The sequence below is a fragment of the Schistocerca nitens genome, chromosome 5 (assembly GCF_023898315.1).
Source record: "Schistocerca nitens isolate TAMUIC-IGC-003100 chromosome 5, iqSchNite1.1, whole genome shotgun sequence".
Lineage (NCBI taxonomy): Eukaryota > Metazoa > Arthropoda > Insecta > Orthoptera > Acrididae > Schistocerca > Schistocerca nitens.
Window position 1 is genome coordinate 25,441,635 of NC_064618.1, and position 113,218 is coordinate 25,554,852.

The window sequence follows — 113,218 nt, forward strand, 5'->3', positions numbered from 1 at the left end:
CAGGTTCGAATCCTGCCTCGGGCATGGATGTGTGTGATGTCCTTAGGTTAGTTAGGTTTAAGTAGTTCTAAGTTCTAGGGGACTAATGACCTCAGCAGTTGAGTCCCATAGTGCTCAGAGCCCTTTGAACCATTTTCTGAATGCTAATGGGTGCTTTCCCATTCTTTATTTTTAAATTTTTATCGAAATTACTTTGATTACAACGTTTGTTCATTTACATTGCTTGAATGTAATTTTTTATTTCTATTTCTTTGTGATATAATTTTAATTATCATGTGAACTCTCCAATTTGCTCGACTGTTACTCCACATCATTCTTTTTTCATTTGTGAACTTTGTTCACGTGATATTGATTATTTTTATGTATTAACGTCGTTGTAACGTTTCATGTTTTCGTACACAGTACTGTAGTCATTATTGCTATTCTTTATTGTGGTTGAATTTCACTTTTACTTATAATTCCTTCTTTCTTTCTCCATATACGTTTTTTTTTCAGAATGCAACAATAATTTACGTATTAAATTTTTCTAACCTAACCTATAACACTATTACCATCCAAAATATCCCCATTTCGTAGTGGTAAGTACATTTTTGTCACTACTGCATATTTGGTGCAAACAGATTATTTCGTATTTTGGTCTTTACCCTATCGACCACGAATTTCGTATGTTCCACTACTACGACAGATGATTACAAATAATGGTGACCATTTGCACAAAGATTCCAATAGGTAAAATAATGATAGGAAAGAAAAATTGAAGACAAATGAGACATTACTACGACGATCTACATGACGTTACAAAGAGGTAGAAATAGAAACATTGCATTAAATCAATTAATTAGATACAAATAATGATCAAATTCATTTACATAACGAATTACAAATAAAAATGTCAAATGATTTTAGGATATTCGATCTTTTGCACTTTACGAATATCCATTAACCACTACGCTACACCACCACTTTGTCCAGTATTCGCATTTTTAAAGCCGTATACTATTCTAAGAACAAAATTACACGATTATTACAAAAACTAGTAAACTGGAACACCATAAAGTTTTCCTTGACTGCCATTTGTCTCGAGCTGCATTGCATCTGGTTAGAGCACGTGGTTCCATTTGTCTTAAGATAAGTGCATCACAAGATAAGTGCATGGATCTATGACGTCATCGCGGAACAGTGAAAAATGGTTCAAATGGCTTTGAGCACTATGGGATTATGGGACATCTGAGGTCATCGGTCCCCTAGAAGTTAGAACCACTTAAACTTAACTAACCTAAGGACATCACACACATCCATGCCCGAGGCACGATTCGAACCTGCGACCGTAGCGGTCGTTCAGTTCCAGACGGAAGCGCCTAGAACCGCTCGGTCACACCGGCCGGCCTGGAACAGTGAGAAACTAAGTTTTCAATAGGGCCAAAGTGAAAATATCGCTGTGGTTTCTCCACGAAATCACTTACGCAGAAAGCGTTAAACCGACATGCATGTGCTTTGATAAAAGCCAGAAGACGTCACACGATGAATGTCTAAAATAGAAACATGCAACAGTGCTTTTTTGAACTAATTGAACTAAGTGAACTAAAACCAAATTTTGGGTGGTTGCTTGGAACTGTTCCAAAATACCTGTTGACGTAACATACAATTTTTGTAAGATAAATTAAGGAAGTTAACAATGAAGACACAGTTCCAATTTTCAGATGATGCATGAAACGTTATGTATTACGTCAATCAGAAAGTAATGGCTACTTTCTTTTCACTTTACATGAAAATTAAATGCGATTTAAATGTCAACCACAACATTGACGATTAATTTGTCACGTTTGAGTAAAATCTCCACCTTTATGCACAGTTTCTTTTCCACCATGAAGCTCGAGCATGTAAACTTGTGGGGTAAGAATCGTGGCCCAGCTTCGTCAGCCGCTGGTGCTCAGAAGTTTTAAAGGTCTCTGCATCTCCAAAGTGATGCCTCCGATGAGCTTCATTTGGTGGACCGAAGAGACGGAGAGACGGACGCGGTGTGGTGCAATTCCTCTTTATTCCGGTCGGTCGGCATTTTCGGTATCCAGCATGCAAAAATCTTGCAGTAGCCGAGTTTCTCAGTAACGACCATCGCAACGCACTTACTGCCGACGCAACTCGTCTGCTGTGTTACCCTGCGGTCGCCGCGGACGATGTGTTCGACGCGCTACATGTTGCTGACGTCACTGCAGCAGCTGGCTGGCCGCTGTGCGTGGCATCGGCCAGCTGCGTGCGCCTTTCAGCTTCTCTACAGCAACGAACCCGTTGTCTGGCGTCCAACGCCGCATTTCCATACACCTTCTTCATCTTTTCATGAATGCGTTTCGGCGTTCAACAGCAAGGAATTCAATTACAGAACATCAACATACGGACATCAACGTCGACCATTTCCGAAAGTTATATAGTTCTGCCATCTGTTGGTGGAGGATTCCGTAAACAGACATCTTGTGAAGCTCAACTCGCTCTGTTTTTCCGCGAGATCCATAGTGCTGTTGACAACGGTGCTCAGCTTGACGTCATGTTCCTTGACTTCAGGAAGGCATTTCACTCAATCCTGCACTGTCGTTTGGCAAAAAAAAAAAAAAAAAATACAGGTTTGCAGAGTGTCGGACCAGATTTGAGACTAGGTACAAGACTTCTTTGCAGAAAGAACTCTACACCTCGCTCCTAATGGAAAAAAATCGACGTACGTAAAGGTAATTTCCGTAGTACCCAACGTATGTAAATGATTTAGTAAAAAGCGTCGGAAGCTCTTTAAGAGCGATCGCAGATGATGTGGTTCTCTATATGAAAGTAGCAACACGAGAACACAGAGCCGATTTGCGGGATGACCTGCAGAGGATTGATGAATGGTGCATGTGGTGTCACCGCCAGACACCACACTTGCTAGGTGGTAGCCTTTACATCGGCCGCGGTCCGTTAGTATACGTCGGACCCGCGTGTCGCCACTATCAGTGATTGCAGATCGAGCGCCGCCACACGGCAGGTCTAGAGAGACTCCCTAGCACTCGCCCCAGTTGTACAACCGACTTTGCTAGCGATGGTTCACTGACAAAATACGTTCTCTTTTGCCGAGACGATAGTTAGCATAGCCTTCAGCTACGTCATTTGCTACGACCTAGCAATGCGCCATTACCAATTACTATTGATACTGTAAATCATGTACCGTCAAGAGCGACGTTCTTCATTAACGAATTAAAGTTAAGTACTCCACCAGCTACGTCCGTTTTTCTAAATTCTAATTTCCTTGTCCTGTTCCAGACCTCACGCCAGCCTGCGTGAGCTAAAACGCGTGCCTTTCGGCTTCCTCTAGTAACGGTGTTGGCTCTCCTGCCAACCCAGAACAGTGCAGATTCTGACAATTTACCCCGAGCGTAAATAAATGTAACATATGGCGTGCACACAGGAAAAGAAATCCGACACTGTACAACAACATTATTGATGTCAAACTACTGGAAACAGTATCTACCGTAAAATGTCTAGGAGCGAAATTAAACGAAATGACCACTTAAAATAAATAGTCCGAAAAGAGTATGCCAAACTTAGGTTCATTGGAAGAATTTTAACGAATTGTAACTCATCCACGAAGCAACTGGCTTATAAGACGCTTATTCGACCGATTCTTGAGTGTTGTTCATCAATGTGGGACCCTCACCAGTTTGGACTGATAGGTAGGACAGAGAAGATCCAACGAAGAACGGCGCGTTTCGTCACCTGTTCATTTAGTCGGTCCGAGACCGGTTACAGAGATGCTTAACAGACTGCAGTGACAGACTTCAAAGCAGATGCGTTGTGCATATGAGAGAGGTTTACTGTTGAAATTTCCAGTGAGTACTTTCCGGGAAAAGTCTGATACCGTATTACCTCCTCCCATATACATCTCACGAAATGACCACGATGAAAAAATCCGAGAACATAAAGGTAATACAGCGGCTTACTAGCAATCATTCTGCCACGTCCAAACGAAGTGGAACAGTGAAGAGGGGATACGTTGGTGCTACCAAAAGGATCCTCCACCGCACTGCATTCGGTTGCTTGCGAAGTATGTTGTAGATGTAGAGGACGCAGTTACTGGAATGAGCTGTAGAAGGTTTAGGGAGGTGTGGCAAGTTCAAGGTTCTTACTGCTTATTTAAGTATAGCTGTACGATTTGTGTGGTTGCAGGTAACGGGACGTTCGAGAGACACCTGGGCCGCAACCTGCCGATGCTGATCGGGTGGTACGGGGGCCAGCCCGTGCGGACGCCCTACTACCAGCTCAGCTACGCGCTCATCTGCTACTGGTTCATGCTCATCTACCTGTCCACCAGCACGCTGGACGCCTTCTACGTGACGCTCATCATATACCTGTCGTCACAGCTCAAGATGCTCAACGCAGCACTGGTTGACACCGTCCGGCTGCCCGGGCGCGGTGAAGCGGCTACCGTAGGCGACCGGCGTTCCGCGGCCTCTGTAACACGGCGCGGGGACTACCGGAGGCTCGTCCAGTGCGTCCTCTTCCACCAGGAGATCATCAAGCTGCGTAACGCAACGCTCTGTCTACAGGCTGGCCAAAATAAAACTGCCCTAGGAGAATATTTCGTGCACCTGAAAATAGACAACCCAGCTTACATCGCCTGCATCTGTATGTTGGGTTGCCTATCTCAAGGCGCTTGAATTATTTTCCTGGGCCAGTTTTATTTTTCCCATCCTGTGTAACTGTTGGTAATAGGGGAACTCGTGCTTAAGTTTTTCGATGTCCCTTCTTAATTGTGGTGGTTAATCTGAATATTTATATACATTCAAGCGTGTGAAAAATGACATTGGTTCAAAGTCAGCTAAGGTTCTGGGGAAATCGATTACAAAATTTAAAAAAAGAGAGGTTCTTTTGAAGTAAAATGTGGCAAAGGATGGAATCAGCTGATCCGACATCTGTCGAAGATGTGGCCACAGCACTGCAGGAGGGGTTGACCAGCTGTGTGCAAACATGCAGCACGTGGGGAATTGCCCAAACGTTGGACAGTCCCGCGACCACAGTCCGTAAAATGCTACGAATCAGCCTGCACTGCTGTCCATGCAAACTCATCCGTGTTCAGGAGTTGCATCCTGCTGACTTGCCAGCAAGACAAACTATGACTCCGGAATTTCTTGCTCACGTGGATGTGGATAATGAATGGTCGCAGCACATTCTGTAGACAGATGAAACCCATTTTTATTTCGCTACAGTCGCAGGTTCGCTTCGAATCCTGCCTCGGGCATGGATGTGTGTGATGTCCTTAGGTTAGCTAGCTTTAAGTAGTTCTAAGTTCTAGGGGACTAATGACCTCAGAAGTTAAGTCCCATAGTGCTCAGAGCCATTTGAACCAACTCACTTTCGTTTCCAAGGACACGCAGTACGCAGAATTACAGAATATGGGCAATAGAAAATCCGCACGCACACCAATCGTTACCACATCATTCTGAAAAAGCAAATGTGTGGTGCAAGTTAACGGTATCGTTCATGGCAGGCTGTGTTTTTCGAGAAGATGAGCCCTGCGGGTCTTGTTACCTGTACGGTCACTAACAGTTTTTTGCACATCAGCGTCACTCCAGCTTCTTGACAGCGTGCATGTTTTTACGCAGATGGCGCTCCTCCGCACATTGCACAACCAGCGATGCGGCTGCTGCAGAAGCATTTCGGAAATGCTGGAACTGTCGCCGCTCAATTCCCCACGGCCTGCTAGTCCACATCACCTGATCTTCATCCATATGACTTCTGGCTATGGTGTTGTCTGAAAGATGCTGCGTTCAGTGCTTCAATTACGAACGTAGCTGAAGTGAAGGAACGAACTGCGCAACGCATTCCGAACGTGAACTCTGAGATACTCCATTCTGTTGTGGAGCATGATGTTCCCCGATTTCAACTTGCGGCAGAAAACTATGGACAGATTATTGAACATGTCTTGCACCAGTCTCACGACAATTAGAAACATATGTCAGTTTGCTTTTTATGTGGTTTTTGGCCCCAGCACAGTTAAAAATCGATGTCATTTTTCTTTTGATGCAATTTTTAGCCCCAGGGCAATTAAAAGCAGACATCATTTCGCTTTTGATGCAGTTCTAGGCCCAGGACAATTAAAAACCAATGTAATTTTGTTTTTATGCAGCTTTTGGCCTCAGGAGAATTCGAAACCGATTTTTCCCACCCGGTTTGGTAGGACCTTGACTTCGTGGATGGGCTCACCGAACAAACAGTGCAGCAATTGTTGATTGCTGAACATGTGCGGTCTTGCGCATTGAAGAGTATGGCTGGTCCAATATGCAACTCAAACCATAGCCCCAGTACTGCAGTTCTTCTGCCATTTCTACCCGATCCGATTTACATTAAGACGTTGGCAGAGACGTCTATTGTTAAAATTTATGTTCTTTTTTGTTCCCCGGCGTCAATAATATACTGTTCAAATTTGCGAGCAGTGGTTCTCTTCCTACGCGCTTTGAAACTGGAACTTTAATTATGGTCACCATGCTATTCCTGGTATACATGTTCTATGAATGTCACAGTGTAATGAATTTTATTGTTTATTTACTCTACCTAATTACTTCGAAAGTAAAAGAGTTACAGTTCCAAGGCTTGTAGAAAATGCCTTGTAGTACTAACAATTTTCCTTTCATTGATAATATGGGTTATTAATGGTGTACAACACTGATGCTTATTGAATAACAATAGAACACATAAGCATGGGGACTTATTGTTGCTATTTCAGCTTAATTCACCACTGTTTAAGTCAGTCTTTCAAAGAGAAAGCAAATGAAATACAAATTATCCTCCTGATTCACACATCCAACGTGTGCCCAGCCTCTATACTTGATACAAAGCACCCAGTCTTCTTCAAATGGCACCATAGACTTTGAAAAATGCAGTTTTGATCCCTTCTGTTGACCCATTATTCCCAGTAAAATCCAATTTTCTTTGTCGCTATGTAATTAGTTTCTCATGATAACTCTCTCTGCGTTAATTATCTTTTGGAACACTTAAATTCAGTTTTCTTCAACTCTTTTTAGCCTTTCTTTATTTGGCTTTCAATCTCCTTTTCTCGGTGACGATGTTTTGCTCCCTCCGAGCGAGGTGGCGCAGTGGTCAGCAAACCGGACTCGCATTCGGGAGGACGGCGTTACAAACCCGTGTCCGGCTATCCTGGTTTAGGCCATCCGCGATTTCCCTAAATCGATTCTGGCAAATGCCGGGATGATTCCTTTGAAAAGGACACGGCCAACTTCCTTTTCCTATCCGATAGGACCAATGACCTCGCTGTTTAATCGCATCCCCAAGTCAGCCAATCAAACAACATTTTCTCCTTCAATTGTTGTGTGGAAGGTAGTGACACAAAGGTCCCACTTTTGAACCTCCCTCGGGGTCATTTTGTTAGATGTAACATTGCTCGCACTATTTTCACGCATTCTTCATTCATCTTCCTCTTATTTTTGTTCATTTTCTGCCACATCAGTCTGAAAAGAAGTGATAAGAAGAAAATATAATTTAAAAACTGAAGTTACTTGTGGTCGGTACAGGAAGACAATCGCGTGGCCCGTACTGCACAACTGACAAGCCGTAGCACCTATTCATGTTCTACGTTCTTTTAGAGAAATTGTCATGAAACGTTTGTTAGATGTCATTCCTTACATAGCATAGATAAGCGAAATACAGCAACGTTATTAATCTCTCACCTTAAAAAAGGGTGCCACAGGCCTGATGTTATCCTAAGAACAGTGCGTCCACCGCCAGCCACGCAGAGCAGACAAAGCACTGAAAAGAGGAAGGGGGTATGCGTGCTTGCTGCTTCTTAAGGTACACTTTTACCACCTGAAGGCAGAAAGGTAAATCCAAGTAGTGGCCGGCCAGCCGATACTGCGCGGCTTTCCCCTCCACCGAGATTCTGACTCACAAGTGATCCAGTCACATCTACGGTGCAACGAAAGACTTTGCTCGCGCTGCATCCGAAATGACGTAGGACGTCGCTAAATCCATGTGATTATCTGATGATCGCCATGTTATCTGCACGGTTTTACCAATCGCGGAAAATTTTCGAATGATTTTCAAACATTTCTCTAACGCTTTGTCTCTAGCACTGTTAATTAGAAGGATAACTTGACCTGTGAGTGATGTCCACGTGACACACGTATACAGCGGACAAGACGACGCCACTGAGGGAGGCAGTGTGAGGCTGGTCCGTTCTTGTTGAGTGAGTCTTTAGACATTCTGCTGTGTGCTCCGAGCTCGGATCCTGCTGACGGTGCCCCTGCAGGCGGTAGCTCTACCGTGCTGAAAACTGATAAACAATGGCCTCTGATAAGAATACGAACTGCTGCCATTAATAAATGACGTTTAGGGGTACCATCACGATGAATTTATTGAAAAAAGTCACCGTGAACTTCGCAGCAATGCACTTCTGATAAAAACTAACATAATGAACTCGAATAAAATACTGTATACAACAGTCTTCATCTCATAAAAACCCTTTTATTCATAAGTGGTTACGGTTTCTACCTGATGTGGACGAAATAGAAGGAATGATTTAATGTAATGAACATAAAGTAAAGAATAATTATACGCTTCTCTACCCAGTGATGACGTGTGGAGACGATGGCACGGAGCAGGGCAAGTGGACGCCGCCCAGTGACGTCGACTGGTCACTGTGTGGCGGTGTCGTGGAGTCAAACAGCAGGTGTCCTGGTCCCTGCCTGTCGCCCTGCGTCGTCTTTAGCCAACAGGATACAACGTATGCGACACATCCCAAAGAGCATGAATTGTTGTTGTTGTGGTCTTCAGTCCAGACACTGGTTTGATGCAGCTCTCCATGCTACTCTATCCTGTGCAAGATTCTTCATCTCCCAGTACCTACTGCAGCCTACATCCTTCTGAATCTGCTTAGTGTATTCATCTCTTGGTCTCCCTCTACGATTTTTACGCTCCACGCTGCCCTCCAATGCTAAATTTGTGATCCCTTGATGCCTCAGAGCATGTCCTAAAAACCGGTCCCTTCTTGTTGTCAAGTTGTGCCACAAACTCCTCTTCTCCCCAATTCTATTCAATACCTCCTCATTAGTTATGTGATCTAGCCATCTAATCTTCAGCATTCTTCTGTAGCACTACATTTCGAAAGCTTCTATTCTCTTCTTGTCCAAACTATTTATCGTCCACGTTTCACTTCCATACATGACTATACTCCATACAAATACTTTCAGAAACCTTAATATCATGCTGCGTATTATTGTAAGTTATATCAAAATAACAATTTACTCGTAAATATGGTTTTCTAGCGAGTCATCGGGTGTCGTGAAAATTCCACAATGCTTCATCGGTGCAACAAACAGTCGTCTTGAAAATGGCGATCGGTTACGCTGATGAAATACTGCAGAATATTCACAAAAATATTCGAAGTCTCGCCCGAGAACCATATTTACAAGGAGTCTGTCAGGAAAGTCTCAAGCAACACAACAACGTACATGTTGACTCCACACCGCACTGCATCGCCACGCAGTCAGCAGTCGACACCAGTGTGCGGCGTCCACATTTGCTGCTCCCATCTCCTAACGTCGCCACTGGTTAGGACACCGTATAGTTTATTCTTAACCGAATGTTTATTGCATGTCATGTTTCCGTCTGTTCTCATGTACTCTGAATTACAGAGCAGCGCCCGAAGATGATCCACATCGGGTCGAAACCGGTCACCACTTATGAATAAAAGGGTTTTTATTCGATTAGGCTTGTTATATAATGTGTTATTACTATTCATTGTGATCTCTGATATGCTCAATATGTTTACAAAGATTATAACTAACTAGAAGGAAAATACTACACTACCGGCCATTAAAATTGCTACACCAAGAAGAAATGCAGATGATAAACGGATATTCACTGGACAGATATATTTACATTTTCACGCGATTTGGGTGCACAGATCCTGAGAAATCAGTACTCAGAACAACTACCTCTGGCCGTAATAACGGCCTCGATACGCCTGGGCATTGAGTCGAACAGAGCTAGGACGGCGTGTACAGGTACAGCTGCCCATGCAGCTTCAACACGATACCACAGTTCATCAAGAGTAATGACTGGAATATTGTGATGAGCCAGTTGCTCAGCCACCACTGACCAGACGTTTTCAATTGGTGAGAAATCTGGAGAATGTGCTGGCCAGGCAGCAGTCGAAAATTTTCTGTATCCAGAAAGGCCCGTACAGGACCTTGCAACATGCGGTCGTGCATTATTCTGCTGAAATGTAGGGTTTCGCAGGGATCGAATGAAGGGTAGAGCCACGGGTCGTAACCCATCTGAAATGCAACGTCCACTGTTCAAAGTGCCGTCAATGCGAACAAGAGGTGACCGAGACGTGTAACCAATGGCACCCCACACCATCACGCCGAGTGATACGCCAGTATGGCGATGACGAATACACGCTTCCAATGTGCGTTCACCGCGATATCGCCAAACACGGATGCGACCATCATGATGCTGTAAGCAGAACCTGGATTCATCTGAAAAAATGACGTTTTGCCATTCGTGCACCCAGCTTCGTCTTCGAGTACACCATCGCAGGTGCTCCTGTCTGTGATGCAACGTCAAATGTAACAGCAGCCATGGTCTCCGAGCTGATAGTCTATGCTGCTGCAAACGTCGTCGAACTGTTCGTGCAGATGGTTGTTGTCTTGCAAACGTCCCCATCTGTTGACTAGGGGATTGAGACGTGGCTGCACGATCCGCTACAGCCATGCGGATAAGGTGCATGTCATCTCAACTGCTAGTGACACGAGGCCGTTGGGATCCAGCACGGCGTTCCGTATTACCCTCCTGAACCCACCGATTCCATATTCTGCGAACAGTCTTTGGATCTCGACCAACGCCAGCAGCAATGTCGTGATACGATAAACCGCAATCGCAATAGGCTACAATCTGACCTTTATCAAAGTCGGAAACGCGATGGTACGCATTTCTCCTCCTTACACGAGGCACCACAACAACGTTTCACCAGGCAACGCCGGTCAACGCTGCTTTGCAGAAGCGTCTACACGTACATCTGCATCTAGATTACAAATCACTGTATGGTGCGTGGCACTGGGTACTTACCATTGTACCGTGTATTGGAGATTCTTGTCGCTCCATTCGCGAATGGAGCATAGGAAGTATGACAGCTTGTATGCCTCTGTGCATTCTGTAATTAGTCCAGTACAGTCTTCGTCATTCCTAGGGAAGTCAAGGAGAATGTAGTATATTCCTAGGTTCCTCGCTTGATACTGGTTATTAAAAATTTGAATAAAGATTTCGTGGTGCAATTGGGCGGCTGTCTTCGAGCGTCTGTCAGTCTATCATCAATAGAATGCAAAATCTAGTTTTGCGACGTGTCCATGATGCTTCCGCGTAGATGAAACAAATTTGTCACCATACGGTCTGTCCTCCTTATATATATATACGTTCATTGACACCTCTTTTAGTTATTTGACGTATATGCCACACGTTTGAGCAATATTCTGGTATTAGACATACGAGTGATTTGTTAGCGATCCACTTCTGTAGAAGGACCAGATTGTCCTAGAATGCTAGTAGTGGACCGAAGTCTGCCATCTGTTTTATCCACCATAGAGCCTGTGTGATAATTCAGTTTCACATCTTCACGGTTTGTTACTCCCAGGTGTTTTTGTTTGTTGAGTGACTCCAGTTGCATCTTGTTAGACGATGAAAGGTCTCTGTTGGATTCCTTTCATGTTAATGTCTTAAATCTGTTACGGCATAAATTCCTCTTCTAAATTTACTGTGGTGTTTCTGACTATCTGGGAGGAGACTGAGCAGTGAAACGTGTTACTTTTACACATAAACAAGAACGATCTTTCACACTGCTACACTTTAAAACACAGTTTATATGTAATTCATGTCGCACAGTCTCATACAGAACCTACATCCGCTTTCTTTTATATACTGTATATGATAAGATACCCCCCATGAACCATGGACCTTGCCGTTGGTGGGGAGGCTTGCGTGCCTCAGCGATACAGATGGCCGTACCGTAGGTGCAACCACAACGGAGGGGTATCTGTTGAGAGGCCAGACAAACATGTGGTTCCTGAAGAGGGGCAGCAGCCTTTTCAGTAGTTGCAGGGGCAACAGTCTGGATGATTGACTGATCTGGCCTTGTAACATTAACCAAAACGGCCTTGCTGTGCTGGTACTGCGAACGGCTGAAAGCAAGGGGAAACTACAGCCGTAATTTTTCCCGAGGACATGCAGCTCTACTGTATGATTAAATGATGATGGCGTCCTCTTGGGTAAAATATTCCGGAGGTAAAATAGTCCCCCATTCGGATCTCCGGGCGGGGACTACCCAAGAGGACGTCGTTATCAGGAGAAAGAAAACTGGCGTTCTGCGGATCGGAGCATGGAATGTCAGATCACTTAATCGGGCAGGTAGGTTAGAAAATTTGAAAAGAGAAATGGATAGGTTAAAGTTAGATATAGTGGGAATTAGTGAAGTTCGGTGGCAGGAGGAACAAGACTTTTGGTCAGGTGATTACAGGGTTATAAATACAAAATCAAATAGGGGTAATGCAGGAGTAGGTTTAATAATGAATAAAAAAATAGGAGTGCGGGTTAGCTACTACAAACAGCATAGTGAACGCATTATTGTGGCCAAGATAGACACAAAGCCCATGCCTACTACAGTAGTACAAGTTTATATGCCAACTAGCTCGGCAGATGATGAAGAAATAGATGAAATGTATGACGAGATAAAAGAAATTATTCAGATAGTGAAGGGAGACGAAAATTTAATAGTCATGGGTGACTGGAATTCGTCAGTAGGAAAAGAGAGAGAAGGAAACGTAGTAGGTGAATATGGATTGGGGCTAAGAAATGAAAGAGGAAGCCGCCTTGTAGAATTTTGCACAGAGCATAACTTAATCATAGCTAACACTTGGTTCAAGAATCATGAAAGGAGGCTGTATACATGGAAGAAGCCAGGAGATACTGACAGGTTTCAGATAGATTATATAATGGTAAGACAGAGATTTAGGAACCAGGTTTTAAATTGTAAGACATTTCCTGGGGCAGATGTGGATTCTGACCACAATCTATTGGTTATGAACTGCAGATTGAAACTGAAGAAACTGCAAAAAGGTGGGAATTTAAGGAGATGGGACCTGGATAAACTGAAAGAACCAGAGGTTGTAGAGTGTTTCAGGGAGAGCATAAGGGGACAATTGACAGGAATGGGGGAAAGAAATACAGTAGAAGAAGAATGGGTAGCTCTGAGGGATGAAGTGGTGAAGGCAGCAGACGATCAAGTAGGTAAAAAGACGAGGGCTAATAGGAATCCTTGGGTAACAGAAGAAATATTGAATTTAATTGATGAAAGGAGAAAATATAAAAATGCAGTAAATGAAGCAGGCAAAAAGGAATACAAACGTCTCAAAAATGAGATCGACAGGAAGTGCAAAATGGCTAAGCAGGGATGGCTAGAGGACAAATGTAAGGATGTAGAGGCTTGTCTCACTAGGGGTAAGATAGATACTGCCTACAGGAAAATTAAAGAGACCTTTGGAGAGAAGAGAACCACTTGTATGAATATCAAGAGCTCAGATGGAAACCCAGTTCTAAGCAAAGAAGGGAAGGCAGAAAGGTGGAAGGAGTATATAGAGGGTTTATACAAGGGAGATGTACTCGAGGACAATATTATGGAAATGGAAGAGGATGTAGATGAAGACGAAATGGGAGATAAGATACTGCGTGAAGAGTTTGACAGAGCACTGAAAGACCTGAGTCGAAACAAGGCCCCGGGAGTAGACAACATTCCACTAGAACTACTGATGGCCTCGGGAGAGCCAGTCATGACAAAACTCTACCATCTAGTGAGCACGATGTATGAGACAGGTGAAATACCCTCAGACTTCAAGAAGAATATAATAATTCCAATTCCAAAGAAAGCAGGTGTTGACAGATGTGAAAATTACCGAACTATCAGTTTAATAAGTCACAGCTGTAAAATACTAACGCGAATTCTTTACAGACGAATGGAAAAACTGGTAGAAGCCGACCTCGGGGAAGATCAGTTTGGATTCCGTAGAAATGTTGGAACACGTGAGGCAATACTGACCTTACGACTTATCTTAGAAGAAAGATTAAGAAAAGGCAAACCTACGTTTCTAGCATTTGTAGACTTAGAGAAAGCTTTTGACAATGTTGACTGGAATACTCTCTTTCAAATTCTGAAGGTGGCAGGGGTAAAATACAGGGAGCGAAAGGCTATTTACAATTTGTACAGAAACCAGATGGCAGTTATAAGAGTCGAGGGGCATGAAAGGGAAGCAGTGGTTGGGAAAGGAGTGAGACAGGGTTGTAGCCTCTCCCCGATGTTATTCAATCTGTATATTGAGCAAGCAGTAAAGGAAACAAAAGAAAAGTTCGGAGTAGGTATTAAAATTCATGGAGAAGAAGTAAAAACTTTGAGGTTCGCCGATGACATTGTAATTCTGTCAGAGACAGCAAAGGACTTGGAAGAGCAGTTGAACGGAATGGACAATGTCTTGAAAGGAGGATATAAGATGAACATCAACAAAAGCAAAACGAGGATAATGGAATGTAGTCAAATTAAGTCGGGTGATGCTGAGGGAATTAGATTAGGAAATGAGACACTTAAAGTAGTAAAGGAGTTTTGCTATTTAGGGAGTAAAATAACCGATGATGGTCGAAGTAGAGAGGATATAAAATGTAGACTGTCAATGGCAAGGAAAGCGTTTCTCAAGAAGAGAAATTTGTTAACATCGAGTATAGATTTAGGTGTCAGGAAGTCGTTTCTGAAAGTATTTGTATGGAGTGTAGCCATGTATGGAAGTGAGACATGGACGATAACTAGTTTGGACAAGAAGAGAATAGAAGCTTTCGAAATGTGGTGCTACAGAAGAATGCTGAAGATAAGGTGGGTAGATCACATAACTAAAGAGGAGGTATTGAATAGGATTGGGGAGAAGAGAAGTTTGTGGTACAACTTGACTAAAAGAAGGGATCGGTTGGTAGGACATGTTTTGAGGCATCAAGGGATCACAACTTTAGCATTGGAGGGCAGCGTGGAGGGTAAAAATCGTAGAGGGAGACCAAGAGATCAATACACTAAGCAGATTCAGAAGGATGTAGGTTGCAGTAGGTACTGGGAGATGAAGAAGCTTGCACAGGATAGAGTAGCATGGAGAGCTGCATCAAACCAGTCTCAGGACTGAAGACCACAACAACAACAACATGATAAGATACTGTCATACCCCTTCCCTTCTGTGTGAGAGGATGAATGAGCAAATGTATTTCTAGTTGCATGCTTGATGGTAGCAGAAAGGCTGTCTGCTAGAGAACAGTAGGACCAACGTCGGAACAGGTAGCTACGCTTTCTAAAAGCAGAGAGTATGGTCCTGTCCGTCCCTTGTCATGTTGGTATAGGAAGCTGCCTCTCTGGTCACTTCCGTTTGTATCGGTTAAGCACGCTCGGTAGGAGCCCAGGTCAGTCTGTCCGCAGCGAGCGTCTGAAGTGGTAAGATCCCCAGCTAAGCGCATCTCTGCTAAGGCTGTAGGACAATGGATTTCTTAAGTTCAGCCTAACTGAAAATTTAATCACCTTTATTTCAGGTATGGATCTAAAATAGCTAATGTTATCTTAAATTGCAACGCAGTGTATTTCGAGTGTGAAGTTCAGAATATCTTCCAGTAGTTGCTTTGTCACTACTTTGTGAGTAAAGTGGAACCACGTGTTGACCAGCAAATCTAAGATCATCAATCTTAAATGCGAATGTGCGTGAGATTATAACGTCTCGTCTTGACAATATTTTTCAATATAGCAATTTTTGTTTATGTTCAACCCACGTGGGGTGTACTTTGTGAGACCAGTACCACGTGCTTATACAATTGTTTGACCCATCAGGTTAATAGTAAGACGATAGTAACCAGTTCGAGGTTTTTCTTTTGTGAATTGCTTTTCGATCTAATTTATTTTAATTATCAAAATTATTGTGGAGTTACACTCTTTGTGTAAACCAAGTTGACCACGTGATGCATGTGGTGTAATCATCAAAGTAGCTCTCAGCTATTCTTTTCGGGAAGGTTTCACAGAGAGTTAGTATGAATTTAGTATACCAGTGTGTGGTAATTACATGACGGACAGGATTGCGCTACGAACGTAACTTCTTTGGGTGAAAACTGAATCGGTTGGTAGTGGTTAATTTCCTCTTGCATATGTTTCAACGTCCTTCGTGTGTTATTTTATGAATGCAGTGTTGTAAGGGAAAATTCACAGACAGGTGTAGTAATTCATGGCCAACGAATAGATAAGATATGCCGATGATATAGCTGTCCTGGCTGAAAGTGAAGAAGATCTTGTAGTCCTACTGAATAGAATGGATAAAGTTATGGGTGAAGAATATAATATGAGAATTAATAAAGCAAAAACAAAAGTAATGGCATGCGACAAAGAAGATCAAGTGAAAGTCCAAGTTGATGTAGGCAATGAACTGCTTGAACAAGTTGATAAATTTACTTATCTGGGCAGTAATATTACCAGGGATGGAAGGAGCAAGGCAGAAGTGAGAAGTAGAATAGCTCAAGTAAAGGTTGCTTTTAACAAGAAGAAAAACATATTAACATCTAAGAGCATCAGCCTTGAAATCAGGAAAAGATTTTTGAAATCATATGTGTGGAATGTGGCATGCTATGGGTGAGAAACATGGACTCTCGGGACAGAGGAAGACCAGAAGCTAAATTCTTTTGAAATGTGGTGCTATAGACGCATGCTCAAAATAAAATGGCTCGACAAGGTCACAAACGAAGTGGTTCTGGAAAGAGCAGGTGAGAAGAGAAGCTTCTGGAGTTTCATTGTTAAAAGAAGAGTGCAATTTACAGGCCATCTATTAAGACATAAAGGACTCCTGAACACAATCACAGAGGGATATGTCGAGGGAAAAAGACCAAGAGGAAGACCACGACTGAGGTACATGGATCAAATAGTGAAAGATGTGGGATGTAACACCTATAAAGAAATGAAGAGAAAAGCTGAAAGACGCACAGAATGGAGACAAGCTGCCATTGTAGCTGTTGCAAACCAATACTTGGATTGACCACTACAGAAGAAGAAGAAGCAGTGTTGTATGTAGTCTCCCAATCTTGTCTCCCTATTTGATGCGTTCCGTAAGATTACAAACTCACATTTTCACAATCCTAAATAAGGCACCAGTTTAGTTATGAAGCAAATTTGATAAATAAGGCGCCAGTTTAGTTATGAATCAAGTTTGATATGCTGAAATTTTAACGGAACAATGATCAATGTTAAAATAAATGTCCAAATATAAACTGATTTATTTCTTTTTATTTAAATTGTCTTTTTTTATATATATATCTCCGGTTATCGTAAGATGAATACTAAAAGATTATAATTAATGTTAGTCCGGTTGGGAATTTGGTAAGCTAGTCTGGATACCTGGTGAAACAGTTGCGCAGTAATGCAAGGTTAACTTCCTCAGATAGCTCACAGCTTTTAACCCACTTTTATGGTCTTGAATATCAGCACCGCTTTCAGAACAAATTAATGCAACAACATTACAACGACACTACGTGTGTTCGTCCGTCTATTTTTATTTTTTTTTAAGTGAGCAGGTTTCGGTATTTAAAGCAAGTTGCCAATCTTTCCATCACTTCTGCATCTTATCAAAATCAGACTGAGTATATATACAACTTTCTTGAGATAGTATCTCGTTATAGATAATTGCATCATATATAAAAATAGTCATTAAGATAGAACATGATCAGCAAAGGTCCAAACGCACTTCTCTGCGGTACGCCTGAGGATAGTTCGACATGTGTGGCTGACCCTATACCTTACTTTGTCCTCCATACCATGAAACCTTGTCACCAATTTCGTTTGATACCCCATGTTATCGTGCTTTAGTTAACAATCGTTTGTATAATACTGACTCAAATGTTTTTCAGACGCCAAGTTATAACAAGATTGTTACTTTGTTACGTGGAAGACTATTTGCTGAAGTTATTTAAAACTGTCATGAGACCAATTGTGAACATTCACGAATCATTTTCATGGAGGAGTTCCACCCCACAAAATATATTTGGGAGGATGTGTGATAGTCACGAAGGGATATCAACTGTTAGCTTGTGCTTAAACAGAATCACTATCAAGGAGACTCATTTGACGAAATATATCCAGTAATTATAGTCAAATCTGGTCCACGTCATTACGGTGGGATCACCATATACCACTTTCGTTTGGAGGTAACTAGTGTCCTTGGCACGCGGGGGCTGTTCAGAAATGAATTCTAACATCATATTGTCCACACTTAAATCTTGATACTTTTGATGTCATTCATTCATTACCGGTTCTCCTATTTTCTCCCATTTTTGTCTTTTTACCTCCACTTCTGTGTTGACATCATTACATTAGAGGAATGTAATAACACTTTAGCAAATGAGTTGGGAATTATTTCTCTTCCAGATTTGCCCATAGTATATGTCTAACCATCCTGTTACAAGCACTGATATTATCTGTGAAGATTATATATGCTTCGCAGTTAACAGTGTCATACGAAATAGGCATTTGCGAGGGGGTCTTCCTCTTAAAAATCCGCATTGGTCATTTATTGCAATTTTACCTCATATAACCTTTAGCCTTCTCGTTAATATACCTAATTCTCAGCATTATTTCCTTTCCCTTTCTTAAACGTTGGTAAAACAAGAGTTTCACTCCTATCATTTTGTTTATAACAAGTGTAAATACACTAGTACCCTATTAGGGAAGAAATTTTGTGAGTGTTACACTCTTTCTAATCTTATGAAACTCCTACCATGTCTACGGTCCATAATTACTTTTCTCTCTATAATCTCTACCCAAAGTCTCTTATAGTAGTTTTCTCCTTCTTATACTGGCATGTTATTAAGGACTACCTTGTCCTTTTGGTTCCTATTAAGAAATTTACTTGTTTCGAATGCCACGTTTGATTTACATGCAAATTAGCCTCACTTTCACTGATACATATTTTCCAGCTCTTTCTTTTCGGTGTTCTTCTCTTAGTACTATTGCATACCCTTTTTTGCATTTTGTTTCATCCTCAATCTACTTACTTGATTCGGATAAGCTTTTTCTTATGTCTCATATATATATTTCCATGTTATTGCTCTGTTCTTTTGATACAATTTTCATCTGTTTCCTAACATTTCACATTCTATAGTGGGCGTTATGTTCGCAATATTATTGCGTTTTATATTGAAGTGATGTTACTGACGCAAACCTATCATCCTGTATTATGTAGACTCAGGAAGTCGCTAGAAAACAATGTAAAGCCACAGTAATTATAAACGAAAAAGAAATTTGATGTTTCTAGATCCACTTTTGCTTTGTCTAGGGCGCACAGGAGGTTTCTGAATGCATCTTCTCGTTAAGTATCACCCCCAAGACGGTGACCTGAGCGGCTGGTCACGTCTGCTTCTGACCATGAGCACCGAGGCCTGATTAAACTGCCACTGAATGAAAATCGCCTCTAGGGGCCAATTTGCCCAGTCGTGATATGCCAGAAATTTTAATTTTTGAGAAAATGCTTACTGTCCCGTCAGATACGTAATTTTAACCTTTAATAAGTTCGTTGTGACTGTTGAACCTAATCTGAAGGTGTTGATACCTTCTTTGTTGCTGCCGGCCGCGGTGGTCTCGCGGTTCTAGGCGCGCAGTCCGGAACCGTGCGACTGCTACGGTCGCAGGTTCGAATCCTGCCTCAGGCATGGATGTGTGTGATGTCCTTAGGTTAGTTAGGTTTAAGTAGTTCTAAGTTCTAGGGGACTAATGACCACAGCAGTTGAGTCCCATAGTGCTCAGATCCATTTCCATCCTTCTTTGTTGCTCTACGCCAACATATGATGATTATGATGATCTTTTAAGCAAATATCGAAAGATTGAAAAATTTCCAAAATATTACACCATAAGTGTCTTATGAACAGCTGTGAAGCTCTCGGGACGTTCGTCAGAATAAGATGAGAGCCCTCCACACGGCTGAGTAAAGTGCTGTGGAGACAACTGCTCCCGCTAGATAAACCTGTTGACGGTATTAGTTAAATGTTGCTGGACTTAGGATTACACAGAAATAAATTCTTCACATGAGATATGAATTTACAAACACGTTATTAACGTTCTACATCATTTCTGTGTTTCTTGGAACCGAAACAGATGAACGTAGTATACAGTGTCCCGGTTTACAACGCAGGTGATTTCCTCTTCCTGATTCCTACAGGTCGGTGGAGGAGATGGAGTCGCTTCTGAGCCCCTCCGTCCTCGCGCAGTTCGCCACCAGCACCCTCGTCATCTGCTTCACCGCCTTCGCTGTGATGACAGTAAGTACGGTGCATCTGCAACTGCCGTGTGGGGGCGCAACGGCTCGCGCGCAGTCACTATTGCGATGTCAGCCACATCCCGGAAGATCATCTAAGACTGATTATGCCTTTCAGCGTTCAGTCTGGAGCGTAGTCCTCCTTATAAAATTCCTCCATGATCCCCTATGCAGTGCTAACATTGGTGCCTCTTCTGATGTTAAGCCGATTACTTCAAAATCATTCTTAACTGAATCCAGGTACCTTCTCCTTGGTCTACCCCGACTCCTCCTACCCTCTACTGCTGAACCAATGAGTCTCTTGGGTAACCTTGCTTCTCCCATGCGTGTAACATGACCCCACCATCTAAGCCTGTTATCCCTGACTGCTACATCTATAGAGTTCATTCCCAGTTTTTCTTTGATTTCCTCATTGTGGACACCCTCCTGCCATTGTTCCTATCTACTAGTACCTGCAATCATCCTAGCTACTTTCATATCCGTAACCTCAACCTTATTGGTAAGGTAACCTGAATCCACCCAGCTTTCGCTCCCGTACAACAAAGTTGGTCGAAAGACTGAACGGTGACTGACTTCCTTCTTGCAGAAGAGAGTAGATCGTAGCTGAGCGCTCACTGCACTAGCTTTGCTAAACCTCGCTTCCAGTTCTTTCACTATGTTGCCATCCTGTGCAAATCCCGGAAGATCAGCTAACCTAAATTTAACTGCTCTACTACTCGCACGCCACCTCTCCGCATGAACGCAATATTTTGACGAAAGATGCAACACTTGTTTTCAAAGTCGTTGCTTCATGTGTCTGGGAACGATAGGACGCGTCATGGGAAATAACTTTTGTTCGAGACAAAATATTGGCTGACGCTTTCCAGCGATGATCGGTGTCTTTTGATTGAATTCGCCGGCCATGGGACGACTGAAAACGCACGGTCTACTAACCTTGTGTTTTGCATCTATGTACTATATACCCAGTACATTGATAAGGTGATTTACAGCGCCGGCCGGTGTGGCCGAACGGTTCTAGGCGCTACAGTCTGTAACCGCGCGATCGCTACGGTCGTAGGTTCGAATCCTGCCTCGGGCATTGATGTGTGTGATGTCCTTAGGATAGTTAGGTTTAAGTAGTTCTAAGTTCTAGGAGACTGATGACCTAAGAAGTCACATAGTGCTCAGAGCCATTTGAACCATTTGATTTACAGCACGATAACCTGAAGAATGGGTCTCTCTCAGTGGAGAGATATTTCACAAGCGAACCAGCATCTTGGCCTACCACGCACGGCAGCCTACTGCACGATAGGTGACACACGTTGCCTACGCCCTACCGCCTCTCAGGGGCATAACCTGCGTCACAACCTGTACTCGTACATACAGTACGAATGTCCCGTACAGGGGAGGACATTTTAACTGAAAGTCCGTGCCTGGTATCGGTGGATAAATCCGATATTGTAGTGCCTGTATGATAATGAAAACGAAGCAGTGTTCCTTGGGACATGCATGCCAGTAATCGTGCACAAATAGCCAACGCGTAAAACGGGAAATCAGCGTTTGGGTCCCGGTCTGGCGCTAGTTTTCACTGCCGTCATTTCCTTATACAGCTGATCGCTGTTCGTATTTGCAACAGCGAATACATTGCATGGCTGTATTAAGTTCTCCCATTTGCTAACAGAAGTTTATCTGAGGGGGAAGAATTCAATGCTATTAATAAAGTCAAAGGTGACTCAATTATGCTACGCAACTATTCCATTCTGTGTCTTGAGATTTGTTAAAATTAGCTCTGAAGCTTTGTGAAAATATAAGAATCCTCAAAACAGGAAGATCTATAGTTTCGTCCATGTCTTGCAAAGGATCCATTGTGCTACATTCAGTACTAAAGCCTTTGTTCTTTTGTTTCATTAAAATCCAGTACGTTTGTTAATTTTAGTGAGCATATTGATCATTTTGTAGAGGAGAGTGATATGCCTGTAATCTCTTACATCGTATGCATTCAGTTTTTGTACTGGGTAAACACTTTACAGTGCAGAAATTCTGTGATTATTTTGTAAGTTGCTTTCGTATTAGCATTCTGCAAATAGCTGTCAGCTTCTTCACCTTTGTTTCAGTCGACGAAGAGACAAGAGATGCCCGCTTATGCCACGTACCTCGCTACCATGTTCTACGAGTTGTTCATGTACTGCTGGTACGGGAACGAGCTGCTCGAGCAGGTAACCTGGCATATCAAACGTACGCATGGGCGTGTGTTTGCATGTGTAGATGTTACAGGAAGAGTGATCGAGATCCTACACTGCCTGGAAAAAAAAAGAAGTTCCCGGAAGACCAACGGATGTCACTCTAGCTTGACACGCAGTCAGCGGGTATGTAAGTGATAAGATTTACAGTCCTCTGTGACTAGTGAAACGGCCACCAGAGTGCGTGGGTGAGGTTTGCGTTCAGTGTTGCTTCCAAGCCTGGTAGGATATACGGAGTGTATCATAATTAAAAGCGCACACTCACACAACTGAAAGTACACGATAGTTGAAGCAAATAAGTCTCAGTACGTATAGGTCCAGAAACGAACCGTTAGCGAGATAATTGCAATTGTTTGGTTACCAGACATCACCGACTTGATTCTACGTAAACGTCATCCCAGTTACGAAAAAGAAGCAATACTGTGAAACATTAAGAAAAGTTAATAGAGATACTTTGGTAGAAGTGCAGATGTTCTGAATGAACACGATAGCAGGTAAATGACTGTACTCGTAGTTAAAGGAGGAGTTCAAAGTATCGCCCGTGTACCAGGATGCAGGCACCTACCCTTCGCCACAAAGAGTTTCGCATGCTTTCAAACACGTACGAATCATTTCGAAATTCTTGACAAACACTAAGTCTCGGACACAGTACTCCAACTGTTTCCTTAAGGTGGCCCCAGATACAGAAATCCGTGTGGTTCACATCGGGTGATGCTGGAGGCCGCAGTACAGGTCCTCCTCGCCCAAGCCACATTTGGCCATGTCGGCGCGCTGGATGTCATGTCACTACGGCAACAATACGTCCCGGTGCTCCATCATACATGTACCACGTCCTCCGGCGTTGCTCTGAGGCAACTTCCTCAACCATTCTGCAAGATGATGCCGCGAAATGGAAGGTAATTCCGTGCATTGAGTTTGTTTGCTAGCAATAGCATATACTGCCCGGTAAGTATTTACGTAAAATCTCTCTGACACCCAGTTAATGAATCAGGCAAATCACCTTGCGCCAACAAGCATATTAAAATTGTTTTAAATAAAAGAAATTACTGACAATCGAAAAACAAAATTTAGCGCGTTTGAACGGTCAGAAACAGTAATTCCTCAAATCAACTTTCGCCCACTGGGGCAGGAGAGGGAGGCAGAATAACAGATAACAACAGCAATTCGTGACAGCGTCACAAAGGGTTGATCTCGCACACAAAGTGGCTCAGGTGTTCAAAAATTATAATGCACACAGATTTAACAATCTGGCGAAGTTCTTTAATAAAAGAAGACAGATACTTTTATTACCTACTGACTTCACAAATTAAATAGCACGTGAAGGTGCCTCTTTGTTTTGAAATAGTTGTCAGTTTAGGAGACGGACACCAAGCATATAGTACTATACAGCCAGGCCACCTTCTGGGCTTCTTTACCATATATGCACAAAAACAATAATAATAATAATAATAATACTCCTATGCTCCACTGCAACATACGAAATTATATTAATGAAGTTCCTATAACACAGTAGATATACGCATCAACTGGACAGCATAGACAAAGACACAACATGCAAACCAGTAAGGAAGATCTAAAAAAGTTCTCTTAAGAGCACAACTCACTAAAAGACTAACAAGACAACACGCAAAGCTTGTGTGATCACCAACGATCTCTTCAGCTTCAAAAGCACGGCACACGCAGACTCAGCAGTTCACAATGTGTACTAAGAACGGCCACAAATGTCGTAATACAACTGACCGATGAGAGCTCTCTCGCCTGGTTGTATGCAAGGCACAGAAAACGGACTTGCTAGATGTGACGTAACCAGGATGATGGGGCTTAGGACATGTGTTTAACACGTTCAAATTGCTGTCTCATGAAAAGGCAGTTGCTCACCGTAACGATACCAACCGTTTTCAGCTGAGAAGAAATTCCAAGCCAGGTTGCCGTCTGTGAAACGCTTTTACTGGCCAGTGGCTCTAATCCAGATGGACGTCACACCACCAACAGTCCTCATTACAGGCAGCCAGTTCCAGCCCTGCGATCAGGCCGCCAGGAAGTGGAACACGTCCACAGCAGCAGCAAACCGTGACTACCACACTGTACCTTCAATAAGCCAACAACTCCTAACATATGCCATGAATGCCGACATCCCTGCCGCCTAGCATAACAGCGTCCAACACTTAGCAACCGGGCAAAGACGTTCCCGCAGAGCGGTTCCTATCAGTAATCACACACACGCAGCTCAGATAGGCCTCAGTGTTAATGGTAAATGTCGGGTTGCGCACAGCTTTCGTTGCATCCACCGACAGAACGTTTGACTCGCACCTTGTCCATCTCTCGATGGAGGTATTACGGATAAATTGAACTGCAACGCAGTATACTACAAACAGTGCTGCGGCTCATTCCAGGAATTTGTGTGGCAAGACTCCTTGTCGACATGCCTGTAGAGTGTTGGACTGTTTCCAGCACCACATCTTCAAGCAGAGGTGTAATTCGTGCAGGCCTGCCCACTCCTGCAGCATGCTCGTAGTTTCTCGGAGGTGTTGGTGGATCCACACTTGTAAACGTCCGAGTCTCGGGGTGCCTTCGGCCAGGGTATGCTCCTCGGTATGGGAATGCAGCATCCTGTGGATGGCCGTCACTCTTATCGTACGCGAAATGCATCTGCATACGTCTCGTTACTGTAACGTTCCCTGTTACGATCGATACACGTGCAACACAACTACCACTTCACGAACAACTGATGTTTGTGGCACTCTGAGTGTACCCATTCACAACTCTACTTCTCAATAATGTAAACAAAGGCCACACCACACAACGGCAGGTAGGGTTCACATAGAATCACGTCAGCACTGGCTGATAACCAGAAACTTAACTATCGAGACTGTGTTAACTGAAGTTTCTGTTTGAACTACTGTGTAATTACTGTGTGAGTTTACGCTGTTAATTATGATACACCCTGCATAAGGGTCGTGAACAGCATAAGCTGTCGAGGCTTCACAGTGAACGACATGGAGATCATACTTGCTTGTGTTAGACAGCGGTGTCAGCATTTGAATCTGGCAGAATATGAAATGGATCTCAATGTGGGTGTCCACTCGGATCGCTGGTCGAATATTATAATGTCCAGATTTGTGGGGCATATGAATGCGAGTGTGCCCCAGCCCAGTGTTGGACCGCTTGGGAACCTGAGGCGAAGGAAGCACACCCGTCGCCAAGTACCCGGTCGACCGTCGACCACGTATGACAACCACAAGGGGGAGGGGGGTCGACGTATTGTCAGCAAGCACGTCGTGACCCCCTGCCATTTGAGAACAAGGAATGGACTGCCTGCGCAATTCTGTTTCATCCTGCATCACTGGTCAGGGATCAGCAGTAACCGGGCGAGGGAATTACTGTGTCACGCGTAGGTTATGTCTGGGGGGAATACCGTGCCGCGTGAAGCATGGACTGCTGATCAAAGGCGTACTGCGTTGCTGCACCACCCCAGGTGATCACCAGCGGCGAGCGTGGCCGCCTCCTGGGGATAGGTCCGCGCCTTCCAGTGTCTTGGAGGGTCACGGCGGAGTTACTTGTGGTGTCGTGAGCCACGGGGTTCGGCCCCAGGTCACGTCTGGTAGTACACGAAGGAACTCTGATAGCACAGTGGTACACTGCGGACACCCTGCGTTCTCATGTGTTACGTCACATGTGACGGTGTTGTGGTGCCTCGGTTTCGATGGCTTTATGTATATCCTTGTCATACCGTAATTTTCTCTGGTGAGCACAATTTCCTATGTTACTTACTGCTTCCCTTATTTTCTCTTCCTGAGCTTTATCCGGGTGTGATAGCTTTGGCAATGGTGTAATGCGTTCATTAGGTTCCGAGGTGTGGCATAATAATTCGTGGGGCGTGTAGCCTGTTGAAGGATGAGGCAAGTTGTTATGTAATGTCTCAAATAACGGTACCAGTTCCGTCCATTTTGTATGCTGTTTGTCTGCATATGTTCTTACAAATCAATTTATCTTGCAGAAGATTCTTTCCATGGGGCTCGCTTTGGGGTGCAATGTTGTGAATAGTATATGCCTGATGTTTTGTTTGCATAAAAATGCCCTCCACTAATGACCCGTAAAATATTTTGAACTGTCTGTCAAAACATTCTGAGGTTTTCCCACATTTGGGATGTAGTCCTTTAATACACGCTGTATCATAGGGTTGGCCGAGGTGGTTTTCATCATATACAGCTTCACATACTTCGTAAACGTATCATAAACGGGAAATAAATATTTTATGCCGCCACGAGCGGATGGTAGTGGTCCCGTGACGTCCACAGATACAAGTCGAAGTGGATAGATAGAAATTATCAGGTGTAGTCCTGTTTTGCAGCCTTGATTGTTAGATTTTGCTTTCTGGCAAACTTCGCATGTCCTTACTATCCGTTGTACCACACATTTGAGGTTTGGAATGTAACAGTACCTTCGTATGATGGCAACACATTTTTGGATTCCCACGTGTCTCCACGCTTAATGAGTGTAATAAACAAAATTTTCTATACATTGGTGGGGAATACACACGCACCATATTTCGGAATCTATGTTGTTTCTGTGATACACTACATTATTCTCTCGTTTATATTGCGAGTTTTGGTTACTTGGTTGCTTCTGTCTTGTTGACTGCTTTATTTCTTCCCACGTAGGATCCTCATCTTGCAATTGTACGATATTCTTAAATAGTTACAGATATTTGCGTCGGTGCTGCTGTGACGTCATGAGTAGGACTTTGACTTCAGACACGCCCTCTATAACTTCTTTAGCTTTCCTTTAATGTACATGATCTTTAAATCATATTCCTGTAAAACTGACGCCCAATGGGCTAATCTAGCATGTAACAGCTTACAAGTTAATACAGAACTTAAGGTTTGCTGGTCACAAAACAATTTTCTCCTATAGAAATTCTTCCAATCCATATGTGGCATACAGCAAACCAGTGGTTAACAGTATAAATTAAAAAAACAGTCTTGGTTGCAATTTTATTTTTTTATTTTTCAACGACGCGTTTCACCTTATTTAGGCATCTTCAGGTTATCTTAATTTGGTATTTCTTAGAAGAATCCTATAGTCAGTGTAACCAAAGGGCATCGTCGAATATATCAGGCCAACATCGCCTTCGTTAAACTCAGTACGCCGTTGGTTACTTGCTGCATAGCACTTTATTCTCTATTTGTTCCGATATCTGACTGTCCTTCTCAGTTAGCCAATCTTGGAATTACTGTTCTACTTTCTTAACTTGTTCGGCTAAATGTTTGTCTATAGTTTCCTTTTGCACTACTTCAAGGTTTTCCGTACGGAGTGTACGTTGTTCGGCCTCGTGTTTTATTACTGTATGTGCCGTTTGCAACGTTTGCACGTCTTGTGCCATGTTGCTGACTATGTTCCACAATTCGTTGTATGCGTTTTTCATTTAATTTATCTCCGACTGTCCTTTCTAGAACTGTTCATTTATGCGCTCTATTAATGCTTCGTCTCGCTCTTCGACTTGTTCCCTTATTTGTTTAAGTATCTGGTTATTTCGTTCCTCCACGATTCTATCTCTTTCTTTCGTTTCTTCTTCCCGTAACCTGTCCCTCTCTTCTAACTTCCTGAGAAATTCGGCGAACAGGTCGGGTAGCGCGAACATACGAGCGTCGTCGTTAATCTATTCATTGTGATACTGCTACTTGCATTGGTATCGGCTATCTGTTCTGGTACTTCCATGTACTGACTAGATCTTGGTGATTCACGTGAAAATAGCTTACCACCGTTACCATTCCTATGGTTAGTAGTAACGTCTACCATCTCCTTATCACGATGAATATCGCTTAATAACGGAAAATTATCCTGCGTATATGCCTTTTAAGTCCTGTCTATTTTATGTTATTCACTATTTTTATATTCATTGCACACGCACTGTCCGTATAAATCACCAAGGGTCACTACACATCCATGAAAAAGGCTTAAAAGCGCCAGCTTTTGCGTAGGGGACACGCCCCGACCCGAGTCCGTCCGGCAGTATAACTATCAGGGCGGATGTGGCGGCTAGCTCGGATGTGATTTTTAGGCAGTTCCCCACACCCCATTAGCTGAATAGCGGCCTGGTACCCACGTCCTGCCTCAGATACACGCTACGCAAACATTTAGAAAACTAATTAATTTGTTTATGCGGCCATCGTCCGCAGCAAGTACACAAATCTTTGTTTTGTAAATAAAAACCACCAACGCCTTACTGCAATGGTAAAACAAGTTCCTCTCAGATCACCGAAGTTAATCTCTGTCGGGTTTGCCTAGCGCTTGGATGGGTCACCGTCCGAGTGTACCTAGTGTTGTTGGCAAGCATGGTACAGACAGCCCTCGAGAGGCCAATTCAGGAGCTACTTGACTGAGAAGTTGCGGCTCCGGTCACGAAAGGTGACAACGACCGGGAGAGCGGTGTGCTGACCACATGCCCCAACGCATCTACCTTTGGTGACGCCTAAGGGCTGAAGATGAAACTGAAGTGTCGGCAGAAGTGCCAACACCGTGTTGTTTGAGGAAGCCGAAATGCACGCTATAAGCTCACGCAGGATGGCGTGAGGTCTGAAACAGGATACTTAATGAATGCTATAAAGAAAAGTACGTAGCTGCTGGAATACTTAACTTTAATCAACAATTGGTGAACATTGGTCTTGTTACTGTACATGCTTCATTAGATACATAGCAAAGGATAAATGGCGCCTTGCTAGGTCGTAGCAATTGACTAAGCTGAAGGCTATGCTAACTATCGTCTCGGCTAATGAGAGCGTAATTCTCAGTGAACCTTTCCTAGCAACGTCGGCTGTACAACTGGGGCGAGTGCTAGTAAGTCTCTCGATACCTGCCGTGTGGTGGCGCTCGGTCTGCGATCACTGACAGTGGCGACACGCGGGTCCGACATGTACTAATGGACCGCGGCCGATTTAAAGCTACCACCTAGCAAGTGTGGTGTCTGGCGGTGACACCACAGAAATGCCTGCCGGTCGGTACCGCTGCGCCTTCAAGGCCTATACGGACGGTGTTTAAGAACAGTCTTTTCTTGCTGCACTGTATTTTATTTCTCCAAGATATGTTCTGCCGTTTTCACTTTAAGTGGGATTTAGAATGATACAGTTTTGCTTTGGTATCAGTTATCTGTCCACGATAAAACAGTTCACGTCTCGTTTTTTTATGTAAATAAGTGATTACCTACAGTTGTTCGCGTTTTTCTTGGCATCTGGGTTTCCTCTGATCTGGTCACATGCGGGGGATCGTACAACAACTCTATTTACCATGTTTTTACGTTCGGAACTTTTTCCTTCCCACTTTTCGTCTTTTTTGCCCTTATTGCCGTGGTACACTATCAGTATTCTGTCACTAGTTAAAGTTATTTGATCGAAAACTGTCATGTCGAGACGTAGCCAGACACTGTGAGTTCACTGTGTGCCTCATCCTGTTTGGTTTGTTTACATAGTGTTTTTGTGTGTGTGTGTGTGACAGAGAGAGAGAGTGAGAGAGAGAGAGAGAAAGACAAACAGACAGACAAAGAGAGAGAGAGAGGGGGGATGGGGGAGTATATATGCATGGATTTTTTTTATGGTTTGGCGTTGTTTTTGGTTATTCATTGCGAGTTCCAGAATGGACAGTCAAATCCGTGATGAACGGAGTAATGAAATGCATTAACAAAGCTTATAACAGACAAAATTACTTCCAATTCAATAATGAATTTCATTTACAAGAAGATGGATTACCAATGGGGTTTCCAGTCTCAGGGGGATTAGGAAATATTTTTATAAAGCACACTGAACAGATAATTTTCGCAGAAATAGTAGCAAAAGAATACAATGTACTATATTGCTTCAGGTACATGGATGACGTCCTCTCTTTAATAAACGAACCACAAAGAAAAATTGAAACATAACATATTGACATTAACGAGGTAAATACAAATATAAAATTCACAATGGAAAGAGAACGGGATAATCAAATTAACTTTCTGTATATAAAAATCAAAAAATAAAACAATAAGCATGTGTTTCAAATTTACCTTAAATGCACAGATACTGGCATTAGCATTCCACAATTCCCGAATCATCGACACTCATAAAAGCATGCAGTGCTTCGATACATACTCGATAGCCTCATCACAGTGCCACCCAACAAAGAATACTATCAAAAAGAACGTGAATTCATAATGTAGACAGCCCACAACAATGGCTACAATGTTGACATAGTTACAAACCTAAATAAGAAAATTCGAAGTAAAATAAAATCAGAAATCACAAAACCATTGACAACATCACAACAGAACCAAACATAACCACAAGCACACAGTACTGTAGCAACAACATAGAACAATCAGCAAAATATAAGAAAAAACACAAGACAGTACACAAATGAAATGGAAACACAAACCAGCAAGAAAATTACCATAAACAGAAAACCAAAAAGAAAAGAAAACCCTGTTGAATTATCAAGTAAACATGCCAAACAAATCATTGTTTACACTAATAGATAAGATAATAGAGAAACACTACAACACAGGACTATAATAATAATAATAATAATAATAATAATACCACCACCTAACCCCTTTGCACTTACTTGTCCACGAACGTCTGCACAAAACACTTAAACCTAAACTCAAATCAGCTGAACATCAAAACTTTCAACCATTCTCTGACAGCTACTACGGTCATATTCAACATTCTTCAAACCAAACAGGATGAGACACACGGTGAACTCACAGTGGCTGGCTACGTCTGGAAATTACAGTTTTCGATCAAATATCTGTCATTAGTGACGGAAGACTGATAGTGCACCACAACAATAAAGGCAAACAAGATGAAAAATGGGCAGAAAAAGTTCAGAACATAAAAATATGCTTAATGTTTTGTAAATAGAGTTGCAGTGCGATCTCCAGCATATTACCAGATGAGAGGAAATCCAGATGCAAACGAAAAACGCGAAGAACTGTAGGTAATCACTTATTTACATAAAAAACAAGACGTGAATTGTTTTATAAAATATAAATAACACATATTAAAACAAAAAAGTATCATTCTAGACCCTACTGATGATGCCTTAAAGTGAAAAAGGCGAAACGCGTCTTGGAGAAATAAAATAGGGTGCAGCAAGAAAAAATGCGTTGTATTTACAAACGTGTATTTAGAAAACTTTCACTCAGTCGCACATAGACTTTACTCTAAAGGCAGATATGTATACAGTTTAGGTCCTTGGCGGGGGAAGGGAGGGGGAGGGGGGGAGGGAGGGGGGGAGGAATAGAAGACTAATTGTCTTAGATGTTGCTACTAGTCACAGCTGCCTCTGCTGTCTTTATTTGCTGTTTCAGTCGAGGATGACATGGCGACACTTTGTATGGCGAATGATTTCACTATATTTTCTATTTCACCGTCCGTCTCTCCTCTAGTGGTAGTACACACATGTTTCGGGCTGGTATACGCCTTTTCAAGTCTTCTAGCGCCACACCAGTAAAAACTAATGGGATAGCTACAGTGAAGTGGAATGAAGTGTGGTTAAAGATTTTGGCTCATAACACTGAAGCCACAGGCCAATTCCCGGTGGGCACCTCAAATTTCTCTCTGATGGAAAAGTCTGGAAAGGGTTGCATTCAGCTTTCCGAGGCCAACTGAGAAGCTGCTTGAGTATAAACACGACAAAACTGATGCGTATTAGCAGCAGAAGCATTGGCCGTTATTATTTCTGGTGAGAGAGGGAATGGTTGACATGTTACGACTACTCGTCTTATTCCTTGCAACATTTCGGACCAGTTTTGTAGGAGTTAGGTCTATCTGGTATGGTGGAAGTAGAAAGGGCGCCATTTTCTTAAAAACTCATGTCAGTGGAAAAAGCAAAGTGGCCGGTGCTCCATTTCTACGTGATAGTCTAACGTTTCCCTCGCATAGCGATAGGGGAGAAGTGAACATGAAACTGACAACGTTGCCTGGCACTTTTGATCGACAACACTACTCGTTCATTGTCACCTTGCAACATTTATCCACAGTGCAGTGGCTACGAGACCACACTACGTTTAACGGAACTGCTGCTCCCCCTGATGCTTCATTTTTCGTAAAAAATCTAGTGTAGTTTGCCCATGTATGTTCTTTAGTCCAGCATGATGACTTGTCCATGCTGGCACCTTTTACAGTCATATCTCCTAGAACAATTTTTTTCTCGTAGTTTCTATGCTAGCCTGGAATTCCAGTTGTGTGCGACAAAAACTATAAACTTTTTGGAAAGACTGTATTTCGTTGCATTCTTCATAACGTCACAGAAATTCGTGCCTAATCACATTTATCCAGATCATCAACGAAATATTTGTTACGCGCATTTTACTTTGGGGCAGATATATTTGAACCCTGCTGTATTAGTCATCATGTCCGTCCTTCCGTAATGTGCACACCACTGACTTACTTAATTGTTGCTTTCCAACGCTTGCTTGCACCTTCCGTCATCTTCTCTAACGGCAATATCCCCTTTCTCGTTAGCATTGCCAGTAAAGTTAATAGCGTTAGCATGAAGTTGTCCAGCTTCCCGCAAAGGTATTTTCCGTGATTAATTTTTTGCGCTTGTAAGGCGAGATACCAAAGCACACCACTTTGAGCTGTAATGTGACTATACTTCGTTACGTGACCCACAACGGTCGGGTAGTCACTTCATCATGCCGAGCAGTTAATAAGAGAATTGGGGGAGATAACGACTCCTTTAGCACATCTTTCTTTTAGTGTTTTTTGTTTAGACCTTTCCTTTGTACCACAGGGAGAATCATTGTTTTGCCCTGAGTTGTTCTGTGGTATGTGCATGATGTCTGTACAACGTTCCTTAACGCAAACGGATTTGTGAGAAGTATACGTGTGTACGAGGCAACTCGCACAGGGCGCAGTTCTACAAACACAGCTCTTCGGCTGTCTTTGTCAGTGTACACTGCGTGTATCTTATACAGATAACGCTGAGAAGAGGACCATGCGAACTTCTCCTCATCGATTTGATTAGATTTATTTTTTTGTTTTTTTAGATGATTTCTTGAAGCCTTCAGCTGCTATTTTCTTTATTTCCTGTACGATTGTACAATTTCGGCCTCAACCCATTTTAAAGGATTTTATGGATGATTTTTTGGTAACAGATTATGTCATATACATCGTTGCTCCTATTATCAAAGTAACGTGCTTCTAAAACAGCGTGAACACCTCCAACTAATTTATGAGCATGTAATGCAGTAGTTCAAATAAATTGTGCCAATGCAATCTGGAAGACCCTAACATTACACAAGGAGTTTAGTTCTCATATGTACGGAGTAAACGTCAGAGGACTCGTACTGCACCTGAAATTCGCGAGGAAGTAAATACACAATGTGATCAAAAGTATACGTACACCTAGGTGAAAATCACTACAACTTCGCAGCGCCCTCCATCGCTAATGCTGCAGTTCAGGATTGTGTTGGCCCACCCTTAGCCTTGACGACAGCTTCCGCTCTCGCAGGCATACGTTCAGTCAGGTGCTGGAAGGTTTCTTGGGGAATGGCAGCCCATTCTTCACGGAGTGCTGCACTGAGGTGAGGTATCGATGTCGGTCGGTGAGGCCTGCCACGAAGTCGGCCTTGTAAAACATCCCACCGCTATGCTATAGGATTCAGGTCAGTCCATTACAGGGATTTTTTTGTCGTGTAACTACTCCGCCACAACCCGTGCATTATGAACAGGTGTTCGATCGTGCTGAAATATGCAATCGCCATCCCCGAATTGCTCTTCAACAGTGGGAAGCAAGAAAGTGCTTAAAACATCAATGTAGGTCTGTGCTGTGATAGTGCCACGCAAAACAACGAGGGGTGCAAGCCCTTTCCATGAAAAACACGACCGCACCATAACACCACCGCCTCCGAATTTTTCTGTTGGCACTAAACACGCTGGCAGATGACGTTCATCGGGCACTCGCCATATCCACCCCCTGCCATCGGATGGCTACATTGTGTACCGTGATTCGTCACTCCACCCAACGTTTTTCCACTGTTCAGTCGTCCAATGTTTACACACCAAGGGAGGCGTCGTTTGGTATTTACTGGCGTAATGTGCGGCTTATGAGCAGCCGCTCGACCTTGAAATTCAACTTTTCTAACATCCCGCGTAACTGTCATAGTACATGCAGTTCATCCTGTCGGAGTTTGGAATTCCTGGGTGATGGTTTGGGTAGATGGCTGCCTATTACATATTACGACCCTCTTCAACTGTCGGCGGTCTCTGCCAGTCAACAGACGAGGTCGGCCTGTACGCTTTTGTGCTGAACATGTCCCTTCACGTTTCCACTTCACTATCACATCCTCAGTGGACCTAGGGATGTTTAGGAGTGTGGAAATCTCTCGTGCAGACGTATGACACAAGTGACACCCAATCTCCTGATCACGTGAGTTGCGCGGAGCGCACCATTGTGCTCCCTCACGATGTCTAATGACTACTGAGGTAGCTGATATGGAGTACCTAATGGCAGCACGATGCACCTAATATGACAAACGTATTCTTTTTGGGGATGTACGGATACTTCTGATCACATAGCGTAGTATGCGAGCAGCTACAATTTGCGTCTGAAGACAGCAACGCCGTTTTCATGAACAACGTTTAAAGGGGTGCAGAAAACCTTTATAACGCGAAGAAAATAAGGTTAAAAGATTACAGTTGGCACAAAAACTGGAGGACATGGAACGTATTTGCAGCTGCGAATGTGGGGTACCATCAGCTGCATAATGTAATGACAATTATGAAAATTTGTGCGGCACAGAGTCTCGAAGCCGGCTCTGCCGCTTATCTCGAACGGTCGCCTCACCATTACGCTGTCCAAGGACGCGCCACGATAACATCAAAACTTCCATATGTCATCCACCGTAAGTCTAAACCGGCATCCGTACGTTCATTACGTATATTGCCGAACAGAGGAGACATTTTAACTGAAACTCACTTGTCCGGTATCGACAAATAAATATGATGTTGCAGTGCATGCAAGCATGACCGAAGGAACTTTGCATTGTAATTGTAAACAACACATTCACTGGAATATCTTATTTATTTGCCGATACCGGGCAAGAAACTATGAATTAAAATGTCTCCCCTGTACGGGAAATATGCAACAAGTGCAAGTCTTAGATGTATAGTCAGTGTGTGACGCCTACGGTGAGGCACGGTGGAGGGTCGGACATGGTGTGCGGATGTTTTGCGGGCGATAAATTCACCGGTCTAGTGAGAAGTAATGGAACACGAACATGGAAGGGTATCAGAGGATACTGACCAAGAACGTTGTTCCTTCTAGCAACAGATTTATAGGTTGTTTGGGGGAAGAGACCAAACAGCGAGGTCATCGATCTCATCGGATTAGGGAAGGATGGAGAAGGAATTCGGCAGTGCCCTTTCAAAGGAACCATCCCAGAATTTGCCTGGAGCAATATAGGGAAATCACGGAAAACCTAAATCAGCATGATCGGACGCAGGATTGAACCGTCGTCCTCGCGAATGCGAGTCCAGTGTGCTACCACTGCGCCACCTCGCTCGGTAAACTTATAGGTGATTAGTTTGTTGTGCAGTAGGACAATGATCCCTAACATGCTTCAAAATTGTGCAGAGGGCACGTCAGTAGAAAAGAGAAATGTTGGGCACTGAAAAGTATGGTGTAGGCAAGTCAGTCACCTGACGTAAACCACATTAACTCTTAGGGATTGAACTTGACAGGGAGGGCATAAATCTGGGGTTATTTAATGTTGAAGATTTATGCACTAATATACAGACGTGTTGGACAGCAATACCTGCAAAAACACTACCCTACCTCCAGAAAGCCATGTGTTCGCGCAGCTGTTCTGAGAGCATGGGGTCAGTATTTTGAAAAGGCTGAAATGTAAAGCATACTGTATTCTACTCAATATAAAAACAGGGAAAGAAGTATTTGTTGGTCTGTTTAGTTTTGAGGATGTTTCGTCCATTGCGATGAAGTGTATATTTTCATCATTAGCGATGGAAAATTTTTGTCCCGTAGTGTTCTGTAGGCCCTGTTTCTGTTCTCGTTAGCCGGCCGGTGTGACCGAGCGGTTCTAGGCGCTTCCGTCTTGAACCGCGCGACCGCTACGGTCGCAGGTTCGAATCCTGCCTCGGGCATGGATGTATGTGATGTCCTTAGGTTAGTTATGTTTAAGTAGCTCTACGTTCTAGGGGACTGATGACCTCAGATGTTAAGTCCCATAGGGCTCAGAGCCATTGGAACCATTTTTTGTTCTCGTTATCTACACTGAGGTGGCAAAAGTCATGGGATAATGATGCGCACGTGTACAAGTGCAGGTAGGGGATCGCGTACGTAAGGTAGAAAAGGACAGTGCTTTGTCGGAGCTGCCATTTTCACTGAAGTGATTCACGTGGAAATGTTTCGCACGTGCTTATGGACGCACGACGGGAATTCAGAGACTGGTGGAGCTAGACGCATTGGACATGCCATTTGAGTAGTCGTAAGAGAATGCAATATTCCGCGATCCGCAGTGTCAAGAGTGTGTCCCGAGAATACCTCATTTCACGCATTATCTCTCACCACGGACAACGCTGTGGGCTTCGGCCTTCACTTAACGACTGAGAGCAACGGCGTTTGTGTACAGTAGTCAGTGCTAACACACAAGCAACACTGCGTGAAATAACCGCAAAAAATCAGAGCGGCTCATAGAACGAACATATCCGTAAGCACAGTGCGGCGAAAGTTGGCGTTGAAGGGCTGTAGCAGCAGACGACCGACGCATGTGCCTTTGCTAACGGCACAACATCGCCTGCCGTGCCTTCCCTGGGTTCGTGATCATATCGATTGGACCCTAGACGACTGGAAAAGTCGGTCAGATGAGGCCTGATTACAGTTGTTTCTGAGCTGATGGTGTGGTCTGAGCGTGGTGCTGACCTCAACAAGCAATGGAGTCAAGTTGTCAACAAGACACTGTGCGAGGTGATGATGGCTTCGTAATAGTGTGGCCTGCGTTTACACGGAATGGACAGGGTCCTTTGGATGTTCGGCTACTTGGAGATCATTTTTAGCCATTCATGGAGCTAACGTTCCCAGACAACCATGGAATTTCTATGAGTGACAGTGTCCCGTGTCACCAGACCACAATTATTGTTCCCCATTGGATTGAAGAAAGTACTGGAGAGTTCGAGCGAATGGTTCGGCCATCCGGATCACTCGACGTGAATCCCATCACACATTTGTGGAACTTAATCGAGGGGTCAATTCGCGCACGAAATCCTGCACTGGCGCCACTTTCACAATTATGGACGGCTATACAGTATTTCTGCTGGAGCCTTGAAATGGCTTATTGAGACCGTGCCACGTCGAGTTCCTGCGCTACGCCAGGCAAAAGGAGGTCCCACACCACAGTAGGAAGTATCCCAGAGCTTTTACCACCTCAGTGTGTGAGTAATCCACTGAGTGACACACACCAACATGTAGCGCATGCCTGTGCTCCACTTGGGGGAGTACTAGAGTGTACGCTGTCAGTGTCGTAAACACTGCGGCGCCGTCATCTGTGCACCTCGCTAACACCTGGAGTGCAGCACCCCCGCGGCCTCGCTGTTGCAGAGCGACGCGCTGCGGCTGTCAGCCTACAGCTGCGCCTGGCCGGGGGCTGGCGGCCGCTTCCAGCGCTCCCTGTGCATCGTGATGGCGCGCGTCCAGAGGCCCCTCTGCCTCACCGCCGCCAAGCTCTACAAGATCTCCCGACAGACCTTCCTCGTGGTGCGTACTCAACACTAACTCATGGCCCCCGCTATACTGCTCACAATTAAAAGGATGTCAAACTACGAAATTTTATATACACTACTGGCCATTATAATTGCTACACCAAGAAGAAATGCAGATGATAAACGGTTATTCATTGGACATGTGATTACATTTCCACGCAATTTGGGTGCATAGATCCTGAGAAATCAGTACCCAGAACAACCACCTCTGGCCGTAATAACGGCTTTAATACGCCTGGGCATTGAGTCAAACAGAGCTTGGATGGCGTGTACAGGTACAGCGGCCCGTGCAGCTTCAACAAGATGCCACAGTTCATCAGGAGTAGTGACTGACGTATTGTGACGAGCCAGTTGCTAGGCCACTATTGACCAGACATTTTCAATTGGTGAGAGATCTGGAGAATGTGCTGCCCAGGGCAGCAGTCGAACATTTTCTGTATCCAGAAAGTCCCGTACAGGACTTGCAACATGCGGTCGTGCATTATCCTGCTGAAATGTAGGGTTTCGCAGGAATCGAGTGAAGGGTAGAGCCACGGGTCGTAAAACATCTGAAATGGAACGTCCACTGTTCAAAGTGCCGTCAATGCGAACAAGAGGTGACCGAGACGTGTAACCAATGGCACCCCATACCATATGGCGATGACGAATACACGCTTCCAATGTGCGTTCACTGCGATGTCGCCAAACACTTATGCGACCATCATGATGCTGTAAACAGAACCTTGACTCATCCGAAAAAATGACGTTTTGCCATTCGTGCACCCAGGTTCGTCGTTGAGTACACCATCGCAGGCGCTCCTGTCTGTGATGCAGCGTGAAAGGTAACCGCGGCCACGGTCCTCAAGCTGATAGTCCATGCTGCTGCAAACGTCGTCGAACTGTTCGTGCAGATGGTTGTTGTCTTGCAAACGTCCCCATCTGTTGACTTAGGGATGGAGACGTGGCTGCACGATCCGTTACAGCCATGCGGATTAGATGCCTGTCACGTCGACTGCTAGTGATACGGGGCCGTTAAGATCCAGCACGGCGTTCCGTATTACCCTCCTGAACCCACCGACTCCATATTCTGCTAACAGTCATTGGATCTCGACCAACGCGAGCAGCAATGTCGCGATGCGATAAACCGCAATCGCGATAGGCTACAATCCGACCTTTATCAAAGTCGGAAAGGTGATGGTACGCACTTCTCCTCCTTACACGAGGCATCACAACAACGTTTTACCAGGCAACGCCGGTCAACTGCTGTTTGTGTATGAGAAGTCGATTGGAAACTTTCCTCATGTCAGCACGTTGTAGGTGTCGCCACCGGCGTCAACCTTGTGTGGATGATCTGAAAAGCTAATCATTTGCATATCACAGCATCTTCTTCCTGTCGGTTAAATTTCGCGTCCGTAGCAGGTAATCTTCGTGGTGTAGCGATTTTAATGGACTGTAGTGTACTAGCCATGTAAAATATAATAGGATGAATATACGATTAATTTTGTGGGTAAGTGGGGATCTATTGTTTTTCATTTGTGTTCTGACTTGTTTGAAGAGGGCTGCTACAAACTCCTATCCTGTGCCAACCTCTCCATCTCACAGCATCACTTGCAACCTACGCCCTCAGTTATTTACTGGACATATTCCAGTCTGTCTTCCTGTACTGCGCCATGGGAGTTATTCCCGCACATCCTATCACGTGTCCTATCATCCTGTCCCTTCTTCTTGCCACTGTTTTCCATACATACCACTTCTCCCTGATTCTCCACAGAACTCACTCATTTCTTATCTTATGAGGCCACCTATTTTTCTACATACTTCTGTAGCACCACATCTTAGATGCTCCGATTATATTCTGTTATGGTTTTCCCACTTCCAGTATTTCACTAACATTCAATACTGTCCTCTGAATGTACATTCACAGAAACTTCTTCCTCTAAATAAAGCCGATGTTTGATATAGTAGACTTCACTTGACCAAGGATGCCCCTTTTCGCCAGTGGCACTCTGCTTTTTATATTCTCCTTGCTTCATCCCTCATGAGTTATTTTGCTGCCTAGACAGCAGAATTCCTTTACTTCATTAACCTCGTGATCACCTATTTCTGTGTCAAGTTTCTCGTTGTTCTCTTTTCTGCTGCTTCTCATTACTTTCGTCTTTTTTCATTTTCTCTCAATCCACATTTTGTAGTCATGAGACTGTTCATTCCGTTCAACGTTTTCACTAACGATAGCAATATCCATCAGCGAATCCTATCATTGATATCATTTCACCCCGCATTTTAATCAAACTCTTGAGCCTTTCTTTTGTTCTGTCATTCCTTCATTCATGTAGAAATCGATCACCAGGGGCGAAAATCTATATCCCTGTCGTACACTCTTTCAATCAGAGAGCTTGCTTCTTGTATATGTTTTATACACTCCTGGAAATTGAAATAAGAACACCGTGAATTCATTGTCCCAGGAAGGGGAAACTTTATTGACACATTCCTGGGGTCAGATACATCACATGATCACACTGACAGAACCACAGGCACATAGACACAGGCAACAGAGCATGCACAATGTCGGCACTAGTACAGTGTATATCCACCTTTCGCAGCAATGCAGGCTGCTATTCTCCCATGGAGACGATCGTAGAGATGCTGGATGTAGTCCTGTGGAACGGCTTGCCATGCCATTTCCACCTGGCGCCTCAGTTGGACCAGCGTTCGTGCTGGACGTGCAGACCGCGTGAGACGACGCTTCATCCAGTCCCAAACATGCTCAATGGGGGACAGATCCGGAGATCTTGCTGGCCAGGGTAGTTGACGTACACCTTCTAGAGCACGTTGGGAGGCACGGGATACATGCTGACGTGCATTGTCCTGTTGGAACAGCAAGTTCCCTTGCCGGTCTAGGAATGGTAGAACGATGGGTTCGATGACGGTTTGGATGTACCGTGCACTATTCAGTGTCCCCTCGACGATCACCAGTGGTGTACGGCCAGTGTAGGAGATCGCTCCCCACACCATGATGCCGGGTGTTGGCCCTGTGTGCCTCGGTCGTATGCAGTCCTGATTGTGGCGCTCACCTGCACGGCGCCAAACACGCATACGACAATCATTGGCACCAAGGTAGAAGCGACTCTCATCGCTGAAGACGACACGTCTCCATTCGTCCCTCCATTCACGCCTGTCGCGACACCACTGGAAGCGGGCTGCACGATGTTGGGGCGTGAGCGGAAGACGGCCTAACGGTGTGCGGGACCGTAGCCCAGCTTCATGGAGACGGTTGCGAATGGTCCTCGCCGATACCCCAGGAGCAACAGTGTCCCTAATTTGCTGGGAAGTGGCGGTGCGGTCCCCTACGGCACTGCGTAGGATCCTACGGTCTTGGCGTGCATCCGTGCGTCGCTGCGGTCCGGTCCCAGGTCGACGGGCACGTGCACCTTCCGCCGACCACTGGCCCCACGTGTTGAGCAATTCGGCGGTACGTCCACCCGGCCTCCCGCATGCCCACTATACGCCCTCGCTCAAAGTCCGTCAACTGCACATACGGTTCACGTCCACGCTGTCGCGGCATGGTACCAGTGTTAAAGACTGCGATGGAGCTCCGTATGCCACGGCAAACTGGCTGACACTGACGGCGGCGGTGCACAAATGCTGCGCAGCTAGCGCCATTCGACGGCCAACACCGCGGTTCCTGGTGTGTCCGCTGTGCCGTGCGTGTGATCATTGCTTGTACAGCCCTCTCGCAGTGTCCGGAGCAAGTATGGTGGGTCTGACACACCGGTGTCAATGTGTTCTTTTTTCCATTTCCAGGAGTGTATAACCCGACTTTCGGCATAGCTTATCCATAGTTTCTTGCACCGTTTTACATACTTTTTCCACATGTATAAATCCTATTAACGAGCTTTAATATTTTTCACGCTTACTTCTGTTATCAACCGTAACTTCAGAACTACCTCTCTGGTCCCTTTACCTTTCCCGACTCACTCCTTCCGACAGTAATTTCTTTTGGATTTCTTCACATTTTGCCTCGGCTGTCCTGCACCTCTTATTTATTTCATTCCTCAGGGATTTATATTAATCTATTCCTGTTGCAAGCTCCCTTATGACGACACTACTCATTTTGTTTGCATTTCGTTAACTCTGCCTGTCTGTTCTATATATACTCATTATTATTGAATTAATAATGGCAGGCTAAGAAGGGAGTTGCTTACTTCTAAATGCAGGAATTTTGGTCCTTTTTATATGGCATGCTGTGATAAAAGATCTTGGACACACTCTTATTTTCGTGTACGTAACCTTCTCTGACTATTCCTCCCGTTAATAGACTAAGGTTTTGCCCACCTATATTTTCACAACAGTCTATCACCGAATGAACTTTATTCCCGGGTGTTGTTTTGCACCTACGGATATTTTGTACGGTCGCAACCGATAACGCAATAGGAATATGGGGGAGTCACAGACAACTACGTGTTGGCCTGAACTAATCCTGTGCCAAGAACTTAAGGTAAGGGCAGCCTAAACGTAAGTGCTATTAACGTGACTCTTTCTTCAGGCGATAAATGGAAGTTGCTTTCAAATTAAAAGCTATTTTTATTTTTGATTAATCTGTTTGCATTTGATAGTTTGACAAAAATTCATGGTACTATTTGCGAAATTCTATTTCACAATATCTCACCTGAGAATTACAAGCCGTGTTGGCTTCAATTTGCATAGTCCTATGGGGAAGGGAAAGGTTTGGAGAGCACTTAGTCACTGTCCTATTTTAAAGACAGACATTCACATGCACTAAGTAATGATCACGGGCAATCAAATATCGACAGCATTTTGGTGAGAAGATTCTTTTTATTTTTTTTTATTTATTTGTTTTTTAGTTCATAGATGGCATCGAGCACGATTTTGTGGCGGCATACTGCTAGCTTGAAGCGCTTGTAAAGAAACGGACTCGTCTCACAAAACGCGCACTCGGTACAATTTTTAAATAAAACATTCCGACATCGTTACAAGATAATTTAAAAATGTTCATCAATAATAGTAGGCAAGCTGTAACATTTCTTACTACGTTTAACGGAGATTTAGATTTGAATTTATGGACCGCTTGGTCGCACCTAATGGAAATCACTTTCTCAGATTACTCTATATCCGATTGATTCGACTAAAAATCGTAATCGGTCCCTAAATGATCATCACTGAAACATCTATCACAAGGAAACTGGTGAGTTTAACAAATAAGTGAAATTCAAATACCTTTGTCCCTTATTTGACACAGCCGTTCTGAGGGAACGTCCGGTCGCTCACCTGTCCTCAAACACTCCCCGCTACCAATGGCCGTGCTGAGCCCTCTCGGACCGGCCCAAGGTGGTGGGGGAAGCCCGTGACCAACCTCGGGTGGGAAAACTTTTTAGCTTTTTCACATCTTTGGCCAAATCCTCCTGTTCCTGCTCTTTACCTTCCACTGACAGCATTTAAGTTGGTAAAATATTCACAAACCTACCACTTCTCTGGTTCGTCTGCTACCACATTCAAAACATATACTTGGAAGGAGAGACAGCATTGGTCGTATTTTTTTGTTTTATTAACCGCAAAATCGATTTTCGGTCACTTACTGACCATCTTCAGTGCTGTAATATACAATTTAAATTGGCAGGCACTGGTGTCAACAAGCTTGTGCCTACCAATTTAAATTGTATATTACAGCACTGAAGATGGTCACTAAGTGACCGAAAATCGATTTTGCGGTTAATAAAACAAAAAAAAAAAACGACCAATGTTGTCTCTCCTTCCAAGTATATCCATTATCTGGTCGTGGCGCACAGGACACTCCATGGAGTCGCCAATCAATAACATTCAAAACATTCATATATGACCACACACATTAAGGAGGGGTTAAAAAAGGCAATGAAGGACACAGGACGTGCACACTGGAATGAAAATAAAATACGTTGACCCATAATTACTCCACAGGCATGTGGTATTTGCGTTCAAAATGGTTCAAATGGCTCTGAGCACTATGGGACTTAACATCTGAGGCCATCAGTCCCCAGTCCTACTAGAACTACTTAAACCTAACTAACCTAAGGACATCACACACATCCATGCCCGAGGCAGGATTCGAACCTGCGACCGTAGCGGTCGTGCGGTTCCAGACTGGAGCGCCTAGAACTGCTCGGCCACCCCGGCCGGCTGGTATTTGGGGCTGAGATTACTCCACAGTTAATTAATTACGTAAAAGATGAATTTATGCTGATAGTTGCGTATCAGATAGTATGAATATATATTGGAGCACTGATTTTAATCATGGAACTGCACCAGTTGTGATATTGCATCACCCAATACCTGTAGAAATAAAAAATGGATAGGGGTTATTCTTACAATGTAAGGATAATTCCATACTTTTTCTTTTTAAGAAAATTTTGTTCTTAGAATAGCTGTGGTCACAGAATGGGCATTACAATCGACCTTGTGACACAATTCTTCTGCAAGTACAGTCAAATTGTCCTCAGATGAGGTTAAATTTCACTACATGTAGGTATGCCTCATGTGAGGTGGAAATAACATATTATATGTTTGTTGCCGGCCGAAGTGGCCGTGCGGTTAAAGGCGCTGCAGTCTGGAACCGCAAGACCGCTACGGCCGCAGGTTCGAATCCTGCCTCGGGCATGGATGTTTGTGATGTCATTAGGTTAGTTAGGTTTAACTAGTTCTAAGTTCTAGGGGACTAATGACCTCAGCCGTTGAGTCCCATAGTGCTCAGAGCCATTTGAACCATATGTTTGTTAACAAATAATAATTTGCCACGAAAGCGGTTTAAAATGAATAACATAAACATAAATTCGGAGATATCCCTCTAAAGAGGTTTCAATACTACAGTTAACAAAACATACTATCAATCATTTATTTAATGTTGGTTAATATTTATCCTAAAGCGAAATTAAAGTTCAATATAGAGCAGGCAGTTCTCAACAGTGAACCTCCACTGAGGTTTAACATATTTAAATACATAATAGTCGGTGAAATAGGAGCTAAAATTCGAAACTTTTCTGCAACATCTTGTTGTGGCATGGTTCCCTATCCTTATTTAAAATTACTATGACTCTTACCACACGCAAAAATGTCATCTTTACGCCAGTGACTGTTATAAGTTTTTATTACACTATTGCAATTTCGGCCTTTCGCCGTTATCAAGTGCTCCTGAAAAATACTGAATATTTAAAAAAAATATTTTACAGATTCATTATCTCGACGTTGTGCCAATTATACAAGACATTTTAACTATGTAGCCATTTTACTTAGATACTATGGCTTTAAGCCATGTCAACGTAATGCAAGCGGACACATTTGCATACCTTCTTTTTTCGTTATTTTGTTATTTTAAAACTTTGTACAAAAGGTAGGCCGGCAGCGGCCTACCTATGCTGCTCTTCGGCCATATAAAACCAGAGAACAGATAACATGTAGACAGATATACAGAAAATACCGGGTGATCAAAAAGTCAGTATAAATTTGAAAACTGAATAAATCACGGAATAATGTAGCTAGAGAGGTATAAATTGACACACATGCTTGGAATGAGATGGGATTTTGTTAGAACCAAAAAAATACAAACGTTCAAAAAATGTCCGACAGATGGCGCTTCATCTGATCAGAATAGCAATAATTAACATAACGAAGTAAGACAAACCAAAGATGATGTTCTTTGCAGGAAATGCTCAATATGTCCACCATCATTCCTCAACAATAGCTGTAGTCGAGGAATAATGTTGTGAACAGCACTGTAAAGCATGTCCGGAGTTATGATGAGGCATTGGCGTCGGATGTTGTCTTTCAGCATCCCTAGAGATGTCGGTCGATCACAATACACTTGCGACTTCAGGTAACCCCAAAGCCAATAATCGTACGGACTGAGGTCTTGGGACTTGGGAGGCCAAGCATGACGAAAGTGGCGGCTGAGCACACGATCATCATAAACGACGCGCGCAAGAGATCTTTCATGCGTCTAGCAATATGGGGTGTTTTCTTCGGTTCTAATAAAACCCCATGTCATTCCAAACATGTGTGCCGATTTTTACCTCTCTATCTACATTATTCCGTGGTTTATTAAGTTTTCAAATTTATTCTGACTTTTTGATCACCCGGTATGAATATGATAAAACAGGTAACACACTTAATGAGAATAACGAAGTCGTTCAAACTGAAGACACTGAATTGCATAAGCAAGTGCAATCGTATACGAAGGCACAATGAGTACACTGTCGAATGGTGGAGGATACTGAAGAGACACAAGTGCACTGGAATGGAGAAACACTGCACAGAAAACACTGATGCACTGGGACCTGCACACACTACCGTACAACATAAAGAGGTGGGGGGGGGTCTGCTACAGGGAATATGGGAGGGTCGGAGGGAGGTGGGGAGGACGCCAGTGGGAGAGAAGAAATGAAGGGAGGGGAGAGGGTAGGTTTGGGTGTGGAAGCCCAGGGGGAGGGGGGAAGGGAGTGAAGAGAGGGAAGGAAGTTAGGAGGGATATGAGGGAAAGAGGGATCCCTGGAGGAAGACTAAGGAGGAGGAAGGGGAGGATTAAATCTGGTAGGAGGGGTAGATGGAGGGGACAAGGGCATTATCCAGGAGGGGAGGTTTGCGGAAGCCACCTTAGGCAAGGGTGTGGAGGGAGAGCAGGTGGGATGCAGGAGTACAGACGCGGCAGCGGATTGGGGTGGGAAAGGACAGGAGGGACAAGTGGGTGAGGGGGATCAAGTTTATGGGAGGTGTAAAGGATCCGTATCCGTTCAAGGAAGAGGAGGAGGTGTAGGAAAGGGATTAAGTCATAGAGAGGCCGTGTGGGGGATGGGAGACGGTTGCGACAGGTGAGGCGGAGCACATGGCGTTCCAGGATTTGAAGGGACTTCTAGTAGATAGGAGGGACGGAGATCCAGGTGGGATGCACAGCCCTGACAATATTACACACTGTACCTAAAGGAAGAGTTATGAGGGTCCTTGAAGACATGGAAATATACAAGCTTCTCAAAAATGATCCTGGTAATCTTCTAAATGACGAAAGCAACTTGAGAAACAAACGATTCTTAGATAATTTTTACTCGATCTTACGATGCACACACTAACAGCAGCTCAGACTTAGGCTCAGGTTAACGTATTAATTCAGTGTATTATGAATTTAATACAACGAAGAATGTTAATGCAGTGTAGTATGAATTTTATAAAATAACGAACTCCCGTCAAAACGGTATTGTACACTTTTTTACTATTTAGGCTACTGTTTTACTCTTCGATGCTGGTAGCACGTTTCACATGATTGACATAGAGAAGACGTACTATATTGTATTTTCATGTTACTTTCGTTTGCTACGTCGATGATCAATTTATGTACTGAAAATGCATGTAATGCTGACAAAATGTTTCGCCAGCTGTGTTGGATTTAAGCGAGGGTGTTCCATGGGAGCGTGCTACTGATTCGGTAGCACATGAGGTACTGCGTGACATCTCACTACCTCTGTCAGTTTGGTTATATAGCATTAATACAATAAACCTATGAGGTAATAATATACATCCTGTACAAATTTAACAGCAAGAGTGGGCAAAAAAGAATACTTACAGTTATGCATAACGATGTTTAACCCTTATATGTGTAATTCGACATATAGTCCCCACATTTGTAATTCTCACGTTTATGTATGATGGTTTAACAATAAGTCACATAAGATTTTATAGCAGACTATGTAATTGTGCAATGAGGTCATACTCTTTGCTTCCTAGTACAGTTGTTGGACTGCAATGGCTCTCCACATATAGCAAAACAATATCTGTAAACCGTTTATGCGCCAAAATGGTTATCAGTAGCCTGCAAACAGTAGTCTGCAGCTGTGGTCTAATGCATTTGTCACTAGTGATGGTTTAACGAACGTGTGCACTTACAGATTATGTTGTTTTATGATGTTTGATTACATGTGCTTACACTGTGTAACAACATCACAAGTGTGTTTAACAGTATTGACAACGACATACAAACCTTGATCTTTTTGCTGCATGGTGTAACCAGTGGCTCCTGAAAATCAATCCTTCCAAGACCCAGGCAATCATCGTAGGTTGTACCAGTCGCTCCTTCCGACTCCTTGATGTCTCCCTTACTATCTGCACCCATCCTGTCCGCCTCTCCCCCACCCTCACCTACCTTGGCCTCACAATTGACTGTCAACTCACCTGGATCCTCATCTCTGCTCTGTCCCATCCAAAGCCCACAACTGTGTCTGACTCCTCAAACTCCTCTCTGGCTGGACATGGGGTTGAACCCCTCTACCATTCTCCACACCTACAAATCATGTTACGCCAGTCCCACCTGGATATCCGCCTCCGCCCCCCCCCCAAATTCAATAAGTCCCTCCAGATTCTCCAGTACCAAGCACTCCACCTCACCTTCCGTATACACCTCCCATCCCCCATGCGTATCCTCCACGACCTGATTCCTTTCTCCCATCTGCTCATTTTCCTCAAACATATCCATGTCGTCTACACCTCCCGCTGCCTTGATCCCCCTCATCCCCTGGTTGCTCCTCCTCTCCAACACCCACTCTCTGCCGCACCTTCACCGTTGTGTCCCCCCTACCCTCCACCCCTACACCCTTCTTCTCCTTTCCCAAGGTGGCTTCTGTTGACTCCCCCTACTGCAGGATGCCCTCTATCCCTCCATTTCCTATCAAATCTGATCCCCTCCATTCCTCTGTCCATCTTCCCCCTTCCATCCTGTTTTTCTCACACCTACCCTCTCTCTGCCTCCCTTCTCTTCCCTGAATCCTTTTGAATTCCCCTCCTCTGCCTTTCCCCACTCCCTCTCACGTCTGCCCTGCCCCCTCCCTCTTTTGAGTCCACTCCCTCCATCAGCTCCTTCCCCCACTTCGTTTTCTCTCTCCTTCCCCCTTTTTCTTCCCCCCCCCCCCCCATCTGCCCTTGGCTGTGGTGTGACATCTTCTTGCCTACTTTTTAGTGCAGTGTTTTAAGTGAGTGTTCAGTGTTGTGCGTCCCCTGTCATCGTTGCAAACAGCCACCATACTGTCACTAGTTGTGTTTTTATCTCATGCGAGCAGAAACCAGAGTGTCGCCGTGTTTTTTAATACTGCCTGTCTCTTTCCTGTGTGTCTTCATCCGCATCGTCAACGCCGTATTTTTGTATTTTACGTTCTGCAACTTTATCCATTTTACTGTTATTAACAAAATCACCGTTTTATCGCCTTTTTATATTGTTTGTTCTTTCACCATTGTTTGTTTAACTTTTCTTTCGGCTGTAGAGCAGTGTATTAAGCGGCTGTCAGCACGACCCTCCCCAGGTGGGGGGAATCTAAAATCAATAAAGAAAAAAAAAAAAAAAAAGAGAACGACATAAAAGTGTGTCAGGTTACAGTACGTTGACGTGACTTAAAGCCATAATATGTAAGTAAGATGGCTACATAGTTAATATCTTTTATCACAGCATGCCATATAAAAAGTAGGAAAAATCCTGCTATCAAAAGTAAGCAACTCCCTTCTTAGCCTGCCATTATAAATTCAATAATAGTGAGTATATATAGAACGGACAGGCAGAGTTAACGAACTGCTAACAAAAAAGTTGTGTCGTCATAAGGGAGCTCGCATGTGGTTGACCCTTAGCCAGGATTTTCATTCGAACTCCGGTTTCTTCCGATTGCGCAGTCAGTAGTGATAGGATATACTAATCAAACCTCTTCTTCAGGCATCCACAATTCTGTTTTGTGTCGTGTTTCAGCGTCGATAACGGCGTTGAAATCACGGCGTTGCTGGTGCGACAGACACCAGTGCTGGTGTGCGGGGGTGCACAAAAGAGCACACCGGCGGGCTCGAGTCCTCCGAGCAGGTGGGGGTGGCCGGGAGCACGCTTCCGCAAGGTCAAACTCAGAACCGGGCGGCGTGAGTAGAGGGCGGCGTGAGTAGAAGGCGCGCAACCAATATTCGCGGTTACCGCTGGTACCGACAATGATATCTTAGCAGAAATTCTTAAACTCGTGCAAGAACAAAATCGTAACTTGGAGCAGCAGAAACAAAGTTCGGAAGAACAGAAACGAGTTTCGGAAGGTTTAACAAACAAAATTGGTGCCATAGCAGAAGACTTGAATAAACGGTTCGATAGGCAGGAACAAATATTTGGGGAACAAACACAAAAGCTTGGTCAACTCGAAACCCGCGTGAATGCGTTGGTGACAGAGAAACAATCAAGTAAAAGGGACATAAGTACCGAAGTCGGTAAAATACGAGAAGATATGGAGGAAATTACGGAGCGAATAGAAAATCGAACCTACTTGCAAGGGCGCTCTGAGATTGCAGTAAATCCGTAACAAGTTAAAGAAGCCACAGAACGCGTATGTGAAGAGCACTAGGAAACTGTAACGGCACAAGTCACGCAGAAAGTAGACGTTCTGACTTTGACAGTCGAAACTGCGTCTGAGTGGAGAGAAAATGAATTTGATAGGACACTGACTGTTGTTTAAAAGACAGCGAAGAGGTGCAGTCACTATTACGCTTTAAACAGACGCAGAACGACATAAATAAAAGAAACCATGAGTTGCTAAATCACCTGATGCAAGTGAACGTGCGCGAGGGAGCCAGACGCGAAAACGTAATAGATGGGGGAACGGACACAAACCAAAGTCAAGAACATGACGAACTCCGTCATATGGAAGCGCTCGTGTACAAAACTACGGCCACGACAACAGAAGACGAAGTATGTCGGAAACATTTCATTTCGGTACTGTAGTACTCGGTATTCCCAGACCCAAATACTTTGCAACACCGCCGAATTTCGATTTCAAAATTTGATGACACCCTATCTGCATCATGAGGGGAGCTGTTACAAATGAAGTTCGTGTATAACCACGTGTTAGACAAAGCAGCTGTTAGAAGAATTTTCATGGGAATTCAGTGTTAAATTCGAGCAGCATTTGTCTCAGAAAGGCATTCGCACCAATACCCCAACAATGTTGACGAGACACTTCCAGTAGGCCAGCAGCCGTGCTATGGGGAGGCAACAACATAACGGTAGCGGGAGTGTCATAGGGAGGCGTCTTTATAGCCGATCTTAGGTCCGCCTTATTTAACACTGCTACGTCTCCTCGGCGACAAAGGCCTTCTACTGGGTTTCCCTTGAGAGGCACCCACATGCCTTGATCAAACTGTGGCATCAAGCAGTCAGGCCTGCAAGATGAGTGGTCTGCCAAGCGAGTGGATTCATTCTTATTTATCGAGTAACATGAACTCTAGTACTCACAATTAAGTTACAAATTATACTTCTGTATGAATATTACGCAACGGAAACGCACATCTGACTATTAGTAATTTACACAACTCTGATTGTTCACTACGCACTGGCAATACCACATTTTCTTTCTTATTTAACGGCTTTGATCAACACGTGGCCATCGCACTGAATATGAATGGCGCACACATTATAAATTCTGGATATCATGGCAACATACAATTCGAAGGAAAAGGCCACCAATCTTTTTCTTTTCACTATCTTATTTATTCCGATAAATTCTATAACCTAAACACACAAATTCTATAACCTACAACAATAACAATTGAGAAATTCCGCCCAGAGGGCATGGCTTTACATTGGTGATTCTCTATCTTATGGTCTCGTAATTCTTTAACGCTACAGTGCACTTTCTGGATAGGATGGTGGATCTTTTGCTATATCTCACGCTTTGACTCTCATAACCATCATCACGAAACTTTCCTCCAGACCGAGCGGTACAAAAGGAACATGCATAACCCACTACCTCTGAAACTACCTTGCTACTCTCCCATGCAAACCACACATACTTAAATTACATGACATACACCACACTGCAACGTGGAATACAACATAAGGAATAGTCACAACATTATAATCACATCACTTTCAGCTCTCCCACTTCAATTAGTATTCATCCCAGTTCCACACGACACTGCCCTACTTCGTAACTTTTCTTTCCTACTACGAACTCTGGACGTTATATGCACATCTTCCTGTGCAATGCAAGCCAAGTGGCGTTGCTGGATAGACGGCTGACTCACCTTGCTTCTCTCTCAGAGTATTATAGTTTGAATCAAGCGTCACACGGAAACATAACACGCAAAGTAATATTAAGAACATATTCATCACACACGCGAGTTCTCAACTGATACCATGGACGAGTACTTCTCTTTATCCTTTGTCTCATACGCAGATTGAGACTCACACAGTACTCACCACGTGGAAGTACTCGTCTCTAATTTCAAGTCCTGCACACGCCATTTCTTAAATATTTCCAACTTATAGTACACACGCTAGTAATTCAGCTTAACTTAAGCACTCGGAAGTATTTCAACTTATTGCTATACGTGGTTTCATTGTGACCGTTGGTCACTTCCGAAGATTACTACGATCCCATTAATATTACCTGCCTGACATTTAATTCTCCCCACAAAAGTTCCTGAAATAGAGAAATTATTATTCTAAACTACTCTTAAGTATTTCACATGCATACCATGTCTCCACTCTTTTGTCCTTACGGAGCACGCCTAAGACAGGTGTTACCAACACTAGATCCAGCGGCAGAGTGCTGAAACATGGCCGTTCTTCAGGTCCTCTCGCACCTCTGCCGAAGTGGGGGTGCACCTTGCTACCGTATTGGTCAGCCACATTTCAGGTGCTCAAAGCTCAGGTAAATTTCATCTCTTTGGTCCCACCAAAGGTGACCCAAGTACCGTCTCAAAGATGATCATATAATCACATTCACTATCTGTGGTTAGTAGACGACCATACATTCATTCATTTCACAGATCTCACCAAACTGGATGTAAGGATTTATTTTGTGGGAGTGCACATGTGATCAATTAAATAAATAAATTGTCATTCTTTCGCACACTGGTACCCAGCTTCGCTGTATTAATTGAAATTGAGTTATTATTAGAAAAAATATGTTGTTCTGACAAGAATAATGAAGAATGTTGTACCTATTTTCAATGTCGGGCGGTACTGCACCATTTCACCACCGGCTACCCATGCAGAAAAAAATGGCACGGTACTATCCTTGCAATGCGAGGGTAGTTCCGAACATTTTTTTAAGGAAACTGTATTAGAACAAACGTAGCAATCATCAAAATAACCAGGAGGAGACCTTAGCCCCTGGTGACCTCAAATAGACAACCAAATGCTGATACTTTACCAAATTATTGACACAGTTGTTGCATTATTGTACTCTCCACAATCCGGAGTGACGTACACATACAAATTTACATCAATCCAAATGACAAATAAAACATTACATCATACAAATAAAAAATAATGGTGAGATAAAAATTTGCTTAGTTACCGGGATCTCCGTTATTTTTAGGAGTAATCCAAACTTCAATAATTCTAAAACAAATAAAAAAAAATACTAATTGTACTCATAAAATTTTAAATAGCTCACCGTCCAAACACAGAACAAGTAATCTGACATTCATAAATTGCATTGTAATAATCTTTACAAGGCAATGTCTAAATACAAAACAAAATCAACAAAAGGAAAAAAAATTGCATACACTAGTTACATGTAGAATATCAGGCTCCATACCATTACTCTAAAATGTACATCAAACCTACAGAGAAATTAAACTGAGAAAAAAAACAATGAAATATACCACAAGTTACATACTGGTTACGTAAAATAGTCAATCTAAGACATCATGTCATACCTCATTAACTATCATCACTTAAGCAATTACCACCACTACTCGACTGTGAGTTTAACCTTATCCTTGTCCACCAGTACAAATACCTGCTGCTGAGCTAATCAGTCCATCAACTTTGATCAATACACGCAGTAAATAGTTAGCAATAAGTGCTTGAATCCACCAGCAGCTCTCGTATCTTACTCTTACTGCTCATTTCTCTGTTGTTACACATTTAGACGACAAGAACTTGCATTTCGACTAGCCTTCGTTACACTTTAATGTGAAATATCACCACTGTGATAATGCAAATAAGTGGCTTCAGCCAACACACCAACAAGATCATTACTGTCCACGACATCAAAATGCATCAGTTAATTCCGATATTTGTTGTGCAATGCAAACTTTTGCCCCTGTGACAACCTTACTGACCAATGCAACAAGAGCCGCTACGTTAGTATTATGCCACTGGCTAATAATTAAAGCATCATTGTACCAAATATTCTACACTCCTGGAAATTGAAATAAGAACACCGTGAATTCATTGTCCCAGGAAGGGGAAACTTTATTGACACATTCCTGGGGTCAGATACATCACATGATCACACTGACAGAACCACAGGCACATAGACACAGGCAACAGAGCATGCACAATGTTGGCACTAGTACAGTGTATATCCACCTTTCGCAGCAATGCAGGCTGCTATTCTCCCATGGAGACGATCGTAGAGATGCTGGATGTAGTCCTGTGGAACGGCTTGCCATGCCATTTCCACCTGGCGCCTCAGTTGGACCAGCGTTCGTGCTGGACGTGCAGACCGCGTGAGACGACGCTTCATCCAGTCCAAAACATGCTCAATGGGGGACAGATCCGGAGATATTGCTGGCCAGGGTAGTTGACTTACACCTTCTAGAGCACGTTGGGTGGCACGGGATACACGCGGACGCGCATTGTCCTGTTGGAACAGCAAGTTCCCTTGCCGGTCTAGGAATGGTAGAACGATGGGTTCGATGACGGTTTGGATGTACCGTGCACTATTCAGTGTCCCCTCGACGATCACCAGTGGTGTACGGCTAGTGTAGGAGATCGCTCCCCACACCATGATGCCGGGTGTTGGCCCTGTGTGCCTCGGTCGTATGCAGTCCTGATTGTGGTGCTCACCTGCACGGCGCCAAACACGCATACGACAATCATTGGCACCAAGGCAGAAGCGACTCTCATCGCTGGAGACGACACGTCTCCATTCGTCCCTCCATTCACGCCTGTCGCGACACCACTGGAGGCGGGCTGCACGATGTTGGGGCGTGAGCGGAAGACGGCCTAACGGTGTGCGGGACCGTAGCCCAGCTTCATGGAGACGGTTGCGAATGGTCCTCGCCGATACCCCAGGAGCAACAGTGTCACTAATTTGCTGGGAAGTGGCGGTGCGGTCCCCTACGGCACTGCGTAGGATCCTACGGTCTTGGCGTGCATCCGTGCGTCGCTGCGGTCCGGTCCCAGGTCGACGGGCACGTGCACCTTCCGCCGACCACTGGCGACAACATCGATGTACTGTGGAGACCTCACGCCCCACGTGTTGAGCAATTTGGCGGTACGTCCACCCGGCCTCCCGCATGCCCACTATACGCCCTCGCTCAAAGTCCGTCAACTGCACATACGGTTCACGTCCACGCTGTCGCGGCATGGTACCAGTGTTAAAGACTGCGATGGAGCTCCGTATGCCACGGCAAACTGGCTGACACTGACGGCGGCGGTGCACAAACGCTGCGCAGCTAGCGCCATTCGACGGCCAACACCGCGGTTCCTGGTGTGTCCGCTGTGCCGTGCGTGTTATCATTGCTTGTACAGCCCTCTCGCAGTGTCCGGAGCAAGTATGGTGGGTCTGACACACCGGTGTCAATGTGTTCTTTTTTCCATTTCCAGGAGTGTAATAAGCATGCTACGTGAACTTGATAACCCAGAACAAACAAAAAAAAACACTAACTATTCTAAACACAAATGTCAATGAAATACAAGTACACTTGCTGTCCCTTCAGGAATGAAACATATAAAAAAATTTACACAGTTACAAGTACAAATACATTATTCCCTATCTTGCGAGTCACACGGAATCATTTCACTCTGTGATTTTCTTGAGGTCAAAAAAGTTGCTGACAGGTTCCCTAGAAACACTGTCTCGGTGTCAAAGCTCTCCCATGGTTACCCGGACGAAAGTCTTTAAGTCACTCAAATCGGCATTTTGAACACATTAAACACAAATGTCATAGTCACTCTCAGAGTACCATCCACACGAATCTGGTCGTCCAGAAATGGCCCTACAACTACTATTACCCACGGTTCTGTCCTTTCAGTTCATGGTGTAATTAAAAGTCGTAAGTTCCAACCACCAGCACTTATTCCCACACCAATTAAAGAAATGTCTCCTACTACAAATGCAAATGTCAATGTCCACTTTAGTTTCTTGCGTTCATACAATAATTAGTCACCAAACGACAACTGTCCTCTTTAAGTATACCAAGGGTCCCACATGCAATTCACAAAGCACACTTAACAAGTCGCTGCCAAAAGTTTATGGATACCACCGTTCAGTGGTCAAAACAAAACAAAACAATCGTCCTGTCTGTTGAAGACAAAATCTTTTCCACCACTCACAACGTGGAAACACCAGTCCTTCACTTTCCACCTTACGGAGACATAACGAGCAGTCATCTCACGGCTCCACAGTCCAGTACTAGTTAATAGTTGCTGGTAACAAATGACCGCCAGACTCTGCCGCACGTCATTCATTCTGCCGCCGTCGCGCCGCCGAGTTGTTAAGCAGAAAAAACCAGCCGCTGTTGCCTCCGCCGGATACTGTCTCCAGTCGTAAGGGTGGCGGAACTTATGAATGGCCAGTGGTACGTGCGTGTCGCCCCAGGCTGTTGACCTGCTGTAGCGGGCGCGTGGAGTGTACCCCGACCGACAGTGGAGTGGGGAGCGCCACGGCTCTGTCACCTCTCTCCCATGCCGACGTCAGATTGGCCTCCGTCTAGCGGTATGGGCGCGTTCAGCATAGCACCTCAGCGCTACGACACCCAATCAGTCAGACCCTTCCGTGCATCTCGCAACATTACAGACAAAAGGATATTATTACAGTATTTAAATACTCATTGATTACATGTATGATCTATTAGATACATTGGTAATAAAAGAATCTTTGTTCCAAAAAAAATCATAAAATCACACACCCTGCTTTTCTACATAAACAACATCAACATTTATCTCTTTTCTATATACAGCCCACACTTGTGCTATTGATTGTACCTGTCGTCCCTCATACAAAACATGAAAGTGTCAAAAAAAAAAGAGAGAAAGAAAGGAATAAGCAACAATCTATACAGCTCATAATTACAATATAAAATAGTAGACTACTCTAACGTCCTATCACAGAGAAAATATTAGAAACTGTTGATTCTAAAACTACTATATACAATGAACCTTTGTGCTTGTGACAGGCTGAAATTAATACACCTTGAAAGTGTTCTAACGAAAAAATAAGAAATAATCTACACAGCTCACAATTACCTACCACATGTTGTTAAATAGTAAACTACTTTAACATCCTAACACAATAAACATTTTAGAAACTGGTGACTCTAGATCTACAACATACAATGCACCTTTGTGCTTGTGACGGACTGAAATTAGTATCTCTTTATATATTTTACCTTTTTATTATGTATAACAACATCTCTAGGACATGTATGTACCATCCACATGATGTCAGATCCTGACCTGCCATCGAGGTTCATCCCAATCAAACAATACATAATAATGTTTTAGTTACAGATCGGCAGCATCCCCTTTACAGGAGTGTGCGCATTGATCACACTACTCTACGACTCTCACTCACCAGACATCACATTTTCCTTCTCATTCAATCCATTAACAGAATAGGTCTAGAAGTCAGCTAACCTTAACACCACCACACTCACGTCAACATACCATACCTTTGCTCCCTTATACTCAACCACACAACACAGGGAGTTGTTTCGGAGATAGTCTCCGATTACGTCCTATCACTCTGGCACCTCTCCCCATTGGCTTACCTCTGCATTCACTTTACCGATTATCCATCCTGCTAAATATCACTTTAGAATTGCGACATTTCATCTAAGAACAAAAAATACACAAATTATTCATCCTGCAAAATAACTGTACACATTCTTGGTACCGTTTTGATTAGTTACACTGGTATCAGGCTTCAACAACAACAACAAAAGTTATTTTTTTAATATCGCAAATGTTATGGTAAGAATTAGATTTACACTTATATTACATCTTTCGTCAGTATTCCACAACGTTCACCATCTGGATCTCATACTCCCTTTATGTCCCTTCACGTTGTGCAGCTGTCCTCATCTCTTCATTCGTATTTCGGCTCTCCGTCCGTCCATTACTCCATCATTTCCTGGTCTTCCTTCGCCATTCGCATCAATCTCGATTGCAGCAAAAAAATGGTTCAAATGGTTCTGAGCACTATGGGACTCAACTTCTGAGGTCATTAGTCCCCTAGAACTTAGAACTAGTTAAACCTAACTAACCTAAGGACATCACAAACATCCATGCCCGAGGCAGGATTCGAACCTGCGACCGTAGCGGTCTTGCGGTTCCAGACTGCAGCACCTTTAACCGCACGGCCACTTCGGCCGGCACGATTGCAGCATACACAGGCCTCTCTGTAACATACTGAGAGGCACCCACTTGCCTTTCTCATACTGTGGCATCAAGCAGTCAGGCCTGCAAGATGAGTGGTTTGCCAAGCGAGTGGATTCTTCCTTAATTTATCGAGTAACATGAAATCTCGTATCTTACTATTTAGTTACAAATTATCCTCCTGCGTGAATAACACGCAACGGAAACACGCATCTGACTATCAGTGATTTATAGAACTCTGACTGCACACTACGCATTGGCAATACCACATTTACTTTTTGTCTTTGATTTACCGGCTTTTATATAAATTCGGAATATTACGACAACATACAATTTAATGAAAAAGGCCACCAATCTCTTTCTTTTCACTATTTGATTTATTCCTAAACACACAAATTCTACAACCTACAACAAAATCACATGAGAAATTCCGCCCAGTGGGCATGGCTTTACGTTAGTGAATCTCTATACTATGGTCTCGTAATCTATTTACCGCAACAGTGCACTCCCTGGATCGGATGGTGGATCTTTTATTATACCTCACACTTCGCCTCTCACAATCATCCTCACGAAACTTTCCTCCAGATCGAGCGATACAGAAGGAACAGGCATACCCACAAATCTTTCGAAACTACCTTGCTACCCCCATGCAAAACACACATACCCAAATTACATGACATATACAACACAACAATATGATATACAACACAAAGAACTGTTACAACATCATCACTTTCCGCTTTCCCACTTCAATCAATATCTATCCCAGTTTCACACGACACTGCCCCACTTTGTAATTCTACTTTCCTACTGTGAACTCTGGAGATAAACGCACGTCTTCCTGTGCAATGCAAGCAAAGTGGCGTTGCTGGAAAAACGGCCGACTCACCTTGATTCTCTCTCAGAGTTTAAATTTAGCGTCACACGGAATGATATTTCTTAAATACTTCAACTTATGATACACACGCTATTTCTTAAATATTTCAGCTTATTGTACACACGCTATTAATTCTTAAATATTTCAGCTTATTGTACACACGCTAGTATCTCAACTTACAACTACACGTGGGCTCATTGTGACCGTTGGTTTACTACAATCCCCTTAAAATTACCTGCCTCACTTTGTAATTTTCCCCACAAAAGTTCCTGGGAAAGAGAAATGATTAGTTCTAACTACTCTTAAATATTCCACATCCATACCATGCCTCCACACTTTCATTACAGAGCACAACAAAAAAACAGGTCTTTACAGCAGAAGGTTCAGCGCCAGAGTGCCGAAACATGGCCGTATTCCGGTTCTCTCGCACCTCTGTCGAAGTGGGAGAAGCACCTTGCTACCTTATTGGTCAGCCACCTTTCAGACGCTCCAAAGCTCTGGTAACTTCCATCTCTTTGATCTCACCAAAGGTAGCCAAAGGATCGACTCAAAGATGATCATATATTCCCATTCACTATCTGTGGTTAGCAGACGACCATACATTCATTCATTTCACAGATCTCACCAAACTGGATGTAGGGATTTATTTTGAGGGAGTGCACATGTGATCAATTAAATAAATAAATTGTCATTCTTTCCCACACTGGTATCCGGCTTCGCTGTATTAATTGAAATTGAGTTACTTTTACACAAAGAATGTGTTGTTCTGACAAGAATTTCGTACCTATTTTCAATGTTGGGCGGTACTGTACCCTTTCACCACCGGCTACCCATGCAGAAAAAAATGGAACGGTACTATCCTTGCAATGCGAGGGTAGTTCCGAACATTTTTTTAAGAAAACTGTATTAAAACAAACGTAGCAATTCATCAAAATAACCAGGAGGAGACCTTAGCCCCTGGTGACCTCAAATAGACGACCAAATTATTGACAGTTGTTGCATTATTGTACTCTCCACAATCCGGAGTAACGTACACATACAAATATATAACAATCCACATGACAAATAAAACATCACATCATAGAAATGAAAAAAATAATATTGAGATAAAAATTTGCTTTAGTTACTGGGATCTTCGTTATTTTTATGAGTAATCCAAATTTCAATAATTCTAAAACAAATAAAAAAAATACTAATTGTACTCATGAAATTTTAAATAGCTCACCGTCCAAACACAGAGCAAGTAATCTGACATTCATAAATTGCGCTGTAAAAACCCTTACACAGCAAAGTCTAAATACAAAACAAAATCAACAAAAGAAAAAAATTCGTACACTAGTTACATGTAGAATGTCAGGCTCCATACCATTACTCTAAAATATACCTCAAACCTACAGAGAAATAAAAACTGAGGAGAAAAACAATGAAATATACCACAAGTTACATACTGGTTACGTAATATAGTTCGTCTAAGACATCATGTCATACCTCATTAACTATCATCACCTAAACAATTGCCACAGCTACTCGACAGTGAGTTTAACCTTATCCTATATCCATCAGTACAAATACCTGCTGCTGAGCTAGTCAGTCCATCAACTTTGATCAATACTCGCAATAAAGAGTTAGCAATAAGTGCTTGAATCTACCAGTAGCTCTCTTATCTTACTCTACTGTTCATTTCTCTGTTGTCACACATATAGACGACAAGAACTTGCATTTCGACTAGCCTTCGTTACACTTTAATGTGAAATATCACCACTGTGATAATAAAAATAAGTGGCTTTAGTCAAAACACCAACAAGATTATTACTATGCACGACATCAAAATACATCAGTTAATTCCGATATTTGTTGTGCAATGCAAACTCTTGTCCCCTGTGACAATCTTACTGATCAATGCTACATGAACCGCTACGTTAGTATTACGCCACTGGCTTATAATTAAAGCATCATTGTACCAAATATTCTAATAAACATGCTACGTGAACTTGATAACCCAGAACAAACAAAAAAAAAACACTAACTATTCTAAACACAAATATTAATAAAATACAATTACGCTTGCTGTCCCTTCAGGAATGAAACATATAAAAAAAACATTTACACAATTACAAATACATTATTCCCTATCTTGCGAGTCACACGGAAACATTTCATTCTGTGATTTTCTTGGGGTCAAAGGGTTGCTGATAGTTTTCCTAGAACCACTGTCTCGGTGACAAAGCTCTCCCATGGTTACCCGGACGAAAGTCTTTGAGTCACTTAATTCGGCATTTTGAACACGCACTGAACAGTAAACTGTATCTCTCATTAAACACAAATGTCATTGTCACTCTCAGAGTACCATCCACACGAATCTGTTCGTCCAAAAAATGGCCCTACAACTACTATTACCCACGGTTCTGTCCTTTCAGTTCATGGTGTAATTAAAAGTCGTAAGTTTCAACAAACAGCACTTATTCCTGCGCCAATTCCAGAAATGTCTCCTACTACAGACGCAAATGTCAATGTCCCACTCTAGTTTCTTGCCTTCATACAATAATTGTTCACCAAACGACAACTGTCCTCTAAGTATACCAAGTGTCCCACATGCAATTCACAAAGCACACTTAACAAGTCACTGCCAAAAGTTTATGGATCCCACCATTCAGTGGTCAAGACAAAACAAAACAATCGTCTTGTCTGCTAAAGGCAAAATCTTTTCCACCACTCACAATGTGGAAACACCAGTCCTTCACTTTCCACATTATGGAAAGTCGCAGTCATTTTGTTTCACTGCTCCACAGTCCAGTACAAGTTAATAGCTGCTGGTAAAAAATGCTCGCCGGGCTCTGCCACGCCTCGTCCATTCTGCAGTAGCGCCGCTGCGCGCGCCGTTGAGCAGAAGAAACCACCCGCTGTTGCCTCCGCGGGATACCTTCCCCTGTCGTAAGGGTGGCGGAACTCATGAATGGCCAGTGATACGTGCGTGTCGCCCCAGGCCGTTGACCTGCTGTAGCGGGCGCGTGGAGTGTACCTCGTCCGACAGTGGAGCGGGGAGTGCCGCGGCTGTGTCGCCTGTCGCCATGGCGACGTCAGCTCGGCCCGTTAGCGGTATGGGCGTTACGACACCCAATTAGCCAGATCTTCCGTGCATCTCGCAACATTACAGACAAAAGGAAATTCTTACATTAAAATTATACACCCTAGTTTTCTACACATACAACATCAACATTTATCTCTTTTCTATAGACAGCCCACACTCGTGCTATTCATTGTACCTGTCGTCCCTCATACAAAACATGAAAGTGTAAAAAAAACAAAACAAAAGGAATAATAAACAATCTATACTGCTCATAATTACAATATCAAATAGTAGGCTACTCTATCATCCTATCACAGTGAAAGTGTTCGAAACTGTTTATTCTAAAACTACAATATACAATGAACTTTTGTGCTTGTGACAGACTGAAATTAATACCCCTTGAAAGTGCTCTAACAAAAAATAAGAATAATCCACAAGGCTCACAATTACCTACCACATGTTATTAAATAGTAAACTACTTTAACATCCTAACACAACAAACATTTTAGAAACTGATGACTCTAAATCTACAACATACAATGCACCTTTGTGCTTGTGACTGACTGAAATTAATATCTTTCTATATATTTTACCTTTTTTTTTATTATATATAACAACATTTCTAGGACATGTATGAACCATCCACATGATGTCAGATCCTGACCTGCCATCGAGGTTCATCCCAATCAAATAATACATAATAATGTTTTAGTTACAGATCGGCAGCATCCCCTTTACAGGAGTGTGCGCATTGATCACACTACTCTACGACTCTCACTCACCAGACATCACATTTTCCCTCTCATTCAATCCATTAATACACTAACAGAATAGGTCTAGAAGTCAGCTAACCTTAACACCACCACACTCACGACAACATACCATACCTTTGCTCCCTTATACCAACCACATAACACATGAAGCTGTTTCGGAGATAGCATTCCAGTCTCCGAATTCGTCCTTTCACTCTGGCACCTCTCTCCATCGGCTTACCTCTGCATTCACTTTATACTAAATATCAACTTAGAATCGCGACATTTCATCTAAGAACAAAAATACACAAATTAATCAACCTGCAAAAATAACTGCACACATTCTTGGTACCGTTTTGATTAGTTATACTGGTACGAGGCTTCAACAACAACAAAAAATATTATTTTTCTCAAATCGCAATTGTTATGCTAAGAATTAGATCTACACCTATATTACATCTTACGTCAGTATTCCACAACGTTCACCATCTGGGTCTCATACTCCCTTTACGTCCTTTCACATTGTGCAGTTGTCCTCATGTCTTCATTCGTATTTCGGCTCTCCGTCCGTCCATTACTCCATCATTTCCTGGTCTTCCTTCGCCATTGGCATCAATCTCTATCGCAGCATACACAGGCCTCTCTGTAACATACATCTAAGACATCTCCACATTATTCAATTCTACTCACCTTTATTTACCACTGTTTCATCACGTCGAATCTCTCTTTATTAATCCCCTTGCTTCACGTCGCTTCTCCTCATATACCACCTTTATCCACTACTATTTATCACGTCGCTTCTCTATCTACTATCTTTATTCACTCATTAATCATCACGTCGTTTCTGCTTGATCCTTATTCATACGACAAAAATACGTACATACACCACTCTGTCGATTCCTGTTCATGACTCATTTGACCAGTCTATTCCGTCATACTTCCTGACATCCCGCCTGAAAATTCTTACGTTCGATTTGACCCTGCACAACTTTACACACCAGAAATAAATACACTGACTATTTACCATAAATTGACTACTTTAGATTTATCCTTAACTTTTCCATAATTTGATGTTAGAAATGTGATGAAGCCCACGAGATTGTTTTCCTTTGATCGTCTCAATCAGTACAGCATTTTCATGGACAATCCGCCTCACTCTGAATGGTCCACAATACACAGTAAAAAATTTGCTAGTTTGGAATCTGTGCTTACACGAAAATTAAATGTGTGCAGAGAATATACAAGCTGGGAGAATTGGGCAGCCCAAGTGTTAGTAACTTTGGTGCTAGTGGCCTCTTTCACTAACACCAGATTCCGAACAACCATACACAGCACTTCATTATTACTGTCACCACGACAATGACATACTATAGATCAGATGGCATCCAATTTAAAAACTTCGATCACAACGTTTACTTTTTACATTACGTGTTAAGTACCTGCAATAGTCAAATCACACTAATTAAACTGGACTCATTGGCATTATTACATAACATTTTAGCAACTGGATTCTTTGAAGAAACCGCTCTTTTACTTTACTGTTCGAAATAAAAAGTTGCAAATTTTACTGAGATACCAGCCTAACAGATTCCATTACTGCCGTTTTATTCTCTGATCAGAAGTATGGTATTTTCATTCCTACATATTAGTTGAGTTTGTCTGCTACATAGACAATTTTCAGTGCCAGCTGCATGTGTTTTAGAGCAAGATATTAAGGGCTGATATGTTGGATTAGTTTCTCCTATTCTTCAATCTATTACGACATGAAAGAAATACCCGGATTCCATGCTCTCCTGTCATTCAGATAGTTTCTACCCTCGACACTATCTGACCTGTCTCCGTTCACGATATCGCTCTCATTACCCAAGTGTTGAAATGACGCGGAATCGTCTAAGCCTCTGCCTGCCATCACAATACCTCTGCGCAATTTCACTGGCAACTTCGTTATATGGATCCTAATGAACTCCGCTGGTTCGTATGTCACATCCAAGTACCTGTTTCGTCTGAACATCTCCTGATAGCACGGCACTGAATCCCTTATGCCACCTTCGTTACGATTTTGCATCATCAATATGCTTAGCGTAACCTGGTCCTGCTTACTTTTCGGCCTGAATTCATTTAAATAGCTACTACAGTCTTTAAGGTCTTCCTGCATTTTCGCTCTAGCCTCGTCCCTCAAATAGTTATACACAAACTTCGTTTTGCGGAGCAGTCCCCTCGATGAAGGTAATGAATCTTGAAATTGAGACAGCCTTGGACTATACCCAGTTGAGTCTGCCACCTGTTTTATCCGACACAACCGTTCTTCTGACTCTGTGAATTCGTCTTCCTCTTTCTGCCTATTTTCGCCTTTTGAGTTTATCTCACTCTCCTTCTGCAATCTACCTGGTGGTGTGTCACCTCCGCTACTGCACGCTGATTGCAACTGTGCTAGTTCTTCACTATGTTTCCTACTTATTTCTAATTGTCCCTCTTTAAACTGTAATGGTGGTTGTATCTCCTCCTGGTCGGCATAAACCTCTCGCTGCGTACTGTCAGAACCTGTCTCGCCTCTCGTACTGATCTTTTCTGCATCTGCACTAATCGTATTCATTCTGACCACTACCTCTTTGATTCGCTCACCTGGCACCACGTCCCTACGCTCAGTAGTATCACTCTCTATTGCAAATACTTGTACCTCCAAATTATTATCTTTTTCTTTCACTGCGTCACCTACTTGCTTCAACGCACCCAGATTCTTCTCCCCCTCATCTAACCGATTATTAACTGCGGGCAGACGCTCATCGGTAACAGAGTGTACCTTCCTCATTGCCTCTTTATTTCCCTTATCCAATGCCTCCATACTTTCCTCACTATCTTTACACATCGCGTCCATCATTTCCATCAACTCCCTATGTCTCTCCTTAGCCTCCCTATCTCTTTCCTTATTATCTCTATCTAATCTTTCGTTAATATCTCTATTCATTGCTTCTAATCTTTCCTTATTCTCCCTATCTCTCTCCTCATTCTTCCTATCTCTCTCCTCATTCTTCCTATCTCTCTCCTTATTATCTCTATCTAATCTTTCCTTATTCTCCCTATCTCTCTCCTCATTCTTCCTATCTCTCTCCTTATTATCTCTCACCAAACTCTGTAACAACTGTAGCATCATATCGTCATTTGCAACTTTCGACGCGCTCACCTCGTTCGCCTGTGACACCGTAGCCTCGCTAAGAGTAGCTGCACTTTCACTGCATACCTGTCCTAATCTCGGCTCGCCTGCATTGTCAGGAAAGGCCCGCGTTTGTGGACAAAGCCCGCCGCATAAAGGATCACCCAGTAGCGGTCCAGTGAACAATTCAACCCCTTCCGAGTGTTTGTCTTTCTCGCTCGTTAACACATGGTCAACAGCTACTTCCTGCTGCACTGCTACGTTCACGCCAGAATCGCTATTCTCCATGGTGACTACACTTTTAGACTGCGACCTAGTTACTACGGACATTACGCAAAAAAAATTATACCACGATCTTCCAGCCTTGTACGATATAGCAATTAAAAAAAATAAAAGATCCTCACCAATCCAGAAAGAAATTGCAAACAAAAAAAAATTTTACTTCTTAGCGCTATCACAATATATTCCATCAAAAAATAAAAAAAATCTTAACAGCAATAATCCTGGCAGGGTCGAAATTATGAGAGGCACCCACTTGCCTTTCTCATACTGTGGCATCAAGCAGTCAGGCCTGCAAGATGAGTGGTTTGCCAAGCGAGTGGATTCTTCCTTAATTTATCGAGTAACATGAAACCTCGTATCTTACTATTTAGTTACAAATTATCCTCCTGCATGAATAACACGCAACGGAAACACGCATCTGACTATCAGTGATTTATAGAACTCTGACTGCACACTACACATTGGAAATACCACATTTACTTTTTGTCTTTGATTTACCAGCTTTTATATAAATTCGGGATATTACGACAACATACAATTTAATGAAAAATGCCACCAATCTCTTTCTTTTCACTATTTGATTTATTCCTAAACACACAAATTCTACAACCTACAACAAAATCACATGAGAAATTCCGCCCAGTGGGCATGGCTTTACGTTAGTGAATCTCTATACTATGGTCTCATAATCTATTTACCGCAACAGTGCACTCCCTGGATCGGATGGTGGATCTTTTATTATACCTCACACTTCGCCTCTCACAATCATCCTCACGAAACTTTCCTCCAGATCGAGCGATACAGAAGGAACAGGCATACCCACAAATCTTTCGAAACTACCTTGCTACCCCCATGCAAAACACACATACCCAAATTACATGACATATACAACACAACAATATGAAATACAACACAAAGAACTGTTACAACATCATCACTTTCCGCTTTCCCACTTCAATCAATGTCTATCCCAGTTTCACACGACACTGCCCCACTTTGTAATTCTACTTTCCTACTGTGAACTCTGGAGATAAACGCACGTCTTCCTGTGCAATGCAAGCCAAGTGGCGTTGCTGGAAAAACGGCCGACTCACCTTGATTCTCTCTCAGAGTTTGAATTTAGCGTCACACGGAATGATATTTCTTAAATACTTCAACTTATGATACACACGCTATTTCTTAAATATTTCAGCTTATTGTACACACGCTATTAATTCTTAAATATTTCAGCTTATTGTACACACGCTAGTATCTCAACTTATAACTACACGTGGGCTCATAGTGACCGTTGGTTTACTACAATCCCCTTAAAATTTCCTGCCTCACTTTGTAATTTTCCCCACAAAAGTTCCTGGGAAAGAGAAATGATTAGTTCTAACTACTCTTAAATATTCCACATCCATACCATGCCTCCACACTTTCATTACGGAGCACAACAAAAAAACAGGTCTTTACAGCAGAAGGTTCAGCGCCAGAGTGCCGAAACATGGCCGTATTCCGGTTCTCTCGCACCTCTGTCGAAGTGGGAGAAGCACCTTGCTACCTTATTGGTCAGCCACCTTTCAGACGCTCCAAAGCTCTGGTAACTTCCATCTCTTTGATCTCACCAAAGGTAGCCAAAGGATCGACTCAAAGACGATCATATATTCCCATTCACTATCTGTGGTTAGCAGACGACCATACATTCATTCATTTCACAGATCTCACCAAACTGGATGTAGGGATTTATTTTGAGGGAGTGCACATGTGATCAATTAAATAAATAAATTGTCATTCTTTCCCACACTGGTATCCGGCTTCGCTGTATTAATTGAAATTGAGTTACTTTTACACAAAAAATGTGTTGTTCTGACAAGAATTTCGTACCTATTTTCAATGTTGGGCGGTACTGTACCCTTTCAATACATCTAAGACATCTCCACATTATTCAATTCTACTCACCTTTATTTACCACTGTTTCATCACGTCGAATCTCTCTTTATTAATCACACTGCTTCATGTCGCTTCTCTCCTTAAATATCACCTTTATCCACTACTATTTATCACGTCGCTTCTATCACTATCTACCATCTTCACCCACTCATTAATCATCACGTCGTTTCTGCTTGATCCTTATTCATATGACAAAAAATACGTACACACACCACTCTGTCGCCGGCCGAAGTGGCCGTGCGGTTAAAGGCGCTGCAGTCTGGAACCGCAAGACCGCTACTGTCGCAGGTTCGAATCCTGCCTCGGGCATGGATGTTTGTGATGTCCTTAGGTTAGTTAGGTTTAACTAGTTCTAAGTTCTAGGGGACTAATGACCTCAGCAGTTGAGTCCCATAGTGCTCAGAGCCATTTTGAACACCACTCTGTCGACTCCTGTTCATGACTCATTCGACCAGTCTATTCCGTCATACGTCCTGACATCAGCCTGAAAATTCGTATGTTCGATTTGACCCTGCACAACGTTACACACCAAAAATAAATACACTGACTATCTACCATAAATTGCCTACTTTCGATCTGTCCTTAACTTTTCCATAATTTGATGTTAGAAATGTGATGAAGCCCACGAGATTGTTTTCCTTTGATCGTCTCAATAAGTACAGCATTTTCATGGACAATCCGCCTCACTCTGAATGGTCCACTATACATCGTAAAGAATTTCCTAGTTAGGAATCTGTGCTTCTTTGATAATCGATGAGTTTTAATTAGAACCTTGTCTCCTACTGCCAATTCGATCTTACGGATCTTTCCTTTCTGCTTCTCCTGCCTATCCTTAGCTGCTTTCTTAATACGCTCTATCGCAACCTTGACAATTTCTGTGTGCCTCTGCTTTCCTGATCGCGGAAAATCTACCAGCTCCCTGACTCGATCTGGTGGTGGTTCATTCTTTAGTACCGTAATTGGTGATAAACCAGTTGCTCCATGTGGTAGCTCATTGAGGATGTCCTGAAAATCTTTGAGAAAAATACTCCAACTTCTGTGTTGCCTATGGCAATAGATCCTACACAACTTTCCCAGTTCTTTTACCACTCTTTCACTGGGGTTACTTGCAGCATGGTATCGGGATATGAACACCGGTTTTATCCTTATTCTCTTCAGTGTGGTTAGCCACTGTCTGGATCTATATTGTGGTGCATTGTCAGCTATGAACTTTTCTACAGTTCCTACTTCTCGCAAAAAGTTTTTAACGATCGCTGCTGCTACTGTCCTTCCCTTCGCACGTTTCAATGCGGTAAAAGTCACATACTTCGTCACCAATTCCACTGCTACTAAAACATATCTATATCCCTGCACTGACTTAGGTAGCGGGCCAAACAAATCTGTTGCTCCGAATTCCCTCAGTCTACCTGGCACTATCGGAAAAAGCGGTGCTTTGCATGAGATAGTTAACGATTTTGCCTTCTGGCACAATTTGCAACTACCAAGCACGTTCTTGATCCTCCTCTCCATACTAATGAAATAAACTGATTCCCTTAACTTCTTACAGCATTTCCTTGCCCCGTAATGCCCGTAACTTAGGTGCGTGTACCAGATAAGCTTGTTGACTATTTCATTTGGTATACACAACATCCAGTCCTGTGTGTTCGGATTTCTACGGTAGAAAAGGTCCCCGTTCTGAATTGTATAAAAGCGTGCTATATTGGCATCTAAGTTCGCTCTAACTCTGTCCTTCACCATTCTCCATGACACGTCTTTATCCTGCTCTTTCGCGATATTTGTGAGTACCGCCCCTATGTATTTCTCGAACGGCACGCCCTGCATATACAATATGTCATATCTGTTCTCGTTTACCTCCTCATCAAAGCATTGACCATGACCTACTGGGTTCCTTGACAACGCATCTGTCACTATATTCTGCGGCCCAGGAATATACATGACCGTAAACTGAAACTCCTGTAAATAGAGTGCCCACCTAGCGAGTCGTCTATGGTTAAGTTTGGCCGACATCAGAAACTGTAGTGACTTGTGGTCAGTATAGATTTTAGTATGCCTCCCATACAAATAGTATCTAAATTTACTAAAACCCCATACTATTGCCAAAGCTTCAAGCTCAGTTACCGTGTAATTTCTCACAGCTTTGCTAAGCACTCGGCTCGCAAATGCAATAGGTTGTTGTATTACTTCTCCTCCTTGCTCTTGCTCTTGGAACAATCTCGTGGTCGTGCGGTAGCGTTCTCGCTTCCCGCGCCCGGGTTCCCGGGTTCGATTCCCGGCGGGGTCAGGGATTTTCTCTGCCTCGTGATGACTGGGTGTTGTGTGATGTCCTTAGGTTAGTTAGGTTTAAGTAGTTCTAAGTTCTAGGGGACTGATGACCATAGATGTGAAGTCCCATAGTGCTCAGAGCCATTTGAACCATCTTGGAACAATGTTACCCCAAGTCCACTACGGGAACTGTCCGTGACCATACAAAACTCTTTCCCTAGGTCTGGATGCCCGAGAAGAGGTGCCGATAGTAGTGCCTTCTTTAACGCCTCATACTCTTCCTGCGCGACAGGGTCCCAATTCCATACCGTTTTCTTTCCAGTCAGCTGACATAGTCTGGGTGTCGCTGCACCCCCAATCTTCATAAACCTCCTGTAAAAATTGATTAATCCTAAATAACCCCGTAGCTGACGTTTTGTTCTTGGCACCGGAAAATCTCTGATTGCTTCGAGTTTGTCTGGATTTGGTCTTATTCCCTCTTGTGTCACAATGCGACCTAGAAACTCGATTTCTTTTCGTCCAAATTCTGACTTTCCCAAATTCACGGTTACCCCATGTCTCTCCAATGCACCGAGCAATATGTTTAACGTTCTATTGTGGTCTTCCCACTTTCTCTCTGCTATCAGGACATCATCCACGTACTGTGTTACCTTATCTTTTATTTCATTAGGAATGACAGTATTTAGCGCTCTGATAAATGCCGCGGATGATACATTTAACCCAAATGGTAGTTTCCAAAATTGATACGATTTCCCGTAGCACAAGAAAGCAGTGTATTTTCTACACCCCCTATCTAACTCCACGTGCCAGAAACTCATTCTCAAATCAACTGAGCTGAGAACTCTGATCCCGTGAAACTTTTGTAGCAATTCGTCAAGTGTGAGAGGCCGATCTGTCTCTGGCTCTATCTTATTAATCCTTCTTGCGTCCAAAACTAGTCTAATTGACCCATCCTTTTTTTTTTCAACACAAACTAAAGGGCTGTTGTACGGACTGGATGCTGGTTCGATAATCCCTTGTTGTAGCATGATTTCGATCTCAGCTTCTACCCTTTCTTTGTACACAACAGGTATCGGGTACACTTGGGCCCTAAACTGTTTATGAGGCTTGACCTTGAATCTATACACAAAATTTCTTATTGTACCCGCAGCATGTTTAAATACCTTTCTATTTTCGTATAAAATTTTCTGCAATTCGCCGTAGACCGTGGTCCCTCGTAAATGCCATATTTTCTCCTTGATCTCCTCCTCCAAGCATTTATGAATTTCCTTCTTCTCTTGTTCGAACCCCTTATTCTGTGCCTGTCTAGCGGACTTCACCGCGAGACATAATGCCAAGTGTGCGTTATCTTTAGCACATAAGCAATCGTCGAATCTTAATGTAATTTCCTCTGAATCTCGTTTCAACTCCATCGAACCATTTCTCATGTTAACGACTGCTTTATATTGGTTCAAAAAATTAACGCCTAATATCCCTTCAACAGTTAGAGATGACACAATCATGAACACTGTACTAAACCTCTTCGCCTGGCACACAAAGTCTACCTGCGCTTGTAACTTCACCTCAGTTCCCTTTCCTGTAACTGCCCCTCTCACTGTTGTCCTTTGCAATGGCAACGTTGGCCATGGTTTTGTAAGACTACAACACTTAAACACATCTTCCCTCAAAACACTCATTACACTGCCTGTGTCGATGACACAAGGTACGATTATATTATTTATTTCTACGCTAATTATTGGGTGGACTTCACTCCCCACATCTCCTACCTCCTCTAACAGATTCTCCCTTAGTTTTCCGTAATCGATATACCCAATATTTACATCATTAATAGTCCTAGTTTGTACCCGCCTATCATGTAGTCACCTTCTTGTCCCTCCGTCATTGTGACAGTGATTGTCCTGTCGTGAACCCAATGACTGCCTATCCTCTCTTCGCCCATCATTTTCATTTTTCCTTCTTCTTCCATCTCTGTCCCATCTTCTATTTTCCCGGTTTGCCGGTCGATATCCCCATGAATTCTGCCCCCTATTTCCTCGCCATCTTCCATTTCCGTCATTCCTCTGATTCCATGCTCTCCTGTCATTCTGATAGTTTCTGCCGTTCCTCACCTCGACTCTGTCTGACCTATGAGTCGTGTCTCCGTTCACAATGTTGCTCTCATTACCCAGTTCCTGTAACAAGTGCTGAAATGACGCGGAATCGTCTAAGCCTCTGCCTGCTATCACTATATCTCTGCGCAATCTCACTGGCAACTTAGTCATACAGATCCTAATGAGCTCCCCAGTTTCGTATGGCACATCCAAATACCTATTTCGTCTCAGCATTTCCTGATAGCACACCACTGGATCTCTTATATCACCTTCGTTACAATTTGGCATTATCAGTATGCTTTGCTTAACCTGGTCCTGCCTACTTTTCGACCAGAATTCATTTAAAAACTTGTCACAAAACATCTTGTAGCTACTACAGTCTTTAATAACTTCCTGCATTTTCGCTCTAGCATCGTCCCTCAAATGGTTACACAGAAACTTCATTTTGAGGAGCGGTCCCCACGATGAAGATGATGAATCTTGAAATTGAGACAGCCACAGGTATGGATGTTGGTGGTTATCAGGATCCTGAAAACAAGTGTACGTTTGTACCGACACGAAGTGCCTCCTACATTCTTCTTCCGCATTTATGTTTTCCGACCTTGGACTATACCCGGTTGGGTTTGACACCTGTTTTACCCGACACAACCGTTCTTCTAACTCTCTGAGTTCGTCTTCCTCTTTCTGCCTATTTTGGTTTTTTGAATTTATCTCAGTCTCCCTCTGCAATCTACCTGGTGGTGTTTCACCTTCGCTACTGCACGCTAATTGCAACTGTGCTAGTTCTTCCCTATGTTTCCTATTTATTTCTAATTGTGCCTCTTTAAACTGTAATAGTGATTGTATCTCCTCCTGGTCGGCATGAACCTCTCGCTGCATACTGTCAGAGCTTGTTTCACCTCTTATACTGATCTTTTCTACATCTGCGCTAATCGTATTCATTCTGACCACTACCTCCGCAACTTCATCCCTGTGTTTATTTAGCGCCACTTCCTGCCGGGTGACATGAGCTTCCACGCTGTCTAATGCTCTTTGTTTATCTGCAAGTAAGTCCTCCACTATTTCTTTGATTCGCTCATCCGGCAACACATCCCTACGTTCTGTAATATCACTCTCTATTGCACTTATTCGTACCTCCAAATTATTGGCTTTTTCTTTCACGGTATCACATACTTGCTTCAACGCACCCAGATTCTTCTCCCCCTCATCTAACCGATTATTAACTGCGGACAGACGCTCATTGCCTCTTTATTTCCCTTATCCATTGCCTCCAATCTTTCCTTACTATCTTTATCCATCGCTTCCAATCTTTCCTTACTATCTTTATCCATCGCTTCCAATCTTTCCTTATTCTCCCTATCTCTCTCCTTATTATCTCTATCCATCCTCTGTAAAAACTGCAGTAGCACATTGTCATTTGCTACTTTCGATGCGCTCACCTCGTTCACCTGAGAAACCGTAGCTTTGCTAAGGGTAGCTACACTTTCACTGCATACCTGACCTAGTCCCGGCTCGCCCGCGTCGTCGGGAAAAGCCCCCGATTGTGGACAAAGACCCCTGCCTAAAGGATCACCTAGCCGTCCGTGGTCCACTGACCAATTCAGCCCAGTCCGAGTGTTTGCTGTTCTCGCTCATTAACCCAAGGTCGACACCTACTTCCTGTTCCACTGCTACGTTCACCCCAGAATCACTCACCTCCATGGTGACTACACTTTTCGACTGCGACCTCGTTACTACGGACATTACGCAAAAAAAAAAATTATACAATGATCTTCCAGCATTGGACAATATGGCAATTAATTAAAAAAATAAAAGATCCTCACCAATCCAGAAAGAAATGGCAAACAAAAAGATTTTACTTCTTAGCGCTATCACAATATATTCCATCAAAAAAAATCTTAACAGCAAACCCTAACAGCAAAATCCTGGCAGGGTCGAAATTATGAGAGGCACCCACATGTCTTGCTCATACTGTGGCATCAAGTAGTCAGGCCTGCAAGATGAGTGGTCTACCAAGCGAGTGGATTCATTCTTATTTATCGAGTAACATGAACTCTAGTACTCACAATTAAGTTACAAATTATACTTCTGTATGAATATTACGCAACGGAAACGCACATCTGACTATTAGTAATTTACACAACTCTGATTGTTCACTACGCACTGGCAATACCACATTTTCTTTCTTATTTAACGGCTTTGATCAACACGTGGTCATCGCACTGAATATGAGTGGCGCACACATTATAAATTCTGGATATCATGGCAACATACAATTCGAAGGAAAAGGCCACCAATCTTTTTCTTTTCACTATCTTATTTATTCCGATAAATTCTATAACCTAAACACACAAATTCTATAACCTACAACAATAACACATGAGAAATTCCGCCCAGAGGGCATGGCTTTACATTGGTGATTCGCTATCTTATGGTCTCGTAATTCTTTAACGCTACAGTGCACTTTCTGGATAGGATGGTGGATCTTTTGCTATATCTCACGCTTTGACTCTCATAACCATCATCACGAAACTTTCCTCCAGACCGAGCGGTACAAAAGGAACATGCATAACCCACTACCTCTGAAACTACCTTGCTACTCTCCCATGCAAACCACACGTACTTAAATTACATGACATACACCACACTGCAACATGGAATACAACATAAGGAATAGTCACAACATTATAATCACATCACCTTCAGCTTTCCCACTTCAATTAGTATTCATCCCAGTTCCACACGACACTGCCCTACTTCGTAACTTTTCTTTCCTACTACGAACTCTGGACGTTATATGCACATCTTCCTGTGCAATGCAAGCCAAGTGGCGTTGCTGGATAGACGGCTGACTCACCTTGCTTCTCTCTCAGAGTATTATAGTTCGAATCAAGCGTCACACGGAAACATAACACGCAAAGTAATATTAAGAACATATTCATCACACACGCGAGTCGTCAACTGATACCATGGACGAGTACTTCTCTATATCCTTTGTGTCATACGCAGATTGAGACTCACACAGTACTCACCACGTGGAAGTACTCGTCTCTAATTTCAAGTCCTGCACACGCCATTTCTTAAATATTTCCAACTTATAGTACACACGCTAGTAATTCAGCTTAACTTAAGCACTCGGAAGTATTTCAACTTATTGCTACACGTGGTTTCATTGTGACCGTTGGTCACTTCCGAAGATTACTACAATCCTATTAATATTACCTGCCTGACATTTAATTCTCCCCACAAAAGTTCCTGAAATAGAGAAATTATTATTCTAAACTACTCTTAAGTATTTCACATGCGTACCATGTCTCCACTCTTTTGTCCTTACGGAGCACGCCTAAGACAGGTGTTACCAACACTAGATCTAGCGGCAGAGTGCTGAAACATGGCCGTTCTTCAGGTCCTCTCGCACCTCTGCCGAAGTGGGGGTGCACCTTGCTACCGTATTGGTCAGCCACATTTCAGGTGCTCAAAGCTCAGGTAAATTTCATCTCTTTGGTCCCACCAAAGGTGACCCAAGTACCGTCTCAAAGATGATCATATATTCACATTCACTATCTGTGGTTAGTAGACGACCATACATTCATTCATTTCACAGATCTCACCAAACTGGATGTAAGGATTTATTTTGTGGGAGTGCACATGTGATCAATTAAATAAATAAATTGTCATTCTTTCGCACACTGGTACCCAGCTTCGCTGTATTAATTGAAATTGAGTTATTACTAGAAAAAATATGTTGTTCTGACAAGAATAACGAGGAATGTTGTACCTAATTTCAATGTCGGGCGGTACTGTACCCTTTCACCCTATGACGTAGATTCCCGTCTGTCTCACTCGCACACTATAGCGCTTAGGCCTCAACAGACAATAGACGCCTATGAGTTTCCCTATCTGGTGGTGAATCTGTGCCCTTTGTGGCATCCGGCCCTGCACGACAGGGTTCGTTTCACAATTCCTGAAGGCTGACTCTTTCGGCCGAATACTTAAATGAGAGTTCGTTAACTCACAAAAACGACTATATTTTTGCGACGACGATGCAATTACCGTGTCCCAGGAGCAAGATGAACGGGAGAAATTTACAGCGAGATATCAGTGTTGTCTCACAGTAATATTGCTGGACATACAGAAGATGTTCGAAGGTCACACCCCAGGCGTATGCAAGCAGCAGGCTACGAGAAACGCACTTCCAGGAGGACTCCAACGGTGTCTTAGCGACACTTCCTGTAGGACAGCACACGTGAAATGGAGAGGCGATTCCTTAAGGGCAACCATAGCGCCACGGTGACGCGTCTGCAGAATGACTGTAGTAGTCTGACGGCGAGGGAACTTACGTCTGCCAGCGTAAATCTCAGGGTGCGAGGGCTAAAGTAAGCCCCCAGCTGTGAGTCGGTTACAAGCCACTGGAGAAACAGATCTTCCATGGAGGGACAGTAGCCGAGTGCCAACGTCTGTATCACAGATATACACCAGCAGTGTCACCGCAGTGTCATCGAGACATGTGCAATGCGGCAGCACCAGCCTGATGGAGAGGCAGTTCCTTGGGGGCAACATTCAATTACAGCAGCATTCTCATAAAAAGACATCGAATCACTTTCCAACAATGTCGATGAGACACTTGCAGTAGGCCAGCAACCGTGCAATGCAGGGGCATAACTGAGCGCCAGCACAATAATACGACGTTTGCAGAGTGCCCGCTGTATTGCAATGGCGATGAGATTACTTTGTCCCACGAGCAATGCGATGGGGAGAGAATAATAGAAAGCCGTCAGCTTTGTGTCGCCGAAAGTGTGCTGGACACCCAGAAGAGTTCCCATGCTTTGACCCAAGACTAGACCAGAAGCAGTATATCAGAAATAAAATTGCAGCCGCGTGACTGGGACTCTTGCAGGAGCCCAGTATCTGTGTAATGGATAGGCAGTTCCTGAGGGGCAGAACTGCTGTCATTGTGAGGCATCTGCAGAATGCCTGTGGTAGTACGAATGCAAAGCGGTTTATGTGTCTGAGGGTTACAGTAGGTCGACACCTGTGCCCCGGTAACAAACTACAGGACACCCAGAAGAGGATCCTTTGTGTGACCGTAGTCAAAATCCAGCGGCAGTATCATGGATATTCACTAGCATAATGACTCGAAAGGTGTCATCTATACATAAGTAGTAGGTCATGACCTATCTGATGGAGAGGCAATAGCATCGGGGTAGTATTACTGACATGGCGAACGCGTTTCGAAAATGTCTATTGTAGTGCAACGGCGATGCAATTTCTAGGTCCCTGCAGCAATGTGATCCGTAGAGAGTTACAGGAAGCTCGGAGACAGATTATTGGAGACCCAGAACTTCCATGGTGTGACCCTAGTCTAATACAAGCAGCAGTATAATAGAAATACACATGCAGAACGACACCAGCAGCGTGGTAGGGATTCTTGCAGTTGCCCAGCACCTGTATCATGGAAAGGCAATTTATGAGGGGGCAGCATTAGAGTCACTGTGAGGCATCAGGAGAAAGCCTGTAATAATGCGATGGCGAAGCAATTTGTATGTCCCTGTAGCAATGCGATGGAAAGGGTGTTACAGTAAGCCTCGAAGACAGATTATTGGAGACCCAGAAGGGGCTTCATGGCGAGGCCTTCCCTAATTGCCTGCAGCATTAGAATTCATGGGCACTTGGAACAGTACTATAAGAGTGTCGAGGGGACTGGTGCACCAGGCCAGCAGCCGTATCATGGAGAGGCAATAACAAAACGGTAGCGGGACTGTCACACTGACGCCATTGCAGAGTGACTGTTCTGTTGCAAAGGCGAGGAGATTGCTGTGTTCCAGTACCAAGGTAATGAGGTGAAAGTTACAACAAGTCATCAGCTTTTCCTCAGAGAAAGACTGCTGGACACCCCGACGACGTTTCATGGTGAGACCCAACCAAATTGCCCGCTGCAGTCTCGGGGAAACACACTTGAAAAATAAGCTCAGCAGTGTCAGACACACACTTGCTGTAGGCCAGTTCACGTGAGATGGAGAAGTGAGTGCTGATGGGCAGCCACAGTGTGATGGCGACGCGTCTAAGAATGCCTGGCGAAGTAACTTCTGTGTCCCAGGGTCTATCTGAGGGAGTGAGCCGACAGCTGGGCCTCGGTTACGAAGTATTTTACACCCAGATGTGGTATGGTGGAGAGAAAATGCATATTGATAGGAGCCGTCGCACACACAGCAGTGTGATGGATTGACATTTGCAGTTGCCCAGAAACGGTGTGATGGACAAGCATTTTTAGAACGGCATTGGCAGGGTCACTGAGAGACCTCTGTAGAATCCTGTACTAGTGCAAAGGCGAAGCAATTTCTTTGTCCCAGCAAGAATAAAGTGGCATGAGAGATGCAGTAAGATAGGAATTCTGCATCAGACACAGGTTATTGGGCACCCAGAACAGGTTCTGTGGTGAGACCGGTGCTAAATTCCAGCATAATTCTCATAGTCATGTACTTGCAGAAATACTCCAACAATGTCGACGAGACAATTAGAGTACTCCAGCAGCCCAGCGGCCAAGTGAATACTGTGTCATAGTAACAATTCGATGGGGAGAGAATTTTAGAAAGCCGTCAGCTGTGTGTAGCAGAAAGAATGGTAGACACCCAGAAGAGATTCAACGGTGTGACCATAGCCTAATGACAACTGCAGTACAACAGAAATACACATGCAGCAGTGTGACAGAGATTCATGCAGTAGCTGTGCACCCTTGTGGTGGAGAGAGGCTGTCCCTGAGGGGCAGAACTAGTGTCGTGGTAAGGCGACTGCTGAATGCCTACAGTAGTGCAAAGTCGAAGCAAGGTTACTGATCCAGCAACGGTAAGATGGTTCGAGAGTTAAAGAAAGTTGGCAACTGTGCCTTGGAGACAGGTTATTGGACACAGAGAAGATGTTCCATGGTGAGACGCATGGTAAATTCCAGCAGCATTACCCTAGAAAGACACTTGCAGAACACTCCAACATGGTCGACGAGACACTTGCAGTAGCCCAGCACCCGTCTCATGGAGGGGTAGCATTACTGTCGGGGTAAGGTGTCTGCAGAATGCCTATAGTAGTGTAACGACGAGGCAATTTCTTTGTGCCTGCAGCAATATGATGGAGAGAGATGAAGTTCCCAGGCACATTACTGGACACCGAGAAAGGGCTCATGGTGAGACTTTTCCTATTTGACAGCAGCATCAGCATAGAATGGTACGTGGAGAAATACTCCAGCAGTGTCATGGAGGTTCTTGTAGTGGGCAGCAGAAGCGTGATGGAGAGGCAATAACATAACGGTAGCGAGAATGTCATATTGAGGCGTCTGCAGAATGGCTATTCTATTGCAATGGCGAAGCAAGTACTGTGTTCCAGTACCAAGGTGATGAGGCGAGAGTTAAAGCAAGCCATCGGCGTTGTATCGCAGGAAGACTGCTGGACACGCAGAAAACGTTCCATGGTGAGACCCTAGCACATGCCCAGCAGCAGTCTCGGAGAAACGCACTCGCAGAATGACTAGAGCAGAGACACTTGTCCAGGAAACGTGCGATAGAGTGGCGGATCCTGACGGACAGAAACAGTGTCACGGTAAGACGTATGCAGAATGCCTGTAGTTGGCTGATGGCGAAGCAACATGTTTCCCAGCAGCAGTGTGAGAGCGGGCGGTTTACAGTAAGCTGGAAGCTGTGCATCATTTACAAACTACTGGACACGCAGATGTGGTTTGATGATGACAACGTTGCAGAATTATTGCAGCCATCACGGACTTCAGCAGTGTGATGGTTTGACGTTCACAGTTACCCAGAATCGGTCTGATGGGCAAGCTTTTCTAGAACAGCAAAAGGAGTGTGCGTGAGAGACATCTGCAGAATGCCTATTCTAGTGCAAAGCCAAAACAATATTAATGACATGGCAACAACAATACGGCGCGAGAATTACAGTAAGTTAGCAAGTGTGCATCCGAGGCATGTTATTGGACACCCAGAAAACGTTCCACGGTGAGAGCGGTGCTAAATTGCAACTACATTCGGTTAGAAAATCACTTGAAGAAATACTCCAGCAATGTACGCCAGCAGCCCTGTTATGGAGAGGTGTAACCGAGTGCCAGCACGGGTGGCATATTAAGGTGTGTGCAGAATGCCTATTGTATTGAAATGACGAAGCGATTAGTGTATCCTAGGAGCAATGCGATAGGGAGAGGGCTACAGAGAGCCGTCAGCTTTGTGTTGTAGACAGTGTACTGGACACCCAGAAGAGGTTTCACGGTGTGACGCCAGGCTAGTGCCAGCAGCAGTATAATATAAATACACGTGCAGAATGCCTCCAGCAGTGTGAAAGAGACTCCTGCAGTAGCCCAGCGCCGTGTGACAGTGTCGTGGTGAGGCGTCTGCAGAAAGCCTGTATAGTGCGATGGCGAAGCAGTTTCTGAGTCTCAGCGTCAACCTGACTGTGCGAGGGTTGCAGTAATCCGGCAACTGTGCCGCGGGTACGTGCTGGTGGACACCCAGAAGAGGTACGACGGTGAGGTCGTAGACGAATGCCAGCGGCAGTGTCATTGATATACAGTTGCAGAGTGAGTCCGACACTGTCAATAAGGCAGCATCCGTCTGAAGGAGAGGCAATTCTTGTTACATACTCATATGGAGTATGCCAACCTGTACGATCCTACCAGCATCTGTCAGGTAACACGAACAGATGGGGGCTCACAGGATTGGTAGACTGCGACTATGTAGTGTCGAGCTGCCGAATCGTTGTTACTGTTCGTAACAACATATTATTTAACCCCAAACAGGTCTATGCTTGTTTATGTCGGGATTACAGTCGATAGTGCCCTCAAAGTATAGTGATATTGGAGAATGTATAGTGTGGTATGAAGGTGGGGCTCGTTCAAGTAGGGGGAGGGGGGGGGGTGGAGGGGGGTGGGGCAGGGCAGGGATGCTTTGCAAAAAAACCGACATACATATAGAGGGGCAGCTGACGGCTACGTGCGACACATTCTGTACCGACATTCCCGTCTCCGACCGCCACAATGTTAGTGCATCAATACTCATTCTGCTTGGTGTTGCTACGTTAACACTGACAACTCAGGCAACGATGTGCTCTGAACAGATGGTTCAAATGGGACTTAACATCTGAAGTCATCAGTCCCCTGGAACTTAGAACTACTTCAACCTAACTAACCTAAGGACACCACACACATCCATACCCGAGGCAGGAGTGGAACCTGCAACCGTAGCGGTCGGGCGGTTCCAGACTCAAGCGCCTAGAACCGCTCGGCCACAACATGTCCCAGACATACATGGTCTGCATGAAGTGGTGTGTATCGCACTGACCAGAGTAGATGTGTGGTATGATTTTGCTAAAGCTATTGGGAGAATTAACATGGGGATGTCCTGTTAGTGATTTTGGTCACTCAGTCATTCTAAGATCGATGAAAATTCATTGCACAGCAGTATACCTACTCCAACACGTTTCGGATCTATAAGTGTGGAATTCAAAGCATACAATAAACTAGCGTCTTCCACGCCATATACCTGCGTATGGATTCCATCGTGATTTCGAAGTGTAATCAGCTTATGATGCAAATACTGCCCATCCAGCGAAGAAATGAAATCAGGTCTGTAATATTCTTACCTAAGTCTGTCAGAACTGTTTAAATACAGTGATGGTATGTGTGGTACTCTCGTCCCCCATTAACAAATGTCCCATTAAAACAAGTCGCTAGCACCATATATGTCCGATACTGAATTTTGAATTGTAGTTCCGTTCAAAAATGGTTTAAATGGCTCTGAGCACTATGCGACTTAACTTCTGAGGTCATCAGTCGCCTAGAACTTAGAACTAATTAAACCTAACTAACCTAAGGACATCACACACATCCATGCCCGAGGCAGGATTCGAACCTGTAGTTCCGCTACGGCAGCCTTTAGACAGAATCAAACACGAACAGTCCATTTTCATAGCTATAAATCGAAGCTAAAAAACCAAGTTATTTTTAGCGGAAGTAGATGTAAACGTAAACGATAAAAAGTACACAGTGATCGTAGCACCTCCTGGCATGTATTGAAGAGTCATGCTTTCTTAGTGTTCAAGCATAGTAATGACATAAAATACCACCGTACTGTCAACGTATGCAGTCTCCCATGGCGTATTGTCAACTTATGTAGTCTCCCATGGTGATAAAAAACAAAATATCGCCTCCCAGCGGACTACTATTGTTAAGATCTGTGCTACACAGCTCCATATGCCACAGTAAAAAGTGCTTTGCGACATGTACACCCCACTAAGCTAGTAGCGATTCGACTCCGTACTGAAGTGTATTCCAGAGTGAAAAAGAAAATATGAGTGCTGCCTATGGCCAAGAGTCATATTACTGTAATATAAAGCACTACACAGCGGATGTAATCGGAGTTGGTGGCTGAAGGTAGTTTTTTTCTTAATATATGCACTGTATGTTGGATGATAGAATTATGTCATATGTCAGTACTTTGATAGGGTATGCAGTCTAGAGATATATATCATTGTTAGGAGCATAGTGTATATTAGGAGAAATTGGTATGGATGCAGTGGGAATACAAAAAAGAAATCTGAAGCATGGCTGTTTTATGTTGAAATGGCCTATCAGCTTGTACTATTGCAGTGGCCTTTCTATAGATGACAACGATCTTACGGTTTCAGATAATCAAAATGGATATGTGCGAGTACATAATACTTGAGAGAAACGTTTACGTCTTCCTCTGCTAAAAAGAACCCGGTTTTCAGGCTCTGATTTATAACTATCAAAATAGACTGTTGGAGTCTGATCCTGTCTAAATGATGACCACAGGGAAGTACATGTCAAAAATCAGTATCGGATGTATGTGGTGCTGGAGATTATACTTTTAATAGAACGTTTCATAATGAGGGATGAGAGTACCACAAATTGCGTCACTGTACTTCAATAGCCCTGATACTTGTTTAGAGGTTTAGATACACGCATCTCATTGCACTGCACCTCTGGATTACTGGGTATTTTTTTCTTCCTGCACAAATTAGATTTCGAAATCAGGAGGCGACCGATTAGCAAATATATGGCACTGAAGACTGTAGTCTTAATGGCACATTTGTTAATGGTGTGAGGGAGCAACACACAGCACCGCTTTACTGAAATGGTCATGATACGCGTATGCTAACTATGCTGCAGATATCTGATTACAATGTTTCGTTGGCTGGGCTATATTTTTATCATAAGCTGATTACATTTCGAAATCAGGTAAGGATCTATATGCATGTATATGGCTTTGAAAACGCTAGATGTTATGAAATATTTCTTAATGGTGGTAGGGAGTACCACACTCAGCAACATTGATTTTAAATATCACTGACTGTCGTTTGGAAACTAAGCAGCAACATTTCTCAAATAATTGTTTTTTATATGCTTTTAATTCTACATGTATTGTAACAAAAACCTGTTGGAGAATGTATACTGCTTTGCAACGAACTTTCATCGGTTTAGAATGACTGACGCATCTCGATCTTAATGTTCACACTATTTTCAGCAAAACAGTACCTCAGATCTACTCTCGTCCGCTGCAGTACATACTTCCCGCAGACCATGTGCGTTCGCTGCACTTTGTTGCATTAGAAAAATGTCCTGTGATGATTCTTGAGTTGTACATTTTAATGTGGAAACGCCAGGCATGATGAGTTTTGATGCACTAACACCATTGCTGTCAGATAAGAGAATGTCGAGACAGAACGTGCGTACTTAGTCGTCAACCGCCACTATATATATAGTTGTTGTGGTCTTCAGTCTTGAGACTGGTTTGCTGCGGCTCTCCATGCTACTCTGTGCTATGCAAGCCTCTTCATCTCCCAGTACCTACTGCGGCCTACATCCTTCTGAATCTGCTTAGTGCATTCATCTCTTGGTCTCCCTCTACGATTTTTACCCTCCACGCTGCCCTCCAGTACTAAATTGGTGATCCCTTGATGCCTCAAAACATGTCCTACCAACTGATCCCTTCTTCCAGTGAAGTTGTGCCACAAATTCCTCTTCTCCCCAATCCTATTCAGTACCTCATCATTAGTTATGTGATCTACCCATCTAATCTTCAACATTCTTCTGTAGCACGACATTTCGAAAGCTTCTACTGTCTTCTTGTCTAAATTATTTATCGTCCATGTTTCACTTCCATACATCGCTACACTCTATACAAATACTTTCAGAAACGACTTCCTGACACTTAAATCAATTCTCAATGTTAACAAAATTCTCTTCTTCAGAAACGCTATCCTTGCCATTGCCAGTCTACATTTTATATCTTCTCTACTTCGACCATCATCACTTATTTTGCTCCCCAAATAGCAAAACTACTTTACTACTTTAAGTGTCTCATTTCCTAATCTAATTCCCTCAGCATCACCCGACTTAATTCGACTACATTCCATTATCGTCGTTTTTCTTCTGTTGATGTTCATCTTACATTCAACTTTCAAGACACTACCCATTCCGTTCAACTGCTCTTCCAAGTCCTTTGCTGTCTCTGACAGAATTACAATGTCATTGGCGAACCTCAAAGTTTTTATTTCTTCTCCATGGATTTTAATACCTACTCCAAATTTTTCTTTTGTTTTCTTTACTGCTTGCTCAATATATAGATTGAATAACACTGGTGAGAGGCTACAACCCTGTCTCACTCCTTTCCCAACCACTGCTTCCGTTTCGTGTCCCTCGACTCTTACAACCGCCATCTGGTTTCAATACAAATCGTAAATAGCCTTTCGATCCCTGTATTTTACCCCTGCCACCTTCAGAATTTGAAAGAGAGTATTCCAGTCAATATTGTCAAAAGCTTTCTCCAAGTCTACAAATGCTAGAAACGTAGGTCTGTCTTTCCTTAATCTTTCTTCTAAGACAAGTCGTAAGGTCAGTATTGCCTCACGTGTTCCAATATTTTTACGGAATCCAAACTGATCTTCCCCGAGGTCGGTTTCCACCAGTTTTTCCATTCGTCTGTAAAGAATTCGTGTTAGTATTTTGCAGCTGTGACTTATTAAACTGATAGTTCGGTAATTTTCACACCTGTCAACACCTGCTTTCTTTGGGATTGGAATTATTATATTCATCATGAAGTCTGAGGGTATTTCGCCTGTCTCATACATCTTGCTCACCAGATGGTAGAGTTTTGTCACAACTGGCTCTCCCAAGGCTGTCAATAGTTCTAATGGAATGTTGTCTACTCCGGGGGCCTTGTTTCGACTCAGATCTTTCAGTGCTCTGTCAAACTCTTCACACAGTATCATATCTCCCATTTCATCTTCATCTACATCCTCTTCCATTTCCATAATATTGTCCTCAAGAACGTCGCCCCTGTATAGACCCTCTATATACTCCTTCCACGTTTCTGCTTTCCCTTCATTTCTTAGAACTGCGTTTGCATCTGAGCTCTTGATATTCATGCAAGTGGTTCTCTTTTCTCCAAAGATCTCTTTAATTTTCCTGTAGGCAATATCTATCTTACCCTTCGTGAGATAAGCCTCTACATCCTTACGTTTGTCCTTTAGCCATCCCTGCTTAGCCATTTTGCACTTCCTGTCGATCTCATTTTTGCGTTTGTATTCCTTTTTGCCTGCTTCATTTACTGCATTTTTGTATTTTCTCCTTTCATCAATTAAATTCAGTATCTCTTCAGTTACCCAAGGATGTCTACTATCCCTCGTCTTTTTACCTACTTGATCCTCTGCTGCCTTCACTATTACATCCCTCAAAGCTAACCATTCTTCTTCTACTGTATTTCTTTCCCCACTGATGTCAATCGTTCCCTTGTGCTATCCCTGACACTCTGTAGAACCTCTGGTTTAGTCAGTTTATCCATGGCCCATCTCCTTAAATTCCCACATTTTTTCAGTTTCTTCAGTTTTAATCTGCAGTTCGTACCCAATAGATTGTTAGATTGTGGGCAGAGTCCACATTTGCCCCTGGAAATGACTTACATTTTAAAACCTGGTTCCTAAATCTCTGTCTTACCATTATATAATCTATCTGAAACCTTCTAGTATCTCTAGGGTTCTTCCATGTATACAACCTTCTTTCATGATTCTTGGCTCTGAGCACTATGAGACTTAACAGTCATCAGTCCCCTAGAACTTAAAAATGGTTCAAATGGTTCTGAGCACTATGCGACTTAACTTCTGAGGTCATCAGTCGCCTAAAACTTAGAACTAATTAAACCTAACTAACCTAAGGACATCACACACATCCATGCCCGAGGCAGGATTCGAACCTGCGACCGTAGCGGTCGCTCGGCTCCAGACTGCAGCGCCCAGAACCGCACGGTCACTCCGGCTGGCCCCTAGAACTTAGAACTACTTAAACCTAACTAAGCTAAGGACATCACACAACGCCCAGTCATCACGAGGCAGAGAAAATCCCTGACCCCGCCGGGAATCGAACCCGGGATATGATTCTTGAACCAAGTGTTTGCTAAGATTAAGTTATGCTCTGTGCAAAATTCTACCAGACGGCTTCATCTTTCATTTCTTAGCCCTAATCCATTTTCACCTACTACGTTTCCTTCTCTTCCTTTTCCTACTGTCGAATTCCAGAACCCATGACTATTAAATTTTCGTCTCCATTCACTATCTGAATAATTTCTTTTATCTCATCATACATTTCATCAATTTCTTCATCATCTGCAGAGCTAGTTGGCATATAAACTTGTACTACTGTAGTAGGCGTGGGCTTCGTGTTTATCTTGGCCACAATAATGCGTTCACTATGCTGTTTGTAGTAGGTTACCCGCACTCCTATTTTCATAAACGTTATTAAAGGTAGTCCTGCATTACCCCTATTTGATTTTTTATTTATAACCCTGTACTCACCTGACCAAAAGTCTTGTTCCTCCTGCCACCGAACTTCACTAATTCCCACTATGTCTAACTTTAACCTATCCATTTCCCTTTTTAAATTTTCTAACCTACCTGCCCGATTAAGGGACCTGACATTCCACGCTCCGATCCGTAGAACGCCAGTTTTCTTTCTTCTGATAACGACGTCCTCTTGAGTAGTCCCCGCCCTGAGATCTGAATGGGGGACTATTTTACCTCCTTGCCAACATCATTTAACCATACAGGAAAGCTGCATGCCCTCGGTAAAGATTACGGCTGTAGTTTCCCCTTGCTTTCAGCCGTTCGCAGTACCACAACAGCAAGGCCGTTTTGGTTAGCGTTACAAGGCCAGATCAGTCAATCATCCAGACTGTTGCCCCTGCAACTACTAAAAAGGCTGCTGCCCTCTTCAGGAACCACACGTTTGTCTGGCCTCTCAACAGATACCCCTCGTTGTGGTTGCACCTACGGTACGGCTATCTGTATCTTTGAGGCACGCAAGCCTCCCCACCAACGGCAAGGTCCATGGTATATATATATATATATATATATATATATATATATATATATATATAACGGTGGTCAGAAAATGTCTGAAACGCTTGTCGTGATGTTGTATGGCAGATTGTACTTAGACATAAATGTTTAGACAAAAATGCGATACCTTGCGCCGTTTCCGAGTTATTTAGCATTGACGATAGCCGATATGGTCATTGCGCGCGCGAATTCGTTTCTGCTAACCAAACAAAGCTATCGTTAGGTAACACCGCCCCTGGCAGGCCGCTTGAATGTGAGCGCGTGATGCCCCGGAAACGGCGCAACGTATCGCATTTTTGTCTAAACATTTATGTCTCAGTACAAGCTGCCCTACAACATCACGACATGCGTTTCAGACATTTTCTGACCACCCTGTATATATATATATATATATATATATATATATATATATATATATATATATATATATATATATATATATACAGGGTGAGTCACCTAACGTTAACGCTGGATATATTTCGTAAACCACATCAAATACTGACGAACCGATTCCTTAGACCGAACGTGAGGAGAGGGGCTAGTGTAATTGTTTAATACAAACCATACAAAAATGCGCGTAGGTATGTTTTTTAACACAAACCTACGTTTTTTTTAAATGGAACCCCGTTAGTTTTGTTAGCACATCTGAACATATAAACAAATACGTCATCAGGGCCGTTTGTTGCACTGTAAAATGTTAATTACATCCGGAGATATTGTAACCTAAAGTTGACGCTTGAAACCTCCGACGTTCAGTTGCGTGTTGTAACAAACACGGGCCACGGTCGGCGAGCAGCATCTGCAGGGACATGTTTACGATGACGACCGTGTTTACGAGTGTGGCTGTAGTGCACTGTTGTGGTTTGGTCTAGCTGTCGCAGTGTCCGCATGTAGCGCTTGCTGCTATTGTTATTCTGCATTTGTCTCCGCACGCAGACCAACTGTAGTACACCGTGTTACCAGACGTCTGTGATAGTGTAGTGTTGTAGGAACTGTGACCATGGTGTATTCGAACTCTGAAAAGGCGGGGATGATACTCATCTATGGCGAGTGTCGACGAAATGCAGCTGAAGCCTGCAGGGTGTATGCAGAACGGTACCCGGACAGAGAGCATCCAACGTGCCGCACATTGCAAAACATCTACCGCCAACTGTATGCAACAGGTATGGTCGTAGCACGAAAACGGGTCCGTAACAGGCCCGTCATAGGAAAAGCGGGTGCAGTTGGTGTGTTAGCTGCTGTTGCCATGAACCCACACATGAGTACACGGGACATTGCGAGAGCCGGTGGACTGAGTCAAAGTAGTGTCATGCGCATACTGCATCGTCACCGCTTTCAACCGTTTCATGTGTCGCTATATCAGCAATCACATGGTGATGACTTTAATCATCGAGTGCAATTCTGTCAATGGGCATTAACAGAGAATGCGTTGCAGTTCTACCTGTTTACCGATGAAGCGGGTTTCACAAACCACGGGGCAGTGAATCTACGGAACATGCATTACTGGTCCGTGGACAATCCTCGCTGGCTCAGACAGGTAGAGCGACAGCGACCGTGGACTGTAAATGTATGGTGCGGAGTCATTGGCGACCACCTCATTGGTCCTCACTTCATTGCAGGGGCCCAAACAGCTGCAACATACATCGCGTTTCTACAGAATGATCTGCCAACGTTGCTCGAAAATGTCCCACTGGAAACGCGTCGACGTATGTTGTATCAGCATGATGGTGCACCTGCACATTCCGCAATTAACACTAGGCTAACCCTTGACAGGATGTTCGACGGGCGTTTCATAGGACGTGGAGGACGCATAAATTGGCCAGCTCGTTCTCCTGATCTTACACCTCTGGACTTCTTTCTGTAGGGTACGTTAAAGGAGAATGTGTACCGTGATGTGCCTACAACCCCAGAGGATATGAAACAACGTATTGTGGCAGCCTGCGGCGACATTACACCAGTTGTACTGCGGCGTGTACGACATTCATTACGCCAGAGATTGCAATTGTGTGCAGCAAATGATGGCCACCACATTGAACATCTATTGGCCTGACATGTCGGGACACACTCTATTCCACTCCGTAATTGAAAACGGAAACCACGTGTGTACGTGTACCGCGCCCCTCATGGTAATGTACATGTGCGTCAGTGAAAAAGACCAATAAAAAGGTGTTAGCATGTGGACGTAATGTGCTGTTCGTCTCTTCTGTACCTAAGGTCCATCACTGTTCCCTTTGGATCCCTACGTCATTCTGTGCTCTCCGATACACACGATCGAACAGCGGAGGAGTGGTACTCAAGCGTCAACTTTAGGTTAAAATATCTCCGGATGTAATTAACATTTTAAAATGCAACAAACGGCACTGATTACGTATGTGTTTATATGTTCAGATGTGCTAACAAAACTAACTGGGTTCCATTTTTAAAAAAACCTAGGTTTGTGTTAAAAAACATACTTACGTGCATTTTTTATGGTTTGTATTAACCAATTACACTAGTCCCTCTCCTCACAAGTCCGCAGCTCGTGGTCGTGCGGTAGCGTTCTCGCTTCCCACGCCCGGGTTCCCGGGTTCGATTCCCGGCGGGGTCAGGGATTTCCTCTGCCTCGTGATGACTGGGTGTTGTGTGCTGTCCTTAGGTTAGTTAGGTTTAAGTAGTTCTAAGTTCTAGGGGACTGATGACCATAGATGTTAAGTCCCATAGTGCTCAGAGCCAGAGCCCTCTCCTCACGTTCGGTCTGTGGAATCGATTCGTCAGTATTTGATGTGGTTTACGAAATATATCCAGCGGTAACGTTAGGTGACTCACCCTATATATATATATATATATATATATATATATATATATATATATATATATATATATATATATATATATATATATATATATATGCTGATGGCACAGGTTCCCCCATCCTATTTCGTACCACACTGCAGATTCTCAATTTCCTCTACACATTTGAGGTCGTCATCAGTTTAAAGTGAAATGATAGGTACAGGTGAACAGTAATGTTGACCCAATAACTCGACACGGCGTAGCCGGTGCCTGCCAGTCCTGTGCGGCCACATCTACTCGTGTTACCTGACTGGTCAGCGATTAGAATCATCATGTGGATGCTCCTAGGGTCATACAGGTTGGTATACTCCGTTCGAATACGTAACAAGAAAAAATGGTCTAGAATAGACGACTTACTTCCTCTGGGAAAATAAGGCTGGACTAGGGTATGTATGGAAGTATACAGACAATAATTTCTTTACTCGATCAGAGCGTGAGATTGAGATGTATGGGTAATCGACATGGCTGGTGCGATGTACCCTGTTCCAAGCATTGTACAGTGGCTCGCGGCGTATTTGTTTTATATGTGGAATGTCTGCAGGTCATAAAGTTGTTTGCAAGCAGATTGGAAGTTTTATGGTGTTAATGGAAGTTGACCTGAACGTAAATAAATCTACTGCACATTGATAGGAGTAGAAATCCAATACCCTGTCATCGGAAGCGTTAACTACAGTAAAGTACCTAGTAGTAAGGAGCTGGAGGGAGCTGAAGAAGAATGCGAATGCTTATGCTGGGTTCGGCTCCATTTGCTAGAATCCTAAAGGAAGCAGCACAAATATTGTGGACTGACAGGTCGCCGAGTTAAAGTAGAGTACGTCAGGCTCAATTTCACTTGCACTGATTTTTAAGGGGGTGTAACCTACCCTCTAAGAAGTGACGGTGTAGGAAGCTAGTTTCCACAATTTCATCTGGCGTGTCACTTGGAGACTTCGGCACTACAGTTTGGACCGAGATGTTAGACTTACTAAAATAACGGCTGCTGCTGGAAGAAACATCGTTATTGATTTGGTGTGGCTCGTATTGGTTGGTTAATTGGATCTCGATGCTGTTCATGACACAAGTTTATGGCTTGTAGGAAATAAACTAACGTTATATCACAGTAAGACGCAGCTTTTACAGTTTCTAACACAATTCAATATAACCTAACGTTTTAATATCACAGGATGTGCATATGATTAGTGAGGTGTTCAGATAGATAGTAAACTGTTGTGGAAAACCCACGGTCAAGATCTTGTTCAAATTATTAATGCTGCCATTTTTACTATTCGGTTTTTGAAGTGAATGATCGTTCAACACGAAAATTAGTCTACTTTACTTATTTTCATTCGCTTATGTCGTGTGGTGTTATATTTTGGAGTAACTCTTCCCTTTCTGAAAGGATATTTTTGGCTCATAGACGGCGGTTCGGGCAAGAAGTGGTGTAAGTTCACGAACCTCTTGTCGACCCCTCTTCACGAGTCTGGATATTATGCATTGACCTCTCAATACATATGTTCCTTACTGTCATTTCTTGTTAATAGTATTAGCTCATTACCAAGAATAAGCAGTTTTCACTCAGTTAATATTCTGCAGAAATCCAACCTGCTTTTGGATCGGACTTTGTGCTGAAGGGGTGCACTATACTGCTGAATCCAATTTAAATAAGCTACACCTCGAATTCAAAAGTCTTAGCAGTAATCCACGCGCTTTCAAATCGATATTGAAGAGTTTCCTCATGGCTCACTCCTATTCTGTAGGGGAGTTCCTTGAAAAATAAAGCTGGTTCTTGTTGTTTTGTTGATAGCGTTTACTTAAACTTATTGGTTGGCTTTTGCGGGTTCATAAACATTTTATTTTTATCTGTTATTACTTTTATGTTGTAATTTCTTGTACTGACATCTTCCATGACCTTGGAGATTTGCTCCTCAATTTGGTCCTACGGAACTTGACGTGTAAATAAATAAATTAATGTACGATAGTCGGATTAGCGTGTAGGTACTGGGTTTGTTTCTAAATAAATAGTTACACTACACATATGCGTGCTGCCACGTGGATATGCTCTATTCAAGACGGAATAGATCATGGTCGGTCCACTCAAGAGGAACACATGGAGGAAGGATGAACAATGCTGCGATTAAATCTTTCCGTTACACTTGCTCTGCATTCATCGTGGAGGTGTGAGGCTGTTGCACGAATGTAAATGATTCACTGGGTAGTGTGTTGGAAGCTCTGTGATAGGGCGTGCTGTTAGAACTGTATTATAGAGGTATCCCAATTGAAAAAACCAAACACTATACTATCAGCGAAGACTCTGACACCCTTATGCCGTCGACATCTAGAGTGCTGATCACTGGAATACGATAAAGGAGATTAGGACACGGACATGATGATACACCATGTGAACAAAAGTATCCGAACAACTCCGAAAAACATACGTTTTTCATATTAGGTGGATTGTGCTGCCACCTTCTGCCAGGTACTCCGTATCAGCGACCTCAGTAGTCGTTAGACATCGTGAGAGAACAGAATGGGGCGCTCTGCGGAACTCACGGACGTCGAACGTACTCAGGTGATTCGGTGTCACCTACATCATAGGTCCATTGTTTCCGATGTGATAGTGAAGTGGAAACGTGAAGGGACACGTACAGCACAAAAGCGTACAGGCCGATCTCTTCTGTTGACCGACAGAGACCGCCGACAGTTGAAAAGCGTCGTAATGTGTAACAGCCAGACAGACATCTATCCACACCATCACCAAGGAATTCCAAACTGCGTCAGGATCCATTGCAAGTACTATGACAGTTAGGCGGAAGGTGAGAAAACTTGGATTTCATGGTCGAGCGGCTGCTTATTAGCCATACATCACGCCAGTAAATGCCAAACGACGCCTCGCTTCGTACAAGAAGTATAACCATTGGACGATTGAACAATGGAAAACCGTTGTATGGAGTGGCGCATCACGGTACACAGTGTGGCGATCGGATGGCAGGGCGTGGGTACGGCGAACGCCCTGTGAACGTCATCTGACAGCGCGTGAAGGGCCAACATTAAAATTCGGAGACGGTGATGTTATGGTGTGGTCGTGTTTTTCATGGAGGGGGCTCGCACCCCCTGTTGTTTTGCGTGGCACTGTCACAGCACAGGCCTACATTGATATTTTAAGCACCTTCTCGCTTCCCACTGTTGAAGAGAAATTCGGTGATGGCGATTGCATCTTTCAACATGATCGAGCATCTGTTAATAATGCACGGCCTGTGGAGGAGTGGTTACACGACAATAACATCCCTGTAATGGTCTGGCCTGCACAGATTCCTGACGTGAATCCTACAGAACACCTTTGGGATGTTTTGGAACGCCGACTTCGTGCCAGGCCTCACCGACCGACATCGATACCTCTCCTCAGTGCAGCACTCCGTGAAGAATGGGCTGCCATTCCCCAAGAAACCTTCCAGCATCTGATTGAACGTATACCTGCGAGAGTGGAAGCTGTCATCTAGGCTAAGGGTCGTCCAACAACATCCTGAATTCCAGCATTACCGATGGAGGGCGCCACGAACTTTTCAGCCGTGTGTCCGGATGCTTTTGATCATATAGTGTATGTATGGACAATCATTCGATGTCGATGAATTGCAGATGAGTCACATTTTCTTTGTGCATTGTATAGTGTATAGTAAAGCTGCAGCAGTAAGGCTTCCTTGACCATTAAAAAACCTTTATCCGGTGTAGCGATCATAGAGGATATTAGTATATGTACAGACCTTCATTTTATATAGAACTTCGTTTTTACCCTATCATTGCGTGTGTGACTGAAAACGGAAGGAAGAAGGCGATAACACAGCCACGACATGGTCCAGACTGCGTAGTTGTTTGTGGAATACGTATTTAAATTTTGGCTCCCGTCTACAGCAGGTTTCCGACACCAGTAATTTGTAGAGATTTGCAGAGGATTCAGGAATGCTGGGCGTTGGAGATGAATATACATAAATGTAACTATTAAATCGAACATAGCCAAAGAGACCTGCTACTATTCTACTACGTCATCGATTACGAATCACTAATAACAGTACCAAACATAAAAAAATCTGTTTTTTTTTCTCATTGTTATAGCTCTCTATATAGCCAGTGACGAATGGGGACCGGCCGGGGTGGTCGAGCGGCTCTAGGCGCTACAGTCTGGAACCGCGCGACTGCTACAGTCGCAGGTTCGATTCCTGCCTCGGGCATGGATGTATGTCATGTCCTTAGGTTAGTTTGGTTTAAGTAGTTCTGAGTTTTAGGGGACTGATGACCTCAGAAGTTAAGTCCTATAGTGCTCAGAGCCATTTGAACCATTTGAACGAATGGGGGAATAGACAACTTTCTAACAAATGGAACAATGCCGTCCCAGTGTTATAGGATTTCATAAGAATTAGCAGGGGCCTGTGACTTGGTGAGGGACATCCGTTACTCGTCAGAATCAGGTGGATTCAAACGCTATATAAAATGGACTGGAAGGTTCGTGGGAATATGGCGCGTAAGCGATGCTCTGACGAAAGGGGCGGTGAGAGGTGAGCTCTGTACCGCTTTTGATGTGTTTTGTGGACAAATGTATTACAGCCTCTCACACGCGTCTCGCTAAGTGACTGTAGTGCGAAAATTAGAGGCTAATACGAAGATTTTTACTGAGAGACAACCAGCAACAGAACTTCCGTCGTTTGTTTTCTCGATAAACAACGAAACAACATTCTTCCGTGAGATTTTTGTGCCTATAAATGGATGGACTGACATCTTAATAGGTAGACTAAACACACATATGCATATTTCGCGGTGCTTGGCGGAGGCTACTTTGTAGCACTACTAGTAATTTCCTTTCGTATTCTACTCGCAAATATAGCGAAGGGACAAAAGACCACCTACATGCCCCCAAACGAAAGCTAATTTCTTATCGTCATTGTCCTTACGCGAAATGGATGTTGGCAGCAGTAGAATCCTCCTGCAATCAGTTTCAAATGTCGGTTCCGTGAACTTTCTCAGTAGTGTTCCTTGAAAAGTACATCATGTTGCCTCCGGGGAGTCCCATTTGTGTTACCCGGCGAGTGTAATATGACTGCAGATAAAGAACTGCTCACCATACAAAGGTACTTTCATGATCAGTTTAATTAATAATATATTTTATATCGGTGGCGTGCCATCAGGCGTGAGGAAGCGAATGGCATGGATATGGTTTGGGAGATGGAGCCGTTATCAGGCATTTCTTCCCTGCAGCTAAATCTTTTGATGAAATTCCAATCTCCCACTTACACAGGGAGTGAGAGCGATTGTAGTAAAATCAGCTGTATTACCGACTGTACAAAGTTACGTGGGAATTTAAGGAGATGGGACCTGGATAAACTGAAAGAACCAGAGGTTGTAGAGAGTTTCAGAGAGAGCATAAGGGAACGACTGACATCAATGGGGGAAAGAAATACAGTAGAAGAAGAATGGGTAGCTTTGAGGGATGAAATAGTGAAGGCAGCAGAGGATCAACTGGGTAAAATGACGAGGGCTAGTAGAAATCCTTGGGTGACAGAAGATATATTGAATTTAATTGATGAAAGAAGAAAATATAAAAATGCAGTAAATGAAGCAGGCAAAAAGAAATACAAACGTCTCAAAAATGAGATCGACAGGAAGTGCAAAATGGCTAAGCAGGGATGGCTAGAGGACAAACGTAAGGATATAGAGGCGTATCTCACTAGGGGTAAGAAAGATAGTGCCTACAGGAAAATTAAAGAGACCTTTGGAGAAAAGAGAGCCACTTTTTTTTTTTTGGTTTGGTTTTAGGGCGCAAAACTGCTATGGTCATTAGCGCCCGGTCCGTGACTTAGGAAACAGTAAAAAAACGAAATTGAAAACCAGCGGAAATGGGAACGAAAGTCATAAAATTAGAGAAACTAAAAGCAGAAGGAAGGCTTAAAAATCCACTACAGAAAGGGGTTGGTTGTCCCCAAAAAAGCTTCAAATGCCTGACGTCATTTCACTGGCACTAATAAACTCGAGAACGCGGTCGGCTGAGCGCGTGCCATCTGCTAAAATCGACGATATATCAGGCGACAGCTGTAGACGGGAGCGTAACGGATTAAAATAGGGGCACTCAAAAGGTGTCTTACCGTCCACAGCTGAGAGCAGTGGGGACAGAGTGGGGGGGGGGGGGGGAACGCCGCTTAAAAGATGTCGATGGCTAAAAAGACAGTGCCCTATCCGGAGTCTAGTTAAAATTACCTCCTCCCGACGACGCGTTCGGGAGGAAGAGGTCCAAGCACAAGGAAGAGCTTTCACGTCCCGCAATTTATTATGGGGGAGTGTCGACCAATGGGCGTGCCATAAATGAACAACACGACGACATAAAACGCTCCGTAGATCGGCGAAGGGAATCGATTGAATAGCTGGCCGAAGAAGAGAGACTGCAGCCTTGGCTGCAATATCGGCCGCCTCATTTCCACAGATACCAACGTGTCCCGGGAGCCAGAGGAACGCCACCGAGACGCTCCCCAGGTGGAGCAAGCGCAGACAGTCCTGAATCCGGTGGACCAGAGGGTGCACAGGGTAAAGAGCTTTGAGGAGAGAGCTGAGAGAATCTGAGCAGATAACGTACTGTATCCGCTGATGGCGGCGGATGTAGTGCACAGCCTGGACAACAGCGTACAGCTCCGCAGTATAAACTGAACACTGGTCGGGAAGCCGAAAGTGATTTGGGGTGTCGCCAACAATATAGGCACTCCCTACACCTAACGATGTTTTCGAGCCGTCGGTGTAAATAAATGTGGCGTCCGTCATTTGTGCACATAGAGCAGCAAATGCCCGACGATAAACAAGTGAAGGGGTACCATCCTTGGGAAATCGACAAAGGTCACGGAGCAGGCAGATCCGGGGACGGAGCCAAGGCGGTGCTGTACCCCAAATTGTCAAGAAGGTTTTAGGAAAGCGGAAGGAAAGAGAATGGAGCAGTTGACGGAAGCGGACTCCTGGTGGTAGTAGGGAGGAGGGGTGGCCTACATACCCTACATCAAAGGAGGCGTCGAAAAAAAGATCATGGGCTGGATTAGCAGGCATGGAAGACAGACGGCTAGCATAACGACTCGTAAGGACTGCTCGCCGATTGGACAGCAGAGGTTCAGCAGTCTCAGCATAAAGGCTTTCCACAGGGTTTGTGTAAAAAGCTCCAGACACTAAACGTAATCCACGGTGGTGGATAGAGTCGAGACTCTGAAGAATAGACGGCCGAGCAAAGGAGTAGACTATGCTTCCATAGTCCAATTTCGAGCGCACTAAGGCGCGATAGAGGCGGAGAAGGACCACTCGGTCCGCTCCCCAGGAGGTACCATTCAGGACACGGAGGGTGTTGAGGGATCGCAGACAGCGAGCCGAAAGATAGGAAACGTGGGAAGACAAGCACAGTTTTCTGTCAAACATAAGACCCAAGAATTTAGCGACGTCTGAAAACGGAAGGTTGACAGGACCTAGATGTAAGGAGGGCGAAAGAAACTCCTTACGTCGCCAAAAATTAACACAAACGGTCTTACTGGGAGAAAAACAAAAGCCGGTTTCGATGTTCCAAGAGTGGAGGCGATCGAGACATCCTTGAAGACGTCGTTCAAGAAGGCTGGTCCGTTGAGAGCTGTAGTAAATCGCAAAATCGTCCACAAAGAGGGAGCCCGAGACATCAGGAAGGAGACAATCCATAATTGGATTGATGGCAATGGCAACAGTACAACACTCAGCACGGAGCCCTGGGGTACCCCGTTTTCTTGGGAGAAAGTACGGGAGAGAGAGTAGTGTTCACCCGCACCCTAAATGTGCGCTCTGCCATAAATTCGCGAAGAAAAAGGTGCAGCCGGCCTCGAAAGCCCCAAGAGAACAGTGTGCGGAGGATGCCTGTCCTCCAACAGGTATCGTATGCTCTCTCCAGATCAAAAAATATTGCTACTGTTTGGCGTTTCCGGAGAAAATTGTTCATGATATAAGTGGAGAGAGCAACAAGATGGTCAACTGCAGAACGATGCTTTCGGAACCCGCATTGGGCAGGTGTTAAAAGACTGCGGGATTCCAGCCATCACACTAAACGGTAATTCACCATACGCTCCAAAACCTTACAGACACTACTCGTGAGAGAATTGGGGCGAATTTGGTGTCACCGCCAGACACCACACTTGCTAGGTGGTAGCCTTTAAATCGGCCGCGGTCCATTAGTATACGCCGGACCCGCGTGTCGCCACTGTCAGTAATTGCAGACCGAGCGCCACCACACGGCAGGTCTAGAGAGACGTCCTGGCACTCGCCCCAGTTGTACAGCCGACTTTGCTAGCGAAGCTACACTGACAAATACGCTCTCATTTGCCGAGACGATAGTTAGCATAGCCTTCAGCTACATTTGCTACGACCTAGCAAGGCGCCGTATTCAATTGATAATTAATATTATGAAGCATGTACCGTAACGAGAGATGTTCTACAATTGTGGATTAAAGTTAAGTATTACATCATCTACGTACTTTATTTACAATTCTCAAGATATTGTCCTGTTCCAGACCTCACGCCAGTCAGCGTGTAATTAAACCCGTGCATTTCGGCCTCCTCTAGAAAAACAGTGTTGGCTCTTCTGCCAACACTACAGCGATAGCTAGAGGGGAGATATTTGTCCTTTCCAGGTTTCGGAACAGGAACGACGATAGCTTCCCGCCATCGTCTGGGAAAAGTACTGTCGGTCCAAATTCGATTATAAAGGCGAAGGAGGTAACGCAGACTATGGGTTGATAAATGCAGCAACATTTGGACGTGGATACCATCCGGTCCTGGGGCGGAGGAGCGAGAAGAAGAGAGTGCATGTTGGAGTTCCTGCATGGAGAAAACAGTATTGTAGCTTTCGCGATTTTGAGAGGAGAAAGCAAGAGGTCGCACTTCCGCTGCACGTTTCTTCGGGAGAAACGCTGGTGCGTAATTTGAAGAGCTCGAAATCTCAGCAAAGTGCTGACCCAACGAGTTAGAAATTGCGACGGGGTCCACTAATGTATCATGCGCGACAGTGAGCCCAGAGACCGGGGAGAAACTAGGCGCGCCTGAGAACCGACTCCAAACTTCTGAGGAGGGAGTGAAGGTGTTAAATGAGCTAATAAAGAATTTCCAGCTTGCCTTCTTGCTATCGCGGATGACACGACGGCATCGCGCACGGAACTGCTTATAGCGGATACAAAAAATGGCTCTGAGTACTATGGGACTCAACTGCTGAGGTCATTAGTCCCCTAGAACTTAGAACTAGTTAAACCTAACTAACCTAAGGACATCACAAACATCCATGCCCGAGGCAGGATTCGAACCTGCGACCGTAGCGGTCTTGCGGTTCCAGACTGCAGCGCTTTTAACCGCACGGCCACTTCGGCCGGCTATAGCGGATACAGTTGGCCAAAGTAGGATGGTGGCGGAAAACGCGGAGAGCACGTCGCCGCTCACGTATTGCATCAAGGCATGCCTCGTTCCACCAAGGAACTGGGGGGCGCCGGGGTAATTCGGAGGTGCGTGGTATTGAATGTTCCGCAGCTGTAAGAATAACGTCGGTAATATGTGTGACCTCATCGTAGACGCTGGGAAAGTGACGGTCATCGAAAGTCGCTAGAGACGAAAAAAGTGTCCAATCAGCTTGGGCAAACTTCCAGCGTCGCGGGCGCATGTATGGCAGTTGAGGCTGCAGTCTAAGGACACATGGAAAGTGGTCACTCGAGTGTGTATCATCAAGGGCGAACCATTCGAAGTGCCGAGCTAGCGGAACAGTACCGATCGCAAGGTCCAAATGAGATAAATTTGTCGTGGAGGCAGACAAAAATGGAGGGACCCCAGTGTTGAGGCAAACTAGAACCGCTTGGTGGAAGACGTCTAGCAATAGTGAGCCACGTGGACAAGGATGTGGAGATCCCCAAAGCGGGTGGTGGGCATTGAAGTCCCCAACCAGCAAATAGGGGGGTGGAAGCTGACCAAGAAGATGAAGGAGATCAGCTCGTGCCATTGGTGTGGACGATGGAATGTATACAGTACAAAGAGAGAACGTGTATCCGGAAAGGGAAAGACGGGCGGCGACAGCTTGGAAGGAAGTGTTTAAATGGATTGGGTGATAATGGAGAGTTTCATGGAGAATAATCATGAGTCCTCCATGTGCTGGAGTGCCGTCAACAGAGGGGAGATCATATCGGACGGACTGAAAAAGAGGGAGAACAAAGCGGTCATGGGGACGCAGCTTTGTTTCCTGAAGACAGAAGATGACCGGCGAGTAGGATCGTAAGAGGATCGACAATTCAGCGCGATTGGCTCGAATACCGTGGATATTCCAGTGGATAATGGACATAGGGTGAACAGAAAATGGAGGAATGTGACCAAGGTTGCTGTCAAGTCAACGACTGCTCAGAGCTTGCGACCGACAGCATGGAATGGCATTCAGCCGAAGGCAGAAGATCCTGATCCATAGGTTGGTCAGGAGCAGCTCCTGCCACCAGCGATCGGCCGGTTGATCGGCCGCCAGCAGTGCGCCTCGGCGACACAGAAGACGGCCAAGGGCGATTTCCGCCAGGTGGTGCTGTAGATGGGACACGCCTTAGCGGAGAAGGAGAGGAACTGGGTTTCCTTGTAGCCTTCTTGGAAGTATGATGTTTAGATGAAGGAGGAACCGATGGTTGGGAAGTTGCGGTACGTAAAAACTCTTCACGAGTATGCTCTTTCTTCGAAGTCTTGGTGTCTGACGTTTGGGCTCGAGATTTAGCAGAACCCGACGAAGGGTGAGCCAGAGAGTGGGCAGGCGAAAGTGGTGAGGTTGAACGGGCGATCTTTGCGCTGGCCGATCTGACGACCGTGGCACTAAATGTGAGGTCGCAAGTCTGCGTGGCCGCCTCCTTTGTTGGCCAAGGAGAAGCAACGACAGTGCTCTATTTTTCTGTCTGAGGCACGGTGGGTTGTCGACTGGCGAATAATTTTCGAGCAGCAAAGGTCGACACCTTTTCCTTCACTCTAATTTCCTGGATGAGCTTTTCGTCCTTAAAAACGGGGCAACCTCGAGAGGAAGCAGCGTGGTCACCCATACAGTTGATGCAGCGAGGGGATGGAGGTGGACAAGCACCCTCATGGGCATCCTTGCCACACGTAACACATTTGGCTGGATTGGAACAGGACTGGCTGGTGGGATTGAACCGCTGACACCGATAGCAACACGTAGGGTTTGGGACGTAAGGGCGAACGGAAATTATCTCATAGCCTGCTTTGATTTTCGATGGGAGTTGAACTTTGTCAAATGTCAAGAAGACAGTGTGGGTTGAAATGATGTTCGTGTCAACCCTTTTCATGACTCTATGAACAGCTGTTACGCCCTGGTCAGACAGGTAGTGCTGAATTTGTTCGTCAGACAATCCATCGAGGGAGCGTGTATAAACGACTCCACGCGAGGAATTTAAAGTACGGTGCGGTTCCACCCGGACAGGGAAGGTGTGTAGTAGTGAGGTACGCAGCAATTTTTGTGCCTGGAGGGCACTGACTGTTTCTAACAACAGGTTGCCATTCCGTAATCTGGAACAAGACTTTACAGGACCTGCAATTGCGTCGACACCTTTCTGAATAATGAAAGGGTTGACCGTGGAGAAGTCGTGACCTTCGTCAGACCGAGAAACAACAAGGAATTGTGGCAATGATGGAAGAATTGTCGCCGGCCGAAGTGGCCGTGCGGTTAAAGGCGCTGCAGCCTGGAACCGCAAGACCGCTACGGTCGCAGGTTCGAATCCTGCCTCGGGCATGGATGTTTGTGATGTCCTTAGGTTAGTTAGGTTTAACTAGTTCTAAGTTCTAGGGAACTAATGACCTCAGCAGTTGAGTCCCATAGTGCTCAGAGCCATTTGAACCATTTTTTTTGGAAGAATTGTCCGTGGCTGAGACTCATTTAACTTACGCTTGTGAGCAGACATAGTAGATGATGAGGAAACCATTGCAGAAGTATCCCCCATGATTACCGGCGTCTCCGATGGCGCGCTCCTCCCTTGTGGGGGCCCTCTCTGAGGGCACTCCCGCCTTAGGTGATTGTTCACGCCTCAGGTCACACCTCCCAACAAACGGACGGAGGGACCAATCGGCACTTTCGGAAGGTATCAGCTCGGGTAATCACCCCTCCCTGGGCCTGGCCGTTACCAGGGGGTACGTACGTGTCCTACCTGTCTCCCCGGGGCGGGGAATTACGCGTTACCCCGTCACCGGCTACGCATGGAAGTGCGTGGGTCGGCCTTCAGACACGCACAGGGAGGAAAAAAGAGAATGGGAAAGGAAAGAAGAGGGGTCTCAAACGCCGCAGCGGAGGAAAGGGCAAAGAGAAGAGGGAAGGAAAAGAGAAGGACAGAGGAAGGACGAAGACTTGCAAGTGTAGAAAGCAAGGAATTTGTAACAGTTTCGAGCGTCCGTCTCCGGACGTAGGCACAAACCATACTCCCAGAGGGGGAGAAAGGGAAGGAAAGAGCCAGAGGTGAGGGGGGGGGGGCGAAGATGGGGGATGGGGAAGGATGCGGAAAGGGAAGGTATGCAGCCCGGAAAGGAAGGAGGGCCACATTAGCTCGGGGTCCCGTGCTCGCTACGCACCATCTAGTGAGCAAAATGTATGAGACAGGCGAAATTCCCTCAGACTTCAAGAAGAATATAATAGTTCCAATCCCAAAGAAAGCAGGTGTTGACAGATGTGAAAATTGCCGAACTATCAGTTTAATAAGTCACGGCTGCAAAATACTAATGCAAATTCTTTACAGACGAATGGAACAACTGGTAGAAACCGACCTCGGGGAAGATCAGTTTGGATTCCGTAGAAATATTGGAACACGTGAGGCAATACTGACCCTACGACTTATCTTAGAAGCTAGATTAAGGAAAGGCAAACCTACGTTTCTAGCATTTGTAGACTTAGAGAAAGCTTCCTCCCCTTGAACCATGGACCTTGCCGTTGGTGGGGAGGCTTGCGTGCCTCAACGATACAGATGGCCATACCGTAGGTGCAACCACAACGGAGGGGTATCTGTTGAGAGGCCAGACAAACGTGTGGTTCCTGAAGAGGGGCAGCAGCCTTTTCTGTAGTTGCAGGGGCAACAGTCTGGATGATTGACTGATCTTGCCTTGCAATACTAACCAAAACGGCCTTGCTGTGCTGGTACTGCGAACGGCTGAAAGCAAGGGGAAACTACAGCCATAATTTTTCCTGAGGGATGTAGTTTGCAATAAGTACTGGGAGATGAAGCAGCTTGCACAGGATAGAGTAGTTTGGAGAGCTGCATCAAACCAGTCTCAGGACTGAAGACAACAACAACAACAACAGAGAAAGCTTTTGGCAATGTGACTGGAATACGCTCTTTCAGATTCTGAAGGTGGCAGGGGTAAAATACAGGGATCGAAAGGCTATTTACGATTTGTATTGAAACCAGATGGCGGTTATAAGAGTCGAGGGACACGAAAGGGAAGCAGCGGTTGGGAAGGGAGTGAGACAGGTTTGTAGCCTCTCACCAGTGTTATTCAATCTATATATTGAGCAAGCAGTAAAGAAAACAAAAGAAAAATGGGGAGTAGGTATGAAAATCCATGGAGAAGAAATAAAAACTTTGAGGTTCGCCGATGACATTGTAATTCTGTCAGAGACAGCAAAGGACTTGGAAGAGCAGTTGAACGGAATGGGTAGTGTCTTGAAAGGAGAATGTAAGATGAACATCAACAGAAGAAAAACGACGATAATGGAATGTAGTCGAATTAAGTCGGGTGATGCTGAGGGAATTAGATTAGGAAATGAGACACTTAAAGTAGTAAAGGAGTTTTGTTATTTGGGGAGCAAAATAAGTGATGATGGTCGAAGTAGAGAGGATATAAAATGTAGACTGGCAATGGCAAGGATAGCGTTTCTGAAGAAGAGAAATTTGTTAACATTGAGTATTGATTTAAGTGTCAGGAAGTCGTTTCTGAAAGTATTTGTATAGAGTGTAGCGATGTATGGAAGTGAAACATGGACGATAATTAATTTAGACAAGAAGACAGTAGAAGCTTTCGAAATGTCGTGCTACAGAAGAATGCTGAAGATTAGATGGGTAGATCACATAACTAATGAGGAGGTATTGAATAGAATAGGGGAGAAGAGAAGTTTGTGGTACAACTTGACTAGAAGAAGGGATCGGTTCGTAGGACATGTTATGATACATCAAGGGATCACCAATTTAGTATTGCAGGGCAGCGTGGAGAGTAAAAATCGTAGAGGGAGACCAAGAGACGAATACACTAAGCAGATTCAAAAGGATGTATGTTGCAGTAGGTACTGGGAGATGAAGAAGCTTGCACGGGATAGAGTAGCATGGAGAGCTGCATCAAACCAGTCTCAGGACTGAAGACCACAACAACATCAAGAGACTTCTTTGGTGATGAGACATTCGACTACCTTACCAGAGTTGGAATGTGAGGAGGCACCCTCTGATACAGAATACTCTTAGCACTGCGTCAGGAGCCAAACATGAGTTTAATATTCTGGTCCTCTGATGCAGGACATAACAGATACTAAGCTGATATGAATAGATTCTTTTACTGGATGAGAGAATATTTAGAAGATATATCACCTGTATCACATAGGAGTTTCACACTAAGAACGAAACTTTAGCGATGTGAAATCGTCTGTATGCTCCGATTTCTACTGTCTTCGTTAAAACAACGTACATAAAAGGGAGGGGCCTACAACTCGTGTGAGAAATTCGAAGTGTATGGACAACAACATCCCTGTCTCGGATTGGGTACCGAGCGAGGTGGGGCAGTGGTTAGAACACTGGACTCGCATTCGGGAGGGCGGCTATCCTGATATATGTTTTCCGTGTTTTCCCTAAATACCAGGACGGCCCCTTTAAAAGGACACAGCCGATTTCCTTCCCCGTCCTTGACACCATCCGAGCTTGTGCTCCGTCTGTAATGACCTCGATGTCGGAGGGACGTTAAACCCAAACTTCCTTCGTTACTACGGATTGGGTAAAGTAGATTTTTTAAACTGGGAGGCCTACATTGGGGGTGAACTGCAGTTAGAGCCTTACGCCCAGCCGCGGTAGCTGCCCCGCCTCTCATATCGTCCTTTCGTCGTCTGTCGTGCGTTATTTTGTTGCAGAGTTAACACAGTCCATGTCCTGAGCTGTCCATTGCTTTCAACAGGCCCTGTAATTCTCCCTTACATTTTCTGTGGACAGCAATGTGATCGGCGAATTTTATCAGTCCTATGATTGATATACTCCCTCTTTAAATTTAATAACCCTGAACGTCAACAATACGTTACGCGCTAAAAGAATTGTTTTCCCTCTTTTCCAGCTGCTGAAGGGCTCCTACACGTACTTCGCTCTCCTGCACCAGATGAACGACCGCCAGCATATATCTTAGCCCCACCACGCGTTCATCAGTTTGGGCTTCTAAGACGTCGTCAACACAATTTTGCCTCACATAGCTAATAGAGGGAAAATTCCACCACATACACTCGTAAATTCAACGTTCTGAGATCGAACTAATGTCTTGCAAATAGTATGGAAATTGACCAAAGCAGTATAAAGCATAAGAGCACCATATTTCAAATGATTTATCACTTCCGTAATCTGTTATACGGTAACTTAAAATGAAAGTTTTAAGCTGATCAATCTGTGATACAGCGTTTAACTTCGTACAATATTAGTAAAGTGAGGTATCTCAAACGTAATTTACGTAAGATAACACGAGCTGCAGAAGACAACTGGGGAAAAAGGGAATAATATTGAAATCGGATATTAAAATATGTATTAGTCGTGGGTTTCAGTGTTACTGAAATGTGCGAGCTGCGATTTAGCAACGAACTTCGGTACTAGGGTAAGACACCACTAATGAAAATGTAGTGCGACATAGCTTGCAGGCGTTTTATAATGAAACTAGTGCTGTAAACGCTTATTGCTTATTCTCTGTTTTAATAAAATACGATATACCTGTATAACATGCACTTCGGTCGATAGTGTATGATTTACGTAAAGCAAAGGATTAAATGAAATCTTAGTGGACATGTCTACCCTATAAAGATGTAATATACAAATTCCAGCGCTCTGTTCAATAATGTTTAATGACATTAGCATCATCTAACTGTCACTAACTGAGCAACTGGATGTACATCATTATAAGTAAGACAAAATAAAAGAAAAAAATTGCAAGGTGAAATGTAAAAAGTACTAGAGAAACTAGAATTTTGTTTTTCAGAGGTGTATAAAGAGTGATTCAGCTTCACTGAAATTTTTGCTGTACTTGCAAAGTTCTTCATGCTTGTGTAGATCTGCTGGTAAAATAATTCAGCAAAATAATGAATGAGCCTCCACAGGCACTGGTGAGGTATATTTATTCACGGTTTCGAGATTTTACATTTCATTCTTAAACGTCTTCTGTTTTTTCCTTTTCTTTTTAATTGCACTTATTGCTCAGAGAATGGGACATTATGTGAAACTTTTTTATATTATATACAATTTCCGGATTTTGCAGGTCTGGTCCTTGCATTATAATAGAAATTTGGCCATTATTGTGTTCGTCCATCATACATTTAAGAATAGCTTTATTTCTGTAATCTAATACGATTCGTTCTGACCACACTAATTTATTTATTCTAACACACGATCGAATGTCTTGTTTCGTGTGTTCACTAATTATGCAGGTCTAACCCCTTGTGATTTCGTATTTAGCTGTTTGTGTCTTGTGTTTCGGAAATGGCGATGGGTACCCGACACGGCTTTTGACTTGAAATCTGTGTGAGACCGCCTAGAAGCCACACCTTTGCTGCTCCTCGAAGCTCATCGATCGATTCAGCTCTGATGGGCCTCCCTGTCCCACAAACCACCATTCTATAAATTATGCTTGCAGAAATTCCGCATTTATTATGCAGCACAATCGAAATATTTTTCGTGGAAAAGAAAGAATAATTTCTCCCCGAAAATGTACAAAACTCAGTCACCTGCTACATCATCATCAGAGCTCAATGCTGGTCATATTTCAAAGAGAAGCGCAGACATTGCAACCAGTCGCACTTTGACGTATTACGGGCCAAACCTACAAGGCGGCAACAGATGCTGACAAACAAAAGAAGGCTAGAGATTTGTGATTATCAAAATAGATGAGGTTAAGAAGTAGGTGAATAATGGAGCCGTGCGAGTCGGATCTCATTCATTAGCAAAAGTAACACGGAGGACTCACAACCAATGCAAACCACAGAGGAAAAAAATTTGGAAATTTGTAGTAAGGTCTTATGGGACCAAACTACTGAGGTCATCGGTCCCTAAGCTTACGCACTACTTCATCTAAATTAAACTAACTTACGCTAACGACAACACACACGCACCCGTGCCCGAGTGAGGACTCGAACCACCGAAGGGGGAAGCCGCCCGGACCGTGACAAGGCGCCTCAGACTGCGCGGCTACCACGGGCGGTTGATTGAAGAAATTTAAGATCAAGTAAGTGTTAATAAATCGATGTTTAGGTGTAACTATAAAAGTTGTGGAAGCAGCGAACGGTGCGTTGAGAGGGGAATCAGAAACGTCTGGCAGTCTGAGTCACTGATAACCAACAAAACACGAAACTGTACTTTCAGCAAACAATACTCCCTGAAAATGAAACAGCAGGTTGGGTGACAACAAGATGGTTTTCCAGACAGTATTAACAAAAACTTTTAACTTTTATATCTAACCTGAAATCTTTTTTGCTGGACAACTTTTCTATTACAAAGACGATTTCTTATTAATGAAGCTTGTTTTTAAGTGGAACTGGAGTAAAAACTTGTATGTGCATTAATGTTAACACTGATTATGTATACATGTGCTGTAAACTGACTCGTTCCGCATTATTCAGACGGATGAGTCGTTCAAATTATCTTTGGAATACGTGACTTCCTATCTAACAAATTGTTTTAAAATGGGACAAACTATCGAACACATCAGTGGCAAGGTCACTAAATCTTGTTATCGTTCTTCAAGGGAACTAAAAGGTCACATAAATGAGCATTCTCTAATGAGTTCTTCCTGTACTTACTTTAACATATGTCTAAATTATGGCCACATATTCTGCCAAAATTCTCTAAAAGCTCATAATCCGGAAGAGTGCCATTAGTTAGCGATAGACAGTCGGTGTAAAACATTGTTTAAAATCGCTATAAATCATTTGCATGCACATATGGTATGGACATACTAATACACAGTATAAAAATGTTATTGGCATCAATAACGTGAGACAAAACTGAGACATACAGAATCATAGCACAAGATTAAAAGAAAATTTAGATACAATACCCATTAATACAAGTTTGTAGCAGAAAGTTAAGGCTTCAGCGGATCAGAAGGTTGTGAGAGGCTTTAAAATGACGTAAAGTACGAGTATAAATGCATTTGAAAGATCTGTTAAATAATTTATACAGCACCAAAGCTCCTACTGAAGAATTGAATACATCAGTATTAATATATCTATTCACAAACAAGTTTATTTTTCCTCGTAAGCGCTTCATTTAAATAAAATCCAGTACCATCTAGCACACTGTTCCGCATACAGTGTAATAGACTAAATATATAAAACGTCGAATTTCGTGACAAGCCGTTTCTCTATCTTTAAGTAAGTAATCAAGACTTTCAGAAGATTCCAGTTTTCCTCTACATAAAAATAGAGACAGCTGAAATCTCTGATAATACAGAAAGTTATTTTAAAGAATATCTTTTGCCATACATCCCTCATAGTTCCACATTTGTGCTTTAATGTATATTTTCTTGATAGCTATTCCCCCTAAATAAATCCATCTAATTCGAAATTTGCAGGAAAAGAAATCTACTGAACGAAGTGAGCTGTGAAGTAGTTCAGAACAAAGCCACTATTTGGAGCAATAGTAATCTGTAACATTTATGATGATGGTAGCATTTCTGTTATTTGACTGACAACGCTTCCGTTCTTCCTTTATTAAAGAAACTGCTGACGTGTTTCGATGGGACTACCTTAAAACTCAACTCTTAGTGCTCACAACAGTTATTAACCGCCATTCCAACATTAAAGCAAACTGAGACTTCAAAAGTGAAATTGATTATCTGATTATGATGTGTCGTGTTTGTGAAAGCACGCACGTTGAATATTTCAGTCCAGTGTTTCTTCATTGACGTTGCTCGCGCTTCATATTTAACAACTTCTGTGCGGGCTGGCAAAACGCCGAATACAGGACTTTGTCAGGAATCAACATGGACGACGGTGAGCTCCCGCAGCCGGTACGTATTACAGCTGTATTAACAAAACAACTCGAAAAGAAATAACACCAGTTCCGACACTGTAAAACTGCGTTAAGTGAACTGACTGCATTTTGTTTCACATCGTTCCAGTCAATATCAAGCGTTATCTTATTACACGTTGTACTCTTTCAACTTGAGGAACAAATGATAGATGTAGTAGGGCGAGACTGATAAATGCATCTGAAAATCGTTCATATGTAGCTCAAAATAATGAGTATTAATTAGAGATGAGGTGGAAGAAACAGTTAATGAAGATGCAGGATGTTTGTTTTAACCTGAGGTAACTAAATACCTCAAAAACGGTGCATCGTACGAAAAAAACGTTGGATGAACAGTTGATATTAGTAAAACGGACATCTGTCTGTTCTACAACCGGCCAACTCCTAACCACCCCTCCTGTGTGGATTGCGTCAACTTTATATTTTTATATCAGAACCCCAATTTTTACTGCATATTCGGAATCTACGTACGATTTTCTCAAAACATTGTCCTTCATTCGTGGTAAACGGCGCTGTAATCGACAAATATCAAGTATGGACTGGAGGAGGAGCTTAGTGTTTAATGTCCCGTCGACAACGAGGTCATTAGAGACGGAGCGCAAGCGCGGGTGAGGGAAGGATGGGGAAGGAAATCGGTCGTGCCCTTTCAAAGGAACCATCCCGGCATTTGCCTGAAGCGGTTTAGGGAAATCACGGAAAACCTAAATCGGGATGGCCGGAGACGGGATTGAACCGTCGTCCTCCCGAATGCGAGTCCAGTGTGCTAACCACTGCGCCAGCTCGCTCGGTAGTGTGGACTGAAATGCCCTCTAAACCCGAAGGGCAGAACAGGTGATTAGGATTGTGGAAAGGGCCAAATAAGGTGGCGGTCAGATTCACTTCAAAATTGTAATTTAATAACACATTTAAACCAAAACGGCACATAGCCGAACCTCTACAACTACGTGTTTCAAAATCCAATTCTTTCATGGCTGAAGGCCTCCAAACAAGAAATCTTAAAAATCAACAAGGTAAACGTCAAGTGACTGAAGACACGCAGCTAAAATTGCAAATAAAATTATATATATCACAGATAGGCTGAAAGCCTCAAGACAAATGTGGATAGAGCAAACATAAACAAGGTGCAATACAAACGACTAAAGGCCACAATTAAATTTCAAAATTTTAACATATATTACCACAATCTTTTAAGGCAGAAGGCCACAATGTTTTTGCTTAAGGGGAAATTTTAAGAATAACGCTTTAAGCGGCTGAAGGCCCACAGCTGATTTTCCAAAAATTCAAAAATACCTTAAACTTTTAAGTTTTAAGTGGCCGAAAGCACACTAAATGAAAAGGCAACGCAACGACAACTAAATTTAAGACTAAGGTCTACAGCGGCTGAAGTCCCCACAATTGATTTTCCAAAAATTCAAAATACCTTAAACCTTTAGGTTTTAGGTGGTTGACAGCGCACTAAATGAAAAGCTAGCACAACAGTAACTTTCAGCGAAATATCCACTTTCCAGAATTCAAACTTACTTACAGACGCTGAACGCCCTTGATTTACATAAAACACAATATTTAAAAAAAATGCCTATAATAGATTACCAACAGACCATTAAACACCCATGAAAAGGACAGTATGTACAACGGATCTCAGACGCCTTGGGGGATGTATGGAGGTAGGGGGGGGGGGGGGGAGGGCTGCCCTCGAAACATTAACGTTCACTTAGGTGAGACAGGTGGTGGGCCAAACTACATGATCTGTCGGTAAGGCAACCAAGAGACAGTCACAGACCGACTGACCAAACGACTTACTGATCGCCAATCGCTACATGAAAACTCAAAGACCAAACTGTTACAGACGTGATTATCCACAGTGAAATATGTATTAAGCTGTCAAAACTACACACCGTGTTGGACAGCGACAACGGGTGAGGAAAGGACACTGCCTGAAATTACGTCAGTGCCCAGGGCAGGTAACCAGAACACTCACGGCCACAAGGCAGAAAATTCCGCTGGTGAACTTGAATTGTAGTCAAACCAATATAGTTAACTCCACCGCACAGCGGCTCGATTTCACCACTACAGACACTCGGTGTTGCTCACAGGAAAAGCTCCCCAACAGCGAACCACCAAAACAAATGACACAACATGAATGGACGCGGCTTGGGTACTTGAAACCGCTACTCAACTTTGACGTCCTGGGTCTGTGAACACGAAGCTCGTAGCGATCGGACAGCTCCACACACGCTCCGACACTGCGCAAGCCAGCGGACCCAGCCGACTGCGCCGCACGACGGTACCCTCCCTGGTCCGCACCAACCGACCGACTCCCGCACACATCCTCGCCGGAAACTATATGCTCAAGACCAAAGATGGTTCACGGTGCAAATATCGATGCACATGGCTGCTGCCACACGTAGAAGGAGGAAGAACCATGGCATAACTGCAACGACGGCGGGAAACCAAACGCATACTTCGGAATGAGCATGGCTGATGGACCTTTAATCCGGAAACTTTGGGACACTCAGGGAATAATCACCTTAGTAATCAGCAGGAAATACGGGAAAACAAACAAATGGACCAGGCAAGGCACTAGAG

At 43.7% G+C, this 113,218-nt stretch overlaps 1 protein-coding gene across 1 annotated transcript; it reads left to right on the top strand.

The window, feature by feature from the left end:
• The first annotated feature begins 22,538 nt into the window (after nucleotides 1-22,538).
• Nucleotides 22,539-106,761, top strand: LOC126259296 (odorant receptor Or2-like). Its single transcript, XM_049955957.1, has 3 exons — nucleotides 22,539-22,579; nucleotides 38,198-38,353; nucleotides 106,686-106,761. The coding sequence occupies exons 1-3, from the start codon at nucleotides 22,544-22,546 to the stop codon at nucleotides 106,752-106,754; spliced, it is 261 nt and encodes an 86-aa protein (XP_049811914.1). The 5' UTR covers nucleotides 22,539-22,543; the 3' UTR covers nucleotides 106,755-106,761.
• Nucleotides 106,762-113,218: the final 6,457 nt, after the last annotated feature.

Excerpts from the sequence above, each read along its gene's own strand:
- LOC126259296 (XM_049955957.1), top strand. The coding sequence starts at position 22,544 with ATGTACTGCTGGTACGGGAACGAGCTGCTCGAGCAG. Across the intron at positions 22,580-38,197 it reads GGAACGAGCTGCTCGAGCAG|AGCGACGCGCTGCGGCTGTC; the intron begins GTAACCTGGCAT and ends TCGCTGTTGCAG. Across the intron at positions 38,354-106,685 it reads CCCGACAGACCTTCCTCGTG|CTGCTGAAGGGCTCCTACAC; the intron begins GTGCGTACTCAA and ends CCTCTTTTCCAG.